At 48.5% G+C, this 144,179-nt stretch overlaps 1 protein-coding gene across 1 annotated transcript; it reads left to right on the plus strand.

Moving 5' to 3' along the window:
- The first annotated feature begins 37,696 nt into the window (after positions 1 to 37,696).
- Positions 37,697 to 38,404, plus strand: LOC144771503 (histone H1.01-like). Its single transcript, XM_078655919.1, has one exon. It carries the CDS (start codon positions 37,742 to 37,744, stop codon positions 38,387 to 38,389), a length of 648 nt encoding a protein of 215 aa, XP_078512045.1. The 5' UTR covers positions 37,697 to 37,741; the 3' UTR covers positions 38,390 to 38,404.
- The last annotated feature ends 105,775 nt before the right edge of the window (positions 38,405 to 144,179 follow it).

Consider the following 144,179-nt stretch of genomic DNA (forward strand, 5'->3'; position numbering starts at 1 on the left):
TGTTTAAGCAAAACACCTCACACGCCCAGTACAGTGTATTTCACCCTTTCCCAGTATCAGGAAAGGCCTGCAAGGCCTTGTGCCTACTTCCAGCCTCCAGGCACCAATGTTACTGATACCTGTGACATTTGGTGGTGTTAAGCTTCAAGGGGATGAAGTCGCACCTTCTACCCAGGGTTATGGACCTCCGCGCAGGGTAAGATTTCAGGCTTCACCCCAGGCTTAAGGCGTGAAAATAGAACAGTTACCATACACAACAATGTGTATTTCACCCATTCACAGTATCAGGAAAGGCCTGCAAGGCCTTGGGCCTACTTCCAGCCTCCAGGCACCAATGTTACTGATACCTGTGACATTTGGTAGTGTTAAGCTTCAAGGGGATGAAGTCACACTTTCTACCCAGGGTTATGGAGCTCAGCGCAGGGTAAGAATTCAGGTTATCCCCCTGGCTGGAGGTGTTAAAGCAAAACACTTCACATGCCCATTAAACTCTATTTCACCCCTTCACAGTATCAGGAAAGGCCTGCAAGGCCTTGGGCCTACTTCCAGCCTCCAGGCACCAATGTTACTGATACCTGTGACATTTTGGTAGTGTTAAGCTTCAAGGGGATGAAGTCACACTTTCTACCCAGGGTTATGGAGCTCAGCACAGGGTAAGATTTTAGGTTATCCCCCTGGCTGGAGGTGTTTAAGCAAAACACCTCACATGCCCAGTACAGTGTATTTCACCCTTTCCCAGGATCAGTAAAGGCCTGCAAGGCCTTGTGCCTACTTCCAGCCTCCAGGCACCAATGTTACTGATACCTGTGACCTTTGGTGGTGTTAAGCTCCAAGGGGATGAAGTCGCACCTTCTACCCAGGGTTATGGAGCTCCGCGCAGGGTAAGATTTCAGGTTATCCCCCTGGCTGGAGGTGTTTAAGCAAAACACCTCACATGCCCAGTACAGTGTATTTAACCCTTTCCCAGTATCAGGAAAGGCCTGCAAGGCCTTGTGCCTACTTCCAGCCTCCAGGCACCAATGTTACTGATACCTGTGACATTTGGTGGTGTTAAGCTTCAATGGGAAGAAGTCAAATCTTCTACCCAGGGTTATGGAGCTCAGCGCAGGGTAAGAATTTGGGTTATCCCCCTGGCTGGAGGTGTTAAATTAAAACACTTCACATGCCCAATAAAGTCTGTTTCACCCCTTCACAGTATCATGAAAGGCCTGCAAGGCCTTGTGCCTACTTCCAGCCTCCAGGCACCAATGTTACTGATACCTGTGACATGTGGTGGTGTTAAGCTTCAATGGGATGAAGTCACACCTTCTACCCAGGGTTATGGAGCTCAGTGCAGGGTAAGAATTTGGGTTATCCCCCTGGCTGGAGGTGTTAAAGCAAAACACTTCACATGCCCAATAAAGTCTGTTTCACCCCTTCACAGTATCAGGAAAGGCCTGCAAGGCCTTGTGCCTACTTCCAGCCTCCAGGCACCAATGTTACTGATACCTGTGACATGTGGTGGTGTTAAGCTTCAATGGGATGAAGTCGCACCTTCTACCCAGGGTTATGGAGCTCAGCGCAGGGTAAGATTTCAGGTTATCCCCCCTGGCTTGAGGTGTTAAAGCAAAACACTTCACATGCCCAATAAAGTCTATTTCACCCCTTCACAGTATCAGGAAAGGCCTGCAAGGCCTTGGGCCTACTTCCAGCCTCCAGGCACCAATGTTACTGATACCTGTGATATTTGGTGGTGTTAAGCTTCAAGGGGATGAAGCCACACCTTTTACCCAGGGTTATGGAGCTCAGCGCAGAGTAAGATTTCAGGTTATCGCCCTGGCTTGAGGTGTTAAAGCAAAACACTTCACATGCCCAATAAAGTCTAGTTCACCCCTTCACAGTATCAGGAAAGGCCTGCAAGGCCTTGTGCCTACTTTCAGCCTCCAGGCACCAATGTTACTGATACCTGTGACATGTGCTGGTGTAAGCTTCAAGGGGATGAAGTCACACCTTTTACCCAGGGTTATGGAGCTCAGCGCAGGGTAAGATTTCAGGTTATCGCCCTGGCTTGAGGTGTTAAAGCAAAACACTCCACATGCCAAATAAAGTCTATTTCACCCCTTCACAGTATCAGGAAAGGCCTGCAAGGCCTTGGGCCTACTTCCAGCCTCCAGGCACCAAAGTTACTGATACCTGTGACATTTGGTGGTGTTAAGCTTCAAGGGGAAGAAGTCACGCCTTCTACCCAGGGTTATGGAGCTCAGTGCAGGGTAAGAATTCAGGTTATCCCCCTGGCTGGAGGTGTTAAAGCAAAACACTTCACATGCCCATTAAAGTCTATTTCACCCCTTCACAGTATCAGGAAAGGCCTGCAAGGCCTTGTGCCTACTTCCAGCCTCCAGGCACCAATGTTACTGTTACCTGTGACATGTGGTGGTGTTAAGCTTCAAGGGGATGAAGTCACACCTTTTACCCAGGGTTATGGAGCTCAGCGCAGGGTAAGATTTCAGGTTATCCCCCTGGCTTGAGGTGTTAAAGCCAAACACTCCACATGCCCAATAAAGTCTATTTCACGCCTTCACAGTATCAGGAAAGGCCTGCAAGGCCTTGTGCCTACTTCCAGCCTCCAGGCACCAATGTTACTGATACCTGTGACATTTGGTGGTGTTAAGCTTCAAGGGGAAGAAGTCACACCTTCTACCAAGTGTTATGGAGCTCAGTGCAGGGTAAGAATTCAGGTTATCCCCCTCGCTGGAGGTGTTAAAGCAAAACACTCCGCATGCCCATTAAAGTCTATTTCACCCCTTCACAGTATCAGGAAAGGCCTGCAAGGCCTTGGGCCTACTTCCAGCCCCCAGGCACCAATGTTACTGATACCTGTGACATGTGGTGGTGTTACGCTTCAAGGGGATGAAGTCACACCTTTTACCCAGGGTTATGGAGCTCAGCGCAGGGTAAGAATTCAGGTTATCGCCCTGGCTTGAGGTGTTAAAGCAAAACACTTGACATGCCCAATACAGTCTATTTCACCCCTTTCTCAGTATCAGGAAAGGCCTGCAAGGCCTTGGGCCTACTTCCAGCCTCCAGGCACCAATTTTACTGATACCTGTGACATTTGGAGGTGTTACGCTTCAAGGGGATGAAGTCACACCTTTTACCCAGGGTTATGGAGCTCAGCGCAGGGTAAGAATTCAGGTTATCGCCCTGGCTTGAGGTGTTAAAGCAAAACACTTCACATGCCCAATAAAGTCTATTTCACCCCTTTCTCAGTATCAGAAAAGGCCTGCAAGGCCTTGGGCCTACTTCCAGCCTCCAGGCACCAATTTTACTGATACCTGTGACATTTGGAGGTGTTAAGCTTGAAGGGTATGAAGTCACACCTTCTACCCTGGGTTATGGAGCTCAGTGCAGGGTAAGATTTCAGGTTATCCCCCTGGCTGGAGGTGTTAAAGCAAAACACTCCACATGCCCAATAAAGTCTATTTCACCCCTTCACTGTATCAGGAAAGGCCTTGTGCCTACTTCCAGCCTCCAGGCACCAATGTTACTGATACCTGTGACATTTGGTGGTGTTAAGCTTCAAGGGGAAGAAGTCACATCTTCTACCCAGGGTTATGGAGCTCAGCGCAGGGTAAGATTTCAGGTTATCCCCCTGGCTGGAGGTGTTAAAGGAAAACACTTTGCACGCCCATTAAAGTCTATTTCACCCCTTCACAGTATCAGGAAAGGCCTGCAAGGCCTTGTGCCTACTTCCAGCCTCCAGGCACCAATGTTACTGATACCTGTGACATGTGGTGGTGTTAAGCTTCAAGGGGATTAAGTCACACCTTCTACCCAGGGTTATGGAGCTCAGCGCAGGGTAAGATTTCAGGTTATCCCCCTGGCTTGAGGTGTTAAAGCCAAACACTCCACATGCCCAATAAAGTCTATTTCACCTCTTCACAGTATCAGGAAAGGCCTGCAAGGCATTGGGCCTACTTCCAGCCTCCAGGCACCAATGTTACTGATACCTGTGACAGGTGGTGGTGTTAAGCTTCAAGGGGATGTAGTCACACCTTTTACCCAGGGTCATGGAGCTCAGCGCAGGGTAAGATTTCAGGTTATCCCCCTGGATTGAGGTGTTAAAGCCAAACACTCCACATGCCCAAGAAAGTCTATTTCACACCTTCACGGTATCAGGAAAGGCCTGCAAGGCCCTGGGCCTACTTCCAGCCTCCAGGCACCAATTGTACTGATACCTGTGACATTTGGTGGTGTTAAGCTTCAAGGGGACGAAGTCACACTTTCTACCCAGGGTTATGGAGCTCAGAGCAGGGTAAGATTTTAGGTAATCCCCCTGGCTGGAGGTGTTTAAGCAAAACACCTCACACGCCCAGTACAGTGTATTTCACCCTTTCCCAGTATCAGGAAAGGCCTGCAAGGCCTTGTGCCTACTTCCAGCCTCCAGGCACCAATGTTACTGATACCTGTGACATTTGGTGGTGTTAAGCTTCAAGGGGATGAAGTCGCACCTTCTACCCAGGGTTATGGAGCTCCGCGCAGGGTAAGATTTCAGGCTTCACCCCAGGCTTAAGGCGTGAAAATAGAACAGTTACCATACACAACAATGTGTATTTCACCCATTCACAGTATCAGGAAAGGCCTGCAAGGCCTTGGGCCTACTTCCAGCCTCCAGGCACCAATGTTACTGATACCTGTGACATTTGGTAGTGTTAAGCTTCAAGGGGATGAAGTCACACTTTCTACCCAGGGTTATGGAGCTCAGCGCAGGGTAAGAATTCAGGTTATCCCCCTGGCTGGAGGTGTTAAAGCAAAACACTTCACATGCCCATTAAACTCTATTTCACCCCTTCACAGTATCAGGAAAGGCCTGCAAGGCCTTGTGCCTACTTCCAGCCTCCAGGCACCAATGTTACTGATACCTGTGACATTTGGTGGTGTTAAGCTTCAAGGGGAAGAAGTCACACCTTCTACCAAGTGTTATGGAGCTCAGTGCAGGGTAAGAATTCAGGTTATCCCCCTCGCTGGAGGTGTTAAAGCAAAACACTCCGCATGCCCATTAAAGTCTATTTCACCCCTTCACAGTATCAGGAAAGGCCTGCAAGGCCTTGGGCCTACTTCCAGCCCCCAGGCACCAATGTTACTGATACCTGTGACATGTGGTGGTGTTACGCTTCAAGGGGATGAAGTCACACCTTCTACCCAGGGTTATGGAGCTCAGTGCAGGGTAAGAATTTGGGTTATCCCCCTGGCTGGAGGTGTTAAAGCAAAACACTTCACATGCCCAATAAAGTCTGTTTCACCCCTTCACAGTATCAGGAAAGGCCTGCAAGGCCTTGTGCCTACTTCCAGCCTCCAGGCACCAATGTTACTGATACCTGTGACATGTGGTGGTGTTAAGCTTCAATGGGATGAAGTCGCACCTTCTACCCAGGGTTATGGAGCTCAGCGCAGGGTAAGATTTCAGGTTATCCCCCCTGGCTTGAGGTGTTAAAGCAAAACACTTCACATGCCCAATAAAGTCTATTTCACCCCTTCACAGTATCAGGAAAGGCCTGCAAGGCCTTGGGCCTACTTCCAGCCTCCAGGCACCAATGTTACTGATACCTGTGATATTTGGTGGTGTTAAGCTTCAAGGGGATGAAGCCACACCTTTTACCCAGGGTTATGGAGCTCAGCGCAGAGTAAGATTTCAGGTTATCGCCCTGGCTTGAGGTGTTAAAGCAAAACACTTCACATGCCCAATAAAGTCTAGTTCACCCCTTCACAGTATCAGGAAAGGCCTGCAAGGCCTTGTGCCTACTTTCAGCCTCCAGGCACCAATGTTACTGATACCTGTGACATGTGCTGGTGTAAGCTTCAAGGGGATGAAGTCACACCTTTTACCCAGGGTTATGGAGCTCAGCGCAGGGTAAGATTTCAGGTTATCGCCCTGGCTTGAGGTGTTAAAGCAAAACACTCCACATGCCAAATAAAGTCTATTTCACCCCTTCACAGTATCAGGAAAGGCCTGCAAGGCCTTGGGCCTACTTCCAGCCTCCAGGCACCAAAGTTACTGATACCTGTGACATTTGGTGGTGTTAAGCTTCAAGGGGAAGAAGTCACGCCTTCTACCCAGGGTTATGGAGCTCAGTGCAGGGTAAGAATTCAGGTTATCCCCCTGGCTGGAGGTGTTAAAGCAAAACACTTCACATGCCCATTAAAGTCTATTTCACCCCTTCACAGTATCAGGAAAGGCCTGCAAGGCCTTGTGCCTACTTCCAGCCTCCAGGCACCAATGTTACTGTTACCTGTGACATGTGGTGGTGTTAAGCTTCAAGGGGATGAAGTCACACCTTTTACCCAGGGTTATGGAGCTCAGCGCAGGGTAAGATTTCAGGTTATCCCCCTGGCTTGAGGTGTTAAAGCCAAACACTCCACATGCCCAATAAAGTCTATTTCACGCCTTCACAGTATCAGGAAAGGCCTGCAAGGCCTTGTGCCTACTTCCAGCCTCCAGGCACCAATGTTACTGATACCTGTGACATTTGGTGGTGTTAAGCTTCAAGGGGAAGAAGTCACACCTTCTACCAAGTGTTATGGAGCTCAGTGCAGGGTAAGAATTCAGGTTATCCCCCTCGCTGGAGGTGTTAAAGCAAAACACTCCGCATGCCCATTAAAGTCTATTTCACCCCTTCACAGTATCAGGAAAGGCCTGCAAGGCCTTGGGCCTACTTCCAGCCCCCAGGCACCAATGTTACTGATACCTGTGACATGTGGTGGTGTTACGCTTCAAGGGGATGAAGTCACACCTTTTACCCAGGGTTATGGAGCTCAGCGCAGGGTAAGAATTCAGGTTATCGCCCTGGCTTGAGGTGTTAAAGCAAAACACTTGACATGCCCAATACAGTCTATTTCACCCCTTTCTCAGTATCAGGAAAGGCCTGCAAGGCCTTGGGCCTACTTCCAGCCTCCAGGCACCAATTTTACTGATACCTGTGACATTTGGAGGTGTTACGCTTCAAGGGGATGAAGTCACACCTTTTACCCAGGGTTATGGAGCTCAGCGCAGGGTAAGAATTCAGGTTATCGCCCTGGCTTGAGGTGTTAAAGCAAAACACTTCACATGCCCAATAAAGTCTATTTCACCCCTTTCTCAGTATCAGAAAAGGCCTGCAAGGCCTTGGGCCTACTTCCAGCCTCCAGGCACCAATTTTACTGATACCTGTGACATTTGGAGGTGTTAAGCTTGAAGGGTATGAAGTCACACCTTCTACCCTGGGTTATGGAGCTCAGTGCAGGGTAAGATTTCAGGTTATCCCCCTGGCTGGAGGTGTTAAAGCAAAACACTCCACATGCCCAATAAAGTCTATTTCACCCCTTCACTGTATCAGGAAAGGCCTTGTGCCTACTTCCAGCCTCCAGGCACCAATGTTACTGATACCTGTGACATTTGGTGGTGTTAAGCTTCAAGGGGAAGAAGTCACATCTTCTACCCAGGGTTATGGAGCTCAGCGCAGGGTAAGATTTCAGGTTATCCCCCTGGCTGGAGGTGTTAAAGGAAAACACTTTGCACGCCCATTAAAGTCTATTTCACCCCTTCACAGTATCAGGAAAGGCCTGCAAGGCCTTGTGCCTACTTCCAGCCTCCAGGCACCAATGTTACTGATACCTGTGACATGTGGTGGTGTTAAGCTTCAAGGGGATTAAGTCACACCTTCTACCCAGGGTTATGGAGCTCAGCGCAGGGTAAGATTTCAGGTTATCCCCCTGGCTTGAGGTGTTAAAGCCAAACACTCCACATGCCCAATAAAGTCTATTTCACCTCTTCACAGTATCAGGAAAGGCCTGCAAGGCATTGGGCCTACTTCCAGCCTCCAGGCACCAATGTTACTGATACCTGTGACAGGTGGTGGTGTTAAGCTTCAAGGGGATGTAGTCACACCTTTTACCCAGGGTCATGGAGCTCAGCGCAGGGTAAGATTTCAGGTTATCCCCCTGGATTGAGGTGTTAAAGCCAAACACTCCACATGCCCAAGAAAGTCTATTTCACACCTTCACGGTATCAGGAAAGGCCTGCAAGGCCCTGGGCCTACTTCCAGCCTCCAGGCACCAATTGTACTGATACCTGTGACATTTGGTGGTGTTAAGCTTCAAGGGGACGAAGTCACACTTTCTACCCAGGGTTATGGAGCTCAGAGCAGGGTAAGATTTTAGGTAATCCCCCTGGCTGGAGGTGTTTAAGCAAAACACCTCACACGCCCAGTACAGTGTATTTCACCCTTTCCCAGTATCAGGAAAGGCCTGCAAGGCCTTGTGCCTACTTCCAGCCTCCAGGCACCAATGTTACTGATACCTGTGACATTTGGTGGTGTTAAGCTTCAAGGGGATGAAGTCGCACCTTCTACCCAGGGTTATGGAGCTCCGCGCAGGGTAAGATTTCAGGCTTCACCCCAGGCTTAAGGCGTGAAAATAGAACAGTTACCATACACAACAATGTGTATTTCACCCATTCACAGTATCAGGAAAGGCCTGCAAGGCCTTGGGCCTACTTCCAGCCTCCAGGCACCAATGTTACTGATACCTGTGACATTTGGTAGTGTTAAGCTTCAAGGGGATGAAGTCACACTTTCTACCCAGGGTTATGGAGCTCAGCGCAGGGTAAGAATTCAGGTTATCCCCCTGGCTGGAGGTGTTAAAGCAAAACACTTCACATGCCCATTAAACTCTATTTCACCCCTTCACAGTATCAGGAAAGGCCTGCAAGGCCTTGTGCCTACTTCCAGCCTCCAGGCACCAATGTTACTGATACCTGTGACATTTGGTGGTGTTAAGCTTCAAGGGGAAGAAGTCACACCTTCTACCAAGTGTTATGGAGCTCAGTGCAGGGTAAGAATTCAGGTTATCCCCCTCGCTGGAGGTGTTAAAGCAAAACACTCCGCATGCCCATTAAAGTCTATTTCACCCCTTCACAGTATCAGGAAAGGCCTGCAAGGCCTTGGGCCTACTTCCAGCCCCCAGGCACCAATGTTACTGATACCTGTGACATGTGGTGGTGTTACGCTTCAAGGGGATGAAGTCACACCTTTTACCCAGGGTTATGGAGCTCAGCGCAGGGTAAGAATTCAGGTTATCGCCCTGGCTTGAGGTGTTAAAGCAAAACACTTGACATGCCCAATACAGTCTATTTCACCCCTTTCTCAGTATCAGGAAAGGCCTGCAAGGCCTTGGGCCTACTTCCAGCCTCCAGGCACCAATTTTACTGATACCTGTGACATTTGGAGGTGTTACGCTTCAAGGGGATGAAGTCACACCTTTTACCCAGGGTTATGGAGCTCAGCGCAGGGTAAGAATTCAGGTTATCGCCCTGGCTTGAGGTGTTAAAGCAAAACACTTCACATGCCCAATAAAGTCTATTTCACCCCTTTCTCAGTATCAGAAAAGGCCTGCAAGGCCTTGGGCCTACTTCCAGCCTCCAGGCACCAATTTTACTGATACCTGTGACATTTGGAGGTGTTAAGCTTGAAGGGTATGAAGTCACACCTTCTACCCTGGGTTATGGAGCTCAGTGCAGGGTAAGATTTCAGGTTATCCCCCTGGCTGGAGGTGTTAAAGCAAAACACTCCACATGCCCAATAAAGTCTATTTCACCCCTTCACTGTATCAGGAAAGGCCTTGTGCCTACTTCCAGCCTCCAGGCACCAATGTTACTGATACCTGTGACATTTGGTGGTGTTAAGCTTCAAGGGGAAGAAGTCACATCTTCTACCCAGGGTTATGGAGCTCAGCGCAGGGTAAGATTTCAGGTTATCCCCCTGGCTGGAGGTGTTAAAGGAAAACACTTTGCACGCCCATTAAAGTCTATTTCACCCCTTCACAGTATCAGGAAAGGCCTGCAAGGCCTTGTGCCTACTTCCAGCCTCCAGGCACCAATGTTACTGATACCTGTGACATGTGGTGGTGTTAAGCTTCAAGGGGATTAAGTCACACCTTCTACCCAGGGTTATGGAGCTCAGCGCAGGGTAAGATTTCAGGTTATCCCCCTGGCTTGAGGTGTTAAAGCCAAACACTCCACATGCCCAATAAAGTCTATTTCACCTCTTCACAGTATCAGGAAAGGCCTGCAAGGCATTGGGCCTACTTCCAGCCTCCAGGCACCAATGTTACTGATACCTGTGACAGGTGGTGGTGTTAAGCTTCAAGGGGATGTAGTCACACCTTTTACCCAGGGTCATGGAGCTCAGCGCAGGGTAAGATTTCAGGTTATCCCCCTGGATTGAGGTGTTAAAGCCAAACACTCCACATGCCCAAGAAAGTCTATTTCACACCTTCACGGTATCAGGAAAGGCCTGCAAGGCCCTGGGCCTACTTCCAGCCTCCAGGCACCAATTGTACTGATACCTGTGACATTTGGTGGTGTTAAGCTTCAAGGGGACGAAGTCACACTTTCTACCCAGGGTTATGGAGCTCAGAGCAGGGTAAGATTTTAGGTAATCCCCCTGGCTGGAGGTGTTTAAGCAAAACACCTCACACGCCCAGTACAGTGTATTTCACCCTTTCCCAGTATCAGGAAAGGCCTGCAAGGCCTTGTGCCTACTTCCAGCCTCCAGGCACCAATGTTACTGATACCTGTGACATTTGGTGGTGTTAAGCTTCAAGGGGATGAAGTCGCACCTTCTACCCAGGGTTATGGAGCTCCGCGCAGGGTAAGATTTCAGGCTTCACCCCAGGCTTAAGGCGTGAAAATAGAACAGTTACCATACACAACAATGTGTATTTCACCCATTCACAGTATCAGGAAAGGCCTGCAAGGCCTTGGGCCTACTTCCAGCCTCCAGGCACCAATGTTACTGATACCTGTGACATTTGGTAGTGTTAAGCTTCAAGGGGATGAAGTCACACTTTCTACCCAGGGTTATGGAGCTCAGCGCAGGGTAAGAATTCAGGTTATCCCCCTGGCTGGAGGTGTTAAAGCAAAACACTTCACATGCCCATTAAACTCTATTTCACCCCTTCACAGTATCAGGAAAGGCCTGCAAGGCCTTGGGCCTACTTCCAGCCTCCAGGCACCAATGTTACTGATACCTGTGACATTTTGGTAGTGTTAAGCTTCAAGGGGATGAAGTCACACTTTCTACCCAGGGTTATGGAGCTCAGCACAGGGTAAGATTTTAGGTTATCCCCCTGGCTGGAGGTGTTTAAGCAAAACACCTCACATGCCCAGTACAGTGTATTTCACCCTTTCCCAGGATCAGTAAAGGCCTGCAAGGCCTTGTGCCTACTTCCAGCCTCCAGGCACCAATGTTACTGATACCTGTGACCTTTGGTGGTGTTAAGCTCCAAGGGGATGAAGTCGCACCTTCTACCCAGGGTTATGGAGCTCCGCGCAGGGTAAGATTTCAGGTTATCCCCCTGGCTGGAGGTGTTTAAGCAAAACACCTCACATGCCCAGTACAGTGTATTTAACCCTTTCCCAGTATCAGGAAAGGCCTGCAAGGCCTTGTGCCTACTTCCAGCCTCCAGGCACCAATGTTACTGATACCTGTGACATTTGGTGGTGTTAAGCTTCAATGGGAAGAAGTCAAATCTTCTACCCAGGGTTATGGAGCTCAGCGCAGGGTAAGAATTTGGGTTATCCCCCTGGCTGGAGGTGTTAAATTAAAACACTTCACATGCCCAATAAAGTCTGTTTCACCCCTTCACAGTATCATGAAAGGCCTGCAAGGCCTTGTGCCTACTTCCAGCCTCCAGGCACCAATGTTACTGATACCTGTGACATGTGGTGGTGTTAAGCTTCAATGGGATGAAGTCACACCTTCTACCCAGGGTTATGGAGCTCAGTGCAGGGTAAGAATTTGGGTTATCCCCCTGGCTGGAGGTGTTAAAGCAAAACACTTCACATGCCCAATAAAGTCTGTTTCACCCCTTCACAGTATCAGGAAAGGCCTGCAAGGCCTTGTGCCTACTTCCAGCCTCCAGGCACCAATGTTACTGATACCTGTGACATGTGGTGGTGTTAAGCTTCAATGGGATGAAGTCGCACCTTCTACCCAGGGTTATGGAGCTCAGCGCAGGGTAAGATTTCAGGTTATCCCCCCTGGCTTGAGGTGTTAAAGCAAAACACTTCACATGCCCAATAAAGTCTATTTCACCCCTTCACAGTATCAGGAAAGGCCTGCAAGGCCTTGGGCCTACTTCCAGCCTCCAGGCACCAATGTTACTGATACCTGTGATATTTGGTGGTGTTAAGCTTCAAGGGGATGAAGCCACACCTTTTACCCAGGGTTATGGAGCTCAGCGCAGAGTAAGATTTCAGGTTATCGCCCTGGCTTGAGGTGTTAAAGCAAAACACTTCACATGCCCAATAAAGTCTAGTTCACCCCTTCACAGTATCAGGAAAGGCCTGCAAGGCCTTGTGCCTACTTTCAGCCTCCAGGCACCAATGTTACTGATACCTGTGACATGTGCTGGTGTAAGCTTCAAGGGGATGAAGTCACACCTTTTACCCAGGGTTATGGAGCTCAGCGCAGGGTAAGATTTCAGGTTATCGCCCTGGCTTGAGGTGTTAAAGCAAAACACTCCACATGCCAAATAAAGTCTATTTCACCCCTTCACAGTATCAGGAAAGGCCTGCAAGGCCTTGGGCCTACTTCCAGCCTCCAGGCACCAAAGTTACTGATACCTGTGACATTTGGTGGTGTTAAGCTTCAAGGGGAAGAAGTCACGCCTTCTACCCAGGGTTATGGAGCTCAGTGCAGGGTAAGAATTCAGGTTATCCCCCTGGCTGGAGGTGTTAAAGCAAAACACTTCACATGCCCATTAAAGTCTATTTCACCCCTTCACAGTATCAGGAAAGGCCTGCAAGGCCTTGTGCCTACTTCCAGCCTCCAGGCACCAATGTTACTGTTACCTGTGACATGTGGTGGTGTTAAGCTTCAAGGGGATGAAGTCACACCTTTTACCCAGGGTTATGGAGCTCAGCGCAGGGTAAGATTTCAGGTTATCCCCCTGGCTTGAGGTGTTAAAGCCAAACACTCCACATGCCCAATAAAGTCTATTTCACGCCTTCACAGTATCAGGAAAGGCCTGCAAGGCCTTGTGCCTACTTCCAGCCTCCAGGCACCAATGTTACTGATACCTGTGACATTTGGTGGTGTTAAGCTTCAAGGGGAAGAAGTCACACCTTCTACCCAGGGTTATGGAGCTCAGCGCAGGGTAAGAATTCAGGTTATCCCCCTGGCTGGAGGTGTTAAAGCAAAACACTTTGCATGCCCATTAAAGTCTATTTCACCCCTTCACAGTATCAGGAAAGGCAGGCAAGGCCGTGTGCCTACTTCCAGCCTCCAGGCACCAATGTTACTGATACCTGTGACATGTGGTGGTGTTAAGCTTCAAGGGGATGAAGTCACACCTTCTACCCAGGGTTATGGAGCTCTGCGCAGGGTAAGAATTCAGGTTATCCCCCTGGCTTGAGGTGTTAAAGCAAAACACTTCACATGCCCTATAAAGTCTATTTCACCCCTTCACAGTATCAGGAAAGGCCTTGTGCCTTCTTCCAGCCTCTAGGCACCAATTTCACTGAAACTTGTGACATTTGTAGGTGTTCAACTTCAAGGGGAAGAAGTCACGCCTTCTACCCAGGGTTATGGAACTCAGCGCAGGGTAAGATTCCAGGCTTCACCCCTGACTGGAGGTGTTCAAGCAAAACACTTCTCATGCCCAATAAAGTCTATTTCACCCCTCCACAGTATCAGGAAAGGCCTGCAAGGCCTTGGGCCTACTTCCAGCCTCCTGGCACCAATTATACTGATACCTGTGACATTTAGAGGTGTTAAGCTTCAAGGGGATGAAGTTGCACCTTCTACCCAGGGTTATGGAGCTCCGCGCAGGGTAAGAATTTAGGTCATCCCCCTGGCTGGAGGTGTTAAAGGAAAACACTTCACATGCCCAATAAAGTCTAGTTCACCCCTTCACAGTATCAGGAAAGGCCTGCAAGGCCTTGGGCCTACTTCCAGCCTCCTGGCACCAATTATACTGATACCTGTGACATTTGGAGGTGTTAAGCTTCAAGGGGATGAAGTCACACCTTTTACCCAGGGTTATGGAGCTCAGCGCAGAGTAAGATTTCAGGTTATCGCCCTGGCTTGAGGTGTTAAAGCAAAACACTTCACATGCCCAATAAAGTCTAGTTCACCCCTTCACAGTATCAGGAAAGGCCTGCAAGGCCTTGTGCCTACTTCCAGCCTCCAGGCACCAATGTTACTGATACCTGTGACATGTGGTGGTGTAAGCTTCAAGGGGATGAAGTCACACCTTTTACCCAGGGTTATGGAGCTCAGCGCAGGGTAAGATTTCAGGTTATCGCCCTGGCTTGAGGTGTTAAAGCAAAACACTCCACATGCCAAATAAAGTCTATTTCACCCCTTCACAGTATCAGGAAAGGCCTGCAAGGCCTTGGGCCTACTTCCAGCCTCCAGGCACCAAAGTTACTGATACCTGTGACATTTGGTGGTGTTAAGCTTCAAGGGGAAGAAGTCACGCCTTCTACCCAGGGTTATGGAGCTCAGTGCAGGGTAAGAATTCAGGTTATCCCCCTGGCTGGAGGTGTTAAAGCAAAACACTTCACATGCCCATTAAAGTCTATTTCACCCCTTCACAGTATCAGGAAAGGCCTGCAAGGCCTTGTGCCTACTTCCAGCCTCCAGGCACCAATGTTACTGATACCTGTGACAGGTGGTGGTGTTAAGCTTCAAGGGGATGTAGTCACACCTTTTACCCAGGGTCATGGAGCTCAGCGCAGGGTAAGATTTCAGGTTATCCCCCTGGATTGAGGTGTTAAAGCCAAACACTCCACATGCCCAAGAAAGTCTATTTCACACCTTCACGGTATCAGGAAAGGCCTGCAAGGCCCTGGGCCTACTTCCAGCCTCCAGGCACCAATTGTACTGATACCTGTGACATTTGGTGGTGTTAAGCTTCAAGGGGACGAAGTCACACTTTCTACCCAGGGTTATGGAGCTCAGAGCAGGGTAAGATTTTAGGTAATCCCCCTGGCTGGAGGTGTTTAAGCAAAACACCTCACACGCCCAGTACAGTGTATTTCACCCTTTCCCAGTATCAGGAAAGGCCTGCAAGGCCTTGTGCCTACTTCCAGCCTCCAGGCACCAATGTTACTGATACCTGTGACATTTGGTGGTGTTAAGCTTCAAGGGGATGAAGTCGCACCTTCTACCCAGGGTTATGGAGCTCCGCGCAGGGTAAGATTTCAGGCTTCACCCCAGGCTTAAGGCGTGAAAATAGAACAGTTACCATACACAACAATGTGTATTTCACCCATTCACAGTATCAGGAAAGGCCTGCAAGGCCTTGGGCCTACTTCCAGCCTCCAGGCACCAATGTTACTGATACCTGTGACATTTGGTAGTGTTAAGCTTCAAGGGGATGAAGTCACACTTTCTACCCAGGGTTATGGAGCTCAGCGCAGGGTAAGAATTCAGGTTATCCCCCTGGCTGGAGGTGTTAAAGCAAAACACTTCACATGCCCATTAAACTCTATTTCACCCCTTCACAGTATCAGGAAAGGCCTGCAAGGCCTTGGGCCTACTTCCAGCCTCCAGGCACCAATGTTACTGATACCTGTGACATTTTGGTAGTGTTAAGCTTCAAGGGGATGAAGTCACACTTTCTACCCAGGGTTTTGGAGCTCAGCACTGGGTAAGATTTTAGGTTATCCCCCTGGCTGGAGGTGTTTAAGCAAAACACCTCACAAGCCCAGTACAGTGTATTTCACCCTTTCCCAGGATCAGTAAAGGCCTGCAAGGCCTTGTGCCTACTTCCAGCCTCCAGGCACCAATGTTACTGATACCTGTGACCTTTGGTGGTGTTAAGCTCCAAGGGGATGAAGTCGCACCTTCTACCCAGGGTTATGGAGCTCCGCGCAGGGTAAGATTTCAGGTTATCCCCCTGGCTGGAGGTGTTTAAGCAAAACACCTCACATGCCCAGTACAGTGTATTTAACCCTTTCCCAGTATCAGGAAAGGCCTGCAAGGCCTTGTGCCTACTTCCAGCCTCCAGGCACCAATGTTACTGATACCTGTGACATTTGGTGGTGTTAAGCTTCAATGGGAAGAAGTCAAATCTTCTACCCAGGGTTATGGAGCTCAGCGCAGGGTAAGAATTTGGGTTATCCCCCTGGCTGGAGGTGTTAAATTAAAACACTTCACATGCCCAATAAAGTCTGTTTCACCCCTTCACAGTATCATGAAAGGCCTGCAAGGCCTTGTGCCTACTTCCAGCCTCCAGGCACCAATGTTACTGATACCTGTGACATGTGGTGGTGTTAAGCTTCAATGGGATGAAGTCACACCTTCTACCCAGGGTTATGGAGCTCAGTGCAGGGTAAGAATTTGGGTTATCCCCCTGGCTGGAGGTGTTAAAGCAAAACACTTCACATGCCCAATAAAGTCTGTTTCACCCCTTCACAGTATCAGGAAAGGCCTGCAAGGCCTTGTGCCTACTTCCAGCCTCCAGGCACCAATGTTACTGATACCTGTGACATGTGGTGGTGTTAAGCTTCAATGGGATGAAGTCGCACCTTCTACCCAGGGTTATGGAGCTCAGCGCAGGGTAAGATTTCAGGTTATCCCCCCTGGCTTGAGGTGTTAAAGCAAAACACTTCACATGCCCAATAAAGTCTATTTCACCCCTTCACAGTATCAGGAAAGGCCTGCAAGGCCTTGGGCCTACTTCCAGCCTCCAGGCACCAATGTTACTGATACCTGTGATATTTGGTGGTGTTAAGCTTCAAGGGGATGAAGCCACACCTTTTACCCAGGGTTATGGAGCTCAGCGCAGAGTAAGATTTCAGGTTATCGCCCTGGCTTGAGGTGTTAAAGCAAAACACTTCACATGCCCAATAAAGTCTAGTTCACCCCTTCACAGTATCAGGAAAGGCCTGCAAGGCCTTGTGCCTACTTTCAGCCTCCAGGCACCAATGTTACTGATACCTGTGACATGTGCTGGTGTAAGCTTCAAGGGGATGAAGTCACACCTTTTACCCAGGGTTATGGAGCTCAGCGCAGGGTAAGATTTCAGGTTATCGCCCTGGCTTGAGGTGTTAAAGCAAAACACTCCACATGCCAAATAAAGTCTATTTCACCCCTTCACAGTATCAGGAAAGGCCTGCAAGGCCTTGGGCCTACTTCCAGCCTCCAGGCACCAAAGTTACTGATACCTGTGACATTTGGTGGTGTTAAGCTTCAAGGGGAAGAAGTCACGCCTTCTACCCAGGGTTATGGAGCTCAGTGCAGGGTAAGAATTCAGGTTATCCCCCTGGCTGGAGGTGTTAAAGCAAAACACTTCACATGCCCATTAAAGTCTATTTCACCCCTTCACAGTATCAGGAAAGGCCTGCAAGGCCTTGTGCCTACTTCCAGCCTCCAGGCACCAATGTTACTGTTACCTGTGACATGTGGTGGTGTTAAGCTTCAAGGGGATGAAGTCACACCTTTTACCCAGGGTTATGGAGCTCAGCGCAGGGTAAGATTTCAGGTTATCCCCCTGGCTTGAGGTGTTAAAGCCAAACACTCCACATGCCCAATAAAGTCTATTTCACGCCTTCACAGTATCAGGAAAGGCCTGCAAGGCCTTGTGCCTACTTCCAGCCTCCAGGCACCAATGTTACTGATACCTGTGACATTTGGTGGTGTTAAGCTTCAAGGGGAAGAAGTCACACCTTCTACCCAGGGTTATGGAGCTCAGCGCAGGGTAAGAATTCAGGTTATCCCCCTGGCTGGAGGTGTTAAAGCAAAACACTTTGCATGCCCATTAAAGTCTATTTCACCCCTTCACAGTATCAGGAAAGGCAGGCAAGGCCGTGTGCCTGCTTCCAGCCTCCAGGCACCAATGTTACTGATACCTGTGACATGTGGTGGTGTTAAGCTTCAAGGGGATGAAGTCACACCTTCTACCCAGGGTTATGGAGCTCAGCGCAGGGTAAGAATTCAGGTTATCCCCCTGGCTTGAGGTGTTAAAGCAAAACACTTCACATGCCCTATAAAGTCTATTTCACCCCTTCACAGTATCAGGAAAGGCCTTGTGCCTTCTTCCAGCCTCTAGGCACCAATTTCACTGAAACTTGTGACATTTGTAGGTGTTCAACTTCAAGGGGAAGAAGTCACGCCTTCTACCCAGGGTTATGGAACTCAGCGCAGGGTAAGATTCCAGGCTTCACCCCTGACTGGAGGTGTTCAAGCAAAACACTTCTCATGCCCAATAAAGTCTATTTCACCCCTCCACAGTATCAGGAAAGGCCTGCAAGGCCTTGGGCCTACTTCCAGCCTCCTGGCACCAATTATACTGATACCTGTGACATTTGGAGGTGTTAAGCTTCAAGGGGATGAAGTTGCACCTTCTACCCAGGGTTATGGAGCTCCGCGCAGGGTAAGAATTTAGGTCATCCCCCTGGCTGGAGGTGTTAAAGGAAAACACTTCACATGCCCAATAAAGTCTAGTTCACCCCTTCACAGTATCAGGAAAGGCCTGCAAGGCCTTGGGCCTACTTCCAGCCTCCTGGCACCAATTATACTGATACCTGTGACATTTGGAGGTGTTAAGCTTCAAGGGGATGAAGTCACACCTTTTACCCAGGGTTATGGAGCTCAGCGCAGAGTAAGATTTCAGGTTATCGCCCTGGCTTGAGGTGTTAAAGCAAAACACTTCACATGCCCAATAAAGTCTAGTTCACCCCTTCACAGTATCAGGAAAGGCCTGCAAGGCCTTGTGCCTACTTCCAGCCTCCAGGCACCAATGTTACTGATACCTGTGACATGTGGTGGTGTAAGCTTCAAGGGGATGAAGTCACACCTTTTACCCAGGGTTATGGAGCTCAGCGCAGGGTAAGATTTCAGGTTATCGCCCTGGCTTGAGGTGTTAAAGCAAAACACTCCACATGCCAAATAAAGTCTATTTCACCCCTTCACAGTATCAGGAAAGGCCTGCAAGGCCTTGGGCCTACTTCCAGCCTCCAGGCACCAAAGTTACTGATACCTGTGACATTTGGTGGTGTTAAGCTTCAAGGGGAAGAAGTCACGCCTTCTACCCAGGGTTATGGAGCTCAGTGCAGGGTAAGAATTCAGGTTATCCCCCTGGCTGGAGGTGTTAAAGCAAAACACTTCACATGCCCATTAAAGTCTATTTCACCCCTTCACAGTATCAGGAAAGGCCTGCAAGGCCTTGTGCCTACTTCCAGCCTCCAGGCACCAATATTACTGTTACCTGTGACATGTGGTGGTGTTAAGCTTCAAGGGGATGAAGTCACACCTTTTACCCAGGGTTATGGAGCTCAGCGCAGGGTAAGATTTCAGGTTATCCCCCTGGCTTGAGGTGTTAAAGCCAAACACTCCACATGCCCAATAAAGTCTATTTCACGCCTTCACAGTATCAGGAAAGGCCTGCAAGGCCTTGTGCCTACTTCCAGCCTCCAGGCACCAATGTTACTGATACCTGTGACATTTGGTGGTGTTAAGCTTCAAGGGGAAGAAGTCACACCTTCTACCCAGGGTTATGGAGCTCAGCGCAGGGTAAGAATTCAGGTTATCCCCCTGGCTGGAGGTGTTAAAGCAAAACACTTTGCATGCCCATTAAAGTCTATTTCACCCCTTCACAGTATCAGGAAAGGCAGGCAAGGCCGTGTGCCTACTTCCAGCCTCCAGGCACCAATGTTACTGATACCTGTGACATGTGGTGGTGTTAAGCTTCAAGGGGATGAAGTCAACACCTTCTACCCAGGGTTATGGAGCTCAGCGCAGGGTAAGAATTCAGGTTATCCCCCTGGCTTGAGGTGTTAAAGCAAAACACTTCACATGCCCTATAAAGTCTATTTCACCCCTTCACAGTATTAGGAAAGGCCTTGTGCCTTCTTCCAGCCTCTAGGCACCAATTTCACTGAAACTTGTGACATTTGTAGGTGTTCAACTTCAAGGGGATGAAGTTGCACCTTCTATCCAGGGTTATGGAACTCAGCGCAGGGTAAGATTCCAGGCTTCACCCCTGACTGGAGGTGTTAAAGCAAAACACTTCTCATGCCCAATAAAATCTATTTCACCCCTCCACAGTATCAGGAAAGGCCTGCAAGGCCTTGGGCCTACTTCCAGCCTCCTGGCACCAATTATACTGATACCTGTGACATTTGGAGGTGTTAAGCTTCAAGGGGATGAAGTTGCACCTTCTACCCAGGGTTATGGAGCTCCGCGCAGGGTAAGAATTTAGGTCATCCCCCTGGCTGGAGGTGTTAAAGGAAAACACTTCACATGCCCAATAAAGTCTATTTCACCCCTCCACAGTATCAGGGAAGGCTTGCAAGGCCTTGTGCCTACTTCCAGCCTCCAGGCACCAATGTTACTGATACCTGTGACATTTGGTGGTGTTAAGCTTCAATGGGAAGAAGTCAAATCTTCTACCCAGGGTTATGGAGCTCAGCGCAGGGTAAGAATGTGGGTTATCCCCCTGGCTGGAGGTGTTAAATTAAAACACTTCACATGCCCAATAAAGTCTATTTCACCCCTTCACAGTATCAGGAAAGGCCTGCAAGGCCTTGGGCCTACTTCCAGCCTCCAGGCACCAATGTTACTGATACCTGGGACATTTGGAGGTGTTAAGCTTCAAGGGGAAGAAGTCACACCTTCTACCCAGGGTTATGGAGCTCAGCGCAGGGTAAGATTTCAGCTTTTCACCCCTAGCTGGATGTGTTGAAGCAAAACACTTCTCATGCCCAATAAAGTCTATTTCAACCCTTCACAGTATCAGGAAAGGCCTGCAAGGCCTTGGGCCTACTTCCAGCGTCCAGGCACCTGTGTTTGTGATACTTGTGACATTTGGAGGTGTTCAGCTTCAAGGGGATGAAGTCACACCTTCTACCCAGGGTTATGGAGCTCAGCGCAGGGTAAGATTTCAGCTTTTCACCCCTAGCTGGATGTGTTGAAGCAAAACACTTCTCATGCCCAATAAAGTCTATTTCAACCCTTCACAGTATCAGGAAAGGCCTGTAAGGCCTTGGGCCTACATCCATTCTCCAGGCACCAATGTTACTGACACCTGTGACATTTGGTGGTGTTAAGCGTCATGGGGAAGAAGTCACACCTTCTACCCAGGGTTATGGAGCTCAGCGCAGGGTAAGATTTCAGGTTATTCCCCCTGGCTCGAGGTGTTAAAGCAAAACACTTCACATGCCCAATAAATTGTATTTCACCCCTTCACAGTATCAGGAAAGGCCTGCAAGGCCTCGTGCCTACTTCCAGCCCCCAGGCACCAATGTTACTGACACCTGTGACATTTGGTGGTGTTAAGCTTCATGGGGAAGAAGTCACACCTTCTACCCAGGGTTATGGAGCTCAGCGCAGGGTAAGAATTCAGGTTATTCCCCCTGGCTCGAGGTGTTAAAGCAAAACACTTCACATGCCCAATAAATTGTATTTCACCCCTTCACAGTATCAGGAAAGGACTGCAAGGCCTTGGGCCTACTTGCAGCCCCCAGGCACCAATGTTACTGACACCTGTGACATTTGGTGGTGTTAAGCTTCAAGGGGAAGATGTCACACCTTCTACCCAGGGTTATGGAGCTCAGCGCAGGGTATGATTTTAGGTTATCCCCCTGGCTGGAGGTGTTTAAGCAAAACACCTCACATGCCCAGTACAGTGTATTTCACCCTTTCCCAGTATCAGTAAAGGCCTGCAAGGCCTTGTGCCTACTTCCAGCCTCCAGGCACCAATGTTACTGATACCTGTGACATTTGGTGGTGTTAAGCTTCAAGGGGATGAAGTCGCACCTTCTACCCAGGGTTATGGAGCTCCGCGCAGGGAAAGATTTCAGGCTTCACCCCAGGCTTAAGGCGTGAACATAGAACAATTACCATACACAACAATGTGTATTTCACCCATTCACAGTATCAGGAAAGGCCTGCTAGGCCTTGGGCCTACTTCCAGCCTCCAGGCACCAATGTTACTGATACCTGTGACATGTGGTGGTGTTAAGCTTCAAGGGGATGAAGTCACACTTTCTACCCAGGGTTATGGAGCTCAGCGCAGGGTAAGAATTCAGGTTATCCCCCTGGCTGGAGGTGTTAAAGCAAAATACTTCACATGCCCATTAAACTCTATTTCACCCCTTCACAGTATCAGGAAAGGCCTGCAAGGCCTTGTGCCTACTTCCAGCCCCCAGGCACCAATGTTACTGATGCCTGTGACATTTGTGGTGTAAAGCTTCAAGGGGATGAAGTCGCACCTTCTACCCAGGGTTATGGAGCTCTGCGCAGGGTAAGATTTCAGGTTATCCGCCTGGCTGGAGGTGTTAAAGCAAAACACTCCACATGCCCAATAAAGTCCATTTCACCCCTTCACTGTATCAGGAAAGGCCTGCAAGGCCTTGGGCCTACCTCCAGCCTCCAGGCACCAATGTTACTGATACCTGTGACATGTGGTGGTGTTAAGCTTCAAGGGGATGAAGTCACACTTTCTACCCAGGGTCATGGAGCTCAGCGCAGGGTAAGAATTCAGGTTATCCCCCTGGCTGGAGGTGTTAAAGCAAAACACTTCACATGCCCAATAAATTGTATTTCACCCCTTCACAGTATCAGGAAAGGCCTGCAAGGCCTTGGGCCTACTTCCAGCCTCCAGGCACCAATGTTACTGATGCCTGTGACATTTGGTGGTGTTAAGCTTCAAGGGGATGAAGTCACACCTTTTACCCAGGGTTATGGAGCTCAGTGCAGGGTAAGAATTCAGGGTATCCCCCTGGCTGGAGGTGTTAAAGCAAAACACTTCACATGCCCAGTACAGTGTATTTCACCCTTTCCCAGTATCAGGAAAGGCCTGCAAGGCTTTGTGCCTACTTCCAGCCTCCAGGCACCAATGTTACTGATACCTGTGACATTTGGCGGTGTTAAGCTTCAAGGGGAAGAAGTCACACCATCTACCCAGGGTTATGGAGCTCAGTGCAGGGTAAGAATTGAGGTTATCCCCCTGGCTGGAGGTGTTAAAGCAAAACACTTCACATGCCCAATAAAGTCTATTTCACCCCTTCACAGTATCAGGAAAGGCCTGCAAGGCCTTGTGCCTACTTCCAGCCTCCAGGCACCAATGTTACTGATGCCTGTGACATTTGGTGGTGTTAAGCTTCAAGGGGAAGAAGTCACACCTTTTACCCTGGGTTATGGAGCTCAGCGCAGGGTGAGATTTCAGGTTATCCCCCTGGCTTGAGGTGTTAAAGCAAAACACTTCACATGCCCAATAAAGTCTATTTCACCCCTTCACAGTATCAGGAAAGGCCTGCAAGGCCTTGGGCCTACTTCCAGCCCCCAGGCACCAATGTACTGATACCTGTGACATTTGGTGGTGTTAAGCTTCAAGGGGATGAAGTCACACCTTCTACCCAGGGTTATGGAGCTCCTCGCAGGGTAAGATTTCAGGCTTCACCCCAGGCTGGAGGCGTGAAAATAGAACAATTACCATACACAGCAATGTGTATTTCACCCATTCACAGTATCAGGAAAGGCCTGCAAGGCCTTGGGCCTACTTCCAGCCTCCAGGCACCAATTTTACTGATACCTGTGACATTTGGTGGTGTTAAGCTTCAAGGGGATGAAGTCACACTTTATACCCAGGGTTATGGAGCTCAGCGCAGGGTAAGATTTTTGGTTATCCCCCTGGCTGGAGGTGTTTAAGCAAAACACCTCACATGCCCAGTACAGTGTATTTCACCCTTTCCCAGTATCAGGAAAGGCCTGCAAGGCCTTGTGCCTACTTCCAGCCTCCAGGCACCAATGTTACTGATACCTGTGACATTTGGTGGTGTTAAGCTTCAAGGGGAAGAAGTCCCACCTTCTACCCAGGGTTATGGAGCTCAGCGCAGGGTAAGATTTCAGGTTATCCCCCTGGCTTGAGGTGTTAAAGCCAAACACTCCACATGCCCAAGAATGTCTATTTCACACCTACACGGTATCAGGAAAGGCCTGCAAGGCCTTGGGCCTGCTTCCAGCCTCCAGGCACCAATGTTACTGATACCTGTGATATTTGGTGGTGTTAAGCTTCAAGGGGAAGGAGTCACATCTTCAACCCAGGGTTATGGAGCTCAGTGCAGGGTAAGAATTCAGGGTATCCCCCTGGCTGGAGGTGTTAAAGCAAAACATTTCACATGCCCAATAAGGTCTATTTCTCCCCTTCGCAGTGTCGGGAAAGGCCTGTAATGCCTTTGGCCTATTTCCAACCTCCAGGCACCATTTTTTGGGATACATGTAACATTTGGAGGTGTTAATCTTCAAAGGGATACAGTTGCTCCTTCTACCCAGGGCTATGGAACTACGCACAGGGGGAGATCGCAGGTTTTCCCCTTGGAAGGAGGCGGAGAAGTAAAACACTTCCCTCAAATCCAAGGGGAAAGGCTGAAATCTTACCCTATGCAGAGCTCCGTAGTTCTGGGTAGACGGAGTGCCATTGTCCCCTTGCAGCTGAGCACATCATAATTTCACATTTATCACTAAAACATGTGTTTGGTGGATAGAAATGTGCCCATGTCTCTGCAGGCCAAGGCCTGATCTTTCAAATGGGTGTATGTACCTTTTAGGCTAGGTGAAGTGTTTTCATTTCTTCACCTCCACTCGTGAGGGAAATCTTGAATCTTACCCTGCCTGGAGCTCCAAATCCCTGGGTAGAAAGAGTGACTTAGTGCCCTTGAATCTGAAAACCTCATAATGTCACAAATATCACTAAAGCAGGTCCCTGGTGGCTAGAAATGCCCCAGAGCCCTGAAGGCTCTATTCTGATATGGTGACTGGGTTATTTTGTGCTGTTTTGGGCCGTGTGAAGTATTTTATTCTTACACCGCCACCCCAGGGAAAGACGTGAAATATTTTCCTGTGCGGAGCTCTATATCTCTGGGAAGAAGGGCTGACTTTGTCCCCTTTATTCTGGAAACCTCATAGTATCAGATATATTACTAAAACAGGTTCCTGGAAGCTAGGGATGGGCCAGGGTACCTGAAGGCTAAGATCTGAAACTGTGAATGGTGTTCATGTACGTCTTGGACTATGAGAAGTGTTTTATTTTTGTTTCCCTCTACCTTGTGGAAAAGTAAATTTTGCCATGTTCTGTGTCCCTACGCCTCATCCATCATATGTTATGTGTGCATGACCAATATGCATATGTTATTCCCCATGCCTGATTAATGACGCAATTCCAGTTGTGTCCACCTCTAGTATGCCAGTTTCCAGTCCTCGTGAATACTACGAATATCAGGCCTATGTAAAGTAATGTTGCCACGTTTCTCAGTGTGCACGTTATTCCATTATAAAGTCCCCGTTTCCAGGCCTCAAAAGGGCCCGGACCACAGATTCAGCTCCTGTCTCCTGAAAGCCTCGCTGAGGAGCGATACAGCCCCCACCTGTATCCTCGACCCTTCACTTACTTCCTGCCTCGCAGTGCCCGGTGCAGCTTGGCTCTGCCTCTGAGTCTGCCAAAAGTATGTTATAGTTCCAGTTATCAGTTCAGTCCTCCTCCTCTGCATTCCTAAGCTACTGAACTGCATCAATAGTTTCCGTCATTGTCTAGCCTATTCGGCTCCACGTTAGAGAAATACTGTATTTAATGGTCATTTAGTATTCTTCATCACGCACTACATGTAGAATAATGCATGGTCCAGTCTTAGAATCAAGTTAGCTTCTCCCCTCATGACTTCTAGTTTACATCAACATGTTCCCTAAACATCAGATACCAGATAGGGTTTAGGTACATGTCGCTCCGACCCTTCAGACTCTAGTTTCTGCTCCTAGCACAGAGTTCATAGCCCCCAGCTTCTCCTAGTAACACGTCATTGCCAGTTTTCGCGCACCATTAGGTTAGAGGTCCCGGCTCCTTAGGTAGCCCCCTCCAATGTTTCCGCCCATTCATGACATATTCTGTTACGTTTGCATCACATGTCTATGTATACTCCCAGTTACACCTCTTTTTACTGTTATCTCTCGCGACTGCTACGCGTCACGCCTTCTGCTCCACCCACTGCTACGCCTACTGCAATGTAATGCTATGTGTTTGCGCTATGTATATATGCCTGTGTTTTGTTATTGAATGCGAGCGCGCTCATCCCAGACCCAGCCCCGGCAGCTGCCGGGCCTTATTGTCCTATTCCCATGCAGGTTGTCCTGATCCTGTCCTTATGCTGTAATAAACCTGCAGAAACTCCTACTACCTCGAATCTTGACTCTTATTTTATTGAGCTATCTGTTATGCTATAAGTCTAGTCAAAAATAGGGTATTATTTATTTATTTACCACATAATGGCGCCCGAATAGGGACTTGCCCTTTCCCCACGCGTCGGTGAAGCCACGCCGACCCCCTGACCCTCTGCAGTCGTGACGGAACCATACCGTGCACTGGCAGATATTTCTGCACCGAGTATCCCTCAGGCCCACGGAGGAGACGGAGGAGGCGGTCCAGCATCCAAACGAGACGGTGGAGGAACGCGGCGAGTCCCGACCAGAGCCCAAGCCGAGAGTCCAAGGTCCGAGGTATCCGGAGGCCCACCCGTAACTGAAGTCCGAAGTCCGAAGTCCGTCGTAGTCCAGTCCCGTTCGAGGCCTTCTGTTCCGTGCTGCCCGGTGAGTACCATTGCTGGGGTAGTATCTAGACAGGACCAATCTAAATTGACTCCTGGTCCGTGGGTTGGTGGTACCCAAGCCCACAAACGAAGTGTTCACCTAGGTGGATACGGGTCTTGATGCGTTCCTTTATGGGACCGGTATGTTCCGTACTGTTACAGCAGTGCATCCAGTAACTCTAGTCTGTCCCGTTCTCGAGAATTCTGTTCTGTTTCTGTTTTCAGTATTTTCAGGTAGTATTCTGTTCGAACTGTTATGTTATGATATGGTTTAATGTATTTCCAATGTCGTGGTATGCCTGAATTGTTTTCCCAATTGTTATTGTTTTTCGTGTATTGTATTGTGTTCCGATTCAAGTTTAGAATGCCGCTCTTTTCCAAGTTACGTCAGTTAAAAACTAGAAAGGGTCTGTTAGAGGAAGCAGTTCCTGTCCCGCCTAGGGACAGTCCAGGTCATTTTATGTATCAGAAACATGGCATAAGCGCCATAATGTATCTAGATTTATGGGTAGAATATACCAAACAGTTAGAAGAAAAGTATAGATGGCCCGTATCGGGTACATGGGATGCCGAATGTATCATGCGAGTAGAAGAAGCATTATGGAAAAAGAAAGCCAGACAGTCACAGAAAGATGCCATCGAGTTATGGCGTAAGGAGGCGCATAGAAGAACGGAAAAGGAAGTCAGAAAGTCAGAGTTAAGTAGAGAATCCCAAGAACGAGCCCAAGAAAGAGAATTAATCGAGATAGGTGAACAAGTCAAAGCCGAACAGTCAGACAGACAGAGGCATGCCCTTATTAAGGGTATGTATCCTCTTCTTGCCGAGGGCCTGCCAAAAGCGACCCCAGAGGCACCCAGTAATTTCCCGCCGCCATTAATTCCGACCAAGCTACGTCACAAACCGACCGCAGCTGATATTTTTATTTCGTCCTATTTGGACGACACAGTCCCCGAATATGCAAATCCTGTTCGTGCTCCGCCAGTCCCTGTAAATCAGGCACTTCCCGCTTCTCCAGACACCGGAGTACCTGTTACGGTACCCCCGGTCCAGCCTACAGTTCCATTTCCCACTCTGCCAGGACGTAGAGCCTCAGTAGACGACTCCAGTTTAGGGGCCGCAGGAGGAGCTACTCCTCAAACCCCGCCGCCACACAAGCGTTTATCAGCACTCGAATTACATGCTCAAGCATCACAGCGTACTCCTAAAAGTAATAAGTCTGTCACAGAAATCAGGCAAGCCCTTAACGAATGTGTCTATGATCCAGTTCCAGGCGAATATACTATGGTTTTATATTCCTTACGTGTAAGGAGAGTGACCGAGTATCTAGTCACCTTGCCGAATATGAAAGAAGATCTAGACAGAATATATCGTTTCATCCGTACAGGGGATGATCCAGAAAGTATTGGCGAAATTATGTCTCAAAGGAAAGCCGAGATTCAGCTCATGATATTAAAGTTCCTGATCAATTGTTTAATAAGAGAACAAGATTACCCGTCTAAAGATCCCGCCGAAATGAGAATCCTGACAAGGTGGAGTGATAATATAGCCGAGGGTAAGCACAAGACCGTCAGTGCCATGGAGAGTATGTACAAGAAAATTCGTAAAGAAATAATAAGGTTACACGAACAGCGTAAAGCAGCACAAGTAAGTGAGAAAGAAAGTATCTCTGATCCTGAAGAGGAAGAGAACGAGAATCCCGCCAGAATAGCGTATGTAGGAAAATCCAGATTTCCAGATCGCCATTTACGTCTAGAACCCAAGTCTATTTTTCAACATCTAGCACCAGAACAAGGTTCCCTAGAACAAGTATTTCAAGCTACCGATCACATTCTGAAATCACGAGTCGGTTACAGTGAACTAAGTACTATGCATGAACAAGAACTAGCCCGATCAGCAGTCCGATGGATTACTGATTCTACCACTTTTCCAGACGAAATAGTGGCACAAATGTTTCTGAAATTGCCCCCAGCCGAGCAACGACTGGTGGGAATGTATATGATCCAGCACCTCATTACTCTGTATGAGGGTCAACATTCTGATCCAGGCCCGCTGCACGATATCCTGAACGAGTTACTCCAGTATAGATGGAGAGGTCTAGGTACCGATTTAGTTAGTGTCATTCTAGAACAGCGTCACAAATATAGAACGTTTCTGAACCCGCATTCTGTTCATGTCTCACCCCCAGAAAGTAAATCATTCTACATAGACAGACAGAATCCGTTACGAGAAGTCCACCCAGTCCAAGGGGCGGGTGGCGTAATGCAACGAGTGTTTGTATACACTCCAATATCAAAGATGGAACTTCTTGAAATGAAGAAATTAATTCCCTGTCATGACAAAGATCCAGCAGGGTTCCATAGAGAATTAACAGACATGCTCCGTATGGGAGAATACACGTACCCAGATATCATTAAAATGTTAAAGGTCCTGTTACCCGCAGGGGTGTATGAAAAGTTAAAGGAAAAAGAATGGGAGGTGGGAGAGAAAAAGATCGGTTGGGCAGCTCTAGAAGCTGAAGACAAGGCACGAGTACCAGGTACCGGTCTTGGAGATAAATGTAAAGATTTACCAGAATTATTGATTCAAGTTTTACCCAGATTATTGACAACTAGGAAAGAAGACTGGGATGCAATCTCAGCCTGTAAACAGAAACAAGATGAAGACATTAGTGATTTTTATTCTAGATTTGAGAAATGTTTCAGTATTAACAGTGGTCTCAAGACAAGTAGTGAGTCATACCCTCATCTTTTCGTTACTAAATTAGTCGAGAATTCAAGTCCACAAATTAAAAACCGAGTTTTGAAAGTCGAAAGCACCTGGCAAGCAAATACTCCGTCCCAGATGCTCCAGATGCTCCAGTATCACCAGAATAGAATCAGGGAAGAGCAAGAACACGAGAGAAAACGTATGAAAGACACGAAAATGAAAGTGCTAGTTGCACAATCTGTTCCTCAAGACAGTCAGAAGAGGGGTCCGAATCAAGCCAGTCATCCTGCAGCTCCCGTTAAAGGGAACTGCAATTATTGTAAACAGCCAGGTCATTTTATAAACGAGTGTGCAGTTCTGAAACATAACATAGCTACTGGTAAGACTAAAGAAAGACCACGTCCGCCTAGACAAGAACAAGTTTCACAGACTCCTCAGTCACAGAATGCACCACAGACAGTTACAGTACCGCAGCCCATTGCTGCAACACAGCACGTTACATCACAGATGTACCAGTATGCACAGTCCGAGTATCCAGAGTACCAGTCATATTCATGAAACAGCCTAGAGAGGGAGGTAGGCTTGCCTCTCATCGAGATACCTGTAGATCAAGAAGGTCCCTATGTTCACAGTCAAGTATTAGGGAAAGACAGAAAGTTTTTGATCGATACAGGGGCAAGTAGGACCACAATTAGTCATGCCGAAGTTCCAGGGGCTCCGCTCTCAGGCTCAAGAAATGTTTCCCTTGGATTTTCAGGAAAACCAATAGTTAATGAAATATCTAAGCCAGTTACTCTAGGAGTAGGTCCATTGTCCCGTACTACTGATCTGTTACTTACTAAGTCATGTCCAGAAAATCTATTAGGTATTAAGACACTGAAAGAGTTAGGTGCAGTTATTTGCTGTTCCCCAGAGGGAATACGTCTGTTCCTACGTGACTTTAAGGGTCACTATGTGTTACGAGATTTTGATTCAAGACTGTCTAAAGTTCCGCAGCATTTATGGGCGCAAGGTCCAACTGATGTAGGTTACATGCAAATCACACCCCATCGTGTGACTCTCAAGCCAGGTGTAGTGTTACCACGAATCAGGCAGTACAGATTGCCACCCGAGGCTGTAGCAGCCTTATCCAAAATTATTGACGAGCTCATGGCTCAAGGAGTAGTTGTAGAAACTGACTCCAATGTATGCAATTCTCCGATCATTCCAGTCATGAAACGTACTGATCCGAATGCACCCCCAGTATATCGATTAGTGATTGATTTACGAGAGCTTAATAAATGTATCATTCCTCAGTACCCAGTTGTTCCAGACATCTCTTCCCTGTTAACAGCCATTGATTCCGAAGCCATGTTTTTCACTGTCATAGACCTCAAGAATGCATTTTTTAGTGTTCCAATTCATCCAGACAGCCAGTTTCTTTTTGGATTCTGTTTAAATGGAAGGAGCTATATGTTCACACGCGCTCCTCAAGGTTTCACGGAAAGCCCTAGTATTTACAGTCAGGCACTCAAGAGACAACTAGACAATATTCACATGCCAACTGACACTGCCCTGCTCCAGTATGTCGATGATCTACTGATCACAGCCCGTTCTGAACGTGCTTGCGAGCGAGCATCACTTACAGTTCTGTATTTTCTAGCCGAGATGGGGCACAAGGTGTCACCTTCGAAGCTTCAATTCTGTGTCCAGCAAGTGGTATACTTAGGACACTTGCTGTCCAAGAGGGGTAGGCAGTTGACACCAGACCGTATCCAGTTAATAGCGAGTCTTCCCCAGCCCAGAACCCAGAAGGAGGTACGTGCCTTTATCGGCCTTACTTCCTATTGTAGACAATGGATTCCCCAGTATGCATTTCTAGCCAAGCCACTGATACAGTTAACGACACAGGAGGCAGCCGTATCGACTGTCCTCCCTTGGACATCTGAACATACACTTAGTTTTAACGAGTTAAAGAAAGCCCTATGTCAAGCTCCAGTTCTAGCTACACCGAACTACAGTAAGCCTTTTTCACTTTTCGTTACTGAACGGGAAGGTACAGCATTATCTGTTCTCACACAAGATCAAGCAGGTCAATACAAGCCCTGTGCTTATTTTTCGAGCACACTAGATCCAGTCGCCCAGGCGTTGCCTGCGTGCCTCAAGTCAGTTGCAGCCACAGCACTAGCTATCAGACAGAGTGATTCCATAGTTTTAGGACATTCCCTGACAGTACAAGTCCCACATTCAGTAGAAGTTCTTTTAAACCGAACACAAACACAGCACTTGACAATTGCACGTTTAACAGGTTATGAATTGACACTGTTCCAGCCTCACATAGAAATTAGACGCTGCAACATTTTGAATCCCGCTACACTGTTACCATCAGTTAATTCAAATCCAGACCCACATGACTGTGTGGAAGTAGTTAACATTACGACAAAGCCAAGACAAGACCTGACAGACATTCCGTTACCAGATCCCGACCTGACACTTTATGTGGATGGTTCATGTATGAGAACTAGTACAGGAGAACTAGTCGCCGCGTATGCAGTGACTACTGACACTGAAGTTATCAAGACACACCGTATTGACACCCTGTCCGCTCAAGCAGCAGAGCTAGTCGCTCTGACACAAGCCTGTATACATGCCAAGAACCTGAAAGTTAATGTTTACACAGATTCACGTTACGCATTCGGAGTTGTACACGACTTCGGAGTGCTCTGGCAGGAGAGAGGTTTCATGACTTCTCATGGAACCAAGATTCAGCATGGTCTCCTTATTCAAGCCCTGTTAGATGCCATACATTTACCGACATCTATTGCTATCATGAAATGCAAAGCACATACGAAAGTTACTGATATTATTTCCCAAGGTAATGATCTAGCAGACCGCACAGCCAAGCTTACAGCACAGACTCCAGACATTCCAGTTAATATGACACATACTCCAGATCCGATTACATGCATGACAGTTAAGGACCCTACACAAGATGTCATAGATATACAGTTACATGCTACTCCCGATGAAATCAAGAAATGGTCTGAACAAGGAGGGGTCCAGACAGATCAAGGATGGTTAACGAAGGGTAGAGCCACATGGTTTCTCCCCGATTCTATGGTTCAAGTCATTATCAATACCGCACATAGTCCAGCCCATTTAGGAGAAAAAGCTATGTTAGACAGTATCCAGAACATTTGGTTCAACAAGCATTTACGAGCTGCAGCCAAGCAGAAAGTCCGTACCTGTATGATATGTTGTCAGTTTAATCCAGGTAAAAGTGTCCCGGTGGAACAAGGTGGTTTCCAGCCCCCTGACCACCCTTTTGAGGTCCTCCAGATGGATTATATTCAGATGGAGCGATGTCGAGGTTTCAAGTATGTCCTTGTAGTAGTATGCGCTTTGTCCAGGTGGACAGAAGCATATCCAGTCCCAGATTACACAGCCGCGACCACTGCCAAGCAGTTGGTTCGTGAATTTTTCCCTAGATACGGACTCCCTAGAGTCGTATATTCTGATAACGGTCAGCCATTCTCATCTGAACTCATGAAGCACGTTTCCCTGTTGTTAGGGTACCAGTGGAAGTTTCATTGTGTACGCCATCCAGAAGCAGCTGGACTAGTCGAAAGGCATAATCAGACTCTGAAAATCCGCATTGCAAAAGTCTGTAAGGACAAAGGTGTGGACTGGTTAATAGCTCTGCCAGTCGCTTTATTTTATATGCGTATGGTCGCACATTCCAGATCAGGTCTGTCCCCGTACGAGGTCGTATTCGGCCGCCCCCTAACATATGGGGTACTCCTAGACCCCGAAGTATTACCGATGTTTCATGTAATATGCTGACAGATTACCTAGCTTCCTTGATGTCTGCCCTCAACTCATGTCGTTCACAGGTTGCCGCCGCATTTCCAGACAATACCGAGGTGGCACCGCACGAGATCGTTCCAGGCTCCCTTGTGATGATCAGAAATTTCGACAGATCAAGTCCGCTGGAACCACGTTGGAAGGAGCCACGCCAGGTCCTCTTGACCACCCGAACTGCCGTCAAGTTGGAAGGCAGGAAGGGGTGGGTCCACCTTTCTCATGTAAAACTTTTCAAAGGATTGAAATCAGTCTCCAAAGACATTTCCGAGGATTTCCAGGATTCGAAGGACTGCCAGAATATTGCTCTTAAGGACTGTCCCGCACAAGACATTATTACAACCCCTCCCTTGTTAGAGAAAACTCCGCAGCAGGAGTATAAGTTGAAGCTCAGGTCTAGTAAAATAAGTCAGTCAGTTTGATTGTATAAGTCCTCCCCTAGGTGAAACGGTTAGACTGTTTCTGACATGTATAAAATAGACCCCCATAGTGAGAGAGTCAGTCAAAGTTCAATCAAATGTATCGTTTTTCTGAGTTTCATATTATTTCTCAGCATAATGATTTCCTGCACCAGCTACGCACTTTTCCTGTGTTTTCCAGTTCCTCATGTAAATATGTCTACTAATGCTACAGTAGAGCACACGTTTAGTGATCTGCCTCCTCACGAATATTCTTACCGCCTCGCTATGCGCAACAACACATTTATCCGTATGTTACATTATTCACACCAGACCAGCAATGCCACTAATTGTTGGGTGTGTGGTCGACTCCCCCCTTTTCAGACACCGAAGGGAGTTCTGCCACTTTTTAGTTATCCATTCTCACACAATGGTTCGTGTGGAGCATGGTCCACGTTAACGTCATCCTCAACAGATATGTCTTTTCTTAACAGTACATGTTTTCCAGACAAGCAAGGTCTCCCCCACAGAACAGGTTTAGATCTAGAAAACGAAGTATATAATTTAGGTAATTATTTGTCGAATTTCATGGTCCTGAATGTTCAGTCTGATATTACTCCAGACTTACCTGCTATTTCAGTACTACCTGTCAAAGGCGAATTATGTGTCCGTAATTATGGTTCTGTACATGTAGGTCATAGTGAATGTACTACTGTTATCCAGTATAGTGACAGTGGGAAATCTATTTTCAAAGCTTCACGTCATTCTTATTTTATTTGTGGTCAAACTGCATATGTCCGTCTGCCCCTCGATTGGGAGGGAACCTGTTACATTGCCTTCCTACTGCCACCTGTTTTCCTAGCCCCACCTGACTATCATAGGAATTCCTTCCTAGTGCATACCAGACACAAGAGAAATCTCCCGATTGTCGATTATACTGAAACTGCTGCAGAGCAATTCATTGATATTGATAAAGGTGTGTTCCCTTATTTAGGCACAGTTGTAAACAGTAAGCTAATCCGTAGGTTAACAAGAACCCTTGAAGCAGTAGTAGATGAGACTGCCTCTGCTCTAGGTAACCTAACCGAAGAACAATCTGCTATGAGATTTGTCGTTTTGCAAAATCGTCTCGTCCTTGACGTCATACTGGCCGATAGGGGCGGGGCCTGTAGAGTCATCGGATCCAGTTGCTGCATTTTCATTCCAAATAACGCACCGTCTGTTTATTCAGCTATAACCAGACTCCATAAAATTGCCCATCTGTTACATCAAGATCCAGGCACCTGGACATGGTCCGGTTGGTTCTGGAATATAATTTCCGCATGGGGATGGAAAGTCCTGTCCTTTCTAGGTATTGCAGTAGCGATCATATTTAGCTGCTGCCTCTGTATACAATGTGGCCCTGCGATTTGCAGCATGTGTGCTACCTCTTGTATTCCTAGTCCCAAGCCCCGTTCTAAATCCCGTTCCAAGACAATTCGAGACGAGCAAATGGTACTGTATGAAATGATAGATGGTATCATGAAAATTGATGTTTCCTGATGGAAACGTAGTGACAAGGAGGGTATGTGGAAAAGTAAATTTTGCCATGTTCTGTGTCCCTACGCCTCATCCATCATATGTTATGTGTGCATGACCAATATGCATATGTTATTCCCCATGCCTGATTAATGACGCAATTCCAGTTGTGTCCACCTCTAGTATGCCAGTTTCCAGTCCTCGTGAATACTACGAATATCAGGCCTATGTAAAGTAATGTTGCCACGTTTCTCAGTGTGCACGTTATTCCATTATAAAGTCCCCGTTTCCAGGCCTCAAAAGGGCCCGGACCACAGATTCAGCTCCTGTCTCCTGAAAGCCTCGCTGAGGAGCGATACAGCCCCCACCTGTATCCTCGACCCTTCACTTACTTCCTGCCTCGCAGTGCCCGGTGCAGCTTGGCTCTGCCTCTGAGTCTGCCAAAAGTATGTTATAGTTCCAGTTATCAGTTCAGTCCTCCTCCTCTGCATTCCTAAGCTACTGAACTGCATCAATAGTTTCCGTCATTGTCTAGCCTATTCGGCTCCACGTTAGAGAAATACTGTATTTAATGGTCATTTAGTATTCTTCATCACGCACTACATGTAGAATAATGCATGGTCCAGTCTTAGAATCAAGTTAGCTTCTCCCCTCATGACTTCTAGTTTACATCAACATGTTCCCTAAACATCAGATACCAGATAGGGTTTAGGTACATGTCGCTCCGACCCTTCAGACTCTAGTTTCTGCTCCTAGCACAGAGTTCATAGCCCCCAGCTTCTCCTAGTAACACGTCATTGCCAGTTTTCGCGCACCATTAGGTTAGAGGTCCCGGCTCCTTAGGTAGCCCCCTCCAATGTTTCCGCCCATTCATGACATATTCTGTTACGTTTGCATCACATGTCTATGTATACTCCCAGTTACACCTCTTTTTACTGTTATCTCTCGCGACTGCTACGCGTCACGCCTTCTGCTCCACCCACTGCTACGCCTACTGCAATGTAATGCTATGTGTTTGCGCTATGTATATATGCCTGTGTTTTGTTATTGAATGCGAGCGCGCTCATCCCAGACCCAGCCCCGGCAGCTGCCGGGCCTTATTGTCCTATTCCCATGCAGGTTGTCCTGATCCTGTCCTTATGCTGTAATAAACCTGCAGAAACTCCTACTACCTCGAATCTTGACTCTTATTTTATTGAGCTATCTGTTATGCTATAAGTCTAGTCAAAAATAGGGTATTATTTATTTATTTACCACAACCTACATATAAGGCGAAAACCTGTAATTAGCAGTAGACCTCAATCAGGCTGCCAGGCGCAGAATCTGATTTGTCGGCGCAGGTCGCACTCTTGACATGCCATTTGATTCAGGAGTGGTCCCCACCCCAGCAATCGGGCTCAATACAACATTGATAGTCACAGGCCTCACTCTGTACTGTGGGATGTATGATGTAACAATTAGATTGCGGTACATTACATTGCTGTTTTAGGCGCTTTCCACGACTTGCACGGGAGGGCGCTCTAGACTTAGGAATAGTATGATTTACTATTCGAACTCCAGCCTAAGTAAGGTAGGGAAGGTGTTGGAATAGTAAATCGCACTATTCCATAGTCTAGTGCGCCCTCCCGTGCAAGTCGTGGAAAAGACTTGCGTTGTAAATGCAGCGATCGAAATGTACTGCGGTGTTTTGACCGCGTTGTTAAGGTCGGTTCCCGTCCAAAGATGTCACCTGAGATGTAAACCTAACTCCAGCTGTGAACATCAGCTCAGCAGAGTGCCTCCATGCAGGTACTGGGGTCACCATTTCAGGTGCATTCACACCCTCTGCTCTCACGCTGGGTGCCAATGTAGGTCTAACTCGGCCGCCTGCCTCTATTGTGTCACTGTGTGTTTATTATGTTTAGTGTGCCCCCGTCTCCTCCAGCTCGGCGCTTGGCAGTGAATGCCCTCTGGCTGCATGTGAAGCTACCAGCGCGCAGCCGCCTTGTGATGCCCGTGAGTCTTGAGCCCGGCCCGTGCCCCGCTGCTTGTAAAAATCCCCCGGCTGCCCCCGAGTCGTGGGTGCCACAGCCGAGGGTGCAGGCGCGCGGCGAGGGCCCCCCTGACCCCCGGGCCGGGGCCCCCTGTTGTTGTCTTCGCTTCCCCGCTCGGCCGGCGGAGCCCTGTGTTACTTCGGCCCGTTCCAGAACGCGCTCCCCGCGTCCCCCTGAGCCCCATTGTGACGCCACAGGGCCCACTCCCTGCAGGAGGCCCCTCCCGCCCGCGGGCCGCCGCTCCCGGCCTCAGAGCGCGAGGGTGGACCGGGGGAAAGGGGCCCGGAGCCCGGGATTCAAGGCACGGGGGCGTCAGCCATCGGGGGAGGGCAGAGATTCACGGCGGATTACAAGCCTCTGAGGACGGGGTCGGCTGAAACGGGGGAGGGCACGGGAAGGGGTTGAAGTTGGGCTTCTTTTCATGTGTGTATGGGAGCGTGTGTTTAACGGATTGTGTTTAAAAACTTAGATAATCCGATAGTAGGAAACACAAAAGTCAGCTCGGAGCAGAGAGCCGAGTGCGCCTCGCACACAGCCCTCACTCCTCGGAACCAATCAGGGGCTGGCTCCTCCCTATATATGCACGGGGCTCGGGTTGGGAGGTACATTTCTGTTCTGTGACAGCGCCGAGACTCGTATTGCAATGGCAGAAACCGCTCCAGCCGCCGCGGCTCCTCCCGCTGAGGTCGCCCCCAAGAAGAAGCAGAAGAAAGCAGCGGGGGCCTCCAAGGCCAAGAAGCCTTCCGGTCCCAGCGTGTCCGACCTGATTTTGAAGTGTGTGACCGCCTCGGCCGAGAGGAAGGGAGTCTCCCTGGTGGCTCTGAAGAAGGCGCTGACCGCCGCCGGCTACGATGCGGACAAGAACAAGGGCCGCGTTAAGGTCTCCCTGAAGAGCCTGGTCAGTAAAGGCGCCCTAGCCCAGCTGAAGGGCACCGGGGCCTCCGGGTCCTTCAAAGTGAACAAGAAGCAGCTGGAGGGCAAGAAGGCAGCCAAGAAGACAGCTGCCAAGACCAAGAAGCCAGCGGCCAAGAAAGCTGCCCCTGCCGCCAAGAAGCCCAAAAAGGCTCCCGCGGGGGTCAAGAAGAGCCCGAAGAAGGTCAAGAAGCCAGCAGCAGCCAAGAGCCCCAAGAAGCCCAAGGCTGCCCCTGCCAAGAAGGCTGCCAAGAGCCCAGCGAAAGCCAAGGCGGCGAAGCCCAAAGTAGCCAAGAAAAGCCCTGCCAAGGTAGTCAAACCCAAGGCAGCCAAGCCCAAAGCAGCGAAGCCCAAAAAGGCAGCGCCCAAGAAGAAGTAAGGGCTGGCACCGAGACACTGCAAACACAACGGCTCTTTTAAGGGCCACCACCCTGTCTAGAAGAGAGCGTGTTCCTCCCCACCTTTGCACCCACCCAATGGCCCCACTTCTCAAAAATAAACTGCACCATACATCCATAGCGCACTTTTCCACACGCGAGTGCCGCATGTGATCTTGGCCATATAAACGGCTCTTTCGGTGCTGCGTGGATTGAAATCGTTATTACATAGAAAATAAGGGGGTCCGGGAGTTATAAGACCTCCGTTTATAATACATGTGCAATAACGTGTGTGTCTCTGTGCTTTCACTGTACCCGGGCAGACTCTAAATAGTGTCTGCATAAAGCAGATGATTGTGAACTTTAATTGGAGCGCAGGTAACTGCGTGCTCCAGGGTGAGGGTAAAAAGCGGCTCTGGGAGTTATAAGACCTCAGTTTATTATAAACGTGTTTGTGTTGGTGCTTTCACTGTATCCGGGCAGACTCGATATAGCGCCTGCATAAAGCAGACGATTGTGAACTTTCAATCGAGCGCAGGTAACGGGGGCGTGTTCCAGAGTGACCAAGGGCAGTGTGCTTATGACATCTCGGGCTCCTCTCCCGGTTGACCGGGGTCGAGTCGTCCTCGTGACTACAAGTGGATGGACGGAGACAAAGGCTGACCGAGGCGCGGGCTCCGGCGCCATCATCCAAGGGGGGGGTCTCTTTTATCCACAGCTCATTGGACAGCTAGGCTGCAGCCTCCAGTTCAGTATCCAATCGTTGCACACCGCGGGCTATTTTCGAACGTGGGGCGGTCTCCTCAGCCAACCAGAGCAGCCCTCCGTCTGTGAGGGCATAAATAGGGCTCTTTCCCTGGTAGACGCCATTCTTCTCTGCCTTCGCTGAGAGAGACCGCTCCCGCCATGGCCCGCACCAAGCAGACAGCCCGCAAGTCCACCGGCGGCAAAGCGCCCCGCAAGCAGCTGGCCACCAAGGCAGCCCGCAAGAGCGCGCCTGCCACCGGAGGAGTCAAGAAGCCTCACCGCTACCGGCCAGGCACCGTGGCTCTCCGCGAGATCCGCCGCTACCAGAAGTCCACCGAGCTCCTCATCCGCAAGCTGCCCTTCCAGCGCTTGGTGAGGGAGATCGCCCAGGACTTCAAGACCGACCTGCGCTTCCAGAGCTCCGCCGTCATGGCCCTGCAGGAGGCCAGCGAGGCCTACCTGGTCGGGCTCTTCGAGGACACCAACCTGTGCGCCATCCACGCCAAGAGGGTGACCATCATGCCCAAGGACATCCAGCTGGCCCGTCGCATCCGAGGCGAGAGGGCCTAAGGAGACGGACCGACCCGAACAACCACCACCACAACGGCTCTTTTAAGGGCCACCACCCTGTCACCTACGAGCTTCTCTTATCTGTCATGGCATGTGTTTTACAGGTTAGGGAGGGTGGGCTGCGAGTACCACGGTCACTGGGCAACTTATACCGGCTCTGGGGAAACCAGAGCACTCTGTGTTCACAGTGCATAAACGCCTGTTCAATGTGTCCATCTAATAATAAAAAGCCTTTTTATAGGGGGTTGTGCAGGGATCCGCTGGTCACAAGCCACCGCTTAAGGGGCATCTGTGTCCCCGGTACATCGGGTTCGTGTGTCTGATTTCGGGAACGTTTGCCCCGGGGTGAACTAACGCCGTTCCCCAGGGTCTTAAAAGTACAAACACAACGTTAAACCCGCTCACAGAGACACTGTTCGCCCCCAACATGGAAAACCATAAGCCCGGGGGGGGGGGGGGGCAGATGTGTGAATTCCCCAGGGGGTTTATTGAACCTCATCGTTACAGTGCTCATGTGACACTTGGTCCCATTCATATAGACATGTTAATTTAAAGAGGCGGAACGGGTTGCCTGCTGTCGGCCCTCGGTCTGCAGCAAGCCCCGTGAGAGCGGGCCTTTCTGCACTTAACATTACCCTTATAAAACACATATTCCAAAACACATATTTCTCCGGTCATAATAGAAGCACGTTAGCTCTTAGGGGAGGAAGTGGTTGGCCCTTAAAAGAGCCGTTGTGTTCGTTGGGGTGCGCCTGGAAGCCTTACTTGGCGCTGGTGTACTTGGTGACGGCCTTGGTGCCCTCCGACACGGCGTGCTTGGCCAGCTCTCCGGGGAGCAGAAGGCGGACTGCAGTCTGGATCTCCCGGGAGGTGATGGTGCGCCGCGAGTTGTAGTGAGCCAGTTTGGAAGCCTCTGCAGCGATGCGCTCGAAGATGTCGTTCACGAAGGAGTTCATGATGCCCATGGCCTTGGAGGAAATGCCGGTATCCGGGTGCACCTGCTTCATCACTTTGTAAATGTAGATGGCATAGCTTTCCTTCCTGCTCCTCTTGCGCTTCTTCCCGTCCTTCTTGGGCGGCTTGGAGAGCGCTTTCTTGGAGCCCTTCTTGGGTGCCGGCGCGGACTTGGCTGGTTCAGGCATGGTCGACGCTCTTTCGCTGCTTGCTGTGGAGCCGAGAGAAATGATGCCTGGGCGTCCGGCACTTGTATTTATAGGCTGGGCGTGCAAAGCAGCTTCTTCCCGTTTCTCCTTTCTCATTGGCAGGCATAGGCAGGGCCCCCACTTCCTATTGTAATGCGGTTCTGGGACACTGATTGGTTAAACAGAAGCCCGCCTCCCTCCATTGAAAAGTACTATCGGCGCCTAGCTGTCAACCAATCAGACGCTCCCGAAGTCTTTATATTACCGGAGTCCAGCAGAAGGCGCAGTACCATTCTCTCTGTTGTGTGACTGAGACCCTAGATCGATCGCCATGTCTGGACGCGGAAAGCAAGGAGGAAAGGCCCGCGCCAAGGCCAAAACACGCTCTTCCAGAGCCGGGCTCCAGTTCCCCGTGGGCCGTGTGCACAGGCTGCTCAGGAAGGGAAGCTACGCCGAGAGGGTGGGCGCCGGTGCCCCCGTCTATCTGGCTGCAGTGCTGGAGTACCTGACCGCTGAGATTCTGGAGCTGGCTGGCAACGCCGCCCGGGACAACAAGAAGACCCGCATCATCCCCAGACACCTCCAGCTGGCCATCCGCAACGACGAGGAGCTGAACAAGCTGCTGGGCCGAGTCACCATCGCCCAGGGAGGAGTCCTGCCCAACATCCAGGCCGTGCTGCTGCCCAAGAAAACCGAGAGCCACAAGGCACAGGGTAAAGCAAGCAAGTAAAGGCCCGCAGACCACCGTGGAAACGCACCCTAAACACAAAGGCTCTTTTCAGGGCCATCCACAGACTCCATCAAAGAGCGTATCCGTGCCGAGGTGTTACTCTGGCGGCTTCATAGATGCGGCAGCGCCCGCCACCGTAGCTTTGTAGTGGAGGGCATGCCCAAGCTCTGGCCGTACACTTTAATGTTGTCCCGTCCCAAAGCCTAGCATGAGGCAGACCATATCAATGTTTTTTTTTATACATATATAATTTTTAATTTTCAGGGACACGTTTTGCAGACGTGCCCCAGCCGAGCGGGCACCGAACGCGAGGGTTAGGCGGGCCGCGGTGACAAGTGGGGGCCTGGAAGGGAGGAGTGTGTGTGTTTGACTGATCAGTGCACCGGCGGCAGCTGCTGAGCCAAGCCGAGCGGGCACCGAACGCGAGGGTTAGGCAGGCCGCGGTGACAAGTGGGGGGGGGGGCTGGAAGGTAGGAGTGTGCGTGTTTGACTGATCAGTGCACCGGCGGCAGCTGCTGAGCCCCCCATCGGGAGCCCCTGACAGAGAGGCGGGCTGGGAGCGCGCTCTTTTTCAAACAATGTATACATATATATTTTTTTCTTTTCATTTTTGGGGGACACATTTTGCAGGCTTGCCCCAGCCGGGCGCGGGATGTGGGCAGTGCTACGAGGTTGCAGGCGGCCAAACGCAGCGGGGTGGTGCCGGTGAGGCCGCTAACGTGTGTGGCTCCATTAAAACATACAGAGCCTTCTGCTTATATTGGACAGGGGGCTCCGAACGCAGGGGATCGGTGGCCCGCGGTCACAAGGGGAGGCCGGGAAGGGAGGTGCTTGCGTGTGTTTGACTGTGATCTGTGCACCGGCGGCAGCTGCGCTGAGCCAGCCCATGACAAAGGCGGGCTGGGAGCCCGCTCTTTTTCAGAAGCCAACGGCCGCTCCAGCCCCCGCTTCCTGCAGAAGGCGGGCCGGGTCCGAGCTCTCCCGCCTCACAGGGCGTCACGTGGGCGCTTGGAGCTCCCGCGCAGGTCCGCTGAGCCTCCACATAAAGCAGCCGGTGCTGGTTTTCCTCTTCATTTCTGCTCCCAGCAACGAGAAGAGAACATGTCTGGACGCGGCAAAGGAGGGAAGGGGCTCGGCAAAGGCGGCGCCAAGAGACACCGCAAGGTTCTCCGGGACAACATCCAGGGCATCACTAAGCCGGCCATTCGCCGCCTGGCGCGCCGTGGCGGAGTCAAGCGCATCTCCGGCCTCATCTACGAGGAGACCCGCGGGGTGCTCAAGGTTTTCCTGGAGAACGTGATCCGGGACGCTGTCACCTACACCGAGCACGCCAAGAGGAAGACCGTCACCGCCATGGATGTGGTCTATGCCCTGAAGCGCCAGGGCCGCACTCTCTACGGATTCGGCGGTTAAACACTCGACTTGCCCACGGAAAAAAAGGAAAAAAACAACAACCCAAAGGCTCTTTTAAGAGCCGACCACCATGTCGTGTGAGAGCTGTGTCTATGAACTATTATCCCCGCAGCGCAGGGCTGCTATCTAGGCCCACACTCGCTCGGGAGGGGAGGAGGGGGGAACCCGGGGAGTTGCTCCGCAGCCACTCTGCTCTGGAAGGCACGGCCGGGAAGGCGGGTTTACCCCGTCCCACGGGCCCGCCACCATGGAGCTCTAAACTAGGGACCAAAGGTGGGTTCAGCCCGGCCCATGGGCCCGCCACCGTGGAGCCCTTGCCTGGGGACCTACGGTGGGTTTAGCCCGGCCCGGCTGCCCGCCATCATGGAGCCCTTGTCTGGGGACCTACGGTGGGTTTAGCCCGGACCAGGGGCCCGCCATCATGGAGCCCTTGCCTGGGGACCTACGGTGGGTTTAGCCCGGAGCAGGTGCCCGCCATCATGGAGCCCTTGCCTGGGGACCTACGGTGGGTTTAGCCCGGAGCAGGTGCCCGCCATCATGGAGCCCTTGCATGGGGACCTAAGGCGGGTTTAGCCCGGCACAGGGCCCCACGAGTCACGCAGTTCTAAGGGGGGTGTTTAGACCGGCCCAGGTGCCCGCCATCATGGAGCCCTTGCATGGGGACCTAAGGCGGGTTTAGCCCGGCACAGGGCCCCACGAGTCACGCAGTTCTAAGGGGGGTGTTTAGACCGGCCCAGGTGCCCGCCATCATGGAGCCCTTGCATGGGGACCTAAGGCGGGTTTAGCCCGGGACAGGGCCCCACGAGTCACGCAGTTCACCGACTATTAAGCCCCCCACGTAGTGGGGGCTTACAGCGCCTGCCTGGGAGACGTTGGAGATAGCGCGGACGTTCCGCCGCCGGCCATCTGGTCGCCGCAGCTCACTGGGCCATCTGGTCGCCCCTCTGTGGGTCGACCAGATGGCCGGGCGGCGGATTGGCCGCGCTAACTCCGATTTTGTTCTCCACCCAGGAGCTGTAAGCCCCCACTACGTGGGGGGCTTAATAGTCGATAAAATAGGGTTCCCATGCAGGCCCAAGGAAGAGGGTGTGGGATCCTAATTTTTGTGGTGAACCGCCATGTCCGTTTAGGGGTCCCTGTGGGCCTTTAGGCCCCCGTTTCAGTATTTTTATTTTTTGTGTGTGGGCATTTTGGTTCAAGGGGACGATGGCACTAATTCTACCCAGGGCTGGGGAGCTCAGATTCGTGTACAATTTCAGGTTCCCCCCCGTAGGTGGAGGTCGGCAAAAAAAAATAAAAAAAAAAAAAAAAACATACACGCATTTCTTTGTTTTTTAACTAACACCTTAGGTTCAAGGGGACAAAGTCACTTTTTCTTCCCGGGGCTATGGAGCTCCGATTCGTGTAAAATCTCCGGTTTCCCCCTTAGCTGGAGGTCGGCAAAAAAAAAAAAAAAAAACACACACATTTCTTTTTTTTTTACTAACTCCTTAGGTTCAAGGGGACAAAGTCACTTTTTCTTCCCGGGGCTATGGAGCTCCGATTCGGGTAAAATGTCCGGTTTCCCCCCTTAGCAGGAGGTCGGCAAAAAAAATTTGAATAAACACACACAAACACACACATTTTTTTTATTTTTTTTTTACTAACTCCTTAGGTTCAAGGGGACAAAGTCACTTTTTCTTCCCGGGGCTATGGAGCTCCGATTCGGGTAAAATCTCCGGTTTCCCCCTTAGCTGGAGGTCGGCAAAAAAAAAAAAAAAAAACACACACATTTCTTTTTTTTTTACTAACTCCTTAGGTTCAAGGGGACAAAGTCACTTTTTCTTCCCGGGGCTATGGAGCTCCGATTCGGGTAAAATGTCCGGTTTCCCCCCTTAGCAGGAGGTCGGCAAAAAAAATTTAAATAAACACACACAAACACACACATTTTTTTTATTTTTTTTTTACTAACTCCTTAGGTTCAAGGGGACAAAGTCACTTTTTCTTCCCGGGGCTATGGAGCTCCGATTCGGGTAAAATCTCCGGTTTCCCCCCTTAGCTGGAGGTCGGCAAAAAAAATTTAAATAAACACACACACACACACACATTTCTTTTTTTATTTTATTTTACCAACTCCTTAGGTTCAAGGGGACAAAGTCACTTTTTCTTCCCGGGGCTATGGAGCTCCGATTCGGGTAAAATCTCCGGTTTCCCCCCTTAGCTGGAGGTCGGCAAAAAAAATTTAAATAAACACACACAAACACACACATTTTTTTTATTTTTTTTTTACTAACTCCTTAGGTTCAAGGGGACAAAGTCACTTTTTCTTCCCGGGGCTATGGAGCTCCGATTCGGGTAAAATCTCCGGTTTCCCCCCTTAGCTGGAGGTCGGCAAAAAAAATTTAAATAAACACACACACACACACACATTTCTTTTTTTATTTTATTTTACCAACTCCTTAGGTTCAAGGGGACAAAGTCACTTTTTCTTCCCGGGGCTATGGAGCTCCGATGCGGGTAAAATCTCCGGTTTCCCCCTTAGCTGGAGGTCGGCAAAAAAAAAAAACACACACATTTCTTTTTTTTTTACTAACTCCTGAGGTTCAAGGGGACAAAGTCACTTTTTCTTCCCGGGGCTATGGAGCTCCGATTCGTGTAAAATCTCCGGTTTCCCCCTTAGCTGGAGGTCGGCAAAAAAAAAAAAAAAAAACACACACATTTCTTTTTTTTTTACTAACTCCTTAGGTTCAAGGGGACAAAGTCACTTTTTCTTCCCGGGGCTATGGAGCTCCGATTCGGGTAAAATGTCCGGTTTCCCCCCTTAGCAGGAGGTCGGCAAAAAAAATTTGAATAAACACACACAAACACACACATTTTTTTTATTTTTTTTTTACTAACTCCTTAGGTTCAAGGGGACAAAGTCACTTTTTCTTCCCGGGGCTATGGAGCTCCGATTCGGGTAAAATCTCCGGTTTCCCCCTTAGCTGGAGGTCGGCAAAAAAAAAAAAAAAAAACACACACATTTCTTTTTTTTTTACTAACTCCTTAGGTTCAAGGGGACAAAGTCACTTTTTCTTCCCGGGGCTATGGAGCTCCGATTCGGGTAAAATGTCCGGTTTCCCCCCTTAGCAGGAGGTCGGCAAAAAAAATTTAAATAAACACACACAAACACACACATTTTTTTTATTTTTTTTTTACTAACTCCTTAGGTTCAAGGGGACAAAGTCACTTTTTCTTCCCGGGGCTATGGAGCTCCGATTCGGGTAAAATCTCCGGTTTCCCCCCTTAGCTGGAGGTCGGCAAAAAAAATTTAAATAAACACACACACACACACACATTTCTTTTTTTATTTTATTTTACCAACTCCTTAGGTTCAAGGGGACAAAGTCACTTTTTCTTCCCGGGGCTATGGAGCTCCGATTCGGGTAAAATCTCCGGTTTCCCCCCTTAGCTGGAGGTCGGCAAAAAAAATTTAAATAAACACACACAAACACACACATTTTTTTTTTTTTTTTTTTTACTAACTCCTTAGGTTCAAGGGGACAAAGTCACTTTTTCTTCCCGGGGCTATGGAGCTCCGATTTGGGTAAAATCTCCGGTTTCCCCCCTTAGCTGGAGGTCGGCAAAAAAAATTTAAATAAACACACACACACACACACATTTCTTTTTTTATTTTATTTTACCAACTCCTTAGGTTCAAGGGGACAAAGTCACTTTTTCTTCCCGGGGCTATGGAGCTCCGATGCGGGTAAAATCTCCGGTTTCCCCCTTAGCTGGAGGTCGGCAAAAAAAAAAAACACACACATTTCTTTTTTTTTTACTAACTCCTTAGGTTCAAGGGGACAAAGTCACTTTTTCTTCCCGGGGCTATGGAGCTCCGATTCGGATAAAATGTCCGGTTTCCCCCCTTAGCTGGAGGTCGGCAAAAAAAAAAATAATAAACACACACAGACACATTTTTTTTTTTTTTTTTTTTTTTTTTACTAACTCCCTAGGTTCAAGGGGACAAAGTCACTTTTTCTTCCCGGGGCTATGGAACTCCGATTCGGGTAAAATCTCCGGTTTCCCCCCTTAGCTGGAGGTCGGCAAAAAAAAAAATAATAAACACACACAGACACATTTTTTTTTTTTTTTTTTTTTTTTTTACTAACTCCCTAGGTTCAAGGGGACAAAGTCACTTTTTCTTCCCGGGGCTATGGAGCTCCGATTCGGGTAAAATCTCCGGTTTCCCCCCTTAGCTGGAGGTCGGCAAAAAAAATAAATAAATAAATAAACACACACATTTCTTTTCTTTTTTTTTACTAACTCCTTAGGTTCAAGGGGACAAAGTCACTTTTTCTTCCGGGGCTATGGAGCTCCGATTCGGGTAAAATGTCCAGTTTCCCCCCTTAGCAGGAGGTCGGCAAAAAAATTTTGAATAAACACACACAAACACACACATTTTTTTAATTTTTTTTTTACTAACTCCTTAGGTTCAAGGGGACAAAGTCACTTTTTCTTCCCGGGGCTATGGAGCTCCGATTCGGGTAAAATCTCCGGTTTCCCCCTTAGCTGGAGGTCGGCAAAAAAAAAAAAAAAAAACACACACATTTCTTTTTTTTTTTACTAACTCCTTAGGTTCAAGGGGACAAAGTCACTTTTTCTTCCCGGGGCTATGGAGCTCCGATTCGGGTAAAATGTCCGGTTTCCCCCCTTAGCAGGAGGTCGGCAAAAAAAATTTAAATAAACACACACAAACACACACATTTTTTTTATTTTTTTTTTACTAACTCCTTAGGTTCAAGGGGACAAAGTCACTTTTTCTTCCCGGGGCTATGGAGCTCCGATTCGGGTAAAATCTCCGGTTTCCCCCCTTAGCTGGAGGTCGGCAAAAAAAATTTAAATAAACACACACACACACATTTCTTTTTTTATTTTATTTTACCAACTCCTTAGGTTCAAGGGGACAAAGTCACTTTTTCTTCCCGGGGCTATGGAGCTCCGATTCGTGTAAAATCTCCGGTTTCCCCCCTTAGCTGGAGGTCGGCAAAAAAAATTTAAATAAACACACACAAACACACACATTTTTTTTATTTTTTTTTTACTAACTCCTTAGGTTCAAGGGGACAAAGTCACTTTTTCTTCCCGGGGCTATGGAGCTCCGATTCGGGTAAAATCTCCGGTTTCCCCCCTTAGCTGGAGGTCGGCAAAAAAAATTTAAATAAACACACACACACACACACATTTCTTTTTTTATTTTATTTTACCAACTCCTTAGGTTCAAGGGGACAAAGTCACTTTTTCTTCCCGGGGCTATGGAGCTCCGATGCGGGTAAAATCTCCGGTTTCCCCCTTAGCTGGAGGTCGGCAAAAAAAAAAAATAAATAAATAAACACACACATTTCTTTTCTTTTTTTTTACTAACTCCTTAGGTTCAAGGGGACAAAGTCACTTTTTCTACCCGGGGCTGTGGAGCTCCAATCCGGGTAAAATTCCTGGTTTAACCCCTAAGCTGAAGGAGGGCCAAAAAAAGAAAAATAATAATTGTATATATATATATATATATATATATATATATCACAAAATAATTACAATAAGTCCCTCACAGTATGGGATCTGAAAAAGTGTCTCTGTTCCATTTTTAGTCTCCAGGCACCCGTTTAAAACTGTTAACATTTATCACATTTTATTAAGGTTCAAGGGGACTAAGTCACTTTTTCTACAGAGGGCTATGGAGCTCCGATTAGGGTTATATTTCAGGATTTTCCCCTTGGCTGGAGGTGGAGAAATACAAAACGTCATTCAAAAACCCCTTTACATTATCAGACATCAGTCTCCCAAGCCCATTTCTAGCCTCCAGGCACAGAGTGGCTATTTCTACTCAGCGCTATGGTGCTCCGCGCAATGTGAGATTCCCCCCTGTTACAGCATCAGCTCAAGGCTGTGGGCCCGTTGGCAGCCTCCATACACCTCTTTTAGTGATACTTGTAACATTTGGCGGAGTTAATCTTCAAAGGGGATACAGTTGCTCCTACTAGCCTGGGCTATGGAGCTCTGCGCAGGGTAAGATGTCAGGTTCCACTCCTGGCTGGAGGTGGGAAAACAGAATAATTCTTTATTCCAACACTGTATCTAACCCCTTTACAGTATCAGACCTAGGCCTGCAAGACCGTAGGCACATTTCCAGCCTCCAGGCACCTGTTTTAGTGATACTTGTGACATTAGGAAGCCTGCAGCTTCAAGGGGACAGAGTCACTCATCCTACCCAGGGTAATGGAGCTCCGCGCAGGGTAAGATTTCTGGTTATTCCCCTGGCTGGAGGTGTTAAAGCAAAACACTCCACATGCCCAATAAAGTCTATTTCACCCCTTCACAGTATCAGGAAAGGCCTGCAAGGCCTTGGGCCTACTTCCAGCCTCCAGGCACCAATGTTACTGATACCTGTGACATGTGGTGGTGTTAAGCTTCAAGGGTATGAAGTCACACTTTCTACCCAGGGTTATGGAGCTCAGCGCAGGGTAAGAATTCAGGTTATCCCCCTGGCTGGAGGTGTTAAAGCAAAACACTTCACATGCCCATTAAACTCTATTTCACCCCTTCACAGTATCAGGAAAGGCCTGCAAGGCCTTGTGCCTACTTCCAGCCCCCAGGCACCAATGTTACTGATGCCTGTGACATTTGGTGGTGTAAAGCTTCAAGGGGATGAAGTCGCACCTTCTACCCAGGGTTATGGAGCTCTGCGCAGGGTAAGATTTCAGGTTATCCGCCTGGCTGGAGGTGTTAAAGCAAAACACTCCACATGCCCAATAAAGTCCATTTCACCCCTTCACTGTATCAGGAAAGGCCTGCGAGGCCTTGGGCATACTTCCAGCCTCCAGGCACCAATTGTACTGATACCTGTGACATTTGGTGGTGTTAAGCTTCAAGGGGATGAAGTCACACTATATACCCAGGGTTATGGAGCTCAGCGCAGGGTAAGATTTTAGGTTATCCCCCTGGCTGGAGGTGTTTAAGCAAAACACCTCACATGCCCAGTACAGTGTATTTCACCCTTTCCCAGTATCAGGAAAGGCCTGCAAGGCCTTGTGCCTACTTCCAGCCTCCAGGCACCAATGTTACTGTTACCTGTGACATGTGGTGGTGTTAAGCTTCAAGGGGATGAAGGCACACCTTTTACCCAGGGTTATGGAGCTCAGTGCAGGGTAAGATTTCAGGTTATCCCCCTGGCTGGAGGTGTTAAAGCAAAACACTTCTCATGCCCAATAAAGTCTATTTCAACCCTTCACAGTATCAGGAAAGGCCTGCAAGGCCTTGTGCCTACTTCCAGCCTCCAGGCACCTGTGTTTGTGATACTTGTGACATTTGGAGGTGTTCAGCTTCAAGGGGATGAAGTCACACCTTCTACCCAGGGTTATGGAGCTCAGCGCAGGGTAAGATTTCAGCTTTTCACCCCTAGCTGGATGTGTTGAAGCAAAACACTTCTCATGCCCAATAAAGTCTATTTCAACCCTTCACAGTATCAGGAAAGGCCTGCAAGGCCTTGGGCCTACTTCCAGCCTCCAGGCACCAATGTTACTGATACCTTTGACATTTGGTGGTGTTAACCTTCAAGGAGAAGAAGTCACACCTTCTACCCAGGGTTATGGAGCTCAGCGCAGGGTAAGATTTCAGGATATCCCCCTGGCTGGAGGTGTTAAAGCAAAACACTCCACATGCCCAATAAAGTCTATTTCACCTCTTCACAGTATCAGGAAAGGCCTGCAAGGCATTGGGCCTACTTCCAGCCTCCAGGCACCAATGTTACTGATACCTGTGACATGTGGTGGTGTTAAGCTTCAAGGGGAAGAAGTCACATCTTCTACCCAGGGTTATGGAGCTCAGCGCAGGGTAAGATTTCAGGTAATCCCCCTGGCTGGAGGTGTTAAAGCAAAACACTTCACATGCCCATTAAAGTCTATTTCACCCCTTCACAGTATCAGGAAAGGCCTGCAAGGCCTTGTGCCTACTTCCAGCCTCCAGGCACCAATGTTACTGATACCTGTGACATTTGGTGGTGTTAAGCTTCAAGGGGAAGAAGTCACATCTTCTACCCAGGGTTATGGAGCTATGCGCAGGGTAAGAATTCAGGTTATCCCCCTGGCTGGAGGTGTTAAAGCAAAACACTTCACATGCCCATTAAACTCTATTTCACCCCTTCACAGTATCAGGAAAGGCCTGAAAGGCCTTGTGCCTACTTCCAGCCCCCAGGCACCAATGTTACTGATGCCTGTGACATTTGGTGGTGTAAAGCTTCCAGGGGATGAAGTCGCACCTTCTACCCAGGGTTATGGAGCTCTGAGCAGGGTAAGATTTCAGGTTATCCGACTGGCTGGAGGTGTTAAAGCAAAACACTCCACATGCCCAATAAAGTCCATTTCACCCCTTCACTGTATCAGGAAAGGCCTGCGAGGCCTTGGGCCTACTTCCAGCCTCCAGGCACCAATTTTACTGATACCTGTGACATTTGGTGGTGTTAAGCTTCAAGGGGATGAAGTCACACTTTATACCCAGGGTTATGGAGCTCAGCGCAGGGTAAGATTTTAGGTTATCCCCCTGGCTGGAGGTGTTTAAGCAAAACACCTCACATGCCCAGTACAGTGTATTTCACCCTTTCCCAGTATCAGGAAAGGCCTGCAAGGCCTTGTGCCTACTTCCAGCCTCCAGGCACCAATGTTACTGTTACCTGTGACATGTGGTGGTGTTAAGCTTCAAGGGGATGAAGGCACACCTTTTACCCAGGGTTATGGAGCTCAGCGCAGGGTAAGATTTCAGGTTATCCCCCTGGCTGGAGGTGTTAAAGCAAAACACTTCTCATGCCCAATAAAGTCTATTTCAACCCTTCACAGTATCAGGAAAGGCCTGCAAGGCCTTGGGCCTACTTCCAGCCTCCAGGCACCTGTGTTTGTGATACTTGTGACATTTGGAGGTGTTCAGCTTCAAGGGGATGAAGTCACACCTTCTACCCAGGGTTATGGAGCTCAGCGCAGGGTAAGATTTCAGCTTTTCACCCCTAGCTGGATGTGTTGAAGCAAAACACTTCTCATGCCCAATAAAGTCTATTTCAACCCTTCACAGTATCAGGAAAGGCCTGCAAGGCCTTGGGCCTACTTCCAGCCTCCAGGCACCAATGTTACTGATACCTTTGACATTTGGTGGTGTTAACCTTCAAGGAGAAGAAGTCACACCTTCTACCCAGGGTTATGGAGCTCAGCGCAGGGTAAGATTTCAGGTTATCCCCCTGGCTGGAGGTGTTAAAGCAAAACACTCCACATGCCCAATAAAGTCTATTTCACCTCTTCACAGTATCAGGAAAGGCCTGCAAGGCATTGGGCCTACTTCCAGCCTCCAGGCACCAATGTTACTGATACCTGTGACATGTGGTGGTGTTAAGCTTCAAGGGGAAGAAGTCACATCTTCTACCCAGGGTTATGGAGCTCAGCGCAGGGTAAGATTTCAGGTAATCCCCCTGGCTGGAGGTGTTAAAGCAAAACACTTCACATGCCCATTAAAGTCTATTTCACCCCTTCACAGTATCAGGAAAGGCCTGCAAGGCCTTGTGCCTACTTCCAGCCTCCAGGCACCAATGTTACTGATACCTGTGACATTTGGTGGTGTTAAGCTTCAAGGGGAAGAAGTCACATCTTCTACCCAGGGTTATGGAGCTATGCGCAGGGTAAGAATTCAGGTTATCCCCCTGGCTGGAGGTGTTAAAGCAAAACACTTCACATGCCCATTAAACTCTATTTCACCCCTTCACAGTATCAGGAAAGGCCTGCAAGGCCTTGTGCCTACTTCCAGCCCCCAGGCACCAATGTTACTGATGCCTGTGACATTTGGTGGTGTAAAGCTTCCAGGGGATGAAGTCGCACCTTCTACCCAGGGTTATGGAGCTCTGCGCAGGGTAAGATTTCAGGTTATCCGACTGGCTGGAGGTGTTAAAGCAAAACACTCCACATGCCCAATAAAGTCCATTTCACCCCTTCACTGTATCAGGAAAGGCCTGCGAGGCCTTGGGCCTACTTCCAGCCTCCAGGCACCAATTTTACTGATACCTGTGACATTTGGTGGTATTAAGCTTCAAGGGGATGAAGTCACACTTTATACCCAGGGTTATGGAGCTCAGCGCAGGGTAAGATTTTAGGTTATCCCCCTGGCTGGAGGTGTTTAAGCAAAACACCTCACATGCCCAATACAGTGTATTTCACCCTTTCCCAGTATCAGGAAAGGCCTGCAAGGCCTTGTGCCTACTTCCAGCCTCCAGGCACCAATGTTACTGTTACCTGTGACATGTGGTGGTGTTAAGCTTCAAGGGGATGAAGGCACACCTTTTACCCAGGGTTATGGAGCTCAGCGCAGGGTAAGATTTCAGGTTATCCCCCTGGCTGGAGGTGTTAAAGCAAAACACTTCTCATGCCCAATAAAGTCTATTTCAACCCTTCACAGTATCAGGAAAGGCCTGCAAGGCCTTGGGCCTACTTCCAGCCTCCAGGCACCTGTGTTTGTGATACTTGTGACATTTGGAGGTGTTCAGCTTCAAGGGGATGAAGTCACACCTTCTACCCAGGGTTATGGAGCTCAGCGCAGGGTAAGATTTCAGCTTTTCACCCCTAGCTGGATGTGTTGAAGCAAAACACTTCTCATGCCCAATAAAGTCTATTTCAACCCTTCACAGTATCAGGAAAGGCCTGCAAGGCCTTGGGCCTACATCCATTCTCCAGGCACCAATGTTACTGATACCTGTGACATTTGGTGGTGTTAAGCTTCAAGGGTAAGAAGTCACACTTTCTACCCAGGGTTATGGAGCTCAGCGCAGGGTAAGATTTTAGGTTATCCCCCTGGCTGGAGGTGTCAAAGCAAAACACTTCACATGCCCAATAAATTGTATTTCACCCCTTCACAGGATCAGAAAAGAGCTGCAAGGCCTCATGCCTACTTCCAGCCCCCAGGCACCAATGTTACTGATACCTGTGACATGTGGTGGTGTTGAGCTTCAAGGGGATGAAGTCACACCTTTTACCCAGGGTTATGGAGCTCAGCGCAGGGTAAGATTTCAGGTTATCGCCCTGGCTTGAGGTGTTAAAGCAAAACACTTCACATGCCTAATAAAGTCTATTTCACCCCTTCACAGTATCAGGAAAGGACTGCAAGGCCTTGTGCCTTCTTCCAGCCTCCAGGCACCAATGTTACTGATACCTGTGACATGTGGTGGTGTTAAGCTTCAAGGGGATGAAGTCACACCTTTTACCCAGGGTTATGGAGCTCAGGGCAGGGTAAGATTTCAGGTTATCCCCCTGGCTGGAGGTGTTAAAGCAAAACACTCCACATGCCCAATAAAGTCTATTTCACCCCTTCACAGTATCAGGAAAGGCCTGCAAGGCCTTGTGCCTACTTCCAGGCACCAATGTTACTGTTACCTGTGACATGTGGTGGTGTTAAGCTTCAAGGGGATGAAGGCACACCTTTTACCCAGGGTTATGGAGCTCAGCGCAGGGTAAGATTTCTGGTTATTCCCCTGGCTTGGGTTGTTAAAGCAAAACACTCCACATGCCCAATAAAGTCTATTTCACCCCTTCACAGTATCAGGAAAGGCCTGCAAGGCCTTGGGCCTACTTCCAGCCTCCAGGCACCAATGTTACTGATACCTGTGACATGTGGTGGTGTTAAGCTTCAAGGGTATGAAGTCACACTTTCTACCCAGGGTTATGGAGCTCAGCGCAGGGTAAGAATTCAGGTTATCCCCCTGGCTGGAGGTGTTAAAGCAAAACACTTCACATGCCCATTAAACTCTATTTCACCCCTTCACAGTATCAGGAAAGGCCTGCAAGGCCTTGCGCCTACTTCCAGCCCCCAGGCACCAATGTTACTGATGCCTGTGACATTTGGTGGTGTTAAGCTTCAAGGGGAAGAAGTCACACCTTCAACCCAGGGTTATGGAGCTCAGCGCAGGGTAAGATTTCAGGTTATCGCCCGGGCCTGAGGTGTTAAAGCAAAACACTTCACATGCCAAATAAAGTCTATTTCACCCCTTTCACAGTATCAGGAAAGGCCTGCAAGGCCTTGGGCCTACTTCCAGCCCCCAGGCACCAATGTTACTGATACCTGTGACATGTGGTGGTGTTACGCTTCAAGGGGATGAAGTCACACCTTTTACCCAGGGTTATGGAGCTCAGCGCAGGGTAAGAATTCAGGTTATCGCCCTGGCTTGAGTTGTTAAAGCAAAACACTTGACATGCCCAATAAAGTCTATTTCACCCCTTTCTCAGTATCAGGAAAGGCCTGCAAGGCCTTGGGCCTACTTCCAGCCTCCAGGCACCAATTTTACTGATACCTGTGACATTTGGAGGTGTTACGCTTCAAGGGGATGAAGTCACACCTTTTACCCAGGGTTATGGAGCTCAGCGCAGGGTAAGAATTCAGGTTATCGCCCTGGCTTGAGGTGTTAAAGCAAAACACTTCACATGCCCAATAAAGTCTATTTCACCCCTTTCTCAGTATCAGAAAAGGCCTGCAAGGCCTTGTGCCTACTTCCAGCCCCCAGGCACCAATGCTACTGACACCTGTGACATTTGGTGGTGTTAAGCTTCATGGGGAAGAAGTCACACCTTCTACCCAGGGTTATGGAGCTCAGCGCAGGGTAAGATTTCAGGTTATTCCCCCTGGCTCGAGGTGTTAAAGCAAAACACTTCACATGCCCAATAGATTGTATTTCACCCCTTCACCGTATCAGGAAAGGCCTGCAAGGCCTTGGGCCTACTTGCAGCCCCCAGGCACCAATGTTACTGACACCTGTGACATTTGGTGGTGTTAATCTTCAAGGTGAAGATGTCACACCTTCTACCCAGGGTTATGGAGCTCAGCGCTGGGTAAGAATTCAGGTTATCCCCCTGGCTGGAGGTGTTAAAGCAAAACACTCCACATGCCCAATAAAGTTTATTTCACCCCTTCACAGTATCAGGAAAAGCCTGCAAGGCCTCGTGCCTACTTCCAGCCCCCAGGCACCAATGTTACTGACACCTGTGACATTTGGTGGTGTTAAGCTTCATGGGGAAGAAGTCACACCTTCTACCCAGGGTTATGGAGCTCAGCGCAGGGTAAGATTTCAGGTTATTCCCCCTGGCTCGAGGTGTTAAAGCAAAACACTTCACATGCCCAATAAAGTTTATTTCACCCCTTCACAGTATCAGGAAAAGCCTGCAAGGCCTTGGGCCTACTTCCAGCCTCCTGGCACCAATGTTACTGATGCCTGTGACATTTGGTGGTGTTAAGCTTCAAGGGGATGAAGTCACACCTTTTACCCAGGGTTATGGAGCTCAGCGCTGGGTAAGAATTCAGGTTATCCCCCTGGCTGGAGGTGTTAAAGCAAAACACTCCACATGCCCAATAAAGTTTATTTCACCCCTTCACAGTATCAGGAAAAGCCTGCAAGGCCTTGAGCCTACTTCCAGCCTCCAGGCACCAATGTTACTGATGCCTGTGACATTTGGTGGTGTTAAGCTTCAAGGGGATGAAGTCACACCTTTTACCCAGGGTTATGGAGCTCAGCGCAGGGTAAGATTTCAGGTTATCACCCTGGCTTGAGGTGTTAAAGCAAAACACTTCACATGCCCAATAAAGTCTATTCCACCCCTTCACAGTATCAGGAAAGGCCTTGTGCCTACTTCCAGCCTCTTGGCACCAATTTCACTGACACTTGTGACATTTGTAGGTGTTCAACTTCAAGGGGATGAAGTTGCACCTTCTACACAGGGTTATGGAACTCAGCGCAGGGTAAGATTCCAGGCTTCACCCCTGACTGGAGGTGTTAAAGCAAAACACTTCTCATGCCCAATAAAGTCTATTTCACCCCTCCACAGTATCAGGAAAGGCCTGCAAGGCCTTGGGCCTACTTCCAGCCTCCTGGCACCAATTATACTGATACCTGTGACATTTGGAGGTGTTAAGCTTCAAGGGGATGAAGTTGCACCTTCTACCCAGGGTTATGGAGCTCCGCGCAGGGTAAGAATTTAGGTCATCCCCCTGGCTGGAGGTGTTAAAGGAAAACACTTCACATGCCCAATAAAGTCTATTTTACCCCTCCAAAGTATCAGGGAAGGCCTGCAAGGCCTTGTGCCTACTTCCAGCCTCCAGGCACCAATGTTACTGATACATGTGACATTTGGTGGTGTTAAGCTTCAAGGGGAAGAAGTCACATCTTCTACCCAGGGTTATGGAGCTCAGCGCAGGGTAAGAATTTGGATTATCCCCCTGGCTTGAGGTGTTAAAGAAAAACACTTCACGTGCCCAATAAAGTCTGTTTCACCCCTTCACAGTATCAGGGAAGGCCTGCAAGGCCTTGTGCCTACTTCCAGCCTCCAGGCACCAATGTTACTGATACCTGTGACATTTGGTGGTGTTAAGCTTCACGGGGAAGAAGTCACACCTTCTACCCAGGTTGATGGAGCTCAGTGCAGGGTACGATTTCAGGTCATCCCTCTGGCTGGAGGTGTTAAAGCAAAACACTTCACATGCCCAATACGTTGTATTTCAGTCCTTCACAGTATCAGGAAAGGCCTGCAAGGCCTTGGGCCAACTTCCATCCCCCAGGCACCAATGTTACTGATACCTGTGACATTTGGTGGTGTTAAGCTTCAAGGGGAAGAAGTCACACCTTCTACCCAGGGTTATGGAGCTCAGCGCAGGGTAAGAATTCAGGTTATCGCCCTGGCTGGAGGTGTTAAAGCAAAACACTCCACATGCCCAATAAAGTCTATTTCACCCCTTCACTGTATCAGGAAAGGCCTGCAAGGCCTTGGGCCTACTTCCAGCCTCCAGGCACCAATTTTACTGATACCTGTGACATTTGGAGGTGTTAAGCTTCAAGGGGATGAAGTCTCACCTTTTACCCAGGGTTATGGAGCTCAGCGCAGGGTAAGAATTCAGGTTATCCCCCTGGCTGGAGGTGTTTAAGCAAAACATCTCACATGCCCAGTACAGTGTATTTAACCCTTTCCCAGTATCAGGAAAGGCCTGCAAGGCCTTGTGCCTACTTCCAGCCCCCAGGCACCAATGTTACTGATGCCTGTGACATTTGGTGGTGTAAAGCTTCAAGGGGATGAAGTCGCACCTTCTACCCAGGGTTATGGAGCTCTGCGCAGGGTAAGATTTCAGTTTATCCCCCTGGCTGGAGGTGTTTAAGCAATGGGGAAGCAGTAGAGCGGGCAAGATGGCCGCTGACAGTCTGTAGGGGCAGGACGCGCTTTTCCCTGCTCCTCCCGCTCGAGGTTCTGCACGAAGGATTAAGGTGCAAGGGGAAGGAGAAGAGCGGAATTAAATACGGTGGTGTTCTGTTTTGAACTGCGGCTTCGATTTTGAGAAGCGTATTCTGAAGACGAAGGAGACTTATGCTACTATCCCCGAAGCTGATAGTGGAGGCTGCACTCCCAACGCTGGAAGCGGTGCTGACTCGAGCATTGGTCAGCGCTCGTCAGCTGATGGTGAAGGCGAGCAGTTGGGGAAAACAGTACCGGCAGCGGCAGCTCCTGAAACGCGACTGGCAGTTCGGCTCAACGGGCGCTTCGTCTACAACTTGGCGTTCAATGGCGCCGAAGATTTCAAGAGCCCTGAGAGACGAAAAAGCGGCTTGGAGCGAGTTTGATGCTCCGGCGGCTAATCTCCGCACAAAGAAACAGACGCGGGTGCAGGAGATGAGTGAAGACCCTCGCGCTGCTGCTGAGCAAGTAAGGAGTGCAACGCGTAGTAAGGAGGTTGGAAGCAGCACGGGGGAGAGGCTGAAAAAGAAAGACAAAAAAGACAAAAAAGATAAAACTAAGCCAGTGCTGACAGATAAAGGTAACAAGGGGAAAGTAATAGAGCAGGGGACTTTGAGGCAGCCACTTGTTCTGGAGGCTTTTTTCCCTTTAATTGCAACCAATTCTCAAGCAGTACCTGACACATCCATACCTCAAATGCCCCAAATAGATGCTGGCGAGGATGTGAGTGAAGATCTCGAATCTACCCAAGCGCCCCCTGCAGGGGAGATAGACAGTAACTTGCGGGCAGCTAGCTATTCAGCACAGACTGATAATTTGGAAGCCTCAAGCGAGAAGGGGTGCAGAGCCAATGACTCACTACAAGGGGCTTTGGTGCAGGAGAATGTGGAGCCCTCCTCTGGACAGGTCAAACAGAGCAATGTGAGAGACGGCACTATAGAAAATGGTAGCGTGTCGCATCATGTTGAACTAAGCAACCTGCCTCTAAATTTGGGATCAAACAATAAGTCTACGGAGGCGACGGAGGCGATGGAGGCGACGACTGAGGCATTAGGGGAGACGCAGAGTAACGCTAATGTTTTTGGTCTTGTTGCTGCCTCAGAGGGGGGCAGTAGTGATAATGTGAGCAAAGTGATCAATAATGGTTCTAAGGCCTTGGTATACTTAACAGGTTCCCCTTCTGATGAATGTTTTTTCTCTGTCAATGAGGGCGAGGATGAAGGTGCGGAGGTGGGGGCAGCTGGGGGGGGCGAGTCAGAGGACTCGTCTGTCGTCGGCTTGGGAAGTGACCGGACACTATCAGGACTTGTAACAGAGACTACTTCCACATCCGGCTCTGGTTCTGGAGAGCTCTCTGACAAGGACTTAGCTGCAAAACGCAAAACTAAAGTCTTGACCAAAAAAAGGAGAAGAGTAAAAGGATCTATAAGTCCAGCAGCTATTGATGTGGCAAAGAGACTTGATTGGGGTAATACTGCTATATCTCAGGTATATAAAGAGGGTGTTGGAAGTCCAGATAAGTGTATGGGGTCCTTGCGGCCGAATGAAGAGAGAGCTAGGCAAGATCTACCCGAAACTCAGATACAGAGTCAGGAGCAGCCCCCACGCCAAAATACATCTTTGGGGTTTGAAGCAATGTTTTCAATGCTTAAACAAATTCAGACTGAGGCAAGGGCAGAGAGTCGGAGAGCCAGGCAGGAAAGTAAGAAAATACAAAATGCACTTCGGAAAGTAAATAAAACATGTTCTGAGCTGGCAGGGAGAGTTACAGAGGTGGAAGAAAGAACGGGAGCCTTGGAAGATGAAATAAATGGATGGAGGGAATTTAGACAAAACCAAGAGAAAACTAATAGTGATGTATTATGGAAACTCGAAGATTTCGAGAATAGGCAGCGGAGAAATAATGTTAGACTCTTAGGTATTCCGGAAGGAAAGGAGGGACAGGATGCTAGAGCCTACATAATTGAATTTCTTAAGGGTGCTTTTCCAGACATAAAGGGATGGGACTGGGAATCAGAGATCCAGCGCGCACATAGGTTTCCTTTTGTACAGAAGAAGGGGGATGGGCCAAAAAAGCCTAGAGCATTCTTGATCTATGTGGGCAACTTTCTATTGAGAGAAGAGATACTGGCCAAAGCAAGACCACAGGCAAAATGTAGATTTCAGGAGGTGGAGTTCTTCGCTAGACCAGACTTCTGCCATATAACGGTAGAGCGTAGGTGGAGACTTCGTGAGCTGATAGCTCCTTTTCAGAGAATAGGGTGTGAGGCATACCTAATGTTTCCTAGCAGACTGAAGGTGGTCAAAGATGGTCAGTTTAAAATCTTTTATTCCGAGATTAGAGCGGCTGAATTTTTGGCATGGCTCAAGGAGAGGACCCCGCAGAATAGTACACAATCTCAAGATCTAGCAGTAGACGTACTATCTAAAGGCAGCAAGATGTAAAGTGAAAATTTTACAGCAGCACAAGAACAGAGAATTGTAGCGGATTGTTACGTAATGTGCGATTTGGTAGTAGTAAATAATAGTAAGAGAGCACCACCTAGACAAAGGGTGAGGAACATAGCAGGAGCGGGGGGGGGGGGGGCGTGGGACCCAAGCAGACACAGCTGTCACACAGAGGTCCGTTGGACCTTTTTGCCTGTAGGGGGGGTGGGACAGTCGGGGTGGGGGGGAAGGGTGGAGTTCACGGGGGGGGCAAGGAGTGCAAAGCAAATAGGAAATGTATAATACAGGAAACATTATGGAATAAGAGGAATAATAAAACAGAAGGTAGGCTTGTGTTGGTTGAGTTATATAAAGCCGTGGTCATAATTTGTTTTTCTTGTTTTTCTTTAAGAGCCAAAACTGTGATGGTGTTTGCTAAAAACCCAGGATGAGTACACGCATAATGACATGGAATGTGTGTGGTCTAAACGATAAGACAAAAAGGCAAAAGGTAGCTGTCTTGATTAAAAGTTTAAGAATAGATTTTCTAATACTTCAAGAGACTCATATACAATTGTCAGAAATCAAGCTGTTAGACCAGCTAGGCCTTACTGTTTTAGCACACTCTAGGCAGGGAAGTAGGAATAGGGGGGTGGCGGTTATGGCAAGGCAAAGAGATGTAACTACCAGGAAAAAATGCGAGGATGTATGGGGTAGATGGGCCTTGATAGAATGCCTGGTTGGAGAAACATGGGTCACTCTTGGGTCTATTTATGGGTCTACAGGTGATGATCCGGAGATTTTTGAAGCAATCGATATTGAGTTGGCAACCTGGGCTCCATTTATTGTGATAGGAGGAGACTTTAATATTAATGGAGCAGGGGGATTGGGGCTGGGGTTGGGACCTCCAGTTAAATATAAGGGGAGGAAGAAAAGAGTCTTTAAGGCAATTGTTAATTTAGCCAGAAATAATGGTTTGTTGGATGTTTGGGACACCCTTAATCCCAGTCAAGATGGGTTTACGTACTACTCAGCACCCCATAGGATAAGTGTCAGATTAGACTACTTTTTAGTTAGTAGCCAAGGGATTGATGGGATAGATATCGAGAGAACACCAAGATTATTATCGGACCATAACCCTCTTATAGCCACCTTAAAAGGTTTGACAGCGGTGAGGAAGACCTCGGAGTGGTCTTTTGAAAAGGCTTTTTTAGTGGAGGATGAATATATCCAACATATGAGGGAATGGATATCTGAATTTTTGAATATAAATAGGCATACAGCACCTCCAGGGATAGTGTGGGACTGTTTTAAGGCTGGAGTGAGGGGTGAGACCATTAGCTATGGGGTAAGGAAAAGAAAACAGGAGAAAGAAAGAAGCGAGGGGGTAAGGAGGGAATTGCTGCAGGCAGAGGATGAATTGAATAACAGGACTGATCAAGCTGACGGCGCAGCCCCAACGGACTCTGTATATCTTAAACTTGTTAAACTGCGAATGGAGGAGGAAGAACAGATAGCAGAAAAGGCAGCCAAACAATATACTGTGAACAGAGAGAACTGTTATGAGATGAACGAAAGGGTGGGCAAATTGTTAGCAGCTAGAACTAGACAGAAGGTATCATTTGGGGAGATAAAAGCAATCAAAGATAGTACAGGGGCGATCTTAACTAGTGCACAACAAATAAGAGAAGTTTTCAGGGACTTTTACACGACCTTATATTCTGAGAGCGATATAAAGGACCCTGAAGACATAATGGAGTATTTGAACTATTATGAGGGGAGGCAGCTGGAGGAAGCAGAGAAGAAGAGGATAGACAACATGATAGACTTAGAGGAGGTAAAAACAGCTATGAAGAGTTTACCATCAGGCAAGGCGGCAGGCCCAGACAAAATCCCGCTAGAGTTTTATAAAGTGTTCTGGGAGGAGTTAGGCGGAGATATGCTTTATACTATGAAGCAGGCACAGAAGGGAAGCTCAATACCAAGCACTTGGTCTGAGGCCGTGATTGTGGTTATTCTCAAGAAAGGGAAAATCCCAACTAACCCGGGGTCATACAGACCAATCACTCTCATGAACACGGACACAAAGATTTATTCAAAGGCACTGGCGACTAGATTTGCCAGTGTAATAACACCTCTAGTTACCAATACCCAACATGGGTTTATACCGGGACGGGGGACTACACACCATGTTAGAAAGTTAATTACCCTTATAGATAAAACAGAAGTAGATGGGGACCCGTTCGCAGTGTTATTACTAGATGCCGAAAAGGCTTTTGACCGTGTGTCGTGGATGTATATGTGGAGTGTCTTGGGTAAACTGGGATTTGGCAGTGGCTTTTTAACAGCGTTAAAAATATTGTATAGAGACCCTGTCGCGACAATCAGAATTAATGGGGGGTTAACGGAGAAAGTAAAAATTAACAGGGGCACAAGGCAGGGTTGCCCATGCTCCCCGTTACTGTTTGCGGTATATCTAGATCCACTAATTAGGAGACTGGAGCTAAATAGGAACATCCCCCCAATCGTTACACCCAGGGGGGAATGCAAGATTCTGGCCTATGCCGATGACGTGGCGGTTATAACATCTTCCCCCACAGAGGCTATAAGACATGTGGAACAGGAGGCAAAGGAATTCGGGAAGGTCTCTGGGTATTCTTTGAATACCGGGAAAACACAAATTATAAAAAACAGTAAGGCCCTATGCCAGGATCCACGGGTAGTGCGGACGGGAAGTTATCTGGGAGTAACTATAACTTCAGAATTAGACAAGTTAGTGGATTTAAATATCGATCCTATTATACGGAAAGTTGGGGGCGAATTAGATAGACTGAATAATCTCCACTTTACCTTGGTTGGAAGAGTGAATATTATAAAAATGTTAATTATGCCGAAATTTCTGTATCTTTTTCGAACAATTCCCTTATGGTTTGACAACGTGTGGTTTAAAAGGATTGAAAACATGATTAACAAATTTATCTGGTCCAAAGGTAAAACTAGGAGAGCGGCGAGGTTCTTGGCACTCCCACGGGACAGAGGGGGGTGGGCGTTACCAGACTTGAAGTTGTATTACTGGGCCGCTGCCTTGCAGTATATGGTAGGATTAATAGGTGGAGCTGAAGCAGAAGAAGAAGACCACCTAGGGTCATTAGCGATTTATGGTATCTTGCTGGGTGAAGAAACAAAAAATATTTTTTTGAGAAATTTTGACACGGCATATTATAAAAGGACGCGTTTTAAGACCATACTGTGCGCATATAATATATGGAAGGCCTTTATGAAAAAGTTTGGTTTGGGGAAATTTAATAGGTACATGAGGTTATATGAGAATGTGTTACTTCCGGGGGATATATTCTCTGACTCAGTTTTTACGGAATGGTATCGGAAAGGGATAACAAAATTAGGGGATGTAATGGGGATACAGGGGGTGGAACAATTTGTCACAATACAGAGAAAATTCAATCTGTCGACAAATCACTTCTTCAAATATTTACAAGTTAGAAGTTTCCTACAAAGTAAAAGAGGGGGAATAAGAGGATTTGAAAAAAATGACATATTAGAGATAATAGAATCTGGAGTAGATTGCACAATTAAAAGATTCTATTTTGAACTAAATGAACAAAGACCGGATGATATGGCGAAATGGGGGGAAATCTGGTCAACAAAGCTGGGCATAGAACAAGAATGCTTTAAAATATCATTAGAACTAGGGACGAACATTCTATGCTCTGCGTCACTACAAGCTCAGCATTATAAGACGTTGTACTGGCTTTATTATACCCCGGCTAAACTGGCACAATGGGGAGCGACAACCGGTATAAACTGCCCCAGGTGCACGAGCGTAGATGCAGATGCCATTCACATGTTTGTAAGATGTCCCAGTTTAGTCACAGTACTTAAAGAAATAGAAATGTTTCTACAAAGGGCACTAAAACTACATGTTAATTTATCACCTGCGATTATTTTGCTAGGGGTAGATGGAAACAACGATGTTGAGACAGGGAATTATTTCATTTTCGTGGCCATGGCAGTGTATAGACTGTGTGTAACCACCGCATGGTTAGATCAAGCGGCGCCATCATTTCAACTATGGTTAGCTAGGTTGCTGAGCATATACAATTTAGAAAAAGCGATCTACTCCAGAAGTGGGAAAAGACTGAGGAAATTAGGTCTGGATATATGGGAAACAATAACGAAATGGAAGGAAGAAGGTTGAATTGTACAGGAAATGCATACGTACATAATTTTGTATTTAATCTGTATAAATCTGCATGTAAATAGTAAATGAGGTATAGTAAGGTATAACTCCATAGAACACATATAGAAAGTATAATCGATGTAAATATGTATGTATAAGGATAGCGATTTCACCCAAATAAGGGGTAATGTATCATTTTGGTATTGGCATTTAGATAACGTTTTTTTTTTTCTTTTTCCTATATTTCTTTTGTTTTATTTTTTCTTCTTTTTTTGTGTGTTTGTTTTGTTTGGATTTATTTCAAATGAAATGTATGGTGTAAAAATTGATAAGGGTAGGAAAAACTGTATTTTCCTTATTTGCTCCATGTCCCCTCTGTGCTCCAGAGGGTGGGAAAAATTTAAAAAATTCTGTGAATAAAAAGATTCAAAAAAAAAAAAAAAAAAGGAGGTGTTTAAGCAAAACACCTCACATGCCCAGTACAGTGTATTTCACCCTTTCCCGGTATCAGGAAAGGCCTGCAAGGCCTTGTGCCTACTTCCAGCCTCCAGGCACCAATGTTACTGATACCTCTGACATTTGGTGGTGTTAAGCTTCAAGGGGATGAAGTCGCACCTTCTACCCAGGGTTATGGAGCTCCGCGCAGGGTAAGATTTCAGGCTTCACCCCAGGCTTAAGGCGTGAAAATAGAACAATTACCATACACAACAATGTGTATTTCACCCCTTCACAGTGTCTGGAAAGGCCTGCAAGGCCTTGGGCCTACGCCCAGCCTCCAGGCACCGATTTTACTGATACCTGTGACATTTGGTGGTGTTAAGCTTCAAGGGGATGAAGTCACACTTTCTACCCAGTTTTATGGAGCTCAGCGCAGGGTAAGAATTCAGGTTATCCCCCTGGCTGGAGGTGTTTAAGCAAAACACCTCACATGCCCAGTACAGTGTATTTCACGCTTTCCCAGTATCAGGATAGTCCTGCAAGGCCTTGTGCCTACTTCCAGCCTCCAGGCACCAATGTTACTGATACCTGTGACATGTGGTGGTGTTAAGCTTCAAGGGGATGAAGTCACACCTTCTACCCAGGGTTATGGAGCTCAGCGCAGGGTAAGAATTCAGGTTATCCCCCTGGCTGGAGGTGTTAAAGCATGCCCATTAAAGTCTATTTCACTCCTTCACAGTATCAGGAAAGGCCTGCAAGGCCTTGTGCCTACTTCCAGCCTCAAGGCACCAATGTTACTGATACCTGTGACATTTGGTAGTGTTAAGCTTCAAGGCGATGAAGTCACACTTTCTACCCAGGGTTATGGAGCTCAGCACAGGGTAAGATTTTAGGTTAACCCCCTGGCTGGAGGTGTTTAAGCAAAACACCTCACATGCCCAGTACAGTGTATTTCACCCTTTCCCAGTATCAGGAAAGTCATGCAAGGCCTTGTGCCTACTTCCAGCCTCCAGGCACCAATGTTACTGATACCTGTGACATGTGGTGGTGTTAAGCTTCAAGGGGATGAAGTCACACCTTCTACCAAGTGTTATGGAGCTCAGTGCAGGGTAAGAATTCAGGTTATCCCCCTGGCTGGAGGTGTTAAAGCAAAACACTCCACATGCCCAATAAAGTCTATTTCACCCCTTCACAGTGTCAGGAAAGGCCTGCAAGGCCTTGGGCCTACTTCCAGCCCCCAGGCACCAATGTTACTGATACCTGTGACATTTTGTGGTGTTAAGCTTCAAGGGGATGAAGTTGCACCTTCTACCCAGGGTTATGGAGCTCAGCGCAGGGTAAGATTTTAGGTTATCCCCCTGGCTGGAGGTGTTTATGCAAAACACCTCACATGCCCAGTACAGTGTATTTCACCCTTTCCCAGGATCAGTAAAGGCCTGCAAGGCCTTGTGCCTACTTCCAGCCTCCAGGCACCAATGTAACTGATACCTGTGACCTTTGGTGGTGTTAAGCTTCAAGGGGATGAAGTCGCACCTTCTACCCAGGGTTATGGAGCTCCGTGCAGTGTAAGATTTCAGGCTTCACACCAGGCTTAAGGCGTGAAAATAGAACAATTACCATACACAACAATGTGTATTTCACCCCTTCACAGTGTCTGGAAAGGCCTGCAAGGCCTTGGGCCTACGCCCAGCCTCCAGGCACCGATTTTACTGATACCTGTGACATTTGGTGGTGTTAAGCTTCAAGGGGATGAAGTCACACTTTCTACCCAGTTTTATGGAGCTCAGCGCAGGGTAAGAATTCAGGTTATCCCCCTGGCTGGAGGTGTTAAAGCAAAACACTTCACATGCCCATTAAAGTCTATTTCAACCCTTCACAGTATCAGGAAAGTCCTGCAAGGGCTTGGGCCTACTTCCAGCGTCCAGGCACCTGTGTTTGTGATACTTGTGACATTTGGAGGTGTTCAGCTTCAAGGGGATGAAGTCACACCTTCTACCCAGGGTTATGGAGCTCAGCGCAGGGTAAGATTTCAGCTTTTCACCCCTAGCTGGATGTGTTGAAGCAAAACACTTCTCATGCCCAATAAAGTCTATTTCAACCCTTCACAGTATCAGGAAAGGCCTGCAAGGCCTTGGGCCTACATCCATTCTCCAGGCACCAATGTTACTGATACCTGTGACATTTGGTGGTGTTAAGCTTCAAGGGTAAGAAGTCACACTTTCTACCCAGGGTTATGGAGCTCAGCGCAGGGTAAGATTTTAGGTTATCCCCCTGGCTGGAGGTGTCAAAGCAAAACACTTCACATGCCCAATAAATTGTATTTCACCCCTTCACAGTATCAGGAAAGAGCTGCAAGGCCTCGTGCCTACTTCCAGCCCCCAGGCACCAATGTTACTGACACCTGTGACATTTGGTGGTGTTAAGCTTCATGGGGAAGAAGTCACACCTTCTACCCAGGGTTATGGAGCTCAGCGCAGGGTAAGATTTCAGGTTATTCCCCCTGGCTCGAGGTGTTAAAGCAAAACACTTCACATGCCCAATAAATTGTATTCCACCCCTTCACAGTATCAGGAAAGGCCTGCAAGGCCTTGGGCCTACTTGCAGCCCCCAGGCACCAATGTTACTGACACCTGTGACATTTGGTGGTGTTAAGCTTCAAGGGGAAGATGTCACACCTTCTGCCCAGGGTTATGGAGCTCAGCGCTGGGTAAGAATTCAGGTTATCCCCCTGGCTGGAGGTGTTAAAGCAAAACACTCCACATGCCCAATAAAGTCTAGTTCACCCCTTTCACAGTATCAGGAAAGGCCTGCAAGGCCTTGGACCTACTTCCAGCCTACAGGCACCAATGTTACTGATACCTGTGACATTTGGTGGTGTTAAGCTTCAAGGGGATGAAATCGCACCTTCTACCCAGGGTTATGGAGCTCAGCGCAAGGTATGATTTTAGGTTATCCCCCTGGCTGGAGGCGTTTAAGCAAAACACCTCACATGCCCAGTACAGTGTATTTCACCCTTTCCCAGTATCAGTAAAGGCCTGCAAGGCCTTGTGCCTACTTCCAGCCTCCAGGCACCAATGTTACTGATACCTGTGACATTTGGTGGTGTTAAGCTTCAAGGGGATGAAGTCGCACCTTCTACCCAGGGTTATGGAGCTCCGCGCAGGGTAAGATTTCAGGCTTCACCCCAGGCTTAAGGCGTGAACATAGAACAATTACCATACACAACAATGTGTATTTCACCCATTCACAGTATCAGGAAAGGCCTGCAAGGCCTTGGGCCTACTTCCAGCCTCCAGGCACCAATGTTACTGATACCTGTGACATGTGGTGGTGTTAAGCTTCAAGGGGATGAAGTCACACTTTCTACCCAGGGTTATGGAGCTCAGCGCAGGGTAAGAATTCAGGTTATCCCCCTGGCTGGAGGTGTTAAAGCAAAACACTTCACATGCCCATTAAACTCTATTTCACCCCTTCACAGTATCAGGAAAGGCCTGCAAGGCCTTGTGCCTACTTCCAGCCCCCAGGCACCACTGTTACTGACGCCTGTGACATTTGGTGGTGTAAAGCTTCAAGGGGATGAAGTCGCACCTTCTACCCAGGGTTATGGAGCTCTGCGCAGGGTAAGATTTCAGGTTATCCGCCTGGCTGGAGGTGTTAAAGCAAAACACTCCACATGCCCAATAAAGTCCATTTCACCCCTTCACTGTATCAGGAAAGGCCTGCGAGGCCTTGGGCCTACTTCCAGCCTCCAGGCACCAATTTTACTGATACCTGTGACATTTGGTGGTGTTAAGCTTCAAGGGGATGAAGTCACACTTTCTACCCAGGGTTATGGAGCTCAGTGCAGGGTAAGATTTTAGGTTATCCCCCTGGCTGGATGTGTTCAAGCAAAATACCTCACATGCCCAGTACAGTGTATTTCACCCTTTCCCAGTATCAGGAAAGGCCTGCAAGGCCTTGTGCCTACTTCCAGCCTCCAGGCACCAATGTTACTGATACCTGTGACATTTGGTGGTGTTAAGCTTCAAGGGGAAGAAGTCACACCTTCAACCCAGGGTTATGGAGCTCAGTGCAGGGTAAGATTTCAGGTTATCGCCCTTGCTTGAGGTGTTAAAGCAAAACACTACACATGCCAAGTAAAGTCTATTTCACCCCTTCACAGTATCAGGAAAGGCCTGCAAGGCCTTGGGCCTACATCTATTCTCCAGGCACAAATTGTACTGATACCTGTGACATTTGGTGTTGTTCAACTTCAAGGGGATGAAGTCACACCTTCTACCCAGGGTTATGGAGCTTAGTGCAGGGTAAGAATTTGGGTTATCCCCCTGGCTGGAGGTGTTAAGGAAAAACACTTCACATGCCCAATAAAGCGAATTTCGCCCCATCACAGTATCAGGAAGGACCTGCAAGGCCTTGGGCCTACTTCCAGCCTCCAGGCACCAATTGTACTGATACCTGTGACATTTGGTGTTGTTCAACTTCAAGGGGATGAAGTCACACCTTCTACCCAGGGTTATGGAGCTTAGCGCAGGGTAAGATTTCAGCTTTTCACCCCTAGTTGGAAGTGATGAAGCAAAACACTACACATGCCAAGTACAGTCTATTTCACCCCTTCACAGTATCAGGAAAGGCCTGCAAGGCCTTGTGCCTACTTCCAGCCTCCAGGCACCAATGTTACTGATACCTGTGACATTTGGTGGTGTTAAGCTTCAAGGGGATGAAGTCGCACCTTCTACCCAGGGTTATGGAGCTCAGCGCAGGGTAAGAATTCAGGTTATCCCCCTGGCTGGAGGTGTTAAAGCAAAACACTTCACATGCCAATTAAAGTCTATTTCACCCCTTCACAGTATCAGGAAAGGCCTATAAGGCCTTGGGCCTACTTCCAGCCTCCAGGCACCAATGTACTGATACCTGTGACATTTGGTGGTGTTAAACTTCAAGGGGATGAAGTCACACCTTCTACCCAGGGTTATGGAGCTCAGCGCAGGGTAAGAATTCAGGTTATCCCCCTGGCTGGAGGTGTTAAAGCAAAACACTTCACATGCCCAATAAATTGTATTTCACCCCTTCACAGGATCAGGAAAGAGCTGCAAGGCCTCGTGCCTACTTCCAGCCCCCAGGCACCAATGTTACTGATACCTGTGACATGTGGTGGTGTTGAGCTTCAAGGGGATGAAGTCACACCTCTTACCCAGGGTTATGGAGCTCAGCGCAGGGTAAGATTTCAGGTTATCCCCCCTGGCTGGAGGTGTTAAAGCAAAACACTCCCCATGCCCAATAAAGTCTATTTCACCCTTTCCCAGTATCAGGAAAAGCCTGCACGGCCTTCTGCCTACTTCCAGCCTCCAGGCACCAATGTTACTGATACCTGTGACATTTGGTGGTGTTAAGCTTCAAGGGGAAGAAGTCACATCTTCTACCCAGGGTTATGGAGCTCAGCGCAGGGTAAGAATTCAGGTTATCGCCCTGGCTTGAGGTGTTAAAGCAAAACACTTCACATGCCCAATAAAGTCTATTTCACCCCTTCACAGTATCAGGAAAGACCTTGTGCCTACTTCCAGCCTCCAGGCACCAATGTTACTGATACCTGTGACATTTGGTGGTGTTAAGCTTCAAGGGGAAGAAGTCACACCTTTTACCCAGGGTTATGGAGCTCAGCGCAGGGTAAGATTTCAGGTTATCACCCTGGCTTGAGGTGTTAAAGCAAAACACTTCACATGCCCAATAAAGTCTATTTCACCCCTTCACAGTATCAGGAAAGGCCTTGTGCCTACTTCCAGCCTCTAGGCACCAATTTCACTGACACTTGTGACATTTGTAGGTGTTCAACTTCAAGGGGGTGAAGTTGCACCTTCTACCCAGGGTTATGGAACTCAGCGCAGGGTAAGATTCCAGGCTTCACCCCTGACTGGATGTGTTAAAGCAAAACACTTCTCATGCCCAATAAAGTCTATTTCACCCCTCCACAGTATCAGGAAAGGCCTGCAAGGCATTGGGCCTACTTCCAGCCTCCTGGCACCAATTATACTGATACCTGTGACATTTGGAGGTGTTAAGCTTCAAGGGGATGAAGTTGCACCTTCTACCCAGGGTTATGGAGCTCCGCGCAGGGTAAGAATTTAGGTCATCCCCCTGGCTGGAGGTGTTAAAGGAAAACACTTCACATGCCCAATAAAGTCTATTTTACCCCTCCAAAGTATCAGGGAAGGCCTGCAAGGCCTTGTGCCTACTTCCAGCCTCCAGGCACCAATGTAACTGATACCTGTGACATTTGGTGGTGTTAAGCTTCACGGGGAAGAAGTCACACCTTCTACCCAGGTTTATGGAGCTCAGTGCAGGGTACGATTTCAGGTCATCCCTCTGGCTGGAGGTGTTAAAGAAAAACACTTCACATGCCCAATACATTGTATTTCACTCCTTCACAGTATCAGGAAAGGCCTGCAAGGCCTTGGGCCAACTTCCAGCCCCCAGGCACCAATGTTACTGATACCTGTGACATTTGGTGGTGTTAAGCTTCAAGGGGAAGAAGTCACATCTTCAACCAAGGGTTATGGAGCTCCGCGAAGGGTAAGATTTCAGTTTATCCCCTTGGCTTGAGGTGTTAAAGCCAAACACTTTATATGCCCTTTAAAGTCAATTTCACCCCTTCACAGTATCAGGAAAAGGCCTGCAAGGCCTTGTGCCTACTTCCAGCCTCCAGGCACCAATGTTACTGGTACCTGTGACATGTGGTGGTGTTAAGCTTCAAGGGGATGAAGTCACACCTTCTACCCAGGGTTATGGAGCTCAGTGCAGGGTAAGAATTCAGGTTATCGCCCTGGCTTGAGGTGTTAAAGCAAAACACTTCACATGCCCAATAAAGTCTATTTCACCCCTTTCACAGTATCAGGAAAGGCCTGCAAGGCCTTGGGCCTACTTCCAGCCCCCAGGCACCAATGTTACTGATACCTGTGACATGTGGTGGTGTTACGCTTCAAGGGGATGAAGTCACACCTTTTACCCAGGGTTATGGAGCTCAGCGCAGGGTAAGAATTCAGGTTATCGCCCTGGCTTGAGGTGTTAAAGCAAAACACTTGACATGCCCAATAAAGTCTATTTCACCCCTTTCTCAGTATCAGGAAAGGCCTGCAAGGCCTTGGGCCTACTTCCAGCCTCCAGGCACCAATTTTACTGATACCTGTGACATTTGGAGGTGTTACGCTTCAAGGGGATGAAGTCACACCTTTTACCCAGGGTTATGGAGCTCAGCGCAGGGTAAGAATTCAGGTTATCGCCCTGGCTTGAGGTGTTAAAGCAAAACACTTCACATGCCCAATAAAGTCTATTTCACCCCTTTCTCAGTATCAGAAAAGGCCTGCAAGGCCTTGGGCCTACTTCCAGCCTCCAGGCACCAATTTTACTGATACCTGTGACATTTGGAGGTGTTAAGCTTGAAGGGTATGAAGTCACACCTTCTACCCTGGGTTATGGAGCTCAGTGCAGGGTAAGAATTCAGGTTATCCCCCTGGCTGGAGGTGTTAAAGCAAAACACTTCACATGCCCATTAAAGTCTTGTTCACCCCTTCACAGTATCAGGAAAGGCCTTGTGCCTACTTCCAGCCTCCAGGCACCAATGTTACTGATACCTGTGACATTTGGTGGTGTTAAGCTTCAAGGGGAAGAAGTCACATCTTCTACCCAGGGTTATGGAGCTCAGCGCAGGGTAAGATTTCAGGTTATCCCCCTGGCTGGAGGTGTTAAAGCAAAACACTTTGCATGCCCATTAAAGTCTATTTCACCCCTTCACAGTATCAGGAAAGGCCTGCAAGGCCTTGTGCCTACTTCCAGCCTCCAGGCACCAATGTTACTGATACCTGTGACATGTGGTGGTGTTAAGCTTCAAGGGGATTAAGTCACACCTTCTACCCAGGGTTATGGAGCTCAGCGCAGGGTAAGATTTCAGGTTATCCCCCTGGCTTGAGGTGTTAAAGCCAAACACTCCACATGCCCAATAAAGTCTATTTCACCTCTTCACAGTATCAGGAAAGGCCTGCAAGGCATTGGGCCTACTTCCAGCCTCCAGGCTCCAATGTTACTGATACCTGTGACATGTGGTGGTGTTAAGCTTCAAGGGGATGTAGTCACACCTTTTACCCAGGGTCATGGAGCTCAGCGCAGGGTAAGATTTCAGGTTATCCCCCTGGCTTGAGGTGTTAAAGCCAAACACTCCACATGCCCAAGAAAGTCTATTTCACACCTTCACGGTATCAGGAAAGGCCTGCAAGGCCTTGGGCCTACTTCCAGCCTCCAGGCACCAATTTTACTGATACCTGTGACATTTGGTGGTGTTAAGCTTCAAGGGGACGAAGTCACACTTTCTACCCAGGGTTATGGAGCTCAGAGCAGGGTAAGATTTTAGGTAATCCCCCTGGCTGGAGGTGTTTAAGCAAAACACCTCACACGCCCAGTACAGTGTATTTCACCCTTTCCCAGTATCAGGAAAGGCCTGCAAGGCCTTGTGACTACTTCCAGCCTCCAGGCACCAATGTTACTGATACCTGTGACATTTGGTGGTGCTAAGCTTCAAGGGGAAGAAGTCACACCTTCTACCCAGGGTTATGGAGCTCAGCGCAGGGTAAGATTTCAGGTTATCCCCCTGGCTTTAGGTGTTAAAGCCAAACACACCACATGCCCAATAAAGTCTATTTCACCCCTTCACAGTATCAGGAAAGGCCTGCAAGGCCTTGGGCCTACTTCCAGCCTCCAGGCACCAATGTTACTGATACCTGTGACATGTGGTGGTGTTAAGCTTCAAGGGGATGAAGTCACACCTTTTACCCAGGGTTATGGAGCTCAGTGCAGGGTAAGAATTCAGGCTATCCCCCTGGCTGGAGGTGTTAAAGCAAAACACGCCACATGCCCAATAAAGTCTATTTCACCCCTTCACAGTATCAGGAAAAGCCTGCAAGGCCTTGGGCCTACTTCCAGCCTCCAGGCACCGATATTACTGATACCTGTGACATTTGGTGGTGTAAAGCTTCAAGGGGATGAAGTCACACTTTCTACCCAGGGTTATGGAGCTCAGCGCAGGGTAAGAATTCAGGTTATCCCCCTGGCTGGAGGTGTTAAAGCAAAACACTTTGCATGCCCATTAAAGTCTATTTCACCCCTTCACAGTATCAGGAAAAGCCTGCAAGGCCTTGGGCCTACATCCATTCTCCAGGCACCAATGTTACTGATACCTGTGACATTTGGTGGTGTTAAGCTTCAAGGGAAAGAAGTCACACTTTCGACCCAGGGTTATGGAGCTCAGCGCAGGGTAAGATTTTAGGTTATCCCCCTGGCTGGAGGTGTCAAAGCAAAACACTTCACATGCCCAATAAATTGTATTTCACCCCTTCACAGGATCAGGGAAGAGCTGCAAGGCCTCGTGCCTACTACCAGCCCCCAGGCACCAATGTTACTGACACCTGTGACATTTGGTGGTGTTAAGCTTCATGGGGAAGAAGTCACACCTTCTACCCAGGGTTATGGAGCTCAGCGCAGGGTAAGATTTCAGGTTATTCCCCCTGGCTCGAGGTGTTAAAGCAAAACACTTCACATGCCCAATAAATTGTATTTCACCCCTTCACAGTATCAGGAAAGGCCTGCAAGGCCTTGTGCCTACTTCCAGCCTCCAAGCACCAATGTTACTGATACCTGTGACATTTGGTGGTGTTAAGCTTCAAGGGGAAGAAGTCACATCTTCTACCCAGGGTTATGGAGCTATGCGCAGGGTAAGAATTCAGGTTATCCCCCTGGCTGGAGGTGTTAAAGCAAAACACTTCACATGCCCATTAAACTCTATTTCACCCCTTCACAGTATCAGGAAAGGCCTGCAAGGCCTTGTGCCTACTTCCAGCCCCCAGGCACCAATGTTACTGATGCCTGTGACATTTGGTGGTGTAAAGCTTCCAGGGGATGAAGTCGCACCTTCTACCCAGGGTTATGGAGCTCTGCGCAGGGTAAGATTTCAGGTTATCCGACTGGCTGGAGGTGTTAAAGCAAAACACTCCACATGCCCAATAAAGTCCATTTCACCCCTTCACTGTATCAGGAAAGGCCTGCGAGGCCTTGGGCCTACTTCCAGCCTCCAGGCACCAATTTTACTGATACCTGTGACATTTGGTGGTGTTAAGCTTCAAGGGGATGAAGTCACACTTTATACCCAGGGTTATGGAGCTCAGCGCAGGGTAAGATTTTAGGTTATCCCCCTGGCTGGAGGTGTTTAAGCAAAACACCTCACATGCCCAGTACAGTGTATTTCACCCTTTCCCAGTATCAGGAAAGGCCTGCAAGGCCTTGTGCCTACTTCCAGCCTCCAGGCACCAATGTTACTGTTACCTGTGACATGTGGTGGTGTTAAGCTTCAAGGGGATGAAGGCACACCTTTTACCCAGGGTTATGGAGCTCAGCGCAGGGTAAGATTTCAGGTTATCCCCCTGGCTGGAGGTGTTAAAGCAAAACACTTCTCATGCCCAATAAAGTCTATTTCAACCCTTCACAGTATCAGGAAAGGCCTGCAAGGCCTTGGGCCTACTTCCAGCCTCCAGGCACCTGTGTTTGTGATACTTGTGACATTTGGAGGTGTTCAGCTTCAAGGGGATGAAGTCACACCTTCTACCCAGGGTTATGGAGCTCAGCGCAGGGTAAGATTTCAGCTTTTCACCCCTAGCTGGATGTGTTGAAGCAAAACACTTCTCATGCCCAATAAAGTCTATTTCAACCCTTCACAGTATCAGGAAAGGCCTGCAAGGCCTTGGGCCTACATCCATTCTCCAGGCACCAATGTTACTGATACCTGTGACATTTGGTGGTGTTAAGCTTCAAGGGTAAGAAGTCACACTTTCTACCCAGGGTTATGGAGCTCAGCGCAGGGTAAGATTTTAGGTTATCCCCCTGGCTGGAGGTGTCAAAGCAAAACACTTCACATGCCCAATAAATTGTATTTCACCCATTCACAGGATCAGAAAAGAGCTGCAAGGCCTCATGCCTACTTCCAGCCCCCAGGCACCAATGTTACTGATACCTGTGACATGTGGTGGTGTTGAGCTTCAAGGGGATGAAGTCACACCTTTTACCCAGGGTTATGGAGCTCAGCGCAGGGTAAGATTTCAGGTTATCGCCCTGGCTTGAGGTGTTAAAGCAAAACACTTCACATGCCTAATAAAGTCTATTTCACCCCTTCACAGTATCAGGAAAGGACTGCAAGGCCTTGTGCCTTCTTCCAGCCTCCAGGCACCAATGTTACTGATACCTGTGACATGTGGTGGTGTTAAGCTTCAAGGGGATGAAGTCACACCTTTTACCCAGGGTTATGGAGCTCAGGGCAGGGTAAGATTTCAGGTTATCCCCCTGGCTGGAGGTGTTAAAGCAAAACACTCCACATGCCCAATAAAGTCTATTTCACCCCTTCACAGTATCAGGAAAGGCCTGCAAGGCCTTGTGCCTACTTCCAGCCTCCAGGCACCAATGTTACTGTTACCTGTGACATGTGGTGGTGTTAAGCTTCAAGGGGATGAAGGCACACCTTTTACCCAGGGTTATGGAGCTCAGCGCAGGGTAAGATTTCTGGTTATTCCCCTGGCTTGGGTTGTTAAAGCAAAACACTCCACATGCCCAATAAAGTCTATTTCACCCCTTCACAGTATCAGGAAAGGCCTGCAAGGCCTTGGGCCTACTTCCAGCCTCCAGGCACCAATGTTACTGATACCTGTGACATGTGGTGGTGTTAAGCTTCAAGGGTATGAAGTCACACTTTCTACCCAGGGTTATGGAGCTCAGCGCAGGGTAAGAATTCAGGTTATCCCCCTGGCTGGAGGTGTTAAAGCAAAACACTTCACATGCCCATTAAACTCTATTTCACCCCTTCACAGTATCAGGAAAGGCCTGCAAGGCCTTGCGCCTACTTCCAGCCCCCAGGCACCAATGTTACTGATGCCTGTGACATTTGGTGGTGTTAAGCTTCAAGGGGAAGAAGTCACACCTTCAACCCAGGGTTATGGAGCTCAGCGCAGGGTAAGATTTCAGGTTATCGCCCGGGCCTGAGGTGTTAAAGCAAAACACTTCACATGCCAAATAAAGTCTATTTCACCCCTTTCACAGTATCAGGAAAGGCCTGCAAGGCCTTGGGCCTACTTCCAGCCCCCAGGCACCAATGTTACTGATACCTGTGACATGTGGTGGTGTTACGCTTCAAGGGGATGAAGTCACACCTTTTACCCAAGGTTATGGAGCTCAGCGCAGGGTAAGAATTCAGGTTATCGCCCTGGCTTGAGTTGTTAAAGCAAAACACTTGACATGCCCAATAAAGTCTATTTCACCCCTTTCTCAGTATCAGGAAAGGCCTGCAAGGCCTTGGGCCTATTTCCAGCCTCCAGGCACCAATTTTACTGATACCTGTGACATTTGGAGGTGTTACGCTTCAAGGGGATGAAGTCACACCTTTTACCCAGGGTTATGGAGCTCAGCGCAGGGTAAGAATTCAGGTTATCGCCCTGGCTTGAGGTGTTAAAGCAAAACACTTCACATGCCCAATAAAGTCTATTTCACCCCTTTCTCAGTATCAGAAAAGGCCTGCAAGGCCTTGTGCCTACTTCCAGCCCCCAGGCACCAATGCTACTGACACCTGTGACATTTGGTGGTGTTAAGCTTCATGGGGAAGAAGTCACACCTTCTACCCAGGGTTATGGAGCTCAGCGCAGGGTAAGATTTCAGGTTATTCCCCCTGGCTCGAGGTGTTAAAGCAAAACACTTCACATGCCCAATAGATTGTATTTCACCCCTTCACAGTATCAGGAAAGGCCTGCAAGGCCTTGGGCCTACTTGCAGCCCCCAGGCACCAATGTTACTGACACCTGTGACATTTGGTGGTGTTAATCTTCAAGGTGAAGATGTCACACCTTCTACCCAGGGTTATGGAGCTCAGCGCTGGGTAAGAATTCAGGTTATCCCCCTGGCTGGAGGTGTTAAAGCAAAACACTCCACATGCCCAATAAAGTTTATTTCACCCCTTCACAGTATCAGGAAAAGCCTGCAAGGCCTCGTGCCTACTTCCAGCCCCCAGGCACCAATGTTACTGACACCTGTGACATTTGGTGGTGTTAAGCTTCATGGGGAAGAAGTCACACCTTCTACCCAGGGTTATGGAGCTCAGCGCAGGGTAAGATTTCAGGTTATTCCCCCTGGCTCGAGGTGTTAAAGCAAAACACTTCACATGCCCAATAAAGTTTATTTCACCCCTTCACAGTATCAGGAAAAGCCTGCAAGGCCTTGGGCCTACTTCCAGCCTCCTGGCACCAATGTTACTGATGCCTGTGACATTTGGTGGTGTTAAGCTTCAAGGGGATGAAGTCACACCTTTTACCCAGGGTTATGGAGCTCAGCGCTGGGTAAGAATTCAGGTTATCCCCCTGGCTGGAGGTGTTAAAGCAAAACACTCCACATGCCCAATAAAGTTTATTTCACCCCTTCACAGTATCAGGAAAAGCCTGCAAGGCCTTGAGCCTACTTCCAGCCTCCAGGCACCAATGTTACTGATGCCTGTGACATTTGGTGGTGTTAAGCTTCAAGGGGATGAAGTCACACCTTTTACCCAGGGTTATGGAGCTCAGCGCAGGGTAAGATTTCAGGTTATCACCCTGGCTTGAGGTGTTAAAGCAAAACACTTCACATGCCCAATAAAGTCTATTCCACCCCTTCACAGTATCAGGAAAGGCCTTGTGCCTACTTCCAGCCTCTTGGCACCAATTTCACTGACACTTGTGACATTTGTAGGTGTTCAACTTCAAGGGGATGAAGTTGCACCTTCTACCCAGGGTTATGGAACTCAGCGCAGGGTAAGATTTCAGGTTATCACCCTGGCTTGAGGTGTTAAAGCAAAACACTTCACATGCCCAATAAAGTCTATTCCACCCCTTCACAGTATCAGGAAAGGCCTTGTGCCTACTTCCAGCCTCTTGGCACCAATTTCACTGACACTTGTGACATTTGTAGGTGTTCAACTTCAAGGGGATGAAGTTGCACCTTCTACCCAGGGTTATGGAACTCAGCGCAGGGTAAGATTCCAGGCTTCACCCCTGACTGGAGGTGTTAAAGCAAAACACTTCTCATGCCCAATAAAGTCTATTTCACCCCTCCACAGTATCAGGAAAGGCCTGCAAGGCCTTGGGCCTACTTCCAGCCTCCTGGCACCAATTATACTGATACCTGTGACATTTGGAGGTGTTAAGCTTCAAGGGGATGAAGTTGCACCTTCTACCCAGGGTTATGGAGCTCCGCGCAGGGTAAGAATTTAGGTCATCCCCCTGGCTGGAGGTGTTAAAGGAAAACACTTCACATGCCCAATAAAGTCTATTTTACCCCTCCAAAGTATCAGGGAAGGCCTGCAAGGCCTTGTGCCTACTTCCAGCCTCCAGGCACCAATGTTACTGATACATGTGACATTTGGTGGTGTTAAGCTTCAAGGGGAAGAAGTCACATCTTCTACCCAGGGTTATGGAGCTCAGCGCAGGGTAAGAATTTGGATTATCCCCCTGGCTTGAGGTGTTAAAGAAAAACACTTCACATGCCCAATAAAGTCTATTTTACCCCTCCAAAGTATCAGGGAAGGCCTGCAAGGCCTTGTGCCTACTTCCAGCCTCCAGGCACCAATGTTACTGATACATGTGACATGTGGTGGTGTTGAGCTTCAAGGGGATGAAGTCACACCTTTTACCCAGGGTTATGGAGCTCAGCGCAGGGTGAGATTTCAGGTTATCGCCCTGGCTTGAGGTGTTAAAGCAAAACACTTCACATGCCTAATAAAGTCTATTTCACCCCTTCACAGTATCAGGAAAGGACTGCAAGGCCTTGTGCCTTCTTCCAGCCTCCAGGCACCAATGTTACTGATACCTGTGACATGTGGTGGTGTTAAGCTTCAAGGGGATGAAGTCACACCTTTTACCCAGGGTTATGGAGCTCAGGGCAGGGTAAGATTTCAGGTTATCCCCCTGGCTGGAGGTGTTAAAGCAAAACACTCCACATGCCCAATAAAGTCTATTTCACCCCTTCACAGTATCAGGAAAGGCCTGCAAGGCCTTGTGCCTACTTCCAGCCTCCAGGCACCAATGTTACTGTTACCTGTGACATGTGGTGGTGTTAAGCTTCAAGGGGATGAAGGCACACCTTTTACCCAGGGTTATGGAGCTCAGCGCAGGGTAAGATTTCTGGTTATTCCCCTGGCTTGGGTTGTTAAAGCAAAACACTCCACATGCCCAATAAAGTCTATTTCACCCCTTCACAGTATCAGGAAAGGCCTGCAAGGCCTTGGGCCTACTTCCAGCCTCCAGGCACCAATGTTACTGATACCTGTGACATGTGGTGGTGTTAAGCTTCAAGGGTATGAAGTCACACTTTCTACCCAGGGTTATGGAGCTCAGCGCAGGGTAAGAATTCAGGTTATCCCCCTGGCTGGAGGTGTTAAAGCAAAACACTTCACATGCCCATTAAACTCTATTTCACCCCTTCACAGTATCAGGAAAGGCCTGCAAGGCCTTGCGCCTACTTCCAGCCCCCAGGCACCAATGTTACTGATGCCTGTGACATTTGGTGGTGTTAAGCTTCAAGGGGAAGAAGTCACACCTTCAACCCAGGGTTATGGAGCTCAGCGCAGGGTAAGATTTCAGGTTATCGCCCGGGCCTGAGGTGTTAAAGCAAAACACTTCACATGCCAAATAAAGTCTATTTCACCCCGTTCACAGTATCAGGAAAGGCCTGCAAGGCCTTGGGCCTACTTCCAGCCCCCAGGCACCAATGTTACTGATACCTGTGACATGTGGTGGTGTTACGCTTCAAGGGGATGAAGTCACACCTTTTACCCAGGGTTATGGAGCTCAGCGCAGGGTAAGAATTCAGGTTATCGCCCTGGCTTGAGTTGTTAAAGCAAAACACTTGACATGCCCAATAAAGTCTATTTCACCCCTTTCTCAGTATCAGGAAAGGCCTGCAAGGCCTTGGGCCTATTTCCAGCCTCCAGGCACCAATTTTACTGATACCTGTGACATTTGGAGGTGTTACGCTTCAAGGGGATGAAGTCACACCTTTTACCCAGGGTTATGGAGCTCAGCGCAGGGTAAGAATTCAGGTTATCGCCCTGGCTTGAGGTGTTAAAGCAAAACACTTCACATGCCCAATAAAGTCTATTTCACCCCTTTCTCAGTATCAGAAAAGGCCTGCAAGGCCTTGTGCCTACTTCCAGCCCCCAGGCACCAATGCTACTGACACCTGTGACATTTGGTGGTGTTAAGCTTCATGGGGAAGAAGTCACACCTTCTACCCAGGGTTATGGAGCTCAGCGCAGGGTAAGATTTCAGGTTATTCCCCCTGGCTCGAGGTGTTAAAGCAAAACACTTCACATGCCCAATAGATTGTATTTCACCCCTTCACAGTATCAGGAAAGGCCTGCAAGGCCTTGGGCCTACTTGCAGCCCCCAGGCACCAATGTTACTGACACCTGTGACATTTGGTGGTGTTAATCTTCAAGGTGAAGATGTCACACCTTCTACCCAGGGTTATGGAGCTCAGCGCTGGGTAAGAATTCAGGTTATCCCCCTGGCTGGAGGTGTTAAAGCAAAACACTCCACATGCCCAATAAAGTTTATTTCACCCCTTCACAGTATCAGGAAACGCCTGCAAGGCCTCGTGCCTACTTCCAGCCCCCAGGCACCAATGTTACTGACACCTGTGACATTTGGTGGTGTTAAGCTTCATGGGGAAGAAGTCACACCTTCTACCCAGGGTTATGGAGCTCAGCGCAGGGTAAGATTTCAGGTTATTCCCCCTGGCTCGAGGTGTTAAAGCAAAACACTTCACATGCCCAATAAAGTTTATTTCACCCCTTCACAGTATCAGGAAAAGCCTGCAAGGCCTTGGGCCTACTTCCAGCCTCCTGGCACCAATGTTACTGATGCCTGTGACATTTGGTGGTGTTAAGCTTCAAGGGGATGAAGTCACACCTTTTACCCAGGGTTATGGAGCTCAGCGCTGGGTAAGAATTCAGGTTATCCCCCTGGCTGGAGGTGTTAAAGCAAAACACTCCACATGCCCAATAAAGTTTATTTCACCCCTTCACAGTATCAGGAAAAGCCTGCAAGGCCTTGAGCCTACTTCCAGCCTCCAGGCACCAATGTTACTGATGCCTGTGACATTTGGTGGTGTTAAGCTTCAAGGGGATGAAGTCACACCTTTTACCCAGGGTTATGGAGCTCAGCGCAGGGTAAGATTTCAGGTTATCACCCTGGCTTGAGGTGTTAAAGCAAAACACTTCACATGCCCAATAAAGTCTATTCCACCCCTTCACAGTATCAGGAAAGGCCTTGTGCCTACTTCCAGCCTCTTGGCACCAATTTCACTGACACTTGTGACATTTGTAGGTGTTCAACTTCAAGGGGATGAAGTTGCACCTTCTACCCAGGGTTATGGAACTCAGCGCAGGGTAAGATTTCAGGTTATCACCCTGGCTTGAGGTGTTAAAGCAAAACACTTCACATGCCCAATAAAGTCTATTCCACCCCTTCACAGTATCAGGAAAGGCCTTGTGCCTACTTCCAGCCTCTTGGCACCAATTTCACTGACACTTGTGACATTTGTAGGTGTTCAACTTCAAGGGGATGAAGTTGCACCTTCTACCCAGGGTTATGGAACTCAGCGCAGGGTAAGATTCCAGGCTTCACCCCTGACTGGAGGTGTTAAAGCAAAACACTTCTCATGCCCAATAAAGTCTATTTCACCCCTCCACAGTATCAGGAAAGGCCTGCAAGGCCTTGGGCCTACTTCCAGCCTCCTGGCACCAATTATACTGATACCTGTGACATTTGGAGGTGTTAAGCTTCAAGGGGATGAAGTTGCACCTTCTACCCAGGGTTATGGAGCTCCGCGCAGGGTAAGAATTTAGGTCATCCCCCTGGCTGGAGGTGTTAAAGGAAAACACTTCACATGCCCAATAAAGTCTATTTTACCCCTCCAAAGTATCAGGGAAGGCCTGCAAGGCCTTGTGCCTACTTCCAGCCTCCAGGCACCAATGTTACTGATACATGTGACATTTGGTGGTGTTAAGCTTCAAGGGGAAGAAGTCACATCTTCTACCCAGGGTTATGGAGCTCAGCGCAGGGTAAGAATTTGGATTATCCCCCTGGCTTGAGGTGTTAAAGAAAAACACTTTACGTGCCCAATAAAGTCTGTTTCACCCCTTCACAGTATCAGGGAAGGCCTGCAAGGCCTTGTGCCTACTTCCAGCCTCCAGGCACCAATGTTACTGATGCCTGTGACATTTGGTGGTGTTAAGCTTCACGGGGAAGAAGTCACACCTTCTACCCAGGTTGATGGAGCTCAGTGCAGGGTACGATTTCAGGTCATCCCTCTGGCTGGAGGTGTTAAAGCAAAACACTTCACATGCCCAATACGTTGTATTTCAGTCCTTCACAGTATCAGGAAAGGCCTGCAAGGCCTTGGGCCAACTTCCATCCCCCAGGCACCAATGTTACTGATACCTGTGACATTTGGTGGTGTTAAGCTTCAAGGGGAAGAAGTCACACCTTCTACCCAGGGTTATGGAGCTCAGCGCAGGGTAAGAATTCAGGTTATCGCCCTGGCTGGAGGTGTTAAAGCAAAACACTCCACATGCCCAATAAAGTCTATTTCACCCCTTCACTGTATCAGGAAAGGCCTGCAAGGCCTTGGGCCTACTTCCAGCCTCCAGGCACCAATGTTACTGATACCTGTGACATTTGGTGGTGTTAAGCTTCAAGGGGAAGAAGTCACACCTTCTACCCAGGGTTATGGAGCTCAGCGCAGGGTAAGAATTCAGGTTATCGCCCTGGCTGGAGGTGTTAAAGCAAAACACTCCACATGCCCAATAAAGTCTATTTCACCCCTTCACTGTATCAGGAAAGGCCTGCAAGGCCTTGGGCCTACTTCCAGCCTCCAGGCACCAATTTTACTGATACCTGTGACATTTGGAGGTGTTAAGCTTCAAGGGGATGAAGTCTCACCTTTTACCCAGGGTTATGGAGCTCAGCGCAGGGTAAGAATTCAGGTTATCCCCCTGGCTGGAGGTGTTTAAGCAAAACATCTCACATGCCCAGTACAGTGTATTTAACCCTTTCCCAGTATCAGGAAAGGCCTGCAAGGCCTTGTGCCTACTTCCAGCCCCCAGGCACCAATGTTACTGATGCCTGTGACATTTGGTGGTGTAAAGCTTCAAGGGGATGAAGTCGCACCTTCTACCCAGGGTTATGGAGCTCTGCGCAGGGTAAGATTTCAGTTTATCCCCCTGGCTGGAGGTGTTTAAGCAAAACACCTCACATGCCCAGTACAGTGTATTTCACCCTTTCCCGGTATCAGGAAAGGCCTGCAAGGCCTTGTGCCTACTTCCAGCCTCCAGGCACCAATGTTACTGATACCTCTGACATTTGGTGGTGTTAAGCTTCAAGGGGATGAAGTCGCACCTTCTACCCAGGGTTATGGAGCTCCGCGCAGGGTAAGATTTCAGGCTTCACCCCAGGCTTAAGGCGTGAAAATAGAACAATTACCATACACAACAATGTGTATTTCACCCCTTCACAGTGTCTGGAAAGGCCTGCAAGGCCTTGGGCCTACGCCCAGCCTCCAGGCACCGATTTTACTGATACCTGTGACATTTGGTGGTGTTAAGCTTCAAGGGGATGAAGTCACACTTTCTACCCAGTTTTATGGAGCTCAGCGCAGGGTAAGAATTCAGGTTATCCCCCTGGCTGGAGGTGTTTAAGCAAAACACCTCACATGCCCAGTACAGTGTATTTCACGCTTTCCCAGTATCAGGATAGTCCTGCAAGGCCTTGTGCCTACTTCCAGCCTCCAGGCACCAATGTTACTGATACCTGTGACATGTGGTGGTGTTAAGCTTCAAGGGGATGAAGTCACACCTTCTACCCAGGGTTATGGAGCTCAGCGCAGGGTAAGAATTCAGGTTATCCCCCTGGCTGGAGGTGTTAAAGCATGCCCATTAAAGTCTATTTCACTCCTTCACAGTATCAGGAAAGGCCTGCAAGGCCTTGTGCCTACTTCCAGCCTCAAGGCACCAATGTTACTGATACCTGTGACATTTGGTAGTGTTAAGCTTCAAGGCGATGAAGTCACACTTTCTACCCAGGGTTATGGAGCTCAGCACAGGGTAAGATTTTAGGTTAACCCCCTGGCTGGAGGTGTTTAAGCAAAACACCTCACATGCCCAGTACAGTGTATTTCACCCTTTCCCAGTATCAGGAAAGTCATGCAAGGCCTTGTGCCTACTTCCAGCCTCCAGGCACCAATGTTACTGATACCTGTGACATATGGTGGTGTTAAGCTTCAAGGGGATGAAGTCACACCTTCTACCAAGTGTTATGGAGCTCAGTGCAGGGTAAGAATTCAGGTTATCCCCCTGGCTGGAGGTGTTAAAGCAAAACACTCCACATGCCCAATAAAGTCTATTTCACCCCTTCACAGTGTCAGGAAAGGCCTGCAAGGCCTTGGACCTACTTCCAGCCCCCAGGCACCAATGTTACTGATACCTGTGACATTTTGTGGTGTTAAGCTTCAAGGGGATGAAGTTGCACCTTCTACCCAGGGTTATGGAGCTCAGCGCAGGGTAAGATTTTAGGTTATCCCCCTGGCTGGAGGTGTTTAAGCAAAACACCTCACATGCCCAGTACAGTGTATTTCACCCTTTCCCAGGATCAGTAAAGGCCTGCAAGGCCTTGTGCCTACTTCCAGCCTCCAGGCACCAATGTAACTGATACCTGTGACCTTTGGTGGTGTTAAGCTTCAAGGGGATGAAGTCGCACCTTCTACCCAGGGTTATGGAGCTCCGTGCAGTGTAAGATTTCAGGCTTCACACCAGGCTTAAGGCGTGAAAATAGAACAATTACCATACACAACAATGTGTATTTCACCCCTTCACAGTGTCTGGAAAGGCCTGCAAGGCCTTGGGCCTACGCCCAGCCTCCAGGCACCGATTTTACTGATACCTGTGACATTTGGTGGTGTTAAGCTTCAAGGGGATGAAGTCACACTTTCTACCCAGTTTTATGGAGCTCAGCGCAGGGTAAGAATTCAGGTTATCCCCCTGGCTGGAGGTGTTTAAGCAAAACACCTCACATGCCCAGTACAGTGTATTTCACGCTTTCCCAGTATCAGGATAGTCCTGCAAGGCCTTGTGCCTACTTCCAGCCTCCAGGCACCAATGTTACTGATACCTGTGACATGTGGTGGTGTTAAGCTTCAAGGGGATGAAGTCACACCTTCTACCCAGGGTTATGGAGCTCAGCGCAGGGTAAGAATTCAGGTTATCCCCCTGGCTGGAGGTGTTAAAGCATGCCCATTAAAGTCTATTTCACTCCTTCACAGTATCAGGAAAGGCCTGCAAGGCCTTGTGCCTACTTCCAGCCTCAAGGCACCAATGTTACTGATACCTGTGACATTTGGTAGTGTTAAGCTTCAAGGCGATGAAGTCACACTTTCTACCCAGGGTTATGGAGCTCAGCACAGGGTAAGATTTTAGGTTAACCCCCTGGCTGGAGGTGTTTAAGCAAAACACCTCACATGCCCAGTACAGTGTATTTCACCCTTTCCCAGTATCAGGAAAGTCATGCAAGGCCTTGTGCCTACTTCCAGCCTCCAGGCACCAATGTTACTGATACCTGTGACATGTGGTGGTGTTAAGCTTCAAGGGGATGAAGTCACACCTTCTACCAAGTGTTATGGAGCTCAGTGCAGGGTAAGAATTCAGGTTATCCCCCTGGCAGGAGGTGTTAAAGCAAAACACTCCACATGCCCAATAAAGTCTATTTCACCCCTTCACAGTGTCAGGAAAGGCCTGCAAGGCCTTGGACCTACTTCCAGCCCCCAGGCACCAATGTTACTGATACCTGTGACATTTTGTGGTGTTAAGCTTCAAGGGGATGAAGTTGCACCTTCTACCCAGGGTTATGGAGCTCATCGCAGGGTAAGATTTTAGGTTATCCCCCTGGCTGGAGGTGTTTAAGCAAAACACCTCACATGCCCAGTACAGTGTATTTCACCCTTTCCCAGGATCAGTAAAGGCCTGCAAGGCCTTGTGCCTACTTCCAGCCTCCAGGCACCAATGTAACTGATACCTGTGACCTTTGGTGGTGTTAAGCTTCAAGGGGATGAAGTCGCACCTTCTACCCAGGGTTATGGAGCTCCGTGCAGTGTAAGATTTCAGGCTTCACACCAGGCTTAAGGCGTGAAAATAGAACAATTACCATACACAACAATGTGTATTTCACCCCTTCACAGTGTCTGGAAAGGCCTGCAAGGCCTTGGGCCTACGCCCAGCCTCCAGGCACCGATTTTACTGATACCTGTGACATTTGGTGGTGTTAAGCTTCAAGGGGATGAAGTCACACTTTCTACCCAGTTTTATGGAGCTCAGCGCAGGGTAAGAATTCAGGTTATCCCCCTGGCTGGAGGTGTTAAAGCAAAACACTTCACATGCCCATTAAAGTCTATTTCAACCCTTCACAGTATCAGGAAAGGCCTGCAAGGGCTTGGGCCTACTTCCAGCGTCCAGGCACCTGTGTTTGTGATACTTGTGACATTTGGAGGTGTTCAGCTTCAAGGGGATGAAGTCACACCTTCTACCCAGGGTTATGGAGCTCAGCGCAGGGTAAGATTTCAGCTTTTCACCCCTAGCTGGATGTGTTGAAGCAAAACACTTCTCATGCCCAATAAAGTCTATTTCAACCCTTCACAGTATCAGGAAAGGCCTGCAAGGCCTTGGGCCTACATCCATTCTCCAGGCACCAATGTTACTGATACCTGTGACATTTGGTGGTGTTAAGCTTCAAGGGTAAGAAGTCACACTTTCTACCCAGGGTTATGGAGCTCAGCGCAGGGTAAGATTTTAGGTTATCCCCCTGGCTGGAGGTGTCAAAGCAAAACACTTCACATGCCCAATAAATTGTATTTCACCCCTTCACAGTATCAGGAAAGAGCTGCAAGGCCTCGTGCCTACTTCCAGCCCCCAGGCACCAATGTTACTGACACCTGTGACATTTGGTGGTGTTAAGCTTCATGGGGAAGAAGTCACACCTTCTACCCAGGGTTATGGAGCTCAGCGCAGGGTAAGATTTCAGGTTATTCCCCCTGGCTCGAGGTGTTAAAGCAAAACACTTCACATGCCCAATAAATTGTATTCCACCCCTTCACAGTATCAGGAAAGGCCTGCAAGGCCTTGGGCCTACTTGCAGCCCCCAGGCACCAATGTTACTGACACCTGTGACATTTGGTAGTGTTAAGCTTCAAGGCGATGAAGTCACACTTTCTACCCAGGGTTATGGAGCTCAGCACAGGGTAAGATTTTAGGTTAACCCCCTGGCTGGAGGTGTTAAAGCAAAACACCTCACATGCCCAGTACAGTGTATTTCACCCTTTCCCAGTATCAGGAAAGTCATGCAAGGCCTTGTGCCTACTTCCAGCCTCCAGGCACCAATGTTACTGATACCTGTGACATGTGGTGGTGTTAAGCTTCAAGGGGATGAAGTCACACCTTCTACCAAGTGTTATGGAGCTCAGTGCAGGGTAAGAATTCAGGTTATCCCCCTGGCTGGAGGTGTTAAAGCAAAACACTCCACATGCCCAATAAAGTCTATTTCACCCCTTCACAGTGTCAGGAAAGGCCTGCAAGGCCTTGGGCCTACTTCCAGCCCCCAGGCACCAATGTTACTGATACCTGTGACATTTTGTGGTGTTAAGCTTCAAGGGGATGAAGTTGCACCTTCTACCCAGGGTTATGGAGCTCAGCGCAGGGTAAGATTTTAGGTTATCCCCCTGGCTGGAGGTGTTTAAGCAAAACACCTCACATGCCCAGTACAGTGTATTTCACCCTTTCCCAGGATCAGTAAAGGCCTGCAAGGCCTTGTGCCTACTTCCAGCCTCCAGACACCAATGTAACTGATACCTGTGACCTTTGGTGGTGTTAAGCTTCAAGGGGATGAAGTCGCACCTTCTACCCAGGGTTATGGAGCTCCGTGCAGTGTAAGATTTCAGGCTTCACACCAGGCTTAAGGCGTGAAAATAGAACAATTACCATACACAACAATGTGTATTTCACCCCTTCACAGTGTCTGGAAAGGCCTGCAAGGCCTTGGGCCTACGCCCAGCCTCCAGGCACCGATTTTACTGATACCTGTGACATTTGGTGGTGTTAAGCTTCAAGGGGATGAAGTCACACTTTCTACCCAGTTTTATGGAGCTCAGCGCAGGGTAAGAATTCAGGTTATCCCCCTGGCTGGAGGTGTTAAAGCAAAACACTTCACATGCCCATTAAAGTCTATTTCAACCCTTCACAGTATCAGGAAAGGCCTGCAAGGGCTTGGGCCTACTTCCAGCGTCCAGGCACCTGTGTTTGTGATACTTGTGACATTTGGAGGTGTTCAGCTTCAAGGGGATGAAGTCACACCTTCTACCCAGGGTTATGGAGCTCAGCGCAGGGTAAGATTTCAGCTTTTCACCCCTAGCTGGATGTGTTGAAGCAAAACACTTCTCATGCCCAATAAAGTCTATTTCAACCCTTCACAGTATCAGGAAAGGCCTGCAAGGCCTTGGGCCTACATCCATTCTCCAGGCACCAATGTTACTGATACCTGTGACATTTGGTGGTGTTAAGCTTCAAAGGTAAGAAGTCACACTTTCTACCCAGGGTTATGGAGCTCAGCGCAGGGTAAGATTTTAGGTTATCCCCCTGGCTGGAGGTGTCAAAGCAAAACACTTCACATGCCCAATAAATTGTATTTCACCCCTTCACAGTATCAGGAAAGAGCTGCAAGGCCTCGTGCCTACTTCCAGCCCCCAGGCACCAATGTTACTGACACCTGTGACATTTGGTGGTGTTAAGCTTCATGGGGAAGAAGTCACACCTTCTACCCAGGGTTATGGAGCTCAGCGCAGGGTAAGATTTCAGGTTATTCCCCCTGGCTCGAGGTGTTAAAGCAAAACACCTCACATGCCCAATAAATTGTATTCCACCCCTTCACAGTATCAGGAAAGGCCTGCAAGGCCTTGGGCCTACTTGCAGCCCCCAGGCACCAATGTTACTGACACCTGTGACATTTGGTGGTGTTAAGCTTCAAGGGGAAGATGTCACACCTTCTGCCCAGGGTTATGGAGCTCAGCGCTGGGTAAGAATTCAGGTTATCCCCCTGGCTGGAGGTGTTAAAGCAAAACACTCCACATGCCCAATAAAGTCTAGTTCACCCCTTTCACAGTATCAGGAAAGGCCTGCAAGGCCTTGGACCTACTTCCAGCCTACAGGCACCAATGTTACTGATACCTGTGACATTTGGTGGTGTTAAGCTTCAAGGGGATGAAATCGCACCTTCTACCCAGGGTTATGGAGCTCAGCGCAAGGTATGATTTTAGGTTATCCCCCTGGCTGGAGGCGTTTAAGCAAAACACCTCACATGCCCAGTACAGTGTATTTCACCCTTTCCCAGTATCAGTAAAGGCCTGCAAGGCCTTGTGCCTACTTCCAGCCTCCAGGCACCAATGTTACTGATACCTGTGACATTTGGTGGTGTTAAGCTTCAAGGGGATGAAGTCGCACCTTCTACCCAGGGTTATGGAGCTCCGCGCAGGGTAAGATTTCAGGCTTCACCCCAGGCTTAAGGCGTGAACATAGAACAATTACCATACACAACAATGTGTATTTCACCCATTCACAGTATCAGGAAAGGCCTGCAAGGCCTTGGGCCTACTTCCAGCCTCCAGGCACCAATGTTACTGATACCTGTGACATGTGGTGGTGTTAAGCTTCAAGGGGATGAAGTCACACTTTCTACCCAGGGTTATGGAGCTCAGCGCAGGGTAAGAATTCAGGTTATCCCCCTGGCTGGAGGTGTTAAAGCAAAACACTTCACATGCCCATTAAACTCTATTTCACCCCTTCACAGTATCAGGAAAGGCCTGCAAGGCCTCGTGCCTACTTCCAGCCCCCAGGCACCAATGTTACTGACACCTGTGACATTTGGTGGTGTTAAGCTTCATGGGGAAGAAGTCACACCTTCTACCCAGGGTTATGGAGCTCAGCGCAGGGTAAGATTTCAGGTTATTCCCCCTGGCTCGAGGTGTTAAAGCAAAACACTTCACATGCCCAATAAATTGTATTCCACCCCTTCACAGTATCAGGAAAGGCCTGCAAGGCCTTGGGCCTACTTGCAGCCCCCAGGCACCAATGTTACTGACACCTGTGACATTTGGTGGTGTTAAGCTTCAAGGGGAAGATGTCACACATTCTGCCCAGGGTTATGGAGCTCAGCGCTGGGTAAGAATTCAGGTTATCCCCCTGGCTGGAGGTGTTAAAGCAAAACACTCCACATGCCCAATAAAGTTTATTTCACCCCTTCACAGTATCAGGAAAAGCCTGCAAGGCCTTGGGCCTACTTCCAGCCTCCAGGCACCAATGTTACTGATGCCTGTGACATTTGGTGGTGTTAAGCTTCAAGGGGATGAAGTCACACCTTTTACCCAGGGTTATGGAGCTCAGCGCAGGGTAAGATTTCAGGTTATCGCCCTGGCTTGAGGTGTTAAAGCAAAACACTTCACATGCCCAATAAAGTCTAGTTCACCCCTTTCACAGTATCAGGAAAGGCCTGCAAGGCCTTGGACCTACTTCCAGCCTACAGGCACCAATGTTACTGATACCTGTGACATTTGGTGGTGTTAAGCTTCAAGGGGATGAAATCGCACCTTCTACCCAGGGTTATGGAGCTCAGCGCAAGGTATGATTTTAGGTTATCCCCCTGGCTGGAGGCGTTTAAGCAAAACACCTCACATGCCCAGTACAGTGTATTTCACCCTTTCCCAGTATCAGTAAAGGCCTGCAAGGCCTTGTGCCTACTTCCAGCCTCCAGGCACCAATGTTACTGATACCTGTGACATTTGGTGGTGTTAAGCTTCAAGGGGATGAAGTTGCACCTTCTACCCAGGGTTATGGAGCTCCGCGCAGGGTAAGATTTCAGGCTTCACCCCAGGCTTAAGGCGTGAACATAGAACAATTACCATACACAACGATGTGTATTTCACCCATTCACAGTATCAGGAAAGGCCTGCAAGGCCTTGGGCCTACTTCCAGCCTCCAGGCACCAATGTTACTGATACCTGTGACATGTGGTGGTGTTAAGCTTCAAGGGGATGAAGTCACACTTTCTACCCAGGGTTATGGAGCTCAGCGCAGGGTAAGAATTCAGGTTATCCCCCTGGCTGGAGGTGTTAAAGCAAAACACTTCACATGCCCATTAAACTCTATTTCACCCCTTCACAGTATCAGGAAAGGCCTGCAAGGCCTTGTGCCTACTTCCAGCCCCCAGGCACCACTGTTACTGACGCCTGTGACATTTGGTGGTGTAAAGCTTCAAGGGGATGAAGTCGCACCTTCTACCCAGGGTTATGGAGCTCTGCGCAGGGTAAGATTTCAGGTTATCCGCCTGGCTGGAGGTGTTAAAGCAAAACACTCCACATGCCCAATAAAGTCCATTTCACCCCTTCACTGTATCAGGAAAGGCCTGCGAGGCCTTGGGCCTACTTCCAGCCTCCAGGCACCAATTTTACTGATACCTGTGACATTTGGTGGTGTTAAGCTTCAAGGGGATGAAGTCACACTTTCTACCCAGGGTTATGGAGCTCAGTGCAGGGTAAGATTTTAGGTTATCCCCCTGGCTGGATGTGTTCAAGCAAAATACCTCACATGCCCAGTACAGTGTATTTCACCCTTTCCCAGTATCAGGAAAGGCCTGCAAGGCCTTGTGCCTACTTCCAGCCTCCAGGCACCAATGTTACTGATACCTGTGACATTTGGTGGTGTTAAGCTTCAAGGGGAAGAAGTCACACCTTCAACCCAGGGTTATGGAGCTCAGTGCAGGGTAAGATTTCAGGTTATCGCCCTTGCTTGAGGTGTTAAAGCAAAACACTACACATGCCAAGTAAAGTCTATTTCACCCCTTCACAGTATCAGGAAAGGCCTGCAAGGCCTTGGGCCTACATCTATTCTCCAGGCACCAATTGTACTGATACCTGTGACATTTGGTGTTGTTCAACTTCAAGGGGATGAAGTCACACCTTCTACCCAGGGTTATGGAGCTTAGTGCAGGGTAAGAATTTGGGTTATCCCCCTGGCTGGAGGTGTTAAGGAAAAACACTTCACATGCCCAATAAAGCGAATTTCGCCCCATCACAGTATCAGGAAGGACCTGCAAGGCCTTGGGCCTACTTCCAGCCTCCAGGCACCAATTGTACTGATACCTGTGACATTTGGTGTTGTTCAACTTCAAGGGGATGAAGTCACACCTTCTACCCAGGGTTATGGAGCTTAGCGCAGGGTAAGATTTCAGCTTTTCACCCCTAGTTGGAAGTGATGAAGCAAAACACTACACATGCCAAGTACAGTCTATTTCACCCCTTCACAGTATCAGGAAAGGCCTGCAAGGCCTTGTGCCTACTTCCAGCCTCCAGGCACCAATGTTACTGATACCTGTGACATTTGGTGGTGTTAAGCTTCAAGGGGATGAAGTCGCACCTTCTACCCAGGGTTATGGAGCTCAGCGCAGGGTAAGAATTCAGGTTATCCCCCTGGCTGGAGGTGTTAAAGCAAAACACTTCACATGCCCATTAAAGTCTATTTCACCCCTTCACAGTATCAGGAAAGGCCTATAAGGCCTTGGGCCTACTTCCAGCCTCCAGGCACCAATGTACTGATACCTGTGACATTTGGTGGTGTTAAACTTCAAGGGGATGAAGTCACACCTTCTACCCAGGGTTATGGAGCTCAGCGCAGGGTAAGAATTCAGGTTATCCCCCTGGCTGGAGGTGTTAAAGCAAAACACTTCACATGCCCAATAAATTGTATTTCACCCCTTCACAGGATCAGGAAAGAGCTGCAAGGCCTCGTGCCTACTTCCAGCCCCCAGGCACCAATGTTACTGATACCTGTGACATGTGGTGGTGTTGAGCTTCAAGGGGATGAAGTCACACCTCTTACCCAGGGTTATGGAGCTCAGCGCAGGGTAAGATTTCAGGTTATCCCCCCTGGCTGGAGGTGTTAAAGCAAAACACTCCCCATGCCCAATAAAGTCTATTTCACCCTTTCCCAGTATCAGGAAAAGCCTGCACGGCCTTCTGCCTACTTCCAGCCTCCAGGCACCAATGTTACTGATACCTGTGACATTTGGTGGTGTTAAGCTTCAAGGGGAAGAAGTCACATCTTCTACCCAGGGTTATGGAGCTCAGTGCAGGGTAAGAATTCAGGTTATCGCCCTGGCTTGACGTGTTAAAGCAAAACACTTCACATGCCCAATAAAGTCTATTTCACCCCTTCACAGTATCAGGAAAGGCCTTGTGCCTACTTCCAGCCTCCAGGCACCAATGTTACTGATACCTGTGACATTTGGTGGTGTTAAGCTTCAAGGGGAAGAAGTCACACCTTTTACCCAGGGTTATGGAGCTCAGCGCAGGGTAAGATTTCAGGTTATCACCCTGGCTTGAGGTGTTAAAGCAAAACACTCCGCATGCCCATTAAAGTCTATTTCACCCCTTCACAGTATCAGGAAAGGCCTGCAAGGCCTTGGGCCTACTTCCAGCCCCCAGGCACCAATGTTACTGATACCTGTGACATGTGGTGGTGTTACGCTTCAAGGGGATGAAGTCACACCTTTTACCCAGGGTTATGGAGCTCAGCGCAGGGTAAGAATTCAGGTTATCGCCCTGGCTTGAGGTGTTAAAGCAAAACACTTCACATGCCCAATAAAGTCTATTTCACCCCTTCACAGTATCAGGAAAGGCCTTGTGCCTACTTCCAGCCTCCAGGCACCAATGTTACTGATACCTGTGACATTTGGTGGTGTTAAGCTTCAAGGGGAAGAAGTCACACCTTTTACCCAGGGTTATGGAGCTCAGCGCAGGGTAAGATTTCAGGTTATCACCCTGGCTTGAGGTGTTAAAGCAAAACACCTCACATGCCCAGTACAGTGTATTTAACCCTTTCCCAGTATCAGGAAAGGCCTGCAAGGCCTTGTGCCTACTTCCAGCCTCCAGGCACCAATGTTACTGATACCTGTGACATTTGGTGGTGTTAAGCTTCAATGGGAAGAAGTCAAATCTTCTACCCAGGGTTATGGAGCTCAGCGCAGGGTAAGAATTTGGGTTATCCCCCTGGCTGGAGGTGTTAAATTAAAACACTTCACATGCCCAATAAAGTCTGTTTCACCCCTTCACAGTATCATGAAAGGCCTGCAAGGCCTTGTGCCTACTTCCAGCCTCCAGGCACCAATGTTACTGATACCTGTGACATGTGGTGGTGTTAAGCTTCAATGGGATGAAGTCACACCTTCTACCCAGGGTTATGGAGCTCAGTGCAGGGTAAGAATTTGGGTTATCCCCCTGGCTGGAGGTGTTAAAGCAAAACACTTCACATGCCCAATAAAGTCTGTTTCACCCCTTCACAGTATCAGGAAAGGCCTGCAAGGCCTTGTGCCTACTTCCAGCCTCCAGGCACCAATGTTACTGATACCTGTGACATGTGGTGGTGTTAAGCTTCAATGGGATGAAGTCGCACCTTCTACCCAGGGTTATGGAGCTCAGCGCAGGGTAAGATTTCAGGTTATCCCCCCTGGCTTGAGGTGTTAAAGCAAAACACTTCACATGCCCAATAAAGTCTATTTCACCCCTTCACAGTATCAGGAAAGGCCTGCAAGGCCTTGTGCCTACTTCCAGCCCCCAGGCACCACTGTTACTGACGCCTGTGACATTTGGTGGTGTAAAGCTTCAAGGGGATGAAGTCGCACCTTCTACCCAGGGTTATGGAGCTCTGCGCAGGGTAAGATTTCAGGTTATCCGCCTGGCTGGAGGTGTTAAAGCAAAACACTCCACATGCCCAATAAAGTCTATTTCACCCCTTCACAGTATCAGGAAAGGCCTTGTGCCTACTTCCAGCCTCCAGGCACCAATGTTACTGATACCTGTGACATTTGGTGGTGTTAAGCTTCAAGGGGAAGAAGTCACACCTTTTACCCAGGGTTATGGAGCTCAGCGCAGGGTAAGATTTCAGGTTATCACCCTGGCTTGAGGTGTTAAAGCAAAACACCTCACATGCCCAGTACAGTGTATTTAACCCTTTCCCAGTATCAGGAAAGGCCTGCAAGGCCTTGTGCCTACTTCCAGCCTCCAGGCACCAATGTTACTGATACCTGTGACATTTGGTGGTGTTAAGCTTCAATGGGAAGAAGTCAAATCTTCTACCCAGGGTTATGGAGCTCAGCGCAGGGTAAGAATTTGGGTTATCCCCCTGGCTGGAGGTGTTAAATTAAAACACTTCACATGCCCAATAAAGTCTGTTTCACCCCTTCACAGTATCATGAAAGGCCTGCAAGGCCTTGTGCCTACTTCCAGCCTCCAGGCACCAATGTTACTGATACCTGTGACATGTGGTGGTGTTAAGCTTCAATGGGATGAAGTCACACCTTCTACCCAGGGTTATGGAGCTCAGTGCAGGGTAAGAATTTGGGTTATCCCCCTGGCTGGAGGTGTTAAAGCAAAACACTTCACATGCCCAATAAAGTCTGTTTCACCCCTTCACAGTATCAGGAAAGGCCTGCAAGGCCTTGTGCCTACTTCCAGCCTCCAGGCACCAATGTTACTGATACCTGTGACATGTGGTGGTGTTAAGCTTCAATGGGATGAAGTCGCACCTTCTACCCAGGGTTATGGAGCTCAGCGCAGGGTAAGATTTCAGGTTATCCCCCCTGGCTTGAGGTGTTAAAGCAAAACACTTCACATGCCCAATAAAGTCTATTTCACCCCTTCACGGTATCAGGAAAGGCCTGCAAGGCCTTGTGCCTACTTCCAGCCCCCAGGCACCACTGTTACTGACGCCTGTGACATTTGGTGGTGTAAAGCTTCAAGGGAATGAAGTCGCACCTTCTACCCAGGGTTATGGAGCTCTGCGCAGGGTAAGATTTCAGGTTATCCGCCTGGCTGGAGGTGTTAAAGCAAAACACTCCACATGCCCAATAAAGTCCATTTCACCCCTTCACTGTATCAGGAAAGGCCTGCGAGGCCTTGGGCCTACTTCCAGCCTCCAGGCACCAATTTTACTGATACCTGTGACATTTGGTGGTGTTAAGCTTCAAGGGGATGAAGTCACACTTTCTACCCAGGGTTATGGAGCTCAGTGCAGGGTAAGATTTTAGGTTATCCCCCTGGCTGGATGTGTTCAAGCAAAATACCTCACATGCCCAGTACAGTGTATTTCACCCTTTCCCAGTATCAGGAAAGGCCTGCAAGGCCTTGTGCCTACTTCCAGCCTCCAGGCACCAATGTTACTGATACCTGTGACATTTGGTGGTGTTAAGCTTCAAGAGGAAGAAGTCACACCTTCAACCCAGGGTTATGGAGCTCAGTGCAGGGTAAGATTTCAGGTTATCGCCCTTGCTTGAGGTGTTAAAGCAAAACACTACACATGCCAAGTAAAGTCTATTTCACCCCTTCACAGTATCAGGAAAGGCCTGCAAGGCCTTGGGCCTACATCTATTCTCCAGGCACCAATTGTACTGATACCTGTGACATTTGGTGTTGTTCAACTTCAAGGGGATGAAGTCACACCTTCTACCCAGGGTTATGGAGCTTAGTGCAGGGTAAGAATTTGGGTTATCCCCCTGGCTGGAGGTGTTAAGGAAAAACACTTCACATGCCCAATAAAGCGAATTTCGCCCCATCACAGTATCAGGAAGGACCTGCAAGGCCTTGGGCCTACTTCCAGCCTCCAGGCACCAATTGTACTGATACCTGTGACATTTGGTGTTGTTCAACTTCAAGGGGATGAAGTCACACCTTCTACCCAGGGTTATGGAGCTTAGCGCAGGGTAAGATTTCAGCTTTTCACCCCTAGTTGGAAGTGATGAAGCAAAACACTACACATGCCAAGTACAGTCTATTTCACCCCTTCACAGTATCAGGAAAGGCCTGCAAGGCCTTGTGCCTACTTCCAGCCTCCAGGCACCAATGTTACTGATACCTGTGACATTTGGTGGTGTTAAGCTTCAAGGGGATGAAGTCGCACCTTCTACCCAGGGTTATGGAGCTCAGCGCAGGGTAAGAATTCAGGTTATCCCCCTGGCTGGAGGTGTTAAAGCAAAACACTTCACATGCCCATTAAAGTCTATTTCACCCCTTCACAGTATCAGGAAAGGCCTATAAGGCCTTGGGCCTACTTCCAGCCTCCAGGCACCAATGTACTGATACCTGTGACATTTGGTGGTGTTAAACTTCAAGGGGATGAAGTCACACCTTCTACCCAGGGTTATGGAGCTCAGCGCAGGGTAAGAATTCAGGTTATCCCCCTGGCTGGAGGTGTTAAAGCAAAACACTTCACATGCCCAATAAATTGTATTTCACCCCTTCACAGGATCAGGAAAGAGCTGCAAGGCCTCGTGCCTACTTCCAGCCCCCAGGCACCAATGTTACTGATACCTGTGACATGTGGTGGTGTTGAGCTTCAAGGGGATGAAGTCACACCTCTTACCCAGGGTTATGGAGCTCAGCGCAGGGTAAGATTTCAGGTTATCCCCCCTGGCTGGAGGTGTTAAAGCAAAACACTCCCCATGCCCAATAAAGTCTATTTCACCCTTTCCCAGTATCAGGAAAAGCCTGCACGGCCTTCTGCCTACTTCCAGCCTCCAGGCACCAATGTTACTGATACCTGTGACATTTGGTGGTGTTAAGCTTCAAGGGGAAGAAGTCACATCTTCTACCCAGGGTTATGGAGCTCAGCGCAGGGTAAGAATTCAGGTTATCGCCCTGGCTTGACGTGTTAAAGCAAAACACTTCACATGCCCAATAAAGTCTATTTCTCCCCTTCACAGTATCAGGAAAGGCCTTGTGCCTACTTCCAGCCTCCAGGCACCAATGTTACTGATACCTGTGACATTTGGTGGTGTTAAGCTTCAAGGGGAAGAAGTCACACCTTTTACCCAGGGTTATGGAGCTCAGCGCAGGGTAAGATTTCAGGTTATCACCCTGGCTTGAGGTGTTAAAGCAAAACACTTCACATGCCCAATAAAGTCTATTTCACCCCTTCACAGTATCAGGAAAGGCCTTGTGCCTACTTCCAGCCTCTAGGCACCAATTTCACTGACACTTGTGACATTTGTAGGTGTTCAACTTCAAGGGGGTGAAGTTGCACCTTCTACCCAGGGTTATGGAACTCAGCGCAGGGTAAGATTCCAGGCTTCACCCCTGACTGGATGTGTTAAAGCAAAACACTTCACACGCCCAATAAAGAGTATTTCACCCCTTCACAGTATCAGGAAAGGCCTGCAAGGCCGTGGGCCTACTTCCAGCCTCCAGGCACCAATGTTACTGATACCTGTGACATTTGGTGGTGTTAAGCTTCAAGGGGATGAAGTTGCACCTTCTACCCAGGGTTATGGAGCTCCGCGCAGGGTAAGAATTTAGGTCATCCCCCTGGCTGGAGGTGTTAAAGGAAAACCCTTCACATGCCCAATAAAGTCTATTTTACCCCTCCAAAGTATCAGGGAAGGCCTGCAAGGCCTTGTGCCTACTTCCAGCCTCCAGGCACCAATGTAACTGATACCTGTGACATTTGGTGGTGTTAAGCTTCACGGGGAAGAAGTCACACCTTCTACCCAGGTTTATGGAGCTCAGTGCAGGGTACGATTTCAGGTCATCCCTCTGGCTGGAGGTGTTAAAGAAAAACACTTCACATGCCCAATACATTGTATTTCACTCCTTCACAGTATCAGGAAAGGCCTGCAAGGCCTTGGGCCAACTTCCAGCCCCCAGGCACCAATGTTACTGATACCTGTGACATTTGGTGGTGTTAAGCTTCAAGGGGAAGAAGTCACATCTTCAACCAAGGGTTATGGAGCTCCGCGAAGGGTAAGATTTCAGTTTATCCCCTTGGCTTGAGGTGTTAAAGCCAAACACTTTATATGCCCTTTAAAGTCAATTTCACCCCTTCACAGTATCAGGAAAAGGCCTGCAAGGCCTTGTGCCTACTTCCAGCCTCCAGGCACCAATGTTACTGGTACCTGTGACATGTGGTGGTGTTAAGCTTCAAGGGGATGAAGTCACACCTTCTACCCAGGGTTATGGAGCTCAGTGCAGGGTAAGAATTCAGGTTATCGCCCTGGCTTGAGGTGTTAAAGCAAAACACTTCACATGCCCAATAAAGTCTATTTCACCCCTTTCACAGTATCAGGAAAGGCCTGCAAGGCCTTGGGCCTACTTCCAGCCCCCAGGCACCAATGTTACTGATACCTGTGACATGTGGTGGTGTTACGCTTCAAGGGGATGAAGTCACACCTTTTACCCAGGGTTATGGAGCTCAACGCAGGGTAAGAATTCAGGTTATCGCCCTGGCTTGAGGTGTTAAAGCAAAACACTTGACATGCCCAATAAAGTCTATTTCACCCCTTTCTCAGTATCAGGAAAGGCCTGCAAGGCCTTGGGCCTACTTCCAGCCTCCAGGCACCAATTTTACTGATACCTGTGACATTTGGAGGTGTTACGCTTCAAGGGGATGAAGTCACACCTTTTACCCAGGGTTATGGAGCTCAGCGCAGGGTAAGAATTCAGGTTATCGCCCTGGCTTGAGGTGTTAAAGCAAAACACTTCACATGCCCAATAAAGTCTATTTCACCCCTTTCTCAGTATCAGAAAAGGCCTGCAAGGCCTTGGGCCTACTTCCAGCCTCCAGGCACCAATTTTACTGATACCTGTGACATTTGGAGGTGTTAAGCTTGAAGGGTATGAAGTCACACCTTCTACCCTGGGTTATGGAGCTCAGTGCAGGGTAAGAATTCAGGTTATCCACCTGGCTGGAGGTGTTAAAGCAAAACACTTCACATGCCCATTAAAGTCTTGTTCACCCCTTCACAGTATCAGGAAAGGCCTTGTGCCTACTTCCAGCCTCCAGGCACCAATGTTACTGATACCTGTGACATGTGGTGGTGTTAAGCTTCAAGGGGATTAAGTCACACCTTCTACCCAGGGTTATGGAGCTCAGTGCAGGGTAAGAATTCAGGTTATCCCCCTGGCTGGAGGTGTTTAAGCAAAACACCTCACATGCCCAGTACAGTGTATTTCACCCTTTCCCAGTATCAGTAAAGGCCTGCAAGGCCTTGTGCCTACTTCCAGCCTCCAGGCACCAATGTTACTGATACCTGTGACATTTGGTGGTGTTAAGCTTCAAGGGGATGAAGTCGCACCTTCTACCCAGGGTTATGGAGCTCCGCGCAGGGTAAGATTTCAGGCTTCACCCCAGGCTTAAGGCGTGAAAATAGAACAGTTACCATACACAACAATGTGTATTTCACCCATTCACAGTATCAGGAAAGGCCTGCAAGGCCTTGGGCCTACTTCCAGGCACCAATGTTACTGATACCTGTGACATTTGGTAGTGTTAAGCTTCAAGGGGATGAAGTCACACTTTCTACCCAGGGTTATGGAGCTCAGCACAGGGTAAGATTTTAGGTTATCCCCCTGGCTGGAGGTGTTTAAGCAAAACACCTCACATGCCCAGTACAGTGTATTTCACGCTTTCCCAGTATCAGGATAGTCCTGCAAGGCCTTGTGCCTACTTCCAGCCTCCAGGCACCAATGTGACTGATACCTGTGACATTTGGTGGTCTTAAGCTTCAAGGGGATGAAGTCACACTTTATACCCAGGGTTATGGAGCTCAGCGCAGGGTAAGATTTTAGGTTATCCCCCTGGCTGGAGTTGTTAAAGCAAAACACTTCACATGCCCAATAAAGTCTATTTCACCCCTTCACAGTATCAGGAAAGGCCTGCAAGGCCTTGGGCCTCCTTCCAGTCCCCAGGCACCTGTTTTTGTGATACTTGTGACATTTGGAGGTGCTCAGCTTCAAGGGGATGAAGTCACACCTTCTACCCAGGGTTATGGAGCTCAGTGCAGGGTAAGATTTCAGTTTATCCCCCTGGCCTGAGGTGTTATAGCAAAACACTTCACATGCCAAACAAAGTCTATTTCACCCCTTTCACGATATCAGGAAAGGCCTGCAAGGCCTTGTGCCTACTTCCAGCCTCCAGGCACCAATGTTACCGATACCTGTGACATTTGAAGGTGTTAAGCTTCAAGGGGATGAAGTCTCACCTTTTACCCAGGGTTATGGAGCTCAGCGCAGGGTAAGATTTCAGGTTATCCCCCCGGCTGGAGGGGGTAAATCAAAACACGTCACATGCCCATTAAAGTGTATTCCGCCCATTCACAGTATCAGGAAAGGCCTGCAAGGCCTTGTGCTTACTTCCAGCCTCCAGGCACCAATGTTACTGATACCTGTGACATATGGTGGTGTTAAGCTTCAAGGGGATGACGTCACACCTCTCACCCAGGGTTATGGAGCTCAGTGCAGGGTAAGAATTCAGTTTATCCCCCCGGCTGGAGGTGTTAAAGCAAAACACTCCACATGCCCAATAAAGTCTATTTCACCCTTTCCCAGTATCAGGAAAAGCCTGCACGGCCTTCTGCCTACTTCCAGCCTCCAGGCACCAATGTTACTGATACCTGTGACATTTGGTGGTGTTAAGCTTCAAGGGGAAGAAGTCACACCTTCTACCAAGTGTTATGGAGCTCAGTGCAGGGTAAGAATTCAGGTTATCCCCCTCGCTGGAGGTGTTAAAGCAAAACACTCCGCATGCCCATTAAAGTCTATTTCACCCCTTCACAGTATCAGGAAAGGCCTGCAAGGCCTTGGGCCTACTTCCAGCCCCCAGGCACCAATGTTACTGATACCTGTGACATGTGGTGGTGTTACGCTTCAAGGGGATGAAGTCACACCTTTTACCCAGGGTTATGGAGCTCAGCGCAGGGTAAGAATTCAGGTTATCGCCCTGGCTTGAGGTGTTAAAGCAAAACACTTGACATGCCCAATACAGTCTATTTCACCCCTTTCTCAGTATCAGGAAAGGACTGCAAGGCCTTGGGCCTACTTCCAGCCTCCAGGCACCAATTTTACTGATACCTGTGACATTTGGAGGTGTTACGCTTCAAGGGGATGAAGTCACACCTTTTACCCAGGGTTATGGAGCTCAGCGCAGGGTAAGAATTCAGGTTATCGCCCTGGCTTGAGGTGTTAAAGCAAAACACTTCACATGCCCAATAAAGTCTATTTCACCCCTTTCTCAGTATCAGAAAAGGCCTGCAAGGCCTTGGGCCTACTTCCAGCCTCCAGGCACCAATTTTACTGATACCTGTGACATTTGGAGGTGTTAAGCTTGAAGGGTATGAAGTCACACCTTCTACCCTGGGTTATGGAGCTCAGTGCAGGGTAAGATTTCAGGTTATCCCCCTGGCTGGAGGTGTTAAAGCAAAACACTCCACATGCCCAATAAAGTCTATTTCACCCCTTCACTGTATCAGGAAAGGCCTTGTGCCTACTTCCAGCCTCCAGGCACCAATGTTACTGATACCTGTGACATTTGGTGGTGTTAAGCTTCAAGGGGAAGAAGTCACATCTTCTACCCAGGGTTATGGAGCTCAGCGCAGGGTAAGATTTCAGGTTATCCCCCTGGCTGGAGGTGTTAAAGGAAAACACTTTGCACGCCCATTAAAGTCTATTTCACCCCTTCACAGTATCAGGAAAGGCCTGCAAGGCCTTGTGCCTACTTCCAGCCTCCAGGCACCAATGTTACTGATACCTGTGACATGTGGTGGTGTTAAGCTTCAAGGGGATTAAGTCACACCTTCTACCCAGGGTTATGGAGCTCAGCGCAGGGTAAGATTTCAGGTTATCCCCCTGGCTTGAGGTGTTAAAGCCAAACACTCCACATGCCCAATAAAGTCTATTTCACCTCTTCACAGTATCAGGAAAGGCCTGCAAGGCATTGGGCCTACTTCCAGCCTCCAGGCACCAATGTTACTGATACCTGTGACAGGTGGTGGTGTTAAGCTTCAAGGGGATGTAGTCACACCTTTTACCCAGGGTCATGGAGCTCAGCGCAGGGTAAGATTTCAGGTTATCCCCCTGGATTGAGGTGTTAAAGCCAAACACTCCACATGCCCAAGAAAGTCTATTTCACACCTTCACGGTATCAGGAAAGGCCTGCAAGGCCCTGGGCCTACTTCCAGCCTCCAGGCACCAATTGTACTGATACCTGTGACATTTGGTGGTGTTAAGCTTCAAGGGGACGAAGTCACACTTTCTACCCAGGGTTATGGAGCTCAGAGCAGGGTAAGATTTTAGGTAATCCCCCTGGCTGGAGGTGTTTAAGCAAAACACCTCACACGCCCAGTACAGTGTATTTCACCCTTTCCCAGTATCAGGAAAGGCCTGCAAGGCCTTGTGCCTACTTCCAGCCTCCAGGCACCAATGTTACTGATACCTGTGACATTTGGTGGTGTTAAGCTTCAAGGGGATGAAGTCGCACCTTCTACCCAGGGTTATGGAGCTCCGCGCAGGGTAAGATTTCAGGCTTCACCCCAGGCTTAAGGCGTGAAAATAGAACAGTTACCATACACAACAATGTGTATTTCACCCATTCACAGTATCAGGAAAGGCCTGCAAGGCCTTGGGCCTACTTCCAGCCTCCAGGCACCAATGTTACTGATACCTGTGACATTTGGTAGTGTTAAGCTTCAAGGGGATGAAGTCACACTTTCTACCCAGGGTTATGGAGCTCAGCGCAGGGTAAGAATTCAGGTTATCCCCCTGGCTGGAGGTGTTAAAGCAAAACACTTCACATGCCCATTAAACTCTATTTCACCCCTTCACAGTATCAGGAAAGGCCTGCAAGGCCTTGGGCCTACTTCCAGCCTCCAGGCACCAATGTTACTGATACCTGTGACATTTTGGTAGTGTTAAGCTTCAAGGGGATGAAGTCACACTTTCTACCCAGGGTTATGGAGCTCAGCACAGGGTAAGATTTTAGGTTATCCCCCTGGCTGGAGGTGTTTAAGCAAAACACCTCACATGCCCAGTACAGTGTATTTCACCCTTTCCCAGGATCAGTAAAGGCCTGCAAGGCCTTGTGCCTACTTCCAGCCTCCAGGCACCAATGTTACTGATACCTGTGACCTTTGGTGGTGTTAAGCTCCAAGGGGATGAAGTCGCACCTTCTACCCAGGGTTATGGAGCTCCGCGCAGGGTAAGATTTCAGGTTATCCCCCTGGCTGGAGGTGTTTAAGCAAAACACCTCACATGCCCAGTACAGTGTATTTAACCCTTTCCCAGTATCAGGAAAGGCCTGCAAGGCCTTGTGCCTACTTCCAGCCTCCAGGCACCAATGTTACTGATACCTGTGACATTTGGTGGTGTTAAGCTTCAATGGGAAGAAGTCAAATCTTCTACCCAGGGTTATGGAGCTCAGCGCAGGGTAAGAATTTGGGTTATCCCCCTGGCTGGAGGTGTTAAATTAAAACACTTCACATGCCCAATAAAGTCTGTTTCACCCCTTCACAGTATCATGAAAGGCCTGCAAGGCCTTGTGCCTACTTCCAGCCTCCAGGCACCAATGTTACTGATACCTGTGACATGTGGTGGTGTTAAGCTTCAATGGGATGAAGTCACACCTTCTACCCAGGGTTATGGAGCTCAGTGCAGGGTAAGAATTTGGGTTATCCCCCTGGCTGGAGGTGTTAAAGCAAAACACTTCACATGCCCAATAAAGTCTGTTTCACCCCTTCACAGTATCAGGAAAGGCCTGCAAGGCCTTGTGCCTACTTCCAGCCTCCAGGCACCAATGTTACTGATACCTGTGACATGTGGTGGTGTTAAGCTTCAATGGGATGAAGTCGCACCTTCTACCCAGGGTTATGGAGCTCAGCGCAGGGTAAGATTTCAGGTTATCCCCCCTGGCTTGAGGTGTTAAAGCAAAACACTTCACATGCCCAATAAAGTCTATTTCACCCCTTCACAGTATCAGGAAAGGCCTGCAAGGCCTTGGGCCTACTTCCAGCCTCCAGGCACCAATGTTACTGATACCTGTGATATTTGGTGGTGTTAAGCTTCAAGGGGATGAAGCCACACCTTTTACCCAGGGTTATGGAGCTCAGCGCAGAGTAAGATTTCAGGTTATCGCCCTGGCTTGAGGTGTTAAAGCAAAACACTTCACATGCCCAATAAAGTCTAGTTCACCCCTTCCCAGTATCAGGAAAGGCCTGCAAGGCCTTGTGCCTACTTTCAGCCTCCAGGCACCAATGTTACTGATACCTGTGACATGTGCTGGTGTAAGCTTCAAGGGGATGAAGTCACACCTTTTACCCAGGGTTATGGAGCTCAGCGCAGGGTAAGATTTCAGGTTATCGCCCTGGCTTGAGGTGTTAAAGCAAAACACTCCACATGCCAAATAAAGTCTATTTCACCCCTTCACAGTATCAGGAAAGGCCTGCAAGGCCTTGGGCCTACTTCCAGCCTTGTGGTAAATAAATAAATAATACCCTATTTTTGACTAGACATATATCATAACAGATAGCTCAATAAATAAGAGTCAAGATTCGAGGTAGTAGGAGTTTTGCAGGTTTAATACAGCATAAGGACAGGAACAGGACAACCTGCATAGGAATAGGATGACAGGGCCCAGCAGCTGCTGGGGCTGGGTCTGGAATGAGCGCGCTAGCTTTTAATAACAATACATGAGCATATATACATAGCGCGAACACATAGCATTACATTGCGGTAGGCGTAGCAGTGGGTGTGACGCGTAGCAGTCGCGAAAGATAAGAGTAAAAAGAAGGTGTAACTCAGACATGTGATGCAAACGTAACAGAATATGTCATGAATGGGCGGAAACATAGGAGGGGGCTACCTAAGGAGCCGGGACCTCTAACCTAATGGTGCGCGCAAACTGGCAATGACGTATTACTAGGAGAAGCTGGGGGCTATGAACTCTGTGCTAGGAGCAGAGACTAAAGTCTGGAGGGTCGGAGCGACATGTACCTAAACCCTATCTAGTATCTGATGTTTAGGGAACATGTTGATATAAACTAGAAGTCATGAGGGGAAAAGCTAATTGACTCTAAGACTAGAGCATGCATTTATTCTACATGTAGTGCGTGATGAAGAATATTAAATGACCATTAAATACAGTATTTCTCTTAATATGGAGCCGCATAGGCTAGACAATGACGGAAACTATTGATGCAGTTCAGTAGCTTAGGAATGCAGAGAAGGAGGACTAAACTGATAACGGGAATCATAACATATTCTTGGCAGACTCAGAGGCAGAGCTGCACCGGGGACTGCGAGGCAGGAAGTAAGTGAAAGGTCGAGGATACAGGTGGGGGCTGGATCGCTCCTCAGCGAGGCTTCAGGAGACAGGAGCTGAATCTGATGTCCGGGCCCTGTTGAGGCCTGGAAACGGGGACTTTATAATGAAATAACGTGCACACTGAGAAACGTGGCAACATAACTTTACATAGGCCTGACACTCATATTACTCATGAGGACTAGGAAATGGCAGATCAGAGGTGGACACAACTATAATTGCGTCATTAATCGGACATGGGGAATAACATATGCATATTGGTCATGCACACATAACATATGATGGATGACACGTAGGGACACAGAACATGACAAAATTTACTTTTCCACATTCCCTCCTTGTCACTACGTTTCCATCAGGAAACATCAATATTCATGATACCATCTATCATTTCATACAGTACCATTTGTTCATCTCGAATTGTCTTGGAACGAGATTTAGAACGGGGCTTGGGACTAGGAATACAAGAGGTAGCACACATGCCGCAAATCGCAGGGCCACATTGTATACAGAGGCAGCAGCTGAATATGATCGCTACTGCGATACCTAGAAAGGACAGGACTTTCCATCCCCAGGCGGAAATTATATTCCAGAACCAACCGGACCATGTCCAGGTGCCTGGATCTTGGTGTAACAGATGGGCAATTTTATGAAGTCTGGTTATAGCTGAATAAACAGACGGCGCGTTATTTGGAATGAAAATGCAACAACTGGATCCGATGACTCTACAGGCCCCGCCCCTATCGGCCAGTATGACGTCAAGGACGAGACGATTCTGGAGCACAACAATTCTCATAAAGGATTGCTCTTCGGTTAAGTTACCTAGAGCGGAGGCAGTCTCATCTACTACTGCTTCAAGGGTTCTTGTTAACCTACGGATTAGCTTACTGTTTACAACTGTACCTAAATAAGGGAACACACCTTTATCAATATCAATGAATTGCTCTGCAGCAGTTTCAGTATAATCGACAATCGGGAGGTTTCTCTTGTGTCTAGTATGTACTAGGAAGGAATCCCTATGGTAGTCAGGTGGGGCTAGGAAAACAGGTGGCAGTAGGAAGGCAATGTAACAGGTTCCCTCCCAATCGAGGGGCAGACGAACATATGCAGTTTGACCACAAACAAAATAAGAATGACGTGAAGCTTTAAAAATAGATTTCCCACTGTCACTATACTGGATAATAGTAGTACAATCACTATGTCCTACGTGTACAGAACCATTATTTCGGACACATAATTCGCCTTTGACTGGTAATACTGAAATAGCAGGTGAGTCTGGAGTAGTATCAGACTGAACATTCAGGACCATGAAATTCGAAGAATAGTTACCTAAATTGTACACTTCATTTTCTAGATCTAAACCTGTTCTGTGGGGGAGACCTTTCTTGTCTGGGAAACATGTGCTGTTAAGAAAAGACATATCTGTTGAGGATGACGTTAACGTGGACCATGCTCCACACGAACCATTATGTGAAAAAGGATAAGGAAAAAGTGGCAGAACTCCCTTTGACGTCTGGAAAGGGGGGAGTCGACCACACACCCAACAATTAGTGGCATTGCTGGTCTGGTGTGAATAATGTAACATGCGGATAAATGTATTGTTACGCATAGCGAGGCGGTAGGACAGTTCATGAGGGGGGAGATCACTAAACGTGTGCTCTACTGTAACATTAGAAGGCTTATTTACATGAGGAACTGGAAAACACAGGAAAAATGCGTAACTGGTGCAGGAAATCATTATGCTGATGAATAATATGAAACTTAGAAAAACGATACATCGGTTTGAGTTTTGACTAACTCTCTCACTATGGGGGTCTATTTTATACATGTCAGAAACAGTCTAACCGTTTCACCTAGGGGAGGACTTATACAATCAAACTGACTGACTTATTTTACTAGACCTTAGCTTTTGCTTATACTCCTGCTGCGGAGTTTTCTCTAACAGGGGAGGGGTTGTGTCAATGTCATTTGCGGGACAGTCCTTAGGAACAATGTTTTGACAAGTCTTGATATCCTGGGAAATGTTTTTAAAGACCGGCTTTAATCCGTAGAATTTCTTGACGTGCGAAAGGTGCACCCAGCCGCGGCGTCCTTCCAATTTCACAGCTGTACGGGTGGTGAGGAGGACCTGACGGGGCTCCTTCCAACGTGGCTCCAGCGGACTTGATCTGTCAAAGTTCCGGACGAGCACCATCGAACCTGGAACGATTTCATGCGGTGCCACCTCGGTATTGTCTGGAAATGCGGCGGCAACCTGTGAACGACATGAGTTGAGGGCAGACATAAAGGAAGCTAGGTAATCTGTCAGCATATTACATGAAACATCAGTAATACTTCGGGGTCTAGGAGTACCCCACATGTTAGGGGGGCGGCCGAAAACGACCTCATACGGGGACAGACCTGATCTGGAATGTGCGACCATGCGCATATAAAACAAAGCAACTGGCAGAGCTACTAGCCAGTCCACACCCTTATCTTTACATATTTTGGCAATTCGAATTTTCAGAGTCTGATTATGTCTCTCGACTAGACCGGCTGCTTCAGGATGGCGTACACAATGAAACTTCCACTGGTACCCCAACAACAGGGAAACGTGCTTCATCAACTCAGATGAGAATGGCTGACCGTTATCAGAATATACGACTCTAGGGAGTCCATATCGAGGGAAGAATTCACGAACCAACTGTTTGGCAGTGGTCGCGGCTGTGTAATCTGGGACTGGATATGCTTCTGTCCATCTGGACAAAGCGCATACAACTACAAGGACATACTTGAAACCTCGACATCGCTCCATCTGAATATAATCCATCTGGAGGACCTCAAAAGGGTGGTCAGGAGGCTGGAATCCCCCTTGTTCCACCGGGACACTTTTACCTGGATTAAACTGACAACATATCATACAGGTACGGACTTTCTGCTTGGCTGCAGCTCGTAAATGCTTGTTGAACCAAATGTTCTGGATACTGTCTAACATTGCTTTTTCTCCTAAATGTGCTGGACTATGTGCGGTATTAATGATGACTTGAACCATAGAGTCGGGGAGAAACCATGCGGTCCTACCCTTTGTTAACCATCCCTGATCTGTCTGGACCCCTCCTTGTTCAGACCACTTCTTGATTTCATCGGGAGTAGCATGTAACTGGATATCTATGACATCTTGTGTAGGGTCCTTAACTGTCATACATGTAATCGGATCTGGAGTATGTGTCTGTGTCGGATTAGCTTGAATGTCTGGAGTCTGTGCTGTAAGCTTGGCTGTGCGATCTGCTAGATCATTACCTTGAGAAATAATGTCAGTGACTTTCGTATGTGCTTTGCATTTCATGATAGCGATAGATGTCGGTAAGTGTATGGCATCTAACAGAGCTTGAATAAGGAGACCATGCTGAATCTTGGTTCCATGAGAAGTCATGAAACCTCTCTCCTGCCAGAGCACTCCAAAGTCGTGTACAACTCCAAATGCGTAACGTGAATCTGTGTAAACATTAACTTTCAGGTTCTTGGCGTGTATACAGGCTTGTGTCAGAGCAACTAGCTCTGCTGCTTGAGCGGACAGGGTATCAATACGGTGTGTTTTAATAACTTCAGTATCAGTAGTCACTGCATACGCGGCGACTAGTTCTCCTGTACTAGTTCTCATACATGAACCATCCACATAAAGTGTCAGGTCAGGATCTGGTAACGGAATGTCTGTCAGGTCTTGTCTTGGCTTTGTCGTAATGTTGACTACTTCCACACAGTCATGTTTGGCTGAATTTGAACTAACTGATGGTAACAGTGTAGCAGGATTCAGGATGTTGCAGCGTCTAATTTCTATGTGTGGCTGAAACAGTGTCAATTCATAACCTGTTAAACGTGCAATTGTCAAGTGCTGAGTTTGTGTTCGGTTTAAAAGAACTTCCACGGAGTGTGGGACTTGTACTGTCAAGGTATGTCCTAAAACTATGGAATCACTTTGTCTGATAGCTAGTGCTGTGGCTGCAACTGACTTGAGGCACGCAGGCAGCGCCTGGGCTACTGGATCTAATGTGCTCGAAAAATAAGCACAAGGCTTGTATTGTCCTGCTTGATCTTGTGTGAGAACAGATAATGCTGTACCTTCGCGTTCAGTGACGAAAAGTGTAAAAGGCTTACTGTAGTTCGGTGTCGCTAGAACTGGAGCTTGACATAAAGCTTTCTTTAACTCGTTGAAACTAAGTATATGTTCAGATGTCCAAGGGAGAACAGTCGATACGGCTGCCTCCTGTGTCGTTAACTGTATCAGTGGCTTGGCTAGAAATGCATACTGAGGAATCCATTGTCTGCAATAAGAAGTAAGGCCGATAAAGGCACGTACCTCCTTCTGGGTCTTGGGCTGAGGAAGACTCGCTATTAACTGGATACGGTCTGGTGTCAACTGCCTACCCCTCTTGGACAGTAAGTGTCCTAAGTAGACCACTTGCTGGACACAGAATTGAAGCTTCGAAGGGGACACCTTGTGCCCCATCTCGGCTAGGAAATACAGAACCGTCAGTGACGCACGCTCGCAGTCACGTTCAGAACGGGCTGTGATCAATAGATCATCGACATACTGGAGCAGGGCAGTGTCAGTTGGCATGTGAATGTTGTCTAGTTGTCTCTTGAGTGCTTGACTGTAAATACTAGGACTTTCTGTGAAACCTTGAGGAGCGCGTGTGAACATATAGCTCCTTCCATTTAAACAAAATCCGAAAAGAAACTGGCTGTCTGGATGAATAGGAACACTAAAAAATGCGTTCTTGAGGTCGATTACTGTAAAGAACGTGGCTTCGGAATCAATGGCTGTCAATAGGGAAGAGATGTCTGGGACAACTGGGTACTGTGGAATAATACATTTATTAAGCTCTCGTAGGTCGATCACTAATCGATATACTGGGGGTGCATTCGGATCAGTACGTTTCATGACTGGAATGATCGGAGAGTTACATACATTGGAGTCAGTTTCTACAACTACTCCTTGAGCCATGAGCTCGTCTATAATTTTGGATAAGGCTGCTACAGCCTCGGGTGGCAATCTGTACTGTCTGATTCGTGGTAACACTACACCTGGTTTCAGGGTCACACGATGGGGTGTGATTTGCATGTAACCTACATCAGTTGGACCTTGCGCCCATAAATGCTGCGGAACATTAGACAGTCTTGAATCAAAATCTCGTAATACATAGTGACCCTTAAAGTCACGTAGGAACAGACGTATTCCCTCTGGGGAACAACATATAACTGCACCTAACTCTTTCAGTGTTTTAATGCCTAATAGATTTTCTGGACATGACTTAGTAAGTAACAGATCAGTAGTGCGGGACAATGGACCTACTTCTAGAGTGACTGGCTTTGAAATCTCATTAACGATAGGCTTTCCTGAAAATCCAAGGGAAACATTTCTTGAGCCTGAGAGCGGAGCCCCTGGAACTTCGGCATGACTAATTGTGGTCCTACTTGCCCCTGTATCAATCAAAAACTTTCTGTCTTTCCCTAATACTTGACTGTGAACATAGGGACCTTCTTGATCTACAGGTATCTCGATGAGAGGCAAGCCTACCTCCCTCTCTAGGCTGTTTCATGAATATGGCTGGTACTCTGGATACTCAGACTGTGCATACTGGTACATCTGCGATGTAACATGCTGTGTTGCAGCGATAGGCTGCGGTGCTGTAACTGTCTGTTGTGCATTCTGTGGCTGAGGAATCTGTGAAACTTGTTCCTGTCTAGGCGGACGTGGTCTTTCTTTAGTCTTACCAGTAGCTATGTTATGTTTCAGAACCGTACACTCATTTATGAAATGACCTGGTTGTTTACAATAATTGCAGTTCCCTTTAACGGGTGCTGCAGGATGACTGGCTTGATTCGGACCCCTCTTCTGACTGTCTTGAGGAACAGATTGTGCAACTAGCACTTTCATTTTCGTGTCTTTCATACGTTTTCTCTCGTGTTCTTGCTCTTCCCTGATTCTATTCTGGTGGTACTGGAGCATCTGGAGCATCTGGGACGGAGTATTTGCTTGCCAGGTGCTTTCGACTTTCAGAACTCGGTTTTTAATTGGTGGACTTGAATTCTCGACTAATTTGGTAACGAAAAGGTGAGGGTATGACTCACTACTTGTCTTGAGACCACTGTTGATACTAAAGCACTTTTCAAACCTCGAATAAAAATCACTAATATCTTCATCTTGTTTCTGTTTACAGGCTGAGATTGCATCCCAGTCTTCTTTTCTAGTTGTTAATAATCTGGGTAAAACTTGAATTAATAATTCTGGTAATTCTTTACATTTCTCTCCAAGACCAGTACCTGGTACACGTATCTTATCTTCTGCTTCTAGGACTGCCCAATCTATCTTTTTCTCTCCCACCTCCCATTCTTTTTCCTTTAGCTTTTCATACACCCCTGCGGGTAGCAGAACCTTTAACATTTTAATGATATCTGGGTAAGTGTATTCTCCCATACGGAGCATGTCTTTTAATTCTCTATGGAACCCTGCTGGATCTTTATCATGACAGGGAATTAATTTCTTCATTTCGAGGAGTTCCATCTTTGTGATCGGAGTGTATACAAACACTCGTTGCATTTCGCCACCCGTTCCTCTGACTGGGTGGACTTCTCGTAACGGATTCTGTCTGTCTATGTAGAATGATTTACTTTCTGGGGGTGAGACATGAACAAAATGCGGGTTCAAGAATGTTCTATATTTATGACGCTGTTCTAAAATGACACTAATTAAATCGGTACCTAGACCTCTCCATTTGTACTGGAGTAACTCGTTCAAGATATCATGTAACGGGCCTGGATCAGAATGTTGACCCTCATACAGAATAATGAGGTGCTGAATCATATACATACCCACCAGTCGCTGCTCGGCTGGGGGCAATTTCAGAAACATTTGTGCCACTATTTCGTCTGGAAAAGTGGTAGGATCAGTAATCCATCGGACTGCTGACCGAACTATTTCTTGTTCATGCATGGTACTTAACTCACTATAACCGATTCGTGATTTCAGAATGTGATCGGTAGCTTGAAATACTTGTTCTAGGGAACCTTGTTCTGGTGCTGAATGATGGAAAGTTGACTTGTGTTCTAGACGTAAATGGCGATCTGGAAATCTAGATTTTCCTACATACGCTATTCTGGCAGGATTCTCGTCGTCTTCCTCTTCAGGATCAGAGGTACTTTCTTTCTCGCTTACTTGTGCTGCTTTACGCTGTTCGTGTATCTTTATTATCTCTCTACGGATTTTCTTGTACATACTTTCCATGGCACCAATGGTATTGTGCTTTCCTTCGGCTATATTATCACTCCACTTTGTTAGAGTTTTCATTTCTTCCGGGTCTTTAGACGGGTAATCCTGTTCTCTTATTAGACAGTTAATTAAGAACTTTAATATCATGCGCTGAATCTCGGCTTTCCTTTGAGACATGGCATCACTAATACTTTGTGGGTCATCCCCTGTACGGATGAAACGATATATCCTGTCTAGATCTTCTTTCATATTCGGCAGGGTGACTAGATACTCGGTCACTCTCCTTACGCGTACGGAATATAAAACCATATTAAACTCGCCTGGAACTGGGTCATAGACACATTCGCCAAGGGTTTGCCTGATTTCTGCAACAGACTTATTACTCTTGGGAGTACGCTGTGATGCTTGAGCATGTAATTCGAGTGCTGATAAACGTTTGTATGGCGGCGGGGTTTGGGGAGGACCTCCTCCTGCGGCCCCTAGACTAGAATCATCAACTGATGCTTTTCGTCCTGGCAGGGTGGGTAATTGTAACGTGGGCTGGACTTGTATGGCGGGCTGACCCGGGGGGGCTGTTAAGGGCACCCCGGTGTCTGGAGGAGCAGGAATTACCTGGTTTACAGGGACTGGCGGAGTGCGAACAGGATTTGCATATTCGGGGACTGTGTCGTCCAGATAGGACGAAATAAAAATATCAGCTGCGGTCGGTTTGTGACGTAGCTTGGTCGGAACTAATGGTGGCGGGAAATTACTGGATGCCTCCGGGGTCGCTTTTGGCAAGCCCTCAGCAAGAAGAGGATACATACCCTTAATGAGGGCATTCCTCTGTCTGTCTGATTGCTCAGTTCTAACTCGTTCACCTATCTCGATTAATTCTCTTTCTTGGGCTCGTTCTTGGGATTCTCTACTTAGTTCTGACTTTCTGATTTCTCTTTCGGTTCTTTTATGAGCTTCTTTGCGCCATAACTCGATGGCATCTTTCTGTGATTGTCTGGCTTTCTTTTTCCATAATGCCTCCTCTACTCGCATGATGCATTCGGCATCCCATGTACCCGATACGGGCCATCTATACTTTTCTTCTAACTGTTTGGTATACTCTACCCATAAATCTAGATACAATATGGCACTTATGCCATGTTTCTGATACATAAAGTGACCTGGACTGTCCCTGGGCGGGACGGGAACTGCTGCTTCCAGCAGACCCTTTCTAGTTTTTAACTGACGTAACTTGGAAAATATGGGCATGACTGAACTGTAATCTAGACACAATACAATACACAATAAACACGATACTTATTTCCCATTCATACCACGACATTAGAATACATGAAAAACATTTAAAATAACAGTTCGGACAGAATACTACCTGGAAATACTGAGAACAGAACACGTGAATTTTCTCGAGAACAGAAACTGACTAGAACAGAAACTAGATGCACTGCTGAAACAGTACGAAACTTACCGGTCTCTTAAAGAGACACGTCAGGACCCGTATCCACCGAAGTGAACACTTCGTTTGTGGGACTGTGTACCACCACCCACAGACCAGAGTCAATTAAATTGACCCTGTCTAGATACCACCCCAGTAACGGTACTCACCGGGCAGCAAGAACGGAAGGCCTCGGACTGGACTGGACTGCTATGACGACAAACTTCGGACTTCGGACTTCAGTTACGGGTGGACCTCCGGATACCTCGGACCTTGGACTCTTGGCTTGGGCTCTGGTCGGGACTCGCCGCGTTCCTCCACCGTCTCGTCTGGATGCTGGACCGCCTCCTCCGTCTCCTCCGTGGGCCTGAGGGATACTTGAGCAGAAATATCTGCCACTGCGCAGAAGAGTTCCGTCACGACTGCAGAGGGTCAGGGGGTCGGCGTGGCTTCACCGACGCGTGGGGAAAGGGCAAGTCCCTATTCGGGCGCCATTATGTGGTAAATAAATAAATAATACCCTATTTTTGACTAGACATATATCATAACAGATAGCTCAATAAATAAGAGTCAAGATTCGAGGTAGTAGGAGTTTTGCAGGTTTAATACAGCATAAGGACAGGAACAGGACAACCTGCATAGGAATAGGATGACAGGGCCCAGCAGCTGCTGGGGCTGGGTCTGGAATGAGCGCGCTAGCTTTTAATAACAATACATGAGCATATATACATAGCGCGAACACATAGCATTACATTGCGGTAGGCGTAGCAGTGGGTGTGACGCGTAGCAGTCGCGAAAGATAAGAGTAAAAAGAAGGTGTAACTCAGACATGTGATGCAAACGTAACAGAATATGTCATGAATGGGCGGAAACATAGGAGGGGGCTACCTAAGGAGCCGGGACCTCTAACCTAATGGTGCGCGCAAACTGGCAATGACGTATTACTAGGAGAAGCTGGGGGCTATGAACTCTGTGCTAGGAGCAGAGACTAAAGTCTGGAGGGTCGGAGCGACATGTACCTAAACCCTATCTAGTATCTGATGTTTAGGGAACATGTTGATATAAACTAGAAGTCATGAGGGGAAAAGCTAATTGACTCTAAGACTAGAGCATGCATTTATTCTACATGTAGTGCGTGATGAAGAATATTAAATGACCATTAAATACAGTATTTCTCTTAATATGGAGCCGCATAGGCTAGACAATGACGGAAACTATTGATGCAGTTCAGTAGCTTAGGAATGCAGAGAAGGAGGACTAAACTGATAACGGGAATCATAACATATTCTTGGCAGACTCAGAGGCAGAGCTGCACCGGGGACTGCGAGGCAGGAAGTAAGTGAAAGGTCGAGGATACAGGTGGGGGCTGGATCGCTCCTCAGCGAGGCTTCAGGAGACAGGAGCTGAATCTGATGTCCGGGCCCTGTTGAGGCCTGGAAACGGGGACTTTATAATGAAATAACGTGCACACTGAGAAACGTGGCAACATAACTTTACATAGGCCTGACACTCATATTACTCATGAGGACTAGGAAATGGCAGATCAGAGGTGGACACAACTATAATTGCGTCATTAATCGGACATGGGGAATAACATATGCATATTGGTCATGCACACATAACATATGATGGATGACACGTAGGGACACAGAACATGACAAAATTTACTTTTCCACAGCCTCCAGGCACCAAAGTTACTGATACCTGTGACATTTGGTGGTGTTAAGCTTCAAGGGGAAGAAGTCACGCCTTCTACCCAGGGTTATGGAGCTCAGTGCAGGGTAAGAATTCAGGTTATCCCCCTGGCTGGAGGTGTTAAAGCAAAACACTTCACATGCCCATTAAAGTCTATTTCACCCCTTCACAGTATCAGGAAAGGCCTGCAAGGCCTTGTGCCTACTTCCAGCCTCCAGGCACCAATGTTACTGTTACCTGTGACATGTGGTGGTGTTAAGCTTCAAGGGGATGAAGTCACACCTTTTACCCAGGGTTATGGAGCTCAGCGCAGGGTAAGATTTCAGGTTATCCCCCTGGCTTGAGGTGTTAAAGCCAAACACTCCACATGCCCAATAAAGTCTATTTCACGCCTTCACAGTATCAGGAAAGGCCTGCAAGGCCTTGTGCCTACTTCCAGCCTCCAGGCACCAATGTTACTGATACCTGTGACATTTGGTGGTGTTAAGCTTCAAGGGGAAGAAGTCACACCTTCTACCCAGGGTTATGGAGCTCAGCGCAGGGTAAGAATTCAGGTTATCCCCCTGGCTGGAGGTGTTAAAGCAAAACACTTTGCATGCCCATTAAAGTCTATTTCACCCCTTCACAGTATCAGGAAAGGCAGGCAAGGCCGTGTGCCTACTTCCAGCCTCCAGGCACCAATGTTACTGATACCTGTGACATGTGGTGGTGTTAAGCTTCAAGGGGATGAAGTCACACCTTCTACCCAGGGTTATGGAGCTCAGCGCAGGGTAAGAATTCAGGTTATCCCCCTGGCTTGAGGTGTTAAAGCAAAACACTTCACATGCCCTATAAAGTCTATTTCACCCCTTCACAGTATCAGGAAAGGCCTTGTGCCTTCTTCCAGCCTCTAGGCACCAATTTCACTGAAACTTGTGACATTTGTAGGTGTTCAACTTCAAGGGGAAGAAGTCACGCCTTCTACCCAGGGTTATGGAACTCAGCGCAGGGTAAGATTCCAGGCTTCACCCCTGACTGGAGGTGTTCAAGCAAAACACTTCTCATGCCCAATAAAGTCTATTTCACCCCTCCACAGTATCAGGAAAGGCCTGCAAGGCCTTGGGCCTACTTCCAGCCTCCTGGCACCAATTATACTGATACCTGTGACATTTGGAGGTGTTAAGCTTCAAGGGGATGAAGTTGCACCTTCTACCCAGGGTTATGGAGCTCCGCGCAGGGTAAGAATTTAGGTCATCCCCCTGGCTGGAGGTGTTAAAGGAAAACACTTCACATGCCCAATAAAGTCTAGTTCACCCCTTCACAGTATCAGGAAAGGCCTGCAAGGCCTTGGGCCTACTTCCAGCCTCCTGGCACCAATTATACTGATACCTGTGACATTTGGAGGTGTTAAGCTTCAAGGGGATGAAGTCACACCTTTTACCCAGGGTTATGGAGCTCAGCGCAGAGTAAGATTTCAGGTTATCGCCCTGGCTTGAGGTGTTAAAGCAAAACACTTCACATGCCCAATAAAGTCTAGTTCACCCCTTCACAGTATCAGGAAAGGCCTGCAAGGCCTTGTGCCTACTTCCAGCCTCCAGGCACCAATGTTACTGATACCTGTGACATGTGGTGGTGTAAGCTTCAAGGGGATGAAGTCACACCTTTTACCCAGGGTTATGGAGCTCAGCGCAGGGTAAGATTTCAGGTTATCGCCCTGGCTTGAGGTGTTAAAGCAAAACACTCCACATGCCAAATAAAGTCTATTTCACCCCTTCACAGTATCAGGAAAGGCCTGCAAGGCCTTGGGCCTACTTCCAGCCTCCAGGCACCAAAGTTACTGATACCTGTGACATTTGGTGGTGTTAAGCTTCAAGGGGAAGAAGTCACGCCTTCTACCCAGGGTTATGGAGCTCAGTGCAGGGTAAGAATTCAGGTTATCCCCCTGGCTGGAGGTGTTAAAGCAAAACACTTCACATGCCCATTAAAGTCTATTTCACCCCTTCACAGTATCAGGAAAGGCCTGCAAGGCCTTGTGCCTACTTCCAGCCTCCAGGCACCAATATTACTGTTACCTGTGACATGTGGTGGTGTTAAGCTTCAAGGGGATGAAGTCACACCTTTTACCCAGGGTTATGGAGCTCAGCGCAGGGTAAGATTTCAGGTTATCCCCCTGGCTTGAGGTGTTAAAGCCAAACACTCCACATGCCCAATAAAGTCTATTTCACGCCTTCACAGTATCAGGAAAGGCCTGCAAGGCCTTGTGCCTACTTCCAGCCTCCAGGCACCAATGTTACTGATACCTGTGACATTTGGTGGTGTTAAGCTTCAAGGGGAAGAAGTCACACCTTCTACCCAGGGTTATGGAGCTCAGCGCAGGGTAAGAATTCAGGTTATCCCCCTGGCTGGAGGTGTTAAAGCAAAACACTTTGCATGCCCATTAAAGTCTATTTCACCCCTTCACAGTATCAGGAAAGGCAGGCAAGGCCGTGTGCCTACTTCCAGCCTCCAGGCACCAATGTTACTGATACCTGTGACATGTGGTGGTGTTAAGCTTCAAGGGGATGAAGTCAACACCTTCTACCCAGGGTTATGGAGCTCAGCGCAGGGTAAGAATTCAGGTTATCCCCCTGGCTTGAGGTGTTAAAGCAAAACACTTCACATGCCCTATAAAGTCTATTTCACCCCTTCACAGTATTAGGAAAGGCCTTGTGCCTTCTTCCAGCCTCTAGGCACCAATTTCACTGAAACTTGTGACATTTGTAGGTGTTCAACTTCAAGGGGATGAAGTTGCACCTTCTATCCAGGGTTATGGAACTCAGCGCAGGGTAAGATTCCAGGCTTCACCCCTGACTGGAGGTGTTAAAGCAAAACACTTCTCATGCCCAATAAAGTCTATTTCACCCCTCCACAGTATCAGGAAAGGCCTGCAAGGCCTTGGGCCTACTTCCAGCCTCCTGGCACCAATTATACTGATACCTGTGACATTTGGAGGTGTTAAGCTTCAAGGGGATGAAGTTGCACCTTCTACCCAGGGTTATGGAGCTCCGCGCAGGGTAAGAATTTAGGTCATCCCCCTGGCTGGAGGTGTTAAAGGAAAACACTTCACATGCCCAATAAAGTCTATTTCACCCCTCCACAGTATCAGGGAAGGCTTGCAAGGCCTTGTGCCTACTTCCAGCCTCCAGGCACCAATGTTACTGATACCTGTGACATTTGGTGGTGTTAAGCTTCAATGGGAAGAAGTCAAATCTTCTACCCAGGGTTATGGAGCTCAGCGCAGGGTAAGAATGTGGGTTATCCCCCTGGCTGGAGGTGTTAAATTAAAACACATCACATGCCCAATAAAGTCTATTTCACCCCTTCACAGTATCAGGAAAGGCCTGCAAGGCCTTGGGCCTACTTCCAGCCTCCAGGCACCAATGTTACTGATACCTGGGACATTTGGAGGTGTTAAGCTTCAAGGGGAAGAAGTCACACCTTCTACCCAGGGTTATGGAGCTCAGCGCAGGGTAAGATTTCAGCTTTTCACCCCTAGCTGGATGTGTTGAAGCAAAACACTTCTCATGCCCAATAAAGTCTATTTCAACCCTTCACAGTATCAGGAAAGGCCTGCAAGGCCTTGGGCCTACTTCCAGCGTCCAGGCACCTGTGTTTGTGATACTTGTGACATTTGGAGGTGTTCAGCTTCAAGGGGATGAAGTCACACCTTCTACCCAGGGTTATGGAGCTCAGCGCAGGGTAAGATTTCAGCTTTTCACCCCTAGCTGGATGTGTTGAAGCAAAACACTTCTCATGCCCAATAAAGTCTATTTCAACCCTTCACAGTATCAGGAAAGGCCTGTAAGGCCTTGGGCCTACATCCATTCTCCAGGCACCAATGTTACTGACACCTGTGACATTTGGTGGTGTTAAGCTTCATGGGGAAGAAGTCACACCTTCTACCCAGGGTTATGGAGCTCAGCGCAGGGTAAGATTTCAGGTTATTCCCCCTGGCTCGAGGTGTTAAAGCAAAACACTTCACATGCCCAATAAATTGTATTTCACCCCTTCACAGTATCAGGAAAGGCCTGCAAGGCCTCGTGCCTACTTCCAGCCCCCAGGCACCAATGTTACTGACACCTGTGACATTTGGTGGTGTTAAGCTTCATGGGGAAGAAGTCACACCTTCTACCCAGGGTTATGGAGCTCAGCGCAGGGTAAGAATTCAGGTTATTCCCCCTGGCTCGAGGTGTTAAAGCAAAACACTTCACATGCCCAATAAATTGTATTTCACCCCTTCACAGTATCAGGAAAGGCCTGCAAGGCCTTGGGCCTACTTGCAGCCCCCAGGCACCAATGTTACTGACACCTGTGACATTTGGTGGTGTTAAGCTTCAAGGGGAAGATGTCACACCTTCTACCCAGGGTTATGGAGCTCAGCGCAGGGTATGATTTTAGGTTATCCCCCTGGCTGGAGGTGTTTAAGCAAAACACCTCACATGCCCAGTACAGTGTATTTCACCCTTTCCCAGTATCAGTAAAGGCCTGCAAGGCCTTGTGCCTACTTCCAGCCTCCAGGCACCAATGTTACTGATACCTGTGACATTTGGTGGTGTTAAGCTTCAAGGGGATGAAGTCGCACCTTCTACCCAGGGTTATGGAGCTCCGCGCAGGGAAAGATTTCAGGCTTCACCCCAGGCTTAAGGCGTGAACATAGAACAATTACCATACACAACAATGTGTATTTCACCCATTCACAGTATCAGGAAAGGCCTGCTAGGCCTTGGGCCTACTTCCAGCCTCCAGGCACCAATGTTACTGATACCTGTGACATGTGGTGGTGTTAAGCTTCAAGGGGATGAAGTCACACTTTCTACCCAGGGTTATGGAGCTCAGCGCAGGGTAAGAATTCAGGTTATCCCCCTGGCTGGAGGTGTTAAAGCAAAATACTTCACATGCCCATTAAACTCTATTTCACCCCTTCACAGTATCAGGAAAGGCCTGCAAGGCCTTGTGCCTACTTCCAGCCCCCAGGCACCAATGTTACTGATGCCTGTGACATTTGTGGTGTAAAGCTTCAAGGGGATGAAGTCGCACCTTCTACCCAGGGTTATGGAGCTCTGCGCAGGGTAAGATTTCAGGTTATCCGCCTGGCTGGAGGTGTTAAAGCAAAACACTCCACATGCCCAATAAAGTCCATTTCACCCCTTCACTGTATCAGGAAAGGCCTGCAAGGCCTTGGGCCTACCTCCAGCCTCCAGGCACCAATGTTACTGATACCTGTGACATGTGGTGGTGTTAAGCTTCAAGGGGATGAAGTCGCACCTTCTACCCAGGGTTATGGAGCTCCGCGCAGGGTAAGATTTCAGGTTATCCCCTGGCTGGAGGTGTTTAAGCAAAACACCTCACAAGCCCAGTACAGTGTATTTAACCCTTTCCCAGTATCAGGAAAGGCCTGCAAGGCCTTGTGCCTACTTCCAGCCTCCAGGCACCAATGTTACTGATACCTGTGACATTTGGTGGTGTTAAGCTTCAAGGGGAAGAAGTCACACCTTCTACCCAGGGTTATGGAGCTCAGTGCAGGGTAAGATTTCAGGTTATCCCCCTGGCTGGAGGTGTTAAAGCAAAACACTCCACATGCCCAATAAAGTCTATTTCACCCCTTCACTGTATCAGGAAAGGCCTGCAAGGCCTTGTGCCTACTTCCAGCCTCCAGGCACCAATGTACTGATACCTGTGACATTTGGTGGTGTTCAGCTTCAAGGGGATGAAGTCACACCTTCTACCCAGGGTTATGGAGCTCAGCGCAGGGTAAGATTTTAGGTTATCCCCCTGGCTGGAGGTGTTTAAGCAAAACACCTCACATGCCCAGTACAGTGTATTTCACCCTTTCCCAGTATCAGTAAAGGCCTGCAAGGCCTTGTGCCTACTTCCAGCCTCCAGGCACCAATGTTACTGATACCTGTGACATTTGGTGGTGTTAAGCTTCAAGGGGATGAAGTCGCACCTTCTACCCAGGGTTATGGAGCTCAGCACAGGGTAAGAATTCAGGTTATCCCCCTGGCTGGAGGTGTTAAAGCAAAACACTCCACATGCCCAATAAAGTCTATTTCACCCCTTTACTGTATCAGGAAAGGCCTGCAAGGCCGTGGGCCTACTTCCAGCCTCCAGGCACCAATTTTACTGATACCTGTGACATTTGGTGGTGTTAAGCTTCAAGGGGATGAAGTCACACTTTATACCCAGGGTTATGGAGCTCAGCGCAGGGTAAGATTTTTTGGTTATCCCCCTGGCTGGAGGTGTTTAAGCAAAACACCTCACATGCCCAGTACAGTGTATTTCACCCTTTCCCAGTATCAGGAAAGGCCTGCAAGGCCTTGTGCCTACTTCCAGCCTCCAGGCACCAATGTTACTGATACCTGTGACATTTGGTGGTGTTAAGCTTCAAGGGGAAGAAGTCACACCTTCTACCCAGGGTTATGGAGCTCAGTGCAGGGTACGATTTCAGGTCATCCCTCTGGCTGGAGGTGTTAAAGCAAAACACTTCACATGCCCAATACGTTGTATTTCAGTCCTTCACAGTATCAGGAAAGGCCTGCAAGGCCTTGGGCCAACTTCCAGCCCCCAGGCACCAATGTTACTGATACCTGTGACATTTGGTGGTGTTAAGCTTCAAGGGGAAGAAGTCACACCTTCTACCCAGGGTTATGGAGCTCAGCGCAGGGTAAGATTTCAGGTTATCGCCCGGGCTTGAGTTGCTAAAGCAAAACACTTCACATGCCCAATAAAGTCTATTTCACCCCTTTCACAGTATCAGGAAAGGCCTGCAAGGCCCTGGGCCTACTTCCAGCCCCCAGGCACCAATGTTACTGATACCTGTGACATGTGGTGGTGTTAAGCTTCAAGGGGAAGAAGTCACACCTTCTACCCAGGGTTATGGAGCTCAGTGCAGGGTAAGAATTCAGGTTATCCCCCTGGCTGGAGGTGTTTAAGCAAAACACCTCACATGCCCAGTACAGTGTATTTCACCCTTTCCCAGTATCAGTAAAGGCCTGCAAGCCCTTGTGCCTACTTCCAGCCTCCAGGCACCAATGTTACTGATACCTGTGACATTTGGTGGTGTTAAGCTTCAAGGGGATGAAGTCGCACCTTCTACCCAGGGTTATGGAGCTCCGCGCAGGGTAAGATTTCAGGCTTCACCCCAGGCTTAAGGCGTGAAAATAGAACAGTTACCATACACAACAATGTGTATTTCACCCATTCACAGTATCAGGAAAGGCCTGCAAGGCCTTGGGCCTACTTCCAGGCACCAATGTTACTGATACCTGTGACATTTGGTAGTGTTAAGCTTCAAGGGGATGAAGTCACACTTTCTACCCAAGGTTATGGAGCTCAGCACAGGGTAAGATTTTAGGTTATCCCCCTGGCTGGAGGTGTTTAAGCAAAACACCTCACATGCCCAGTACAGTGTATTTCACGCTTTCCCAGTATCAGGATAGTCCTGCAAGGCCTTGTGCCTACTTCCAGCCTCCAGGCACCAATGTGACTGATACCTGTGACATTTGGTGGTCTTAAGCTTCAAGGGGATGAAGTCACACTTTATACCCAGGGTTATGGAGCTCAGCGCAGGGTAAGATTTTAGGTTATCCCCCTGGCTGGAGTTGTTAAAGCAAAACACTTCACATGCCCAATAAAGTCTATTTCACCCCTTCACAGTATCAGGAAAGGCCTGCAAGGCCTTGGGCCTCCTTCCAGCCCCCAGGCACCTGTTTTTGTGATACTTGTGACATTTGGAGGTGCTCAGCTTCAAGGGGATGAAGTCACACCTTCTACCCAGGGTTATGGAGCTCAGTGCAGGGTAAGATTTCAGTTTATCCCCCTGGCCTGAGGTGTTATAGCAAAACACTTCACATGCCAAACAAAGTCTATTTCACCCCTTTCACGATATCAGGAAAGGCCTGCAAGGCCTTGTGCCTACTTCCAGCCTCCAGGCACCAATGTTACCGATACCTGTGACATTTGGAGGTGTTAAGCTTCAAGGGGATGAAGTCTCACCTTTTACCCAGGGTTATGGAGCTCAGCGCAGGGTAAGATTTCAGGTTATCCCCCCGGCTGGAGGGGGTAAAGCAAAACACGTCACATGCCCATTAAAGTGTATTCCGCCCATTCACAGTATCAGGAAAGGCCTGCAAGGCCTTGTGCTTACTTCCAGCCTCCAGGCACCAATGTTACTGATACCTGTGACATATGGTGGTGTTAAGCTTCAAGGGGATGACGTCACACCTCTCACCCAGGGTTATGGAGCTCAGTGCAGGGTAAGAATTCAGGTTATCCCCCCGGCTGGAGGTGTTAAAGCAAAACACTCCACATGCCCAATAAAGTCTATTTCACCCTTTCCCAGTATCAGGAAAAGCCTGCACGGCCTTCTGCCTACTTCCAGCCTCCAGGCACCAATGTTACTGATACCTGTGACATTTGGTGGTGTTAAGCTTCAAGGGGAAGAAGTCACACCTTCTACCAAGTGTTATGGAGCTCAGTGCAGGGTAAGAATTCAGGTTATCCCCCTCGCTGGAGGTGTTAAAGCAAAACACTCCGCATGCCCATTAAAGTCTATTTCACCCCTTCACAGTATCAGGAAAGGCCTGCAAGGCCTTGGGCCTACTTCCAGCCCCCAGGCACCAATGTTACTGATACCTGTGACATGTGGTGGTGTTACGCTTCAAGGGGATGAAGTCACACCTTTTACCCAGGGTTATGGAGCTCAGCGCAGGGTAAGAATTCAGGTTATCGCCCTGGCTTGAGGTGTTAAAGCAAAACACTTGACATGCCCAATACAGTCTATTTCACCCCTTTCTCAGTATCAGGAAAGGCCTGCAAGGCCTTGGGCCTACTTCCAGCCTCCAGGCACCAATTTTACTGATACCTGTGACATTTGGAGGTGTTACGCTTCAAGGGGATGACGTCACACCTCTCACCCAGGGTTATGGAGCTCAGTGCAGGGTAAGAATTCAGGTTATCCCCCCGGCTGGAGGTGTTAAAGCAAAACACTCCACATGCCCAATAAAGTCTATTTCACCCTTTCCCAGTATCAGGAAAAGCCTGCACGGCCTTCTGCCTACTTCCAGCCTCCAGGCACCAATGTTACTGATACCTGTGACATTTGGTGGTGTTAAGCTTCAAGGGGAAGAAGTCACACCTTCTACCAAGTGTTATGGAGCTCAGTGCAGGGTAAGAATTCAGGTTATCCCCCTCGCTGGAGGTGTTAAAGCAAAACACTCCGCATGCCCATTAAAGTCTATTTCACCCCTTCACAGTATCAGGAAAGGCCTGCAAGGCCTTGGGCCTACTTCCAGCCCCCAGGCACCAATGTTACTGATACCTGTGACATGTGGTGGTGTTACGCTTCAAGGGGATGAAGTCACACCTTTTACCCAGGGTTATGGAGCTCAGCGCAGGGTAAGAATTCAGGTTATCGCCCTGGCTTGAGGTGTTAAAGCAAAACACTTGACATGCCCAATACAGTCTATTTCACCCCTTTCTCAGTATCAGGAAAGGCCTGCAAGGCCTTGGGCCTACTTCCAGCCTCCAGACACCAATTTTACTGATACCTGTGACATTTGGAGGTGTTACGCTTCAAGGGGATGAAGTCACACCTTTTACCCAGGGTTATGGAGCTCAGCGCAGGGTAAGAATTCAGGTTATCGCCCTGGCTTGAGGTGTTAAAGCAAAACACTTCACATGCCCAATAAAGTCTATTTCACCCCTTTCTCAGTATCAGAAAAGGCCTGCAAGGCCTTGGGCCTACTTCCAGCCTCCAGGCACCAATTTTACTGATACCTGTGACATTTGGAGGTGTTAAGCTTGAAGGGTATGAAGTCACACCTTCTACCCTGGGTTATGGAGCTCAGTGCAGGGTAAGATTTCAGGTTATCCCCCTGGCTGGAGGTGTTAAAGCAAAACACTCCACATGCCCAATAAAGTCTATTTCACCCCTTCACTGTATCAGGAAAGGCCTTGTGCCTACTTCCAGCCTCCAGGCACCAATGTTACTGATACCTGTGACATTTGGTGGTGTTAAGCTTCAAGGGGAAGAAGTCACATCTTCTACCCAGGGTTATGGAGCTCAGCGCAGGGTAAGATTTCAGGTTATCCCCCTGGCTGGAGGTGTTAAAGGAAAACACTTTGCACGCCCATTAAAGTCTATTTCACCCCTTCACAGTATCAGGAAAGGCCTGCAAGGCCTTGTGCCTACTTCCAGCCTCCAGGCACCAATGTTACTGATACCTGTGACATGTGGTGGTGTTAAGCTTCAAGGGGATTAAGTCACACCTTCTACCCAGGGTTATGGAGCTCAGCGCAGGGTAAGATTTCAAGTTATCCCCCTGGCTTGAGGTGTTAAAGCCAAACACTCCACATGCCCAATAAAGTCTATTTCACCTCTTCACAGTAACAGGAAAGGCCTGCAAGGCATTGGGCCTACTTCCAGCCTCCAGGCACCAATGTTACTGATACCTGTGACAGGTGGTGGTGTTAAGCTTCAAGGGGATGTAGTCACACCTTTTACCCAGGGTCATGGAGCTCAGCGCAGGGTAAGATTTCAGGTTATCCCCCTGGATTGAGGTGTTAAAGCCAAACACTCCACATGCCCAAGAAAGTCTATTTCACACCTTCACGGTATCAGGAAAGGCCTGCAAGGCCCTGGGCCTACTTCCAGCCTCCAGGCACCAATTGTACTGATACCTGTGACATTTGGTGGTGTTAAGCTTCAAGGGGACGAAGTCACACTTTCTACCCAGGGTTATGGAGCTCAGAGCAGGGTAAGATTTTAGGTAATCCCCCTGGCTGGAGGTGTTTAAGCAAAACACCTCACACGCCCAGTACAGTGTATTTCACCCTTTCCCAGTATCAGGAAAGGCCTGCAAGGCCTTGTGCCTACTTCCAGCCTCCAGGCACCAATGTTACTGATACCTGTGACATTTGGTGGTGTTAAGCTTCAAGGGGATGAAGTCGCACCTTCTACCCAGGGTTATGGAGCTCAGCGCAGAGTAAGATTTCAGGTTATCCCCCTGGCTGGAGGTGTTAAAGCAAAACACTCCACATGCCCAATAAAGTCTATTTCACCCCTTTACTGTATCAGGAAAGGCCTGCAAGGCCGTGGGCCTACTTCCAGCCTCCAGGCACCAATTTTACTGATACCTGTGACATTTGGCGGTGTTAAGCTTCAAGGGGATGAAGTCACACTTTATACCCAGGGTTATGGAGCTCAGCGCAGGGTAAGATTTTTTGGTTATCCCCCTGGCTGGAGGTGTTTAAGCAAAACACCTCACATGCCCAGTACAGTGTATTTCACCCTTTCCCAGTATCAGGAAAGGCCTGCAAGGCCTTGTGCCTACTTCCAGCCTCCAGGCACCAATGTTACTGATACCTGTGACATTTGGTGGTGTTAAGCTTCAAGGGGAAGAAGTCACACCTTCTACCCAGGGTTATGGAGCTCAGTGCAGGGTACGATTTCAGGTCATCCCTCTGGCTGGAGGTGTTAAAGCAAAACACTTCACATGCCCAATACGTTGTATTTCAGTCCTTCACAGTATCAGGAAAGGCCTGCAAGGCCTTGGGCCAACTTCCAGCCCCCAGGCACCAATGTTACTGATACCTGTGACATTTGGTGGTGTTAAGCTTCAAGGGGAAGAAGTCACACCTTCTACCCAGGGTTATGGAGCTCAGCGCAGGGTAAGATTTCAGGTTATCGCCCGGGCTTGAGTTGCTAAAGCAAAACACTTCACATGCCCAATAAAGTCTATTTCACCCCTTTCACAGTATCAGGAAAGGCCTGCAAGGCCCTGGGCCTACTTCCAGCCCCCAGGCACCAATGTTACTGATACCTGTGACATGTGGTGGTGTTAAGCTTCAAGGGGAAGAAGTCACACCTTCTACCCAGGGTTATGGAGCTCAGTGCAGGGTAAGAATTCAGGTTATCCCCCTGGCTGGAGGTGTTTAAGCAAAACACCTCACATGCCCAGTACAGTGTATTTCACCCTTTCCCAGTATCAGTAAAGGCCTGCAAGGCCTTGTGCCTACTTCCAGCCTCCAGGCACCAATGTTACTGATACCTGTGACATTTGGTGGTGTTAAGCTTCAAGGGGATGAAGTCGCACCTTCTACCCAGGGTTATGGAGCTCCGCGCAGGGTAAGATTTCAGGCTTCACCCCAGGCTTAAGGCGTGAAAATAGAACAGTTACCATACACAACAATGTGTATTTCACCCATTCACAGTATCAGGAAAGGCCTGCAAGGCCTTGGGCCTACTTCCAGGCACCAATGTTACTGATACCTGTGACATTTGGTAGTGTTAAGCTTCAAGGGGATGAAGTCACACTTTCTACCCAAGGTTATGGAGCTCAGCACAGGGTAAGATTTTAGGTTATCCCCCTGGCTGGAGGTGTTTAAGCAAAACACCTCACATGCCCAGTACAGTGTATTTCACGCTTTCCCAGTATCAGGATAGTCCTGCAAGGCCTTGTGCCTACTTCCAGCCTCCAGGCACCAATGTGACTGATACCTGTGACATTTGGTGGTCTTAAGCTTCAAGGGGATGAAGTCACACTTTATACCCAGGGTTATGGAGCTCAGCGCAGGGTAAGATTTTAGGTTATCCCCCTGGCTGGAGTTGTTAAAGCAAAACACTTCACATGCCCAATAAAGTCTATTTCACCCCTTCACAGTATCAGGAAAGGCCTGCAAGGCCTTGGGCCTCCTTCCAGCCCCCAGGCACCTGTTTTTGTGATACTTGTGACATTTGGAGGTGCTCAGCTTCAAGGGGATGAAGTCACACCTTCTACCCAGGGTTATGGAGCTCAGTGCAGGGTAAGATTTCAGTTTATCCCCCTGGCCTGAGGTGTTATAGCAAAACACTTCACATGCCAAACAAAGTCTATTTCACCCCTTTCACGATATCAGGAAAGGCCTGCAAGGCCTTGTGCCTACTTCCAGCCTCCAGGCACCAATGTTACCGATACCTGTGACATTTGGAGGTGTTAAGCTTCAAGGGGATGAAGTCTCACCTTTTACCCAGGGTTATGGAGCTCAGCGCAGGGTAAGATTTCAGGTTATCCCCCCGGCTGGAGGGGGTAAAGCAAAACACGTCACATGCCCATTAAAGTGTATTCCGCCCATTCACAGTATCAGGAAAGGCCTGCAAGGCCTTGTGCTTACTTCCAGCCTCCAGGCACCAATGTTACTGATACCTGTGACATATGGTGGTGTTAAGCTTCAAGGGGATGACGTCACACCTCTCACCCAGGGTTATGGAGCTCAGTGCAGGGTAAGAATTCAGGTTATCCCCCCGGCTGGAGGTGTTAAAGCAAAACACTCCACATGCCCAATAAAGTCTATTTCACCCTTTCCCAGTATCAGGAAAAGCCTGCACGGCCTTCTGCCTACTTCCAGCCTCCAGGCACCAATGTTACTGATACCTGTGACATTTGGTGGTGTTAAGCTTCAAGGGGAAGAAGTCACACCTTCTACCAAGTGTTATGGAGCTCAGTGCAGGGTAAGAATTCAGGTTATCCCCCTCGCTGGAGGTGTTAAAGCAAAACACTCCGCATGCCCATTAAAGTCTATTTCACCCCTTCACAGTATCAGGAAAGGCCTGCAAGGCCTTGGGCCTACTTCCAGCCCCCAGGCACCAATGTTACTGATACCTGTGACATGTGGTGGTGTTACGCTTCAAGGGGATGAAGTCACACCTTTTACCCAGGGTTATGGAGCTCAGCGCAGGGTAAGAATTCAGGTTATCGCCCTGGCTTGAGGTGTTAAAGCAAAACACTTGACATGCCCAATACAGTCTATTTCACCCCTTTCTCAGTATCAGGAAAGGCCTGCAAGGCCTTGGGCCTACTTCCAGCCTCCAGGCACCAATTTTACTGATACCTGTGACATTTGGAGGTGTTACGCTTCAAGGGGATGAAGTCACACCTTTTACCCAGGGTTATGGAGCTCAGCGCAGGGTAAGAATTCAGGTTATCGCCCTGGCTTGAGGTGTTAAAGCAAAACACTTCACATGCCCAATAAAGTCTATTTCACCCCTTTCTCAGTATCAGAAAAGGCCTGCAAGGCCTTGGGCCTACTTCCAGCCTCCAGGCACCAATTTTACTGATACCTGTGACATTTGGAGGTGTTAAGCTTGAAGGGTATGAAGTCACACCTTCTACCCTGGGTTATGGAGCTCAGTGCAGGGTAAGATTTCAGGTTATCCCCCTGGCTGGAGGTGTTAAAGCAAAACACTCCACATGCCCAATAAAGTCTATTTCACCCCTTCACTGTATCAGGAAAGGCCTTGTGCCTACTTCCAGCCTCCAGGCACCAATGTTACTGATACCTGTGACATTTGGTGGTGTTAAGCTTCAAGGGGAAGAAGTCACATCTTCTACCCAGGGTTATGGAGCTCAGCGCAGGGTAAGATTTCAGGTTATCCCCCTGGCTGGAGGTGTTAAAGGAAAACACTTTGCACGCCCATTAAAGTCTATTTCACCCCTTCACAGTATCAGGAAAGGCCTGCAAGGCCTTGTGCCTACTTCCAGCCTCCAGGCACCAATGTTACTGATACCTGTGACATGTGGTGGTGTTAAGCTTCAAGGGGATTAAGTCACACCTTCTACCCAGGGTTATGGAGCTCAGCGCAGGGTAAGATTTCAAGTTATCCCCCTGGCTTGAGGTGTTAAAGCCAAACACTCCACATGCCCAATAAAGTCTATTTCACCTCTTCACAGTATCAGGAAAGGCCTGCAAGGCATTGGGCCTACTTCCAGCCTCCAGGCACCAATGTTACTGATACCTGTGACAGGTGGTGGTGTTAAGCTTCAAGGGGATGTAGTCACACCTTTTACCCAGGGTCATGGAGCTCAGCGCAGGGTAAGATTTCAGGTTATCCCCCTGGATTGAGGTGTTAAAGCCAAACACTCCACATGCCCAAGAAAGTCTATTTCACACCTTCACGGTATCAGGAAAGGCCTGCAAGGCCCTGGGCCTACTTCCAGCCTCCAGGCACCAATTGTACTGATACCTGTGACATTTGGTGGTGTTAAGCTTCAAGGGGACGAAGTCACACTTTCTACCCAGGGTTATGGAGCTCAGAGCAGGGTAAGATTTTAGGTAATCCCCCTGGCTGGAGGTGTTTAAGCAAAACACCTCACACGCCCAGTACAGTGTATTTCACCCTTTCCCAGTATCAGGAAAGGCCTGCAAGGCCTTGTGCCTACTTCCAGCCTCCAGGCACCAATGTTACTGATACCTGTGACATTTGGTGGTGTTAAGCTTCAAGGGGATGAAGTCGCACCTTCTACCCAGGGTTATGGAGCTCAGCGCAGAGTAAGATTTCAGGTTATCCCCCTGGCTGGAGGTGTTAAAGCAAAACACTCCACATGCCCAATAAAGTCTATTTCACCCCTTTACTGTATCAGGAAAGGCCTGCAAGGCCGTGGGCCTACTTCCAGCCTCCAGGCACCAATTTTACTGATACCTGTGACATTTGGCGGTGTTAAGCTTCAAGGGGATGAAGTCACACTTTATACCCAGGGTTATGGAGCTCAGCGCAGGGTAAGATTTTTTGGTTATCCCCCTGGCTGGAGGTGTTTAAGCAAAACACCTCACATGCCCAGTACAGTGTATTTCACCCTTTCCCAGTATCAGGAAAGGCCTGCAAGGCCTTGTGCCTACTTCCAGCCTCCAGGCACCAATGTTACTGATACCTGTGACATTTGGTGGTGTTAAGCTTCAAGGGGAAGAAGTCACACCTTCTACCCAGGGTTATGGAGCTCAGTGCAGGGTACGATTTCAGGTCATCCCTCTGGCTGGAGGTGTTAAAGCAAAACACTTCACATGCCCAATACGTTGTATTTCAGTCCTTCACAGTATCAGGAAAGGCCTGCAAGGCCTTGGGCCAACTTCCAGCCCCCAGGCACCAATGTTACTGATACCTGTGACATTTGGTGGTGTTAAGCTTCAAGGGGAAGAAGTCACACCTTCTACCCAGGGTTATGGAGCTCAGCGCAGGGTAAGATTTCAGGTTATCGCCCGGGCTTGAGTTGCTAAAGCAAAACACTTCACATGCCCAATAAAGTCTATTTCACCCCTTTCACAGTATCAGGAAAGGCCTGCAAGGCCCTGGGCCTACTTCCAGCCCCCAGGCACCAATGTTACTGATACCTGTGACATGTGGTGGTGTTAAGCTTCAAGGGGAAGAAGTCACACCTTCTACCCAGGGTTATGGAGCTCAGTGCAGGGTAAGAATTCAGGTTATCCCCCTGGCTGGAGGTGTTTAAGCAAAACACCTCACATGCCCAGTACAGTGTATTTCACCCTTTCCCAGTATCAGTAAAGGCCTGCAAGGCCTTGTGCCTACTTCCAGCCTCCAGGCACCAATGTTACTGATACCTGTGACATTTGGTGGTGTTAAGCTTCAAGGGGATGAAGTCGCACCTTCTACCCAGGGTTATGGAGCTCCGCGCAGGGTAAGATTTCAGGCTTCACCCCAGGCTTAAGGCGTGAAAATAGAACAGTTACCATACACAACAATGTGTATTTCACCCATTCACAGTATCAGGAAAGGCCTGCAAGGCCTTGGGCCTACTTCCAGGCACCAATGTTACTGATACCTGTGACATTTGGTAGTGTTAAGCTTCAAGGGGATGAAGTCACACTTTCTACCCAAGGTTATGGAGCTCAGCACAGGGTAAGATTTTAGGTTATCCCCCTGGCTGGAGGTGTTTAAGCAAAACACCTCACATGCCCAGTACAGTGTATTTCACGCTTTCCCAGTATCAGGATAGTCCTGCAAGGCCTTGTGCCTACTTCCAGCCTCCAGGCACCAATGTGACTGATACCTGTGACATTTGGTGGTCTTAAGCTTCAAGGGGATGAAGTCACACTTTATACCCAGGGTTATGGAGCTCAGCGCAGGGTAAGATTTTAGGTTATCCCCCTGGCTGGAGTTGTTAAAGCAAAACACTTCACATGCCCAATAAAGTCTATTTCACCCCTTCACAGTATCAGGAAAGGCCTGCAAGGCCTTGGGCCTCCTTCCAGCCCCCAGGCACCTGTTTTTGTGATACTTGTGACATTTGGAGGTGCTCAGCTTCAAGGGGATGAAGTCACACCTTCTACCCAGGGTTATGGAGCTCAGTGCAGGGTAAGATTTCAGTTTATCCCCCTGGCCTGAGGTGTTATAGCAAAACACTTCACATGCCAAACAAAGTCTATTTCACCCCTTTCACGATATCAGGAAAGGCCTGCAAGGCCTTGTGCCTACTTCCAGCCTCCAGGCACCAATGTTACCGATACCTGTGACATTTGGAGGTGTTAAGCTTCAAGGGGATGAAGTCTCACCTTTTACCCAGGGTTATGGAGCTCAGCGCAGGGTAAGATTTCAGGTTATCCCCCCGGCTGGAGGGGGTAAAGCAAAACACGTCACATGCCCATTAAAGTGTATTCCGCCCATTCACAGTATCAGGAAAGGCCTGCAAGGCCTTGTGCTTACTTCCAGCCTCCAGGCACCAATGTTACTGATACCTGTGACATATGGTGGTGTTAAGCTTCAAGGGGATGACGTCACACCTCTCACCCAGGGTTATGGAGCTCAGTGCAGGGTAAGAATTCAGGTTATCCCCCCGGCTGGAGGTGTTAAAGCAAAACACTCCACATGCCCAATAAAGTCTATTTCACCCTTTCCCAGTATCAGGAAAAGCCTGCACGGCCTTCTGCCTACTTCCAGCCTCCAGGCACCAATGTTACTGATACCTGTGACATTTGGTGGTGTTAAGCTTCAAGGGGAAGAAGTCACACCTTCTACCAAGTGTTATGGAGCTCAGTGCAGGGTAAGAATTCAGGTTATCCCCCTCGCTGGAGGTGTTAAAGCAAAACACTCCGCATGCCCATTAAAGTCTATTTCACCCCTTCACAGTATCAGGAAAGGCCTGCAAGGCCTTGGGCCTACTTCCAGCCCCCAGGCACCAATGTTACTGATACCTGTGACATGTGGTGGTGTTACGCTTCAAGGGGATGAAGTCACACCTTTTACCCAGGGTTATGGAGCTCAGCGCAGGGTAAGAATTCAGGTTATCGCCCTGGCTTGAGGTGTTAAAGCAAAACACTTGACATGCCCAATACAGTCTATTTCACCCCTTTCTCAGTATCAGGAAAGGCCTGCAAGGCCTTGGGCCTACTTCCAGCCTCCAGGCACCAATTTTACTGATACCTGTGACATTTGGAGGTGTTACGCTTCAAGGGGATGAAGTCACACCTTTTACCCAGGGTTATGGAGCTCAGCGCAGGGTAAGAATTCAGGTTATCGCCCTGGCTTGAGGTGTTAAAGCAAAACACTTCACATGCCCAATAAAGTCTATTTCACCCCTTTCTCAGTATCAGAAAAGGCCTGCAAGGCCTTGGGCCTACTTCCAGCCTCCAGGCACCAATTTTACTGATACCTGTGACATTTGGAGGTGTTAAGCTTGAAGGGTATGAAGTCACACCTTCTACCCTGGGTTATGGAGCTCAGTGCAGGGTAAGATTTCAGGTTATCCCCCTGGCTGGAGGTGTTAAAGCAAAACACTCCACATGCCCAATAAAGTCTATTTCACCCCTTCACTGTATCAGGAAAGGCCTTGTGCCTACTTCCAGCCTCCAGGCACCAATGTTACTGATACCTGTGACATTTGGTGGTGTTAAGCTTCAAGGGGAAGAAGTCACATCTTCTACCCAGGGTTATGGAGCTCAGCGCAGGGTAAGATTTCAGGTTATCCCCCTGGCTGGAGGTGTTAAAGGAAAACACTTTGCACGCCCATTAAAGTCTATTTCACCCCTTCACAGTATCAGGAAAGGCCTGCAAGGCCTTGTGCCTACTTCCAGCCTCCAGGCACCAATGTTACTGATACCTGTGACATGTGGTGGTGTTAAGCTTCAAGGGGATTAAGTCACACCTTCTACCCAGGGTTATGGAGCTCAGCGCAGGGTAAGATTTCAGGTTATCCCCCTGGCTTGAGGTGTTAAAGCCAAACACTCCACATGCCCAATAAAGTCTATTTCACCTCTTCACAGTATCAGGAAAGGCCTGCAAGGCATTGGGCCTACTTCCAGCCTCCAGGCACCAATGTTACTGATACCTGTGACAGGTGGTGGTGTTAAGCTTCAAGGGGATGTAGTCACACCTTTTACCCAGGGTCATGGAGCTCAGCGCAGGGTAAGATTTCAGGTTATCCCCCTGGATTGAGGTGTTAAAGCCAAACACTCCACATGCCCAAGAAAGTCTATTTCACACCTTCACGGTATCAGGAAAGGCCTGCAAGGCCCTGGGCCTACTTCCAGCCTCCAGGCACCAATTGTACTGATACCTGTGACATTTGGTGGTGTTAAGCTTCAAGGGGACGAAGTCACACTTTCTACCCAGGGTTATGGAGCTCAGAGCAGGGTAAGATTTTAGGTAATCCCCCTGGCTGGAGGTGTTTAAGCAAAACACCTCACACGCCCAGTACAGTGTATTTCACCCTTTCCCAGTATCAGGAAAGGCCTGCAAGGCCTTGTGCCTACTTCCAGCCTCCAGGCACCAATGTTACTGATACCTGTGACATTTGGTGGTGTTAAGCTTCAAGGGGATGAAGTCGCACCTTCTACCCAGGGTTATGGAGCTCCGCGCAGGGTAAGATTTCAGGCTTCACCCCAGGCTTAAGGCGTGAAAATAGAACAGTTACCATACACAACAATGTGTATTTCACCCATTCACAGTATCAGGAAAGGCCTGCAAGGCCTTGGGCCTACTTCCAGCCTCCAGGCACCAATGTTACTGATACCTGTGACATTTGGTAGTGTTAAGCTTCAAGGGGATGAAGTCACACTTTCTACCCAGGGTTATGGAGCTCAGCGCAGGGTAAGAATTCAGGTTATCCCCCTGGCTGGAGGTGTTAAAGCAAAACACTTCACATGCCCATTAAACTCTATTTCACCCCTTCACAGTATCAGGAAAGGCCTGCAAGGCCTTGGGCCTACTTCCAGCCTCCAGGCACCAATGTTACTGATACCTGTGACATTTTGGTAGTGTTAAGCTTCAAGGGGATGAAGTCACACTTTCTACCCAGGGTTATGGAGCTCAGCACAGGGTAAGATTTTAGGTTATCCCCCTGGCTGGAGGTGTTTAAGCAAAACACCTCACATGCCCAGTACAGTGTATTTCACCCTTTCCCAGGATCAGTAAAGGCCTGCAAGGCCTTGTGCCTACTTCCAGCCTCCAGGCACCAATGTTACTGATACCTGTGACCTTTGGTGGTGTTAAGCTCCAAGGGGATGAAGTCGCACCTTCTACCCAGGGTTATGGAGCTCCGCGCAGGGTAAGATTTCAGGTTATCCCCCTGGCTGGAGGTGTTTAAGCAAAACACCTCACATGCCCAGTACAGTGTATTTAACCCTTTCCCAGTATCAGGAAAGGCCTGCAAGGCCTTGTGCCTACTTCCAGCCTCCAGGCACCAATGTTACTGATACCTGTGACATTTGGTGGTGTTAAGCTTCAATGGGAAGAAGTCAAATCTTCTACCCAGGGTTATGGAGCTCAGCGCAGGGTAAGAATTTGGGTTATCCCCCTGGCTGGAGGTGTTAAATTAAAACACTTCACATGCCCAATAAAGTCTGTTTCACCCCTTCACAGTATCATGAAAGGCCTGCAAGGCCTTGTGCCTACTTCCAGCCTCCAGGCACCAATGTTACTGATACCTGTGACATGTGGTGGTGTTAAGCTTCAATGGGATGAAGTCACACCTTCTACCCAGGGTTATGGAGCTCAGTGCAGGGTAAGAATTTGGGTTATCCCCCTGGCTGGAGGTGTTAAAGCAAAACACTTCACATGCCCAATAAAGTCTGTTTCACCCCTTCACAGTATCAGGAAAGGCCTGCAAGGCCTTGTGCCTACTTCCAGCCTCCAGGCACCAATGTTACTGATACCTGTGACATGTGGTGGTGTTAAGCTTCAATGGGATGAAGTCGCACCTTCTACCCAGGGTTATGGAGCTCAGCGCAGGGTAAGATTTCAGGTTATCCCCCCTGGCTTGAGGTGTTAAAGCAAAACACTTCACATGCCCAATAAAGTCTATTTCACCCCTTCACAGTATCAGGAAAGGCCTGCAAGGCCTTGGGCCTACTTCCAGCCTCCAGGCACCAATGTTACTGATACCTGTGATATTTGGTGGTGTTAAGCTTCAAGGGGATGAAGCCACACCTTTTACCCAGGGTTATGGAGCTCAGCGCAGAGTAAGATTTCAGGTTATCGCCCTGGCTTGAGGTGTTAAAGCAAAACACTTCACATGCCCAATAAAGTCTAGTTCACCCCTTCACAGTATCAGGAAAGGCCTGCAAGGCCTTGTGCCTACTTTCAGCCTCCAGGCACCAATGTTACTGATACCTGTGACATGTGCTGGTGTAAGCTTCAAGGGGATGAAGTCACACCTTTTACCCAGGGTTATGGAGCTCAGCGCAGGGTAAGATTTCAGGTTATCGCCCTGGCTTGAGGTGTTAAAGCAAAACACTCCACATGCCAAATAAAGTCTATTTCACCCCTTCACAGTATCAGGAAAGGCCTGCAAGGCCTTGGGCCTACTTCCAGCCTCCAGGCACCAAAGTTACTGATACCTGTGACATTTGGTGGTGTTAAGCTTCAAGGGGAAGAAGTCACGCCTTCTACCCAGGGTTATGGAGCTCAGTGCAGGGTAAGAATTCAGGTTATCCCCCTGGCTGGAGGTGTTAAAGCAAAACACTTCACATGCCCATTAAAGTCTATTTCACCCCTTCACAGTATCAGGAAAGGCCTGCAAGGCCTTGTGCCTACTTCCAGCCTCCAGGCACCAATGTTACTGTTACCTGTGACATGTGGTGGTGTTAAGCTTCAAGGGGATGAAGTCACACCTTTTACCCAGGGTTATGGAGCTCAGCGCAGGGTAAGATTTCAGGTTATCCCCCTGGCTTGAGGTGTTAAAGCCAAACACTCCACATGCCCAATAAAGTCTATTTCACGCCTTCACAGTATCAGGAAAGGCCTGCAAGGCCTTGTGCCTACTTCCAGCCTCCAGGCACCAATGTTACTGATACCTGTGACATTTGGTGGTGTTAAGCTTCAAGGGGAAGAAGTCACACCTTCTACCCAGGGTTATGGAGCTCAGCGCAGGGTAAGAATTCAGGTTATCCCCCTGGCTGGAGGTGTTAAAGCAAAACACTTTGCATGCCCATTAAAGTCTATTTCACCCCTTCACAGTATCAGGAAAGGCAGGCAAGGCCGTGTGCCTACTTCCAACCTCCAGGCACCAATGTTACTGATACCTGTGACATGTGGTGGTGTTAAGCTTCAAGGGGATGAAGTCACACCTTCTACCCAGGGTTATGGAGCTCAGCGCAGGGTAAGAATTCAGGTTATCCCCCTGGCTTGAGGTGTTAAAGCAAAACACTTCACATGCCCTATAAAGTCTATTTCACCCCTTCACAGTATCAGGAAAGGCCTTGTGCCTTCTTCCAGCCTCTAGGCACCAATTTCACTGAAACTTGTGACATTTGTAGGTGTTCAACTTCAAGGGGAAGAAGTCACGCCTTCTACCCAGGGTTATGGAACTCAGCGCAGGGTAAGATTCCAGGCTTCACCCCTGACTGGAGGTGTTCAAGCAAAACACTTCTCATGCCCAATAAAGTCTATTTCACCCCTCCACAGTATCAGGAAAGGCCTGCAAGGCCTTGGGCCTACTTCCAGCCTCCTGGCACCAATTATACTGATACCTGTGACATTTGGAGGTGTTAAGCTTCAAGGGGATGAAGTTGCACCTTCTACCCAGGGTTATGGAGCTCCGCGCAGGGTAAGAATTTAGGTCATCCCCCTGGCTGGAGGTGTTAAAGGAAAACACTTCACATGCCCAATAAAGTCTAGTTCACCCCTTCACAGTATCAGGAAAGGCCTGCAAGGCCTTGGGCCTACTTCCAGCCTCCTGGCACCAATTATACTGATACCTGTGACATTTGGAGGTGTTAAGCTTCAAGGGGATGAAGTCACACCTTTTACCCAGGGTTATGGAGCTCAGCGCAGAGTAAGATTTCAGGTTATCGCCCTGGCTTGAGGTGTTAAAGCAAAACACTTCACATGCCCAATAAAGTCTAGTTCACCCCTTCACAGTATCAGGAAAGGCCTGCAAGGCCTTGTGCCTACTTCCAGCCTCCAGGCACCAATGTTACTGATACCTGTGACATGTGGTGGTGTAAGCTTCAAGGGGATGAAGTCACACCTTTTACCCAGGGTTATGGAGCTCAGCGCAGGGTAAGATTTCAGGTTATCGCCCTGGCTTGAGGTGTTAAAGCAAAACACTCCACATGCCAAATAAAGTCTATTTCACCCCTTCACAGTATCAGGAAAGGCCTGCAAGGCCTTGGGCCTACTTCCAGCCTCCAGGCACCAAAGTTACTGATACCTGTGACATTTGGTGGTGTTAAGCTTCAAGGGGAAGAAGTCACGCCTTCTACTCAGGGTTATGGAGCTCAGTGCAGGGTAAGAATTCAGGTTATCCCCCTGGCTGGAGGTGTTAAAGCAAAACACTTCACATGCCCATTAAAGTCTATTTCACCCCTTCACAGTATCAGGAAAGGCCTGCAAGGCCTTGTGCCTACTTCCAGCCTCCAGGCACCAATATTACTGTTACCTGTGACATGTGGTGGTGTTAAGCTTCAAGGGGATGAAGTCACACCTTTTACCCAGGGTTATGGAGCTCAGCGCAGGGTAAGATTTCAGGTTATCCCCCTGGCTTGAGGTGTTAAAGCCAAACACTCCACATGCCCAATAAAGTCTATTTCACGCCTTCACAGTATCAGGAAAGGCCTGCAAGGCCTTGTGCCTACTTCCAGCCTCCAGGCACCAATGTTACTGATACCTGTGACATTTGGTGGTGTTAAGCTTCAAGGGGAAGAAGTCACACCTTCTACCCAGGGTTATGGAGCTCAGCGCAGGGTAAGAATTCAGGTTATCCCCCTGGCTGGAGGTGTTAAAGCAAAACACTTTGCATGCCCATTAAAGTCTATTTCACCCCTTCACAGTATCAGGAAAGGCAGGCAAGGCCGTGTGCCTACTTCCAGCCTCCAGGCACCAATGTTACTGATACCTGTGACATGTGGTGGTGTTAAGCTTCAAGGGGATGAAGTCAACACCTTCTACCCAGGGTTATGGAGCTCAGCGCAGGGTAAGAATTCAGGTTATCCCCCTGGCTTGAGGTGTTAAAGCAAAACACTTCACATGCCCTATAAAGTCTATTTCACCCCTTCACAGTATTAGGAAAGGCCTTGTGCCTTCTTCCAGCCTCTAGGCACCAATTTCACTGAAACTTGTGACATTTGTAGGTGTTCAACTTCAAGGGGATGAAGTTGCACCTTCTATCCAGGGTTATGGAACTCAGCGCAGGGTAAGATTCCAGGCTTCACCCCTGACTGGAGGTGTTAAAGCAAAACACTTCTCATGCCCAATAAAGTCTATTTCACCCCTTCACAGTATCAGGAAAGGCAGGCAAGGCCGTGTGCCTACTTCCAGCCTCCAGGCACCAATGTTACTGATACCTGTGACATGTGGTGGTGTTAAGCTTCAAGGGGATGAAGTCACACCTTCTACCCAGGGTTATGGAGCTCAGCGCAGGGTAAGAATTCAGGTTATCCCCCTGGCTTGAGGTGTTAAAGCAAAACACTTCACATGCCCTATAAAGTCTATTTCACCCCTTCACAGTATCAGGAAAGGCCTTGTGCCTTCTTCCAGCCTCTAGGCACCAATTTCACTGAAACTTGTGACATTTGTAGGTGTTCAACTTCAAGGGGAAGAAGTCACGCCTTCTACCCAGGGTTATGGAACTCAGCGCAGGGTAAGATTCCAGGCTTCACCCCTGACTGGAGGTGTTCAAGCAAAACACTTCTCATGCCCAATAAAGTCTATTTCACCCCTCCACAGTATCAGGAAAGGCCTGCAAGGCCTTGGGCCTACTTCCAGCCTCCTGGCACCAATTATACTGATACCTGTGACATTTGGAGGTGTTAAGCTTCAAGGGGATGAAGTTGCACCTTCTACCCAGGGTTATGGAGCTCCGCGCAGGGTAAGAATTTAGGTCATCCCCCTGGCTGGAGGTGTTAAAGGAAAACACTTCACATGCCCAATAAAGTCTAGTTCACCCCTTCACAGTATCAGGAAAGGCCTGCAAGGCCTTGGGCCTACTTCCAGCCTCCTGGCACCAATTATACTGATACCTGTGACATTTGGAGGTGTTAAGCTTCAAGGGGATGAAGTCACACCTTTTACCCAGGGTTATGGAGCTCAGCGCAGAGTAAGATTTCAGGTTATCGCCCTGGCTTGAGGTGTTAAAGCAAAACACTTCACATGCCCAATAAAGTCTAGTTCACCCCTTCACAGTATCAGGAAAGGCCTGCAAGGCCTTGTGCCTACTTCCAGCCTCCAGGCACCAATGTTACTGATACCTGTGACATGTGGTGGTGTAAGCTTCAAGGGGATGAAGTCACACCTTTTACCCAGGGTTATGGAGCTCAGCGCAGGGTAAGATTTCAGGTTATCGCCCTGGCTTGAGGTGTTAAAGCAAAACACTCCACATGCCAAATAAAGTCTATTTCACCCCTTCACAGTATCAGGAAAGGCCTGCAAGGCCTTGGGCCTACTTCCAGCCTCCAGGCACCAAAGTTACTGATACCTGTGACATTTGGTGGTGTTAAGCTTCAAGGGGAAGAAGTCACGCCTTCTACCCAGGGTTATGGAGCTCAGTGCAGGGTAAGAATTCAGGTTATCCCCCTGGCTGGAGGTGTTAAAGCAAAACACTTCACATGCCCATTAAAGTCTATTTCACCCCTTCACAGTATCAGGAAAGGCCTGCAAGGCCTTGTGCCTACTTCCAGCCTCCAGGCACCAATATTACTGTTACCTGTGACATGTGGTGGTGTTAAGCTTCAAGGGGATGAAGTCACACCTTTTACCCAGGGTTATGGAGCTCAGCGCAGGGTAAGATTTCAGGTTATCCCCCTGGCTTGAGGTGTTAAAGCCAAACACTCCACATGCCCAATAAAGTCTATTTCACGCCTTCACAGTATCAGGAAAGGCCTGCAAGGCCTTGTGCCTACTTCCAGCCTCCAGGCACCAATGTTACTGATACCTGTGACATTTGGTGGTGTTAAGCTTCAAGG

The sequence above is a fragment of the Lissotriton helveticus genome, chromosome 8 (genome assembly GCF_964261635.1).
Source record: "Lissotriton helveticus chromosome 8, aLisHel1.1, whole genome shotgun sequence".
Taxonomy (NCBI): domain Eukaryota; kingdom Metazoa; phylum Chordata; class Amphibia; order Caudata; family Salamandridae; genus Lissotriton; species Lissotriton helveticus.

Bases quoted from the DNA above. Each gene is read 5' to 3' on its own strand.
- LOC144771503 (XM_078655919.1), top strand. From the start codon at position 37,742: ATGGCAGAAACCGCTCCAGCCGCCGCGGCTCCTCCCGCTGAGGTCGCC.